At 46.8% G+C, this 142947-nt stretch overlaps 3 protein-coding genes across 13 annotated transcripts; 2 read left to right on the top strand and 1 right to left on the bottom strand.

The window, feature by feature from the left end:
• Nucleotides 1-9107: 9107 nt before the first annotated feature.
• Nucleotides 9108-10537, bottom strand: Rpp25 (ribonuclease P and MRP subunit p25). The gene has a single exon (XM_041647468.1). The coding sequence runs from the start codon at nt 10308-10310 to the stop codon at nt 9711-9713; it is 600 nt and encodes a 199-aa protein (XP_041503402.1). The 5' UTR covers nt 10311-10537; the 3' UTR covers nt 9108-9710.
• Nucleotides 10538-46120: 35583 nt separating this feature from the next.
• Scamp5 (secretory carrier membrane protein 5) lies at nt 46121-70102 on the top strand. Its single transcript, XM_041647467.1, has 7 exons — nt 46121-46276; nt 60411-60462; nt 61189-61317; nt 66225-66381; nt 67245-67346; nt 67747-67864; nt 69579-70102. The coding sequence occupies exons 2-7, from the start codon at nt 60456-60458 to the stop codon at nt 69771-69773; spliced, it is 708 nt and encodes a 235-aa protein (XP_041503401.1). The 5' UTR covers nt 46121-46276; nt 60411-60455; the 3' UTR covers nt 69774-70102.
• A 3361-nt stretch (nt 70103-73463) lies between these two features.
• On the top strand, nt 73464-101019 carry Ppcdc (phosphopantothenoylcysteine decarboxylase). Of its 11 annotated transcripts, none has more exons than XM_041647477.1 (8): nt 73464-73519; nt 75912-75975; nt 78490-78671; nt 94068-94163; nt 95017-95145; nt 95522-95597; nt 99769-99937; nt 100336-101019. In XM_041647477.1, exons 3-8 carry the CDS (start codon nt 78537-78539, stop codon nt 100475-100477), a joined length of 747 nt encoding a protein of 248 aa, XP_041503411.1. In that variant the 5' UTR covers nt 73464-73519; nt 75912-75975; nt 78490-78536; the 3' UTR covers nt 100478-101019. The 11 variants fall into 11 exon arrangements, with proteins under 11 accessions (XP_041503411.1, XP_041503413.1, XP_041503409.1 ...); XM_041647479.1 differs by having other exon boundaries at nt 73473-73519; nt 78512-78671; XM_041647475.1 differs by lacking the exon at nt 73464-73519 and adding an exon at nt 73582-73600 and having other exon boundaries at nt 78512-78671.
• Nucleotides 101020-142947: the final 41928 nt, after the last annotated feature.

Below are 142947 nucleotides of genomic sequence, written 5' to 3' on the forward strand. Positions count from 1 at the left end.
TGCTGGAAACCAAATCCTGGTCCTTTTCAAGAACAGCAAGTGTTCTTAAATGCTGAGCCATCTCTCCAGCCTCATGGTTGTTTTGTTTTCTTCCTTTTATCCCTCGGCCAGTCTTGGGATTGAAGCTAGTGTCTCTCATATGCTAGGCAAGCACTTCAGCATGGAGCTGTATCGCTAGCTCCTTACATTTATAATGTCTCACTACATTGCCCGGGCTGGCCAGGAACTTACTCTTTAGCCCTAGCAGACTTTCCATCTGCCTGCCTCTGCTTCTCAAGTAGCTGGGATTACAGGCTTGTGGTACTAGGCACAGCAATGGCTTGTCTTCTTGTAGATGGACTTTTCTTTCCCACCCCTGCCAGTTCCCAGATAACCAACACAGAGACTTAATATTAATTGTAATTTCTAGACCAATAGCTCAGGTTTATTACTAACTAGCTCTTACAAATTAAATTAACTAGTCCATTTCTATTTTTCTATTAATCCATTTTTTTAACTTTTTTTTTTGGATTTTTTTCAAGACAGGGTTTCTCCGTAGCTTTTGGTTCCTGTCCTGGAACTAGCTCTTGTAGACCAGCCTGGCCTTGAACTCACAGAGATCTGCTTGCCTCTGCCTCCTGAGTGCTGGGATTAAAGGTGTGCACCACCATTGCCTGGTTATTAATCCATTTCTTAAATTAACCCATTTTTATTAATCCTTAATTCTGCCACGCGACATTACCTCTCTTTCATCTTGCACCTCCCGTATCCTCTCCATGTCGTGCTGGTGACTCCTCTGACTCCACCTTCCTTCTTTCTAGTGTCCTTAGTTTGGTTTTCCAGCCTAATCTTATCCTGTCCAGCTATTGGCTAGTCAGCTTCTTTATTAAGTCAATCACGGTATAATTTACATAGTGTCCAGAAGGATTATTCCATAGTACCTTCTGTGGATATTTCATATAAAGAAAACCACCTAATGTGGTATTTGGCTTTATGGGTCCCCCCCTTTGTTCCAGGGTCTTACAGGCAGATCCCCAGCTTCAGTCCTCCTCAGTCTACTCTAAAGGATGAGTTGTAGGTGTGAACCACCTCTTTAAAGTCCTATCTATAGATGCTGCTACATGTTATGGTACTAAGGGTTAGGATTTCTTTCTTTCTGTTTTTTTTTTTTCCAAGACAGGGTTTCTTTGTGTATCTTTGGCTGTCCTGGAACTCACTTTGTAGACTAGACTGGCCTTGAACTCACAGATATCCACTGCTTCTGCCTTCCAAATGCTGGGACTGAAGGGGTGCTTCACCATGGCTGGCATAGGGTTAGGATTTCCACACAAGAATTTTGGAGGAATACTATTTAGCCCATAATATAATGTTAATCTGTTCTCACTCCTTGCCCTGGCAGGTTTCTATTCCATTGCATTGCTGACTGAGGTTTCTCTCCTGCCGGTTCCTGCAGTTGTTAAGTCCCAGAGAAATCACACAGAGGTCTACATTAATTAGAAACTGATTGGCCTAGTATCTCAGGCTTCTTATTAACTCTTATAACTTATATTAGCCCATAATTCTTGTCTGTATTAGCCACGTGGCTTGGTACCTTTTTCGGCGAGGTAGTCACATCTTGCTTCCTCTGTGTCTGGGTGACGACTGCAGACTAAATCTTTCCACTTCCCAAAATTCTGTTCTCGTTGCCCCGCCTATACTTCCTGCTTGGCTATGGTCAATCAGTGTTTATTTAAAATACAAGTAACAGGGTTCAGACCACTGTCCCACAGCATTACATCAACATACTAGCTGGAAATTTTTGTGGTTTTATTGTTGTTGTTTGTTTTGTTTTGTTTTTGATTTTTCAAGACAGGGTCTTTCAATGCCGCCCTAGTTGTCCTGGAACTTGCCCTGTAGACCAAATCTCGAGCTCAGAGATTTGCCTGCCTCTGCACCCTGAGTACTGGGACTAAAGGCATGTACCATCGCTGCCAAGCTTGAAAAAAAATTTAAAAACTATGTTTATTTATTGGGATTAGAGTGCCATAGCTTGCATGGAGGTCGGAGGACAACTTTCATCGTTCAGCCCTCTTCTTCCACCTTGGGAGGGAGGGGTACTGTGTCAAACTCAGGTCGTTAGACTCAAAAGCAATCACCTTTTCCATGGAGTCATCTCTCTGGCCCAATCCACTCATCATCTGATGGAGAGTCTGGTTATTCCCACTGTGGGGCTGTTATGAATAGGGTGGTTTGAATAGTCATGTTTACATTTTAATGTGTTTTAGCTTATTGCAATTGTAGAAGTCAGCATAATTTTCATGGTTACAGATGCTGAGAAGTTCTATCTTCAAAGCCAGAGGCAAGACAAGAACATGTTATTGCTACCACTTGACATTGTTCTGGATATTCCCACCAGCACATTTGGAAACAGTCATCTGCACATTGTGTGTGTGTGTGTGTGTGTGTGTGTGTGTGTGTATTTACACGTTTCCAGTTCTTCTGAACATACGTCTGAAATGTCACATGAGCCGTTTAGTAAGTGTTTAATTTTCTATGGGACTGACTGGTACCAAAACAGCTGCTCTAGTCTGAAGGTTGCACTATCCATAGTAGTATACAGAGACACACATTTGCGCGAGAGCCAAGTCTTTGTGGTGGTGCGCTGTCTGAGCCAGGTCCTCCTCCCTCAGCTTCTGCTCAGAAACAGGACCCGGAGCACACAGTTTGTGCTTGGAGTTCTTTTGCTCCCCCGTTGAAAGGTTTCCATCCTGTCTTCCAGCTCCCTAAACGAGCTCAGAGCCTGTCTCTCCCAGAGCGACCTGTAGAGGGCAGCTCAGAGCAGTTCTGCAGCAATGAATTTCTCTATGGAAATGGGTATCAAATCATGACTGAGGACTGGTGGTGTTTTCAGCGACAAGCTGCTTGCCTAGCAGGTATGAAGCCCTAGATCCAAGCCCGGAACAGTAAACAAAATAAAACCCCCAAACCGCCGAGAAGTGCTGGCGCACACCTTTAATCCCAGCACTCGGGAGGCAGAGATAAGTAGATCTTTGGATTTGAGGCTAGTTTAACTTATATCTTTAAAAAAATATATTATGTTTACTTATTTGAAGGAGGGCAGTTTTTTCCTTCCACCATTTGGATATCAGGAACTAAACTCAGGTAGTGAGGGTTGCCAGCAAGTATCTTTACCTGAGGAGCCGTCTTGCAGCTCCTTAACATGAAAAGAATGAGTTTCCAGTTTAGGTCATAATCACAGTCAGTCCCCATTGATTAGGCATTCAACATGTCTTTTGAGCGCTGAAGAGATTGATTGCTCAGTGGTTAAGAGTACTTGCTGCTCCTGTTGGAGAACCTGGGTTCAATTCCCAGCATCCACATGGTGGTTCATGACTATTTAAAACTCTAGTTCCGGGAATCCAACACCCTTCTGACCACCATGAGCATCAGACATGCATGTGGTGTGCATACATGAACATAAAGTAAGTAAATTTAAAGCAAAAACCCATGCCTTTTGGAGGGATACAAGTCTAAGCATACACCTGTAATAATCTATTTTCCATGGTGACCCTGCTCCAGATGAGCTAAGACAATTGTGATTGAGTTAGGGGCAGATCTGGCACTGTCTATGGGGTTGGGCAGCTGTGAACATTAAAAATGATTTTGCTTATTATTATTATTATTATTGTTGTTGTTGTTATTAACGTGTGGCTGTGGGTATATGCTGCGTGTATGCAAGTGGCTCCAGAGGACAGAGAAGGTTATGGATACCCGGCAGCTGGTGTTGCAGGCAGTTAGGGGCTGGCCTGTATGGGTGCTGGGAACTGAACTCAGGGCGCTCTGGAGTAACAACATAAGCTCTTAGCTGTTAAGCCTCCTCTCCGGCGCCAGTGATGGACGCTAATGTGACAGCTGAAGAACCCGGCTCAACAAGTCCCTGTTCATTCACTTCACGATGCTCTAATGGCTTCTTAAGTGCCAGGAAGTGGACAGGGCACAAGCAAATAGGATTCATTCAACCACACGCATATGCTTTTAGCAGGGTGACTGGCAGGCTCGCCGAAAGAGCACGCTGATACAGATCACACAGGGCATAGCTACAATTGTTCTATGAGATTCAGTCCTGTGATGGATTTTATTTCCTCCCTCCCTCCCTAACTCTTTACTAATTTTTTTATTTTATTTTGATAGACTTGTTTATTTTTTCAAGACAGGGTTTCTCTGTGTAACCTTAGCTGTCCTAGAACTCACTCTGTAGACCAGGCTGACTTTGAACTCAAGGATCCACCTGCCTCTGCCTCTTGAGAGCTGGGGTTACAGGTGTGCACCATCACCACTGGGCAGATTTATTTATTTTTATTTTATGTATATGAGTGTTTTTCCTGGATGAAAATACACCACATGCATACCTGCACCCATGAAGGCCAGAGATGGTGATGGACCCCCTGGAACTGGAGTTAAGGACAGTTGTGAGCTGCCATGTGGATGCTGAAGCTGAACCAGGTCCTCTGCAAGAGCAGTACATGCTCTTGTGCACTGAGCTATTTCTTCAGCCCCCCCCAGCTTTTTTTAAAAACAAAAAACAAACTTCTTTGGGGGGGGGCTTGAACTCACAGAGATCTACCTGCCTCTGCCTCCCAAATGCTGAATTTCAAGACCTGTGTGACACTACCACCTGGCCACCATAGTAGGTTTTGTTGTTACCTGCTTGTACATATACATTACTATGTTTTTATTTACCCTCCTCACCACCACCACCTTTTTGTTTTCTTCTGAGACAGGGTCCTACCATATAGCCTAGGTTAGTCTCATACTCACTGTGAAGGTTAAATTAGCCTTGAACTCCCCAACCTTCTTCCTCTGTCTCCTGAGAGCTGGCATTACAGGTATGCATAAACAAGATTGGTCATAAGCTATTTTTCTTTCTCTGCAATAGATTGATTTGTTGTTGTGGGTTTTTTTGGTGGTGGTGGGGGGCTGAAGCAGTGCTGGATTATTCTGTGATCTGACCACCAGCCACACCTTGTTCCTAGACCGAAGCAGTGCTGGATTATTCTGTGATCTGACTACCAGCCACGCCTTGTTCCTAGACTGAAGCAGTGCTGGATTATTCTGTGATCTGACGACCAGCCACACCTTGTTCCTAGACTGAAGCAGTGCTGGATTATTCTGTGATCTGACGACCAGCCACACCTTGTTCCTAGACTGAAGCAGTGGTGGATTATTCTGTGATCTGACCACCAGCCACACCTGTGCCTAGACTGAAGCAGTGCTGGATTATTCTGTGATCTGACGACCAGCCACACCTTGTTCCTAGACTGAAGCAGTGGTGGATTATTCTGTGATCTGACCACCAGCCACACCTGTGCCTAGACTGAAGCAATGCTGGATTATTCTGTGATCTGACCGCCAGCCACACCTTGTGCCTAGGCTGGAAGACGACACAACAGAACAATGAAAGTGAGCTGGCTGAATAAAAGCCTAAACGGAGGTCCACCACTCATCTGACCTTGTATTACATGCTTTTATGTTCCCAAATGGATTTTGATTTTGTGACCCAAGTGTCACAGGGATGGAGGCAAGCACCAATCTGGGGGAAACACCGTCCGGCAAACATAGCTACCACACCATCATCATCAGAAGCAGCATATTAGTGACCCTTCAGATTGTGCTTGTTGACACTCCTCAAAGGAAGGGCTGGGGTTCCTTACCAGATCTTTCACTTGAGATGCCACACCCTCCCTCCAGCACCTCTTTCCAGGGTGTGCAGTCTGCTCCCAGCTGCATGTGCTCTCATGGTCTCAGCAGGTGTTGGAGTGTATAGAACGTACAAGGTTATGGAGGAGGAAAGGCCACACGTGCAGTTATGGAGAAGTTGTCATCCACGACAAGGGGAGACTTTTCAGTTGTGTGGCTGCTGGGGCTCACTCACATTTCTGTAAGTGACCCCCCATCTGTTGTGGGAGGTCCTTCTGCTCCTCCAGCCAATAGCTGCTGTACCAGCCCATTGGGGCGTGGTCTCTCAGCGGATATTGGCTGGAGGAGCAGAAGGACCTCCTGCAACACCCATCCGCCCATGTTCTGTAAGTAACCCCCCATCCGCCCATGTTCTGTAAGTAACCCCCCATCTGCCCATGTTCTGTAAGTGACCCCCCATCTGCCCATGTTCTGTAAGTAAACCCCATCCGCCCATGTTCTGTAAGTAAACCCAATAAACTAATTGGTTCTCCAAATTAGACTTGGGTGCACTCATCTCAGTGGTCTTCGCTGGTACTCTATCTGGGATGAGTAGAGGTGAGGTGGTTTGAAAGAAAATGACCCTCAAAGGGAGTGGCACATTTAGGAGGTGTGGCACTGTTGGAGGAAGTGAGTCACTGTGGGGGTGGGCTTTGAGGTCCCTTTTGCTCAATGTGACAGTCAGTTGACTTCCTGTTGCCTGTAAGTAGGAGGCCTCTTGTTTGTTCCCAGCTGTGCAGCCCCAAAATAACCACACAGAAACTGTGCTAATTAAATCAATTAAATCACTGCTTGGCCCATTAGCTCTAGCTTCTTACTGGCTAAATCTTACATCTTAATTTAGCCCATTTATATTAATCGGTGTATTGCCCCGTGGCTGTGGCTTACTCGGTAACGTTCCGTCCAGCATCTGTCTCTGGAGGGGCTGCATGGCTTCTCTTTGACTCCGTCTTCTTTCTCCCAGCATTCAGTTTAGTTTTCTCCACCTAGCTCTACTCTGCCCTATCAACAGGCCACAGCAATTTCTTTTTTTTAAAGATTTATTTATTTATTATGTATACAACATTCCTTCCATGTGTGCCTGCAGGTCAGAAGAGGGTACCAGATCTCATAGGTGGCTTTGAGCCACCATGTGGTTTCTGGGAATTGAATTCAGGACCTCTGGAAGAGCAGCCAGTGCTCTTAACCACTGAGCGATCTCTCCAGCCTGGCAATTTCTTTATTAACCAATGGTATTCACAGTATATAGAGGGGGAATCCCACATCATAGCACTCTTAGCTCCAGGACATCTGTCTGCACACCACCATGCTCCCAATCATGAGAATAATGGACTAAACCTCTGAGCTGTCCCAATTAAATGTTTTCTTTATAAAAGTTGCCATGGTCATGTGTCTTTTCACAGCAATAAAACCCTAAGACAAGATGGTTGTTCACATCTACTAGGGCAAGTTTACAAAACAAGCCAGTGCTGGAAAGATGGAGGTCTCACAAGAGAGACTTCCTTTCTCTCACTTTACCACCAGTCCTCCCTGAGGTGGACACTATCTCTGAGATGTTCTATCCATGCCCTCTCCTTAAGCCAGGGCTTCTCAAGTTCTCACTTCAGCCTCTGTGATGGGGAGGGAGGAGGTACAGAGACATGAGCCCTTCCTTTGGAAACTGCTCGAGGGACAGCGAATCAGTAAGGCAGAAGTGGGAGTTTATGAATGTGTACCAAGTGATGAGCTAACACATTCATGAAAAGCCTGGGAATCAGACATGCTGGGTTTGGGTGGGGATGCAGGAAAGAAAGCCATTCATGACTTGGTTTCCTTCAAGGAAACGGGTTAACTCTGAAGCTAGAGGAAGCATGTCCTTCTTGTCCATCTCAGGATGTGACTCTAGGCTGGAAGGAGACTCACATGCTATCCAAAGAGCCTCCATAGCCTTGTCTTCGTGACAAACCTAACAGACTCTGCTTGCATAGTCCTGAAATCAGGCTAGTCATTTAGACAAGTCTCCCATAGGTTTCTAGCATTTGAGACTTCTAAATCATATCTTTAACTTTAGAAGCCTTGTAGTCCAGGGTACCTCTGTTTCTTGGATATTTGACTGTTTTATGAGACACTTTGCCCAGGCTGGCCTCAAATGCTATGTGTAGCCAAGGATGATCTTGAACTTTTGACACTCCTGCCTCTACCTCCAGAGTTCTGGCGTTACAGGCATGTGCCACCATGGCAAGTTTATGTGGTACTGGGAGTAAAAAATGAGACTTTATACACTCTAGGCAAACACTCTACCAAGTTACATTCCCCAGCCCAATTTTCATTCTTTCCATGTCTCTCGCTCCATCTCTGAGAGGGGCCAACAAACACATCTAAATCCCTTGGCTCTCCTTAGAGGTTCCTCAAGAACAAGAAATCAAGCTGGACAAGACACACACCTGTAATCCCAGCACCTGCAAGGCTGGGGCAGGAGGGTCAGGTCCTGGGCAGCCTGCATTACATAGCAAGACCTCCTCTAAAAATAAGTCAGGGGGAGGATGAAGGCGATGGATTGGACAGTCTGGATGACAGGACTCGGTGATCCAAAGCACAAGCAGAGATATTGGAAGGAGAGAAGAGGCCTCCCCAAGGAGCCCCTCCATCAGCGGCAGGAGCCAGCCTCCTCACCAGTAGGATTTATTTCAGGGTTCTGCAAGCACAGTGACTTACAAACGTACTCTCCCCCATCTCCTTTCCAGAGGTGCTGAGTTCCGTGGGGTGGCATCTGCTCTGAAGATTCTGAGCTACATGCTGCACAGCTCCCCACTCCCAGCACACCCCCACCCCCACTGGCTTGAACTTGGGCAGAGAGGCATCGGAGGCCGTTATCTCTCAACACACAGCTGTGCAGGGCTGGAGGCAGCAGCTTATCAGGGAGCCTGCAGTGATTCACAGCCCAAGCTTCTCTGCTGAATAGTAATTTCTAGCAGTGGATTTGTGCTGTCTCTCTCCTCCCCCTCTCCCAAGGGTGTGCTGTCCTTTTGCAGAGAGAGGGCAGTGAAGGGGAGCTCCTACTCATGAGGCTTTGTGCCTGCCTTCTGGGTAAGGATGTCTACCGGGAGGAGGGTGCAAGGTTAGAACCGTAGCATGGTCTGCCAGCCTTGGCAGGCTGCCTCCTTCAGCACATTCGTGCTCTCCCTCCTTCCCCTCCCAGAAAAGCAGCAACACTGCTTCCTTTCTTTTTGTGGGGATGCAACAGGGACACAGACCCCCGCCCGTTCCACCATAAGTCCCTCCTGCGACATTTTGACACTGCCCAGTCTCTGTGTCTGACATCAAAGACTCCAAAGGCTAATAAGGCTGAAGGCAAGCATGCCAAAGTGGTTTTTGCACAGGCGGGTGGGTAAGGGGAAAAAAAAAAACAATACTGGGGACAGAGGCATTTTCATGTTTGTTTTATTGGAAGCAAGACTCCACCAGCAGGACTCAGGGGAGGAGGCAATGGAAAGTTTTGTCCTGGGTCTCCTCTCTGCCACCATGCAAAAGGGGGGGATGCTAAGAGGAAGGAAAGCTAAAAAGGGGAACTTCCGGGGGGTGGGGTGGGTGGGCAGAATAGGGTCCCAACATTTTCAGCTTGGCCACCCTCAAGGAATCTGCTTCACAGCTTCTGCCCTCAGTCAACAGCAAGGATGACTTCAAGATTCTCAACCCTCAGTCTTCATGCAAACTGGGTGCTTTTAAAGCCTAGGTCCCCAAGAAGGCTCAAGAGTCTCACTATCCACCATACTTCCCTCGAAAAAGATCCTAGTAAGGCCTACAAAAAGTGGGGGTGGAGTTCTGTGGCTACTGGTAACACGCCCCACAAAGTTTCCTCGAACTTCAGGGATCCTCTTGCCATTCCTGAGCTCCATTTCCGGTTGCCTTAGGATCAGTGCTGTCAATCTTCTAGGAACACGGACCCCTTAAAACCCAGGTGTGAATGGTGCATGTGGATGTAGGAGTGTTGAGCATATAAGATCCAGCAGGTCTCGGTGGCTCAGAGCCGGGAGTTCTCAGGCAGTCGGGTCCTCATTCTCAGCCCCTGGCTCAGGCTGAGACCGCTTAGCGGTGCTTTCTCCAGCAGCCGACTCCCCCAGGCTCCTCTTGGACGTCGACACCGTAGGAGGGGACGAAGGACCTGGATTGAGGTTCGGAGGCTGGTAGCCAAGTTGTAATGGATCCAGTGCGTCCTTGGAAAGTAGGATGGCCAGGCTCGGCACATTCTTAAGTACACTGAGACTGGCGGCCGGATCTTCAGGCGTCTGACCCCGCGTGGGCCCAGGCGGGAGGCTCTGCCACACCTCGCGTACGCTCCGGTAGCGCAGCCGCGTGACTTGGTGTAAGCCCGCCAGGCGGCGCTTGAGGATCTCGGCGCACGTGACGGTTTTGGTGGTGGCCCGGCCGCAGCCGCTGAAGACGATGGCGCGCGTGGCTGGCTGCGCCATGCTGGCGGTGGCGAAGGCCAGTAGGTTGCGGATCTTGCTGCCCTCTTTGACCCGCATGTGTACAGCACCAGGCGCTAGATCTGCGAAAGGGCCCGAGCTCGGGCTGCCACCCTCATCACCGTCCCCCGCCGGCGCCTCCTCCGAGCGCACCTTACGGAAGTTCTCCATGCGCCGTCGTCGCTGGGATCGCAGGTTTTGCCATGGGGTGGCCTTAAGCCCGGGGCTGCATGGCCGCGGGTCGCGCCGGGCGACGGCCGGCAGAGGTTGAGATGTCGGCACCGAATGGAAGCTGTTCAGCCCAGACTTCTACTGGGTGGTGCAGCTCTACTCTGCGCCCTCAGCGCCTTGTGCTCCGCGCCTTTAGCCGAAGCTCCGCCTGGGAGCCGGAGAGGCCCCGCCCCTTGATCCAGGCCCCGCCCCAACTCTGCGTGACTTGTCCGAGTCGCAGCCCCGCCAGCCTTCGGGTTCAAGCGCTGGTGCTCAGCGTCCAGGGTCAAGGCGCCAGGCGTGATTTGGGAGGCGAAGTTCCCCGAAGTCACCACCAGTCCTCCCTGAATCAGCCCTCACATAGGAGCAACCTAATTAAAAACTATGCTTGAGGTGCAAACGGCGATTCAAACCTGGCCCCCGAGTCTTGCAGGGTTCCAGCTCAAGGGCATCCCTAGACCCCACCTAGGTAAGAGATTTTCGGACCACCTCCTGGGGCCTCGCCCCTCCAACCCCCTAGAGACCCCCCCCCCCCCCGTCCCCCAGTATTTTTGTCTCAAGGACAGCCAGTGCTTGGTCAGCAGGATGTAGGAGGCGTTGACTGCCGCTACTCGCTGAGCCTTTCTTGGGCTCGGACAGCTACGTCGCGGCATGATCCTTAGAGACCCAGGTTTCAGCCTCGCCCCTCTTGACCAGGCCTCCAGGCTCCCGGTACCCTCACACCCCTGAATTGCAGAAAGTGATGCGCTAGGCCAACCTAAAGTGAATGGGAAAGAGAACAGGAGACCATTTCTGACAAGGCGTTTGTTCTTATAGTCGTGCCTAAAAGTCCTGTACTAGAGCCGCACGCATTGTCATCTGCCTGGCTCAGTCCCTGAGAACGCCGATTCCTCACTTCCAATCCCAGGTGAAATTTCTTGCCAGTCAGCCTTGGCTCCTAGAAATCCTGAGGGTTGTTTTTGCTAAAAGGAGACTGAGAGAAGGTTTTGAGAGATGGGAGGCAGGGTGGGGTGGAAGCTTTGGGGGAATTTTGGGAGTGTTGGGTGCCCTCTGGAAACTCCTTAGAACCTAAGTAGAAGCTCCGGCTTTGCTGCGAAGTGAGATGAGCAATAGAAATCTAAGGCCACGGACGAAGGACTGATGGGAGGAAGCAATTTAAAAAGGAGTGACCCTCTAACCCAGGCCTGATACCATGCCCTTAGGTTTCCAGCCCGGATTCCACAGAATGCAGGAAGCTAGACGGACCTGTTAACCTGTTACTGCTGCAAAGAAAGAGGCACCTAGGACTGTAGGGAGCAGGTGATCCGGAAAGTATCAGTATCGTGAGCATGGTAGTGCCCGCAATGAGCACAATTTTGGTCTAGATATAGGACTGCCCAGTCCCCACTCCGTTTCCTCTTAGCTATCTATGGTGACAGTTCTCGGCCTCCCGCAACTCAGAACACCAGGTTCCCCATCCCTTTTTGGAGCGTGTCAGCAGCACCTGGACCTTCTTTTCTTCAGTGTGAGTGACTGACTCCAATCTCTTGCTCCCACCCTAGGAGTGTGCCCCGAACTGGAACTCTGGCCTGCACCCAGTTCTTGCAGGTTTCACCGGGAGGAGCAGGTTCTGGAGGCACCGCCTTGGGAAGACACCAAGACTACAGAGTACGCGGGTCACAGGCAGTGGCGGGGCACGAAATCAAGGCAGGAACCTGAAACCGGGAACTGATTGAAAAAAACCACCAGAGAATTCTGTTTGCAGGCTTGATCTCCGTGATTGTGTAGCCTACTTTCAAAGTCGGTGGTTTCGGATTGGCCTGAGAAAAAGTTCCAGAAAGACTATGTAGGAATGGGCTAGTTGGAAGAGAAGCGAGCTCTGCATCCCCGGGATCAGCAAGTCTGGCTTAAAATAACTTGGAGGAAATGTGGACAGGACTCTGTAGTTTGAAAGACCTGGGGGCTGCAGGTTTATTCCGTGAGGAGGAGGCGGTTGTTCCTCCACCCAAGCTGACACCCAAGGACATCGCCACCCACTCCCAGTACCACCGCTACCCTTGCCATAGACTCCCCCGTTCTCTTTTTTTCCGGAGTCTGCAGAGAGGGAAAACGCAGAAAAGGCCCGGTTCCCCACCCGCGCGTCGCTTCCTTTCCCGCTCCCGCTGCAGCACTTAAAATGTAAATGCACATCGTGATTAGCCGCGGGGTCGCTAATTACAGCTGAAGCCATTCATTACGCTGTCAGCTCGCTCCGTCGCCCGCCGGCTGTGCGCTCCCTCCCGACTGGGGAGGGGTGGTAGCGGGGGAGGTGGTGGAAGGCTGCCGGGACTACGCGTTGCTGGGAAGCCGAAGGCTGGGTACCGGCAGAGGGGCGGTGAGCTGAGGAAACTGGTTGGACCGTGAAGAAAAGGTGATGGCAAAGGAAGGGGAGAAACGCGGGAGGCAGGAAGAAAGGGGAATAAGAAGTGAGGAGAAAGGGGAAGGGGTTGTGTGAGAGAAGAAACCGGGATGGAAAGAAGGCCAAAGGAGAAAACGTGAGAAATGGGTAGAAACTTTCGGGTAGGGGACAGAGGAAGGTCTGTCGAGGGAGGGCGGAGAAGCTTCAACTTGGGGAAAATGGGTAAATAAAGGTACTATCTTTGTTGCACACGACACCCCAGTTGGAAAGGCAGTCAGGACAGTATGCTGAAAAAGCTGGGTGCTGGCCAAACCCTGCGGATACGTTTGCATATGTAAATGTATTTTTAAATACTTACAAGAAAACTGCACATTGGCATCTGTTACCTCTGCATCCACATCCAGATTTTGTTGCTCTCTTTAAGGAAAGGATTACAAAACACGAATAGGAAATTAAGGAAGCAGAAAGTCTTGGGAAGAGTGTATAATTGAGGTACTGACCCCACAGCCCAAGCTTCGTTAGCCTCTTTCTGCCTCTTGTGACCTTGGACAATTGACTTAACCTTTGTGCCTTGGTTTGTCACCTGTGAAAGGAGGCTAATTATAGTAACCTGCTTGCTGTGCTCCTGAGTTCTAAGGGCATATTGGCTCTTATTACTTTTCATAAGTTGTGATTAAAATAAAATTTAAAAATTGCAAAAGGAAGGACAGGAATGTAATTTGGTTGGTAAGAGTGCTTGCCTAGCATGCACAAAGCCCTGAGTTTGATTCCGCAGCACCACAGAAACTAGCTGTGTTGGTACGTGCTTACAATCCAGGCACTAAGGTTGAGGTAGGAGGATCAGAAGTTCAAGGTCTTCCTTCTCAATATAGCAAATTCCAGCTATGCTAGGCTCCACAAGACTCCATATTTAAAAAAAAAATATGTAAAAGGTAGATGAGGGGAAACCAAACTGCTTGGGAAAAAAAAAATAGAGGTGGGGGAAGCCTTAGATATAGCAGCTTAGCCAATATGGACACCAACCCCAGGCGCTTGAACCAGCCTGTTCTCTATAAAGGTGCTTGCCAGGGCACACTGTCCTCTGGCTCCTGAAGCAGGAAAGAAAAGAGGTCCTTAACTTAGTGAAGCAGAGGCAGGCAGATCTCTGCGAGTTCAAGGCCAGCCTAATTGACATAGAGAGTTCCAGGTCAGCCAGGGCTAGGGCTACCCAGTGAGACCCTGTCTCCAGATAAAAGAAAAAAAATAAGTCTTTTGTGAAAAGGTCTCAGTTTGTAGTCTTTGCTGGTCTGAAACTCAAAATTCTCCAAATACCCTTTGGATTGATTGCTTTGGTGACTAGAATGTGCCATCTGTACCTTCTAAAACACTTTTTGTATTTTTAAACATACATGTGCAGAACTTGGTTCTCTCCTTCTATCATGTGAGTTCCAGGGAAGCAAACTCAGATCATCAGGATTGGTGGCAAGTACTTTACCCACTGAGCCATTTCTTGGACCCCCAAATCGTAAATGACTTGAGCCACCCAGGCAGGGAATGGCATGGGTTGAGAACCAGGTGTGGTTCTCATATATAGGTTCATGCCTGTAATTCTGGAGAGAAGGCAGAAGGACCAGGAGTGTCAAGGCCAGTCTTGGTTACATAGCTAGAAGCCTGGGATACACCAGTCCTATCTCAAAACAAGCAAAAACGGGGGCTGGAGAGAGGAATGAGTTAAGAGTATATGCTGCTCTTCTAGGGGCTTTGAGTTTGATTCCCAGCATCCATGTCAAGGGGCTCACACTACTTTATAGTGTGTAAGACTATAGCTCCAGAAGACCTGAAGTCGCTGGCCTCCATGAACACTTGTAAACATGTGCACACATATGCCCATACAAAGACATGTAATTAAAAATAAAATAACTTTTTGAGATAGGGTCTTTCTATGTAACTCTGTCCTGGAACTTGCTGTATAGACCAGGCTGGCCTTAACTCATAGAGGCCTCTGCTTCTGCCTCCTGAGGGCTTGGATTGATGGCATGTACTACTACTCTCAGCTAATTTTTATATTTATTTATTTATTGTAAAAAGAAATAGGGCTGGAGAGATGACTCAGAGGTTAACAGCACTGGCTGTTCTTCCAGAGGATCTGGGTTCAATTCTCAGAACCCACATGGCAGTTCATTACTGTCTGTAACTCCAGTTCTAGGGGATCTGACGCCTTCACACAGACATACATGCAGGCAAAACACCAATGCGCATAAAAATAAATAAATCTTTTAAAAAAGAAATATATAGATTGGCTTTGTGGTTTTTAGGGTGAGGAAAATGTATTAGATATCTGCTATTGAATGAAAAACACGCTCCCAAATTTAGCAGCTAAAAACCATCAACATTTATCATGTCACACAATTTCTGAAGGTCAGAAATCCAAGTTCATCTTGAAAGTGTGGACCTCCCAAGTCAGCATCTCACCTGAGGCGGCAGGAAGGCTGTTGACTAAGCTGGGCATTGACTCCAAGCTTATCTCCTGTATGTTGGTTATGGCCCCCATCCCCTCCACTAGCCCCCTCATGGTGTATCAGAGATGAAAAGAGTAGAGACACATGAGAGAGAGAGAGAGAGAGAGAGAGAGAGAGAGAGAGGAGGGGGGGAGGGAGAGGGGGAGGGGGAGGGAGGGAGAGGGAGAGAATTGTTTAGTAGTTCAATTAGTTAGGAGGCATCTTAGCCCACATTGAAGGAGAATTAATTCCCTTCTTGAAAGAAAGGTATAAAAATTTATAGATACCCCCAAATCCCCACAGATCTGGAATGTCTGCGAAGCAGATTTGGGAGGAAAACAGGAATTAATTTGTGGAAACAAAGGTGTAGGTTTCCCTGAATCAGGAAACTAAATTTATTTCCTGACATTCGGAGATCATTTTCACAGACACAAATGTGGTGTATTTTGCAGGGCTCTCCTGGGGGTTCCAGACTTAGTGGGTGATGGTGATCTAATCCAGGCTTTGTGTATGCTAAACAAGCACTCTACCAACTGGGCTACATCTCCAGCCCTGCTTATTGTAGCTGTGGCTGGTTCAGAACTCACTATGTAGAACAGGCTAGCCTTGAACTTTCAGGGCTTATTCTGGTCCTCCCTCCTGAGTGCTGGTATTATACGTGTGTGTCCCACACTAGCCTTGCTTTCTTTCTTTGGAGCAGCTTGGCCCACTGAACAAAATCATACTACCAGGGGGCTGGAGAGATGGCTCAGAGGTTAAGAGCACTGACTTCTCTTCCAAAGGTCCTGAGTTCAATTCCCAGCAACCACATGGTGGCTCACAACCATCTGTAATGAGGTCTGCTGCCCTCTGCTGGCCTGCAGGCATCACACAGAATACTGTATGAATAATAAATACTAAAAAAAAATTTAAAAAAAAATCATACTACCAGCTCTAAGGCAGGAATGGAAAACAAAAGAATCAGGATGTTTGAGAAACCTTGGGGAAAAGAGAGTTTTCCTTTCTATTGCTATGATAAATTATTTTGACAGTGGCTGGAGAGGTGGCTCAGTGGTTATGAGTGGTTCCCTCTGGGTACCACATGGGTGGCATATGGTTGACTTTAACTCTAGTTTCAGGAAATCCAACACCTTCCCCTGGCCTCCTCAGGCACCCATGTGCCCCTGACATCCACATCCACATAAAGAATAAGTAGTGACACACAGCTTTAATCCCAGCATTCAGGAAGCAGAGGCAGGCAGATCTCTGTGAGTTTGAGGCCAGCCAGTTAACATATTGAGTTCTAGACCAGCCAGAGCTGCACGGTCATACCTTGTCTCAAGAAACTGAACCCAAAACACTCAAACAAAAAAATAACCCACTGAGTCCAAACTGGAGTTGCCTGTTTCTGCACGACTGTGACCATCCACTCTAGCCTGGAAGCCTACCTGCAGCCACATGTACCCTCCTTCCCACATAAGAGAAAACGTAACTCCCTTTCCCGGCAGCTATCAACTGCCAGAAGCTACTCAGCTGTGTGTGTGTGGGGGGGGGGGGGGCGGGAGGCTTGGGAGCTCTTGCCTCGCTCCTGCAAGAATGGTGATTGGTTTGGTGCTGTGCAGATAACACAGATGCAACAACCAGTTCACGTCCAGAAGGCAGCATCTCCCGGCAATCTTCCCATCTTCCAGCTCTTACTCTCTTTCTGTTTTCTTCCACCATGTGCCCTGAGCCTTGGTGAGGTTTCAATCAAACTTCACTTATTATTATTGTTTGTCTGCACATGTTATGGTGGTGCACTGTGGACATCAGGGAACGACTTTGTGGAGCCCAATCTCTCTGTGGAGCCCATTCTCTCCGTGGAGGCCATTCTCTCTCCTCCTTTCTGTGTTCTGGGCACCAAGCTCATTGGCTGCTGAATCATCTCATTGGCCCTGTTATTTTATCTATCTATCTATCTATCTATCTATCTATCTATCTATCTATCCATCCATCTATCTAGATATCTACATAGAATCTTATTTAGTCCAGGCTTGTAGTGATATTTCATTTGTATTTTATTTTTATTTTTTTTCAAAGATTTATGTATTTATTATGTATACAGTATTGTCAGTATTCTGTCCGCATGTGTGCCTGCAGGCCAGAAGAGGGCACCAGATCTCCTTACGGATGGTTGTGAGCCACCATGTGGTTGCTGGGAATTGAACTTGGGACCTTTGGAAGAACAGGCAGTGCTCTTAACCACTGAGCCATTTCTCCAGCTCCCATTTGTATTTTAATAAATAAAGTTTGCCTATAGCCGGGCGGTGGTGGCGCACGCCTTTAATCCCAGAACTCAGGAGGCAGAGGCAGGTGGATCTCTGTGAGTTCGAGGCCAGCCTGGTCTAGAAGAGCTAGTTCCAGGACAGGAACCAAAAGCTACGGAGAAACCCTGTCTTGAAAATAAAAAAAAAAAAAAGTTTGCCTATAGTTCAGAGAGTAAAGCGACGCCACTGGTCAATCTTGCAGACCAGGCAGTGGTGACACACACCTTTAATCCCAGTAGCCACACTAGTTTGCCATAGAAACTAGGCGGTAGCAGTGCACACCCTCAGTCCCAGCACTAGACAGGAATGTAAGACAGGAGGAGACAGCTCTCACACAGAGCCTCATTCTGAGATTCCTGGAGACAGGATCGCCATTCTGGACTGAGGTAGAGGTAAGAGCCAGTGACTGGCTGTTTTGCTTTCTGACCTTCAGGTTAAATCCTAATTTCTGTCTCTGTTTTTTAATTAATCATGCCACACAGGCTGGCCTGGAATACCTTACATAGCCCAGGATGAATCTGAACCTTGGATCCTCCTGTTTCTACTTCCCAAATGCTAGGATTACAAGAATATGTTACCACACTTGGTTTTATGTGATGCCGGGACTAGAACTCAGGGCTCCATAAGCGCTAGGTAGGCACTCTACCAATTGGGTCACATCTCCAGTCCATATGGAACCTCTTTGTTTCTCAGTTTTCCTCCCCTGTAAAATAGAAATGATGCCAGGTAGGATGGTTATGCCTGTAATCCCAACACTGGTGCCGAAGCAAATGGATTTCCAGTTCAGGGTTAGGACAGGCAGCATAGCAAGTTCAAGGTCAGGGTTTGCCAGGTTTTACTCTACATAGTAGGACTGACTCTGAAAAATAACAGGGACGGTTCAGCTATTATACTAGCTGCTCTTACAGAGAACCTGGGCTTGATTTCCAGCACTTCCGTGGCAGTTCACTGCTGTCTGTAGCTCGAGCCCAAGGAGATCCAACGCTCTTTTCTGGCTTCTGAAGGCACCAGGCACACACGTGGGGGCACAGACATACATATAAGTACAACATCCTTACACAAAGTAAGCAAAAATATATTTTAAAAATAAAAAACAAAGCAACTCCCCAAAGGAAATGGTCACAGTGCCTGCCTCTTAGAACTGTAGCACGTACTCTCCTAGCCAGAGGCCAGGACACTCTTCTTTTCAGACAGACTGCATCGCCGGCCCACAGGCTTAGCTGGGGAGCAGTGAAGCTTGTAAGCAAGCCTGGAGTACTGTTTCTCATTTTTCTAAGGCAGGGGCGGGGAGTACAGGATGGAGAGAGAGAGAGAGAGAGAGAGAGAGAGAGAGAGAGAGAGAGAGAGAGAGAGAGGCCTAGCAGGGAGCCTGGCTCCACTGGGCGCCCAGAGCTTGGGCGCAGCTGCTGTTGGCAGGCTGGAATGCAAGCCCAGTGCTTTGATTTTGATTGCGTGATTGACCATTTTCTGCTTCATTTCAATGTAGAGTGACAGAATGAGCTTTTCTCAGTGCTCTATGTATAGCGCTCTCCTTCACATCCTGTTGAGCCGGGCTCATGATAAACAATGTCATTTCACCGCTGCGCAGACCGCAGACCCTTAGGGTCCGCTGTACTGCACCTGCAAAAAAAAAAAAAAAAAAAAACCCGTCTTCCTCATGGGGGTCACCTCTCTTCATTACAGTTGCCCCTGTCTCTTGGATACTGAGAGAGGAAGCAGCTCTCTCATAAACCATCCCTGTCACCCCTGTCTCGAAGCTCGCCACCCTAGAACGCAGTCCCAAGGCCAGCTAGATGAAGCTGGGTTCCTCCAGTTCAGGAGGATACTTGGTCAGGCTCCCTTTACAGCAGTGAGTGTCCCAGTCGCCAGCAGGTAATTAATTGTATTTCCTTCTCTTGAGTGAGAGACGAAGTTAATCAAACCTGCTGCTCTGAAGAAAATCACCAAGCACCTTAACCTTTTCTGGTAGACAGCATGTTTTATATATTCCAACAATGGGGGAAAAGCATACTTTGTTTACGGAATTCTTGGGAGAATTCCTTCTGCCCCCAATGTTTGCTGATTAATGATCTGCCCAGTGGCTTCCCCCACCACAGGAGAGAGACAGTTTTTGAATTTTTTTGCTAACTCCTATTGTATGTATATGTACACTATGATGCATGCGCATGTCAGGGTGTGCATGTGGAGGTCAGAGGACAGCTCTCTGTAGCTGGTTCTTTCCTTCCACCTTTATGTGGATTCCAGGAACCTAACAGTCTAACTCAGGATGCCAGGCTTCCATCGCAAGTACCCTTTACTGTGGAATCAATCTACTGGCCTGTTTTTGTTTTTTTTTAATTTACCCCCCCCCCCCTTCGTGTGTGTATGTGTGTGTGTGTGTGTGTGTGTATGTGTGTGTGTGTGACTACAATATCCTTTGACTCTGTGGATCCCAGGGATCCAACTGAGGCTCGGTAACAAGTGCCTTTACCCACTGTACTGGTTAGCTTTTGTGAGCCTGCAGGACCTAGGAATTGCCGCCATCAGGTTGGTCTCTGGGGGATTTTGTAAATTAATGATTGATGTGGGAGGGCATAGCCCACCATGGATAGTGCCCTAGTTGGGCAGGTGGTGCTGGGTGGTTTAAGCAAGCAAGCTGAGCAAACCACGGAGAGCGTGCCAGAAAGCAGCATTGTGCCATGGTTTCTGCCTCTACGCCTGCTTTATTTCCTTCCCTGACTTTCTTCCATGATGAACTGTGATCCAGATCCAAATACACTCTTTCCTCCCCAAGTTGCCTTAGGTCGTGGTGCTCATCACAGCAACAGAGAGGAACTAGAACGTCCGCTGAGCCACCTCACCAGCCCTCTCCTTTTCATGCAGGTCTTGTGCAGACGGTCACAGTTGCAATGTGCTCATCATAGCAACGGTTATGGCATACCCAGAAGGCCCCAGTCTGTGATGCTCTCCCCAGCCTCTGACTCCATCGTTTTCCCACACACTCTTCTTTGATTGTTTTTTTGTTTTTCTTGTGGTGTCTGGGATCAAACCCGTGGCATCACATACTAGACAAGTACTCTACCACTGAGCTAACTCCCACTCTGGGGAGACTGGATGTCTCCAGTGCTCTCATTTTAACTCAGGAGAGACAGCAGACCCAGGAAAAAGCTGTTCTGTGGCAGCCACAGGTCTTCCCTAGCGTTGTGGACAAATCGAATTTGGCCTGAAGTACGGATGTGGGGTTGAGGTTCTGGCCCAGTGATATATTTTTTCCTGAAGTACAGGTGAGCTAAACAGGTCCAGTAATTTTTTTTTTTTTATTTTCGAGACAGGGTTTCTCTGAGGCTTTTGATTCCTGTCCTGGAACTAGCTCTTCTAGACCAGGCTGGCCTCGAACTCACAGAGATCCCCCTGCCTCTGCCTCCTGAGTGCTGGGATTAAAGGCATGTGCCACCACCGCCCAGCTCCAGTATTTTTTTGAAAAGGAAACTTTTCGAGATTTTTTTGGCAATGATTTCAGGTTTGTTTGTCTTTAATATTTGCATATATCACAGTTTCACGTTGAATTCCCCCCCCCTTTCTTCTCTCTCTCTCTCTCTCTCTCTCTCTCTCTCTTCTCATTTTTTTTTCTTGAGACAGCATTTCTCTGTGTAGCCATGGCTGCCCTGGAACTCACTCTGTAGACCAGGCTGGCCTCGAACTCATTAAGATCCACTTGCCTCTTCCTCCCGAGTGCTGGGATTAAAGGCAGCACCACCGCCCAGCAAATGTTTGCAATTCTAACGTGTTACTTTTACCTCAATAACATTTCAGGGAAATAAACTAGAAAAGCCATTCTGTTCAGATTTTAGCTGTATAAAGCAACCATCTGTTACACTCACTAGTTTCTGTGGATTGGGAATTTAGGCAGTGTACATTGAGGGTGGCTTGAATTTTCTCAGCGACATCTGAGGTTTCAGCTAGGAGATGCCAAAGCTGGAAGCTGTAATAATCTAAATGCTGGTTAAGGCTGTTGGCTGATGCTGAGGGATGAAGCTTTCGATTTGCATGTAGGCCTCCTAATGTAGTCTTCTGCTTGGATTACTTTTGCGCTTCTAATAGCATGCCTGGATCCAAAGTGTGAAGAGTTGGTAAGAAAGCAAGAGCTGTTCACACAGAGAATTTTATGAACCAGCCTTGAATGTCATAGGTAGCGTCTGTCACATCCTGCTCATGAAGGATAGCAGAAAGCTTTGCCCAGGCTTGTGGGGAGGAGTAGACTCTACTTTTTCCTTTTTTTTTTAAATAGTAAAATATATAATATATTTACAAAATATAAAACATATAAATATTTGGATTTTTTTTGAGACAGAGTCTCTCTATGTAGACCAGTCTGGCCTCACAGAGCACCCACCTGCCTCTGCCTCTCCCCTTGGAATGCTGGGATTAAAGGCATGTGCCACTACACCCAGTAATAAAAATACTTTTCACACTAGTTGTGTGTGTGTATGTGTGTGAACAGCATGCCATTTGGAACCTGGGGATAAGACTCAGGTCACCAGGCTTGGCAGCAAGCACTTTTACCCACTGAGCCACCTCACCTGTTTTAGACACCACTTAAAATCTTTTTTTTCCATGAACAATACATTTTTTTATTGATTTTTAGTGAGCTCTACATTTTTCTCTGCTCCCCTCCCTCCCTCTCCCAAGGTTCCCACACTCCCAATTTACTCAAGAGATCTTGTCTTTTTCTACTTCCCATGTAGATTAGATCTATGTATGTCTCTCTTAGTGTCCTCATTGCTGTCTAGGTTCTCTGGGATTGTGATTTGTGGGATGGTTTTTTTTGTTTTATGTTTAAAAACCACTTATGAGTGTATGTATGATAATTGTCTTTCTGGTCTGGGTTACCTCACTCAATATGATATTTTCTAGCATTTGCCTGCAGATTTCAAGATGTTATTTTTTTCTGCTGTGTAGTACTCCATTGTGTAAATGTACCACATTTTCCTTATCCATTCTTCGGTTGAGAGGCATTTAGGTTGTTCCCAGTTCCCGGCTATGACAAACAATGCTGCTATGAACATAGTTGAGCACATATCCTTGTGTCATGGTTGAGTGTCCTTTGGGTATATACCCAAAAGTGGTATTACTGGGCCTTGAGGAAGGTTGTTTCCTAATTTTCTGAGAAATCGCCACACTGACATCCAAAGGGGTTGTGCCAGCTTGCAATCCCACCAACAATGCAGGAGTGTCCCCTTTACCCCAGAACCTCTCCAGCATAAGTTGTTATCAGTGTTTTTGATTTTGGCCATTCTTACAGGTATAAAATGGAATCTCAGAGTTGTTTGGATTTGCATTTCTCTGATGACTAAAGATGTTGAACATTTCCTTAAGTGTCTTTCAGCCATTTTAGATTCCTCTGTTGAGAGTTCTCTGTTTAGGTTTGTACTCTATTTTTTATTGGATTATTCTTTTGATGATGAATTTCTTGAGTTCTTTGTATATTTTGAAGATCAGACCTCTGTCTGATGTGGGTTTAGTGAAGATCTTTTCCCATTCTGTAGGCTGTCTTTTTAAGAATTTATTTTATATGTGTTTTACCTGGTGCCTGAGGAGGTCAGGAGTGGGTCAGATCCTCTGGAACTGTAGTACAGTTGTTCTACATAGTGAGTTCTAAGCCAGTTAGGGCTACCTAGTGGGAGCCTTATCTAAAAATAATAATAATAATAATGATGGCTCATCAGTTCAGAGCACATGTTGCTCTTCCAGAGGATCTAAGTTCAGTTCGTAATACCCACATCAGGCAGCTCACAACCAGCTGTAAACTCTAGCTGAAGAGGATCTGACAATTCTGGATCAGTGAGTACTCACACATATGGCGTTCACACATGTGTACACACACACACACACACACACACACACACACACACACACACAGAGAGAGAGAGAGAGAGAGAGAGAGAGAGAGAGTGAGAGAGAGAGAAATAATATTTTTTTTCAAGACAGGGTTTCTCTGTGTAGATTTGGAGCCTGTCCAGGCTGGCCTTGAAGTCATAGAGATCCACCTGCCTCTGCCTCCTGAGTGCTGGGATTAAAAGTGTATGCCACCATGCTTTTTTTTTTTTTAAAGAAGTAGAGTTGGAGAGATAGCAGTCAAGAGCACCTGCTACTTTTGCAAAGACCCAGTTAGATTCCCAGTGACTCTGTATAGACGGAGGCTGCTTGTTCATTTCGTATCTGCTCAGACCTGAATAGTCTGAGCAGAAGCTATATTAATTACAACATTGTTTGGTCAATGACTCTAGTGTATTCTTAGCTAGCTCTTACGTCTTGTATTAACCCATTTCTGTCAATCTGTGTGTCGCTACAAGGTTGTAGCCTACTGGTAAGGTTCCTAAGGTTCTGGTGTGTCCTTCTCCTTCGGCAGCTACATGCCACCTCATTGACTCTGCCTACTCTATATATCTCTATTCAGATTTTCTGCCTGCTTTGCTAGGCTATTGGCCAAAACAGTTTTATTCATTAACCAATGGTAATAAAACATATTCACAGCATACAGAGGGGAATCCCACATTAACTAGGCCTCAGAAACAAGGTGGAGCTAGTGAGATGGTTCAGTGGTAAGGGCACATAGCCAAGCCTGATGACCTGAGTTCCATCCCTGGGACCCATATGTTGAAAGGAGATAATAAACTCCTAGAAGCTGACCTCTCACCTCCACACCCATGCAGTTGCACATATAGGCACACACATTAAAAAAATTTTTTTTTGAGACAGGGTTTCTCTGTGTAGTCCTGGAATTCACTCTGTGTACCAGGCTGGCCTTGAACTCAGAGATCCGCTTCCCTTGCCTCCCAAATGCTGAGTGAGACTAGAGCATGAGGCACCAAAGCAGGCAAAAATGTTTTATTCTTTCATATTTTCACATACATTACATACTTTGATTATATTATCCAGATTTCTAAGTTTCAGTGTGTAATAAAGCAAATATTGGTTGGTATAACCCACATCTGAAAAGTTTTGTGACATCAATAATTTTTACAAATCTACACTGGGGAGACAGGAGCAATTGCTCAGCAGTTCAAAACACTTGCTGCTCTGGCAGAGGATTTAAGTTTGGTTTCTAGCCCCCACACAGTGGCTTGTAACTGTCCAATATCAGGGGATCTGATGCCATCTTTTGACTTCATGGACAGCAAGCACCAAGTGGCACACAAATGCACATGTAGGTAAAACATCCATACACATAAAAAAAATTTTCTTTCTTTTTTTTTCTTTGATTTTTCGAGACAGGGTTTCTCTGTAGCTTTTGGAGCCTGTACCGAACTAGCTCTTTTAGACAAGGCTGGCCTCACAGAGATCCACCTGTCTCTGCCTCCTGAGTGCTGGGATTAAAGGTGTGTGCCACCACTGCCCGGCTAAGCAAAAATTTCTTAAAGGGTATAAACTGGTTTTGCGATCAGTAAGTTTGAGAATACAGGAAGTGGAGAAGCTAAATAGTTGCAACAGGGTGAGGGATTTTGAAGCTGGCCACTAGCAGGCTTGAGACAGGTTGAGGGGCAAAGTCCTGCAGCTCAGTGTCCTGTGCATGCCTCGAGGGAGGAGGGAGATGACTCGGATCTTCTAGAGCCTTCTAGACGGCCTTGACTACTTATTCTTTAATTAGTCAAGAAAGAGTCAGTTTTGTGGAGCCATAGTCATAGTAATGTTTTAATTTGCATACTAATTTGCATGCAATAATAAATGAATACACAGCACCAGAGCTGAAAACAGAATCGAAGAACACAATATTGGGAAGTGGGGAGATGTCTCAATGGGCAAAGCACTTGCTGGGTGAGTGAGAGGATCTGAGCCCCGCTGCCTAGCACCACAGAAAAGGTAGCCGAATGTAGTGGCAAGCATAGGATGGAGCACTGGCAGAGTGGAGACAGGTGGATCCCTAGGACTTTCTAGTTAGTCTGCAAAAACGGGGAGCTCCTGATTGTAGGAGATTTCATCTAAAAAATATGGTCTAGCTGGGTGGTGGTGGAGCATGCCTTTAATCCCAGCACTCAGGAGGCAGAGGCAGGTGGATCTCTATGAATTCGAGGCCAAGCTGGTCTACAGAGTAAGTTCCAAGACAGCCAGGGATACACAAAGAATTACGTCTGTGGTGGTGTGTGTGTGTGTCTGGTGTCTGTGAAGGGAGAAAGGTCTCAGGTAGGTGTGGTAGCTCACAACACCTTTAATCCCAGCACATAAGAGGCAAAGGCAGACAGATTTCTGTTAGGCCAGCCAGCTCTGTATAAGTGTCAGGCCAGCCAAGGTGAGATCCTATCTCAAAAAGAAAAACAAGACAAAAAGGTCTTGAGTGATAGAGAAAGGCACTTGATGTCAACCTTTGGCTTCCCTGTGCTTGTGAATGCACATGCACGCGCGCGCGCGCGCGCACACACACACACACACACACACACACACACACACACAATACTGATGTAAATTAGCTTTTGGATTTAAAGCCAGACAGGATAGCATGGCACGCTGGTGCCAATCTGTAATACAAGCAGTTAAAGTTAGGGGGATTCCAGGTTATCTTTGGCTATTGATTGTTCTAGTACTGTTCTGCTGCTGTGATGAGACTCTCTGACCAAAAGCAATTTACTGGAAAGGGACTTACCTGGCTTTATTTCCAGGACCCAGTGCATCATGGGGGGAAATTGCAGCAGGACCCAAGCGGGAACTTAAAGAAGAAACCATGGAGGAACCCTGCTTGCTGGTTCCTCACAGACTAATGCTTGTCTAGCTTTCCTATAGAGCCCCAAACCATCTGCCCAGGGAATGGTGCTGCCCACAGTGGGCTGGGCCCTCACACGTCAATTAACAATTAAGACAATCCCTATAGACATGCCCACAAACTAATCTGATCCAGGAAATTACTCAACCTAAAATGTCTACCACAAGGAGCAAATAAAAAATGTCAAATAGACGCCGGGCGGTGGTGGCGCACGCTTTTAATCCCAGCACTCGGGAGGCAGAGGCAGGCGGATCTCTGTGAGTTCAAGACCAGCCTGGTCTACAGAGCTAGTTCCAGGACAGGCTCCAAAGCCACAGAGAAACCCTGTCTCGAAAAACCAAAAAATAAAATAAATAATAATAAAAAAAACCACAGAGAAACCCTGTCTTGAAAAACCAAAAAAAAAAAAAAAATGTCAAACAGGCAAGTGTTTTTTCTTCTTAGAGAATAGATGCTCACAAAGGCACAAGAAATAAAATATGATGGTTTCTTTCAAAATAAAAGTACCTCGAGTTGGTTTAGGCCTGATGCCAATAAACAGGAAACATCGACAGCCTGCTAAGAACCCTCACTCAGACTCTGCTGTTCTAGTTAGTTCCACCACCCAGACTAGACATTTAGAACAGGAAATAACTAACAGACAAGCTTGCCTGGGGACCTGTACACATGACAAAGCTATGCACCCAACTAGCTATAAAATAACTGGGGAGTAAAACAGAGAAGAACCCACATGGCTTTTGACAAGATATAGATAAACTAAGTGGCAGAAGGAAAGTTAGCTTAGATGATATACAAGATTGTATCCAGATTCCTCAGCCAAAGGTGGATCTCTGTGAGTTCGAGTCCAGCCTGGTCTACAAAGGGAGTTCTAGGACAGGCTCCAAAGCTACAGAGAAACCCTGTCTCGAAAAACCAAAAGAAAAAAAGAAAAAGAAACAGATTCCTCAGCCAATGAAGAAAGAGAGGATTGACTGAGGTTCAGGGCAAGGAAAACTTTTTTGCACTCAATTAGCACGACTGCCATGATGGGGCGACGTCTGCCTTGTAGACTCACACTGCCTGGTTTTCACTCCTCTGAGTTTCCAGTGCATCTTCCTTTCTCATACAGGGAGAAGGACGCATGGCAAGCTACCTTATAATTGACTGTCAAAGCACCCAGAAGTCACTTTCTGAGTATCCATAGTCATAGGAAGCCTCACAAAGACAGTAACAACTGAATTGTGAGTGGTCTTGAGTCAAAGGAAGTCAATGTTATGATCTACAGGAGACCTTTCTTACTCCTCCTGTCCTCCCATTCCTCCTCCTTCTTTTTTTTTTATTTTGTTGAGACAGGGTCTTGCTACGCAGCTCTGGCTGATCTGAGACTATATGTAGACCAGGGTGGCCTTGAATTTATAGAGATCCACCTGCCTCTGCCTCCCAAGCGGTAAGATTAATGGTAGTGTCACCATGCTCAGCTTGATTTGGTTTCTTTCCCCTTTCAAAAGTTAAATGATGACTTCAGTTGAGCTTTGGACTGGGGAATAACAGTTGTTTAATTTTTCTCCTGGGAGAGGTTTGAAGTATAAGAACAAGAACAAAGGAGTTTAGAAGTCATCGGGGAAGGAAGACAGTAAGTAGATGGAGCAGTAAGGAGGGATGGGGATTAGCATAGTCAGGAGACTGGCCTCGACCTAGGAGGTGCTTTATTTTTCTGAGACAGGCAGGAAGGAGGGGTATAAGAGCATGCTAGTACATGCACCTCCTGAGGGAGATGAGGCTATTTACTGAAAGAGAAAGGGATGTGGTGATATAGAGGCTGTGGCACAAATAATAAAAACCCAGAGACAGACATTGGGGTTCCACCTGAAGATCAGAAAAGCCAAGCCATTAGAAAAGTCTTACCTCTACCAGGGTTGGATGACAGCAGACTGAGCCCTGAGCCTCTGTCTCTTCCCATTGTATCTTCCCCTTTAGTGCTGAGATTAAGGGTGTGTGAGTCCCTAGTATTGGGATTAAAGGTGTAAGGTACCACCACCTGGATCTGTTTCTGCCTCTGTCTTGTGTAGCCCAGGGTGGCCTTCAACTCACAGAGATCCATCTGCCTCTGTCTCCCAAATCCTGGGATTAAAGGTGTGTACCACCACTGCCTGGCCTCTAGTGGCTTAGTTTTACCCTCTGATCTTCAGGCAAGCTTTATTTATTAAAACACAAATAAAATATCATCATAGAGGAGGAATTATCCCACTGGATATATATGGAGAAGAAAGCAACACATTTGGCTTCAAGTTTTGTTCTTGTTATCTGAGTGTTCAAAAAAGTATCACTTATCATTCATGCCTGTTTGTGCATGGGGATGTGTGTGCTCATGTGTGTGCTCACGTGTGTGCATGGGGGTGTGTGTGCTCAAGTGTGTGCATGGGGTGTGTGTGCTCATGTGTGTGCTCACGTGTGTATGCACGTGTGTGCATGGGGTGTGTGTGCTCATGTGTGTGCTCACGTGTGTGCTCATGTGTGTGCATGGGGGATGTGTGTGCTCACGTGTGTGCTCATGTGTGTGCATGGGGGATGTGTGTGCTCATGTGTGTGCTCATGTGTGTGCATGGGGATGTGTGTGCTCATGTGTGTGCTCGTGTGTGCATGGGGATGTGTGTGCTCATGTGTGTGCATGGGATGTGTGTGCTCATGTGTGTGCTCACGTGTGTGCTCATGTGTGTGCATGGGGATGTGTGTGCTCATGTGTGTGCTCACGTGTGTGCATGTGTGTGTGTGCTCAAGTGTGTGCATGGGGTGTGTGTGCTCATGTGTGTGCATGGGGATGTGTGTGCTCATGTGTGTGCTCACGTGTGTGCTCATGTGTGTGCATGGGGATGTGTGTGCTCATGTGGGAGTCAGAGGACAATGTTGTGGACGGACGTTGTTACCTCCTCCCATCTTAAGGTCCGTTTTGGAAATTAAACTGAACTTAGCAGGCTTTCAGGCGAGCACTGTCTCACCATGCTGACATTTATTGATTGACGGATTGATTGATTGAGACCCCAGTCTCATGCACCCCAGGCTGCCCTGAATTCACTACAGAGCTGAGGCTGACCTTGCAGTCCTGATCCCTATGCTTCTGCCTCCCTTGTGCTGAGGTTACAGACAGACACCACCACACCTGGCCACAGCGTCCTATGCCAGCACCAACAGATCTGCCAGATCCGGAAGAAGCTAGTGGATAGCATGATCTGAGGGGTGCAGACAAATGATTTGACAGACATGGTTAGTAAAATGGTTCCTGACAGCCCCAGAAAGGCACTGATGAGGTTTCCCAGTTCAGTGTTCCTCTTCCTGATATCTTCCTTAGAAAAGTAAAAATTCATCTGGGCAGTGGTGGCACACGCCTTTAATCCTAGCACTCAGGAGGCAGAGGCAGGTGGATTTCTGTGAGTTTGAGGCCAGACTAGTTTACAGTGTGAGTTCTAGGACAGTTAGGGCTGGTGTGGGAAGTTCTTCTGTGTATGTGTTGCTTTTATTGGTTAATGAATAAAGAAGCTGCTTAGGCCTATTGCAGCACAGAATAGAGCAAGGCGGGAATTCCAAGCAGAGATAGAGGAGAAAAGAAGGCAGAGTCAGGGAGATGCCATGTAGCTGCTGAAGGAGAAAGATGCTAGTTGCTAAGCAGAACCTTACCAGTAGGCCACAGCCTCATGGTGATTTCAAATTAATAAAAATGGGTTAATTTAAAATGTAAGAGTTAGCTAGAAATATGCCTAAGCTATTGGCCAAACAGTGTTGTAATTAATACAGTTTCTATGTGATTATTCGAGTCTGAGCAGCCAGAAAATAAATGAGCAGTTACCACCTACACAGGGCCACACAGAGAAACCCTGTCTTTTTTTTTTTTTTTGGTTTTTCGAGACAGGGTTTCTCTGTAGTTTTGGAGCCTGTCCTGGAACTAGCTCTTGTAGACCAGGCTGGTCTTGAACTCACAGAGATCTGCCTGCCTCTGCCTCTCAAGTGCTGGGGAAACCCTGTTTTGACCCCCCCCCCCCACGCCAAAAAATTTTTGAGTTGGGCCAACTCACAGCTTCATGGTGCAGGCAGTCATTCTGGTAAGGCTTCTGGTGAGGTGATGGGTGACAGAGCTAAATGAGCCGATGGAGATAAAACACCAATCCAAGGATCCATATACAATCCAGAATTTTTAAATATATATATTTTGAGACAGAGTCTCTCTATGTACCGCTGGCTGTCCTGGAGATCTCGATGTAGACTGGGCTGTCCTGGAACTCACGAAGATGTGCCTGCCTCTGCCTCCTGAGTGCTGGGATTAAAGGCCTGTGTTACTGTACCTGCTAAAACCCAGGGGTTTTGTTTGTTTGTTTGTTTGTTTTTGTTTTTTTGAAATGAGGTTTCTCTGTGTAACACCCTGGCTGTCCTGGACACTCATTCATGTTGTCCAGTTGTCCCTCTCTAGTTGTACTATTGCTTCACTCCAAATAGAGCTACTGTGATGCGTTTGCAAATCAGTGTGAGCTCTTATTCTCTCAATCACCTGGCTAAGAGGCCAAGAGCCAGGAAACATTTGGCCCATTCACCACACACTAGGAATGCTGCTCCTTCAGTTCCCGAGTGCTGGAATTCACCACGCATGGTTCCCAAATATGCATGATTTTTAAATGATCCTTTTAAACTTACTTTTTGGGGGACTAGACAGATGGCTCAGTGGTTGTGCTCATTAGTTTTAATGTCAACTTGTCACAAGCTAAAGTCATCTGAGAGGAGGAACCTCAGTGAAGAAAATGTTTCCCTAAGATGAAGCTGTAAGCAGGTCCATAGGTCATTTTCTTAATTAATGATTGGCATGGGAAGGCCCACCCATTGTGAGTGGTGTCTCCCTGGGCTGGTGGTCCTGGGTTCTATAAGGAAGAAGCTGTGCAAGTCATGATGAGCAAACACTCCAGCAGGCAGCACCCGTCCGTGACCTCTGCATCAGTTTCTGTTTCCAGGGTCCTACTGTATTTGAGTACTTGCCTGGCTTTCCTCAATGGACTGTGTTATGTAAACCAAATAATCCTTTTCTTTCCATCTTGCTTTGGCCATGGCGTTTTATCACAGGAATAGTAACCCTAACTAGGACAGTAGTTAAGAGTGTGTACTGCTCTTGCAGAGGTCCTGAATCTGGTTCCAAGCACCCACATTGGTTGGCTCACAACCACGTGTAACTCCAGTTCCAGGGGATTTGATGCCTACTTCTAGACTCTGAGGACACCTGCAGTCCAGGTATATGTATACACACTCTCCACCACACATACACATAGTTAAAAAGTAAAAATAAATCTTAAAGAAATTAAACTTCCTTTTCTGTTTAGTTGACTAGCTTCTGCTTTAACTGCACCAGGTAAGAGGGCTTCTCCTGAAATGATACTAGCAAGGCTGGAGCGATGGCTCAGTGGTTAAAAACACCAGCTGCTCTTACAGAGAACCTGGGTTTGACCCCTTGCACCTAAATGGTGCCTCAAAAACTGTCTGTGACTTCAGTCCCAGTGGCACTGCATACATGTGGTACTCATACATTGCTGGTAAAATACCCATACACATAAAAATCACAATAAAATGATACTAGTGAACATAAGTTGCTTCACCACCCAGTTACTCTATGTCCAGAGCAAAAGTCTTGAATGTCAGCCTAGCAGAAGGACAAGCAAGGAAGATGGATGTTTCAGGGACTAGGCAGCTGAGTGCTTGGGGGAATGGTGTTCTTCATGATGGAAAGATACACATGATATTACTTAACGACTGGGAAGAGAGGAGGCCAGAGTCTCCCGTGAGTGTTTAGGATTTAGATTCTTAGGTGAAATAGGTTCTGGGAATAAGGAGACCTACAGTGAAGTCAGGGGAGAAGCTGAGGTCGGGCAGAGAGACAAAGACCACCGGAGTTAAAGAGGAACCATAAACCCAAGGTATTGTGTGGTTATCCAGTGAAACAAATCTCTTGAGGGCTGAGTATGCAGCTCAGCTGGGAGAGTGTTTGCCGAGCATGCATGAAGCCCTGGGCTTGGTACCAAGTCATATGAACTGACTATGTGATTGCAGGATTTACAACCTGTAATTTCAGCACTTAGGAGGTAGAGGCAGCATCTTATTCAGGGTTTCTATTGCAGTGAAGAGACACCATGACCATGGGATTTGGGCTGGTTTGCAGGCTCAGAGGTTTAGTCCATTATCATCATGGCGGGTGGCATGGCGATGTGCAGGCAGACATTGCACTGAAGAAGTATTGAGAGTTCTACATCTGGATTTGCAGGAAGAGAGAAACTAGGTCTGTCTTGAGCATTTGAAACATCAAAGCCCACCCCCAGTGAAACCCTTCCTCCAACAAGACCACACCTCCTAATAGTATGCCACTCCCTACGAGTTAATGGGGGCCATTTTCTTTTTTTTTCCATTTTGTTTTTATTTTTGTTTGTACAATGTAAATTTTCTTTTTTTTAAATTTATTTATTTATTAAAGATTTCTGCCTCCTCCCTGCCACTGCCTCCCATTTCCCTCCCCCCTCCCCCGATCAAGTCCCCCTCCCTCATCAGCTCGAAGAGCAATCAGGGTTCCCTGACCTGTGGGAAGTCCAAGGCCTGCCCACCTCCATCCAGGTCTGGTAAGGTGAGCATCCACACTGCCTAGGCTCCCCCAAAGCCGGTCGTGCAGTAGGATCAAAAACCCATTGCCATTGTTCTTGAGTTCTCAGTAGTCCTCATTGTCCGCTATGTTCAGCAAGTCCGGTTTTATCCCAGGCTTTTTCAGACCCAGGCCAGCTGGCCTTGGTGAGTTCCTGATAGAACATAATGGGGGCCATTTTCATTCAAACCACTACAGGTAGGAAGAACAGAAGTTCAAAGTCATCCTTGGATAATAGTTTGAGACTTGCTTGAGATACACGAGAGCCTATCTAAAAATAAAATAAATATTTGAAAAATAGAATCTCTTGAACTGTCAGTACAATTGGGTTTAGAAAAGAACCTGGGCTTGGGACCAAGCTCTGCTACGTTTTCAGCAGTTTCTGATGGCTCAGGAAAACCAACTGTTAAATGTTTAATTTTATGATCTGATTGTTAAACACAGCCATTATTAAATTTTTAATTATAAGGGCTTACAATGAAATAAAAAGTACTAAAACAAATATTCAAAGTTTAATAAGTGACTATTTGAAACACATCACACTAATAACTTATTTTTTTATTTTTTTTTTACGGCAGGGTTTTCTTTATACCAACCAGGCTGGCCTTGAACTAGCTGTATAGCCAGGGATGACCTTGTACTTCTGATCCTCTTGATTCTGTCTTCAGAGTGCTGTCATGACAGGTACATGCCATCACTCTTTGTTGCTGGGGCTCAAATTCAGAGTACCATGTATGCTAGGCAAGTGCTCTATCAACTGAGTTACATCTCAGGTCCACCTGTTACAGTTATTCATTCTCTTGAAGTTACTTTGTTTCTTGCACCCAGTGGAGAACATCCTCTACAATGGCATGGTATATTTCTGTCTAACTCTGCACTCAGTGACTTCACACTGTTAGCTAAAAATAAGCTGTAGTAGAAATCTATTACACTTTGGAGATTAGTAAAAGTCTCCAATCTGGGTGTTCACATGCCTATAATCCCAGCTCTCAGAAGCTAGAAGCAAGAGTATCAGAAGTTCAAGGTTAACCTCAGTTATACAGTAAGGAAACCCGTGCTACATAAGACCTTGTTTAGAAAACAAGGAACAAGCCAAAAACAAAGCAAAACAAAACAAAAAAACCTATCTTTAATCCCAGTGCTTGGGAGGCACAAGCAGGCAGATCTCTGAGTCTGAGGCCAGCCTGGTCTACATAGTGAGTCCCAGGCCAGCCTTGTCACCCCCTCCCCCTCCAAAAAAAAAGAAATAAAGAAAAAAGAAAAGGGAAACATAACACATAAAAGTGAGTCACTGTATTGATTATAAACTTAGTAAATAAAGGAGGCATGGTGGCACATGCCTGTACTTATAGTACTTGGGGTGTGTATACACACATGTCCACATACACACATCTCCCACATTCAGGATGTTACATACACTACATTCCCAGTCTGAACTATTTTTGTATTAGGAAGATTAATAATAAACACATATATACTATGTTCACTAAATTTTCCCTGGGAGAACTGATTTGAGACAGTTACCAACATGTCACGTAAGTCTCCTTTGTCTGACTCTGGCATTGTGACTGAGGACAATACTGATGTGGTCAGAGCATATTGCCTCAGTCTAAGCTCAAGGAGAAGTCTTAAGTCATGGTGTTGATGACCAGCAGGGAGGGCATTAAGGGAAGGCATCTGGCTAATCCAGGGAAGTGTGCAGAGAAAGAAGACCTCTGTAGACACTCAAGGCTGAGTAGGAGTCAGCCAGCCTGAGAAAGGCCCAGTTACTATAAGCAGAACTCGAGTACTGAAGGGTCCTAAGTCTGCCTTCTGTTGCTGTGATAAATACCACAACCAAAAGCAGTTTGGGGAGGAAAAGGTTTATTTTGTCTCACAGCTTTCAGATCACTTCTTCACTGTGGGAGTCAGGAAGGTGCCTGGAGGCAGGATCCAGAAGCAGAGGCTGGGGAGGAATGCTGCCTCCTGGCTTGTTTCCCCTGCTTAGTTTACTTCGTTTTGTTTTCTTTCTTTCTTTTTTCTTCAAGATAGGGTTTCTCTTTCTCTGTGTAACAGTTCTGACTGTCCTGGAACTCCCTCTGTAGACCATGCTGGCCTTGAACTTACTGAGATCCACCTGTCTCTGCCCCCAAGTCCTGGGATTAAAGGTGTGCACACCACCACTGCCTAGCCAGTTCACTTTCTTATACACCCCAGAACAACCTGCCCAGGGACAGAACTGCCCATAGTGGGCTGAACCTTTCACATCAATCATCAATCAAGAAAATACCCTATAAATTTGCCTACAGGCTAATATTTTGTTTGTTTTTGTTTTTCAAGACAAGAATTCTCTGTGTAGTCCTGATTTTCCTAGAACTTGCTCTGTAGACCAGGCTGACCTCAAACTCATAGAGATCCGCCTGCCTCTGTCTCCCGAGTGCTGGGATTAAAGGTGTGTACCACCACGGCCAAGCTGCCTATAGGCTAATCTGAAGGAGGCATTTTCTCAGTTGAAGTTTCCTCTTTCAAGATGACCCCAACTTGGCAAAAAAAAAAAAAAAAAAAAAAAAAAAAAAAAAAAAAAACGAAAAAGAAAAGGAGAAAAAACAAGCACAAGAGGGCACTCAAAACGACAACAAAAACAGGACTTAGTGTACCCGAGGACACTCGTCAGTACCCATCTTGGCTCCTAGTGAGGGGGTAGAGAAGTAGCTCCTGCTTCTGAGGATATCTGCACGCTATTCTTAAAAAAAAAAAAAAAAAAAAAGTAGGACATGGGCTGGCAAGATGGCTCCGTGGGCAGGAGTGGTCGCTGCCAAGCCTGATGACCTGTTTGCTCCCTGGAACCCACAACGTGAAAGGAGAGAACGGACTCCTGCAGGCTCTCCTCCTGTGTCCTGTGGCACACTCACCTCCCCCAGATAAATAAATAAATGCAAACATATTTTTAAAGGATGAAAAGTATGACTTTCTGGGCAGAGGGTCAGGGCTGGGGGTCTGCTGAGGACCCTGAGGACCCGGTGAGGCAGCGCGGCAAGAGGACGTCAGGCTGAGAAGGGCAGATGGAGTCGGGGTGGAAACGGTCAGGCAGTGAAGACCAGACTATGTCTTGTGGTTTTGATCTCTGGGGGCAAGGCTAATGGTTTGGGTCAGTGCTTACCAGGGTAGGACAGGATGTGTGGAGGGCATTCTCCCTTTGTGGGAGGTTTGTAGGAATAGGCTTGGATGGACACTGCTACCTGCAGGATTCCTGTTCTAACCGAATGTGTGAGCGGCAAGCTGTGTTCTGGATTCCACGATCAGAGCTGCTCGCTAAAAATGGTGATTATATTTGGTTGTATGTGAGCCCGGATGCTGCCTAGCACCGTGCACTTCTGGCTGTGGGCGCTGCAGTGAATTAGCTCTGCAAGCATGGATCACTGTAGGCTTGCATGCCCCCAAGTGGTCCACTGTGGGCACCGCTGGTAGAGGGGAGCATTGTGGCTGTTGAGTAAGTAGGAGATAGGATTGGGGTTGTTCTTGTTCATTCCTGCCGTTCAGAGACCACTTTTTTTTTTTTAATAGCAGGCTTATTGTGGTATAGTTAACATACAGTAAAATGCACATATCTTTTTTGTTTGTTTTGAGTCAGAGTTTCATATAGCCTGGCTTGGCTTAGGACTCACACAGCCAAGGATGGCCTCTGATTCTCCTCCATCCACCTCTGAGTGCTGGGATTATAAGTAGGCACTACCATGCCTGGTTTTTACAGTGTTGGGGATAGAACTCGGGGCCTCATGCATATCAGGCAAGTGCTATGGTAAGTGAGCCCCATTCTCAGCCTCTTCATCTCTTTTCTTTTTTGAGACAAGGTTGCATATGTAGCCTAGGCTGTCCTGAAACTTGCAGTCTTCCTGCTTCAGTCTCCCAAAGAGCTGGGATTACGGAGTCTGCCACTGCATCCAGCTCTACTTATTCAGAGCTCTCCCTCTTTTTTTTCAGTGCTAGGCTTGGAACCCTGGACCTTGCACATGTTAGACAAGTGATTTAACACTAAGCATCCTCCTTCACCCCTTTATTTTTGTGATCTGGCTTATTCTGTCCAGTTTGGTTTTGCAACTCAGCTATATTTTGTGTCAGCTGTTTATTGAATTCTATTGTTCAATAATACATGATTATTTTACTATTTATTTGTTTGTTCATTTTCTGAGACAGGGTTTCTCTGTGTAGCCATGAATGTCCTGGAATTCACTCTATAGACCAGCCTGGTCTTGAACTCAGAGATCTGCCTGTCTCTGCCTCCCAAGTGCTGGAATTAAAGGTGTGCGCCTCCACTGCCCTATTATCAGTTTTTGAGACAATGTCTCACTATGTATCCCTGGATGTCCTGAAAGTCACTATGTAGACCAGAATAGCCTTGAACTTACAGAGACTCACCTTCCTTTGCCTCCCAAGTGCTGGGATTTCGAAGCAGGAGACACCATGGCCTGGTCCATATTTAATTTTATTTGCGTATTTAGATTTATTTACTTTATCTTACGATAAATATCTTATGAGTGTTTTGCCTTCATGTATATATGTGCACTATGTGTGTCTGATGACTGAGGAGGTCAGAATAAAGCATCAGATGCTTTAGAACTAGAGTTATGGATGGTTGTGAACCACCATATGGGTGCCGGGAATTGAAGCTGGGTCCTTGGCAAGAGCAACAGCTCATATTTTAAATAATATATGACAATTCTTTTGTTGATAGTTATGTCTGACTTTTAAATACTATTTAAAATTTGTAATGATTATTAATGATCATTTTGTCTATGTTTTTATTTCTATAGGCACTATATCTATAGGAGTAGATTTGCTGGGCCAATGGTTTTCTTTCTTTCTTTCTTTCTTTCTTTCTTTCTTTCTTTCTTTCTTTTCCAGGACAGGGTTTCTCTGTGTAACAGCTCCAGCTGTTCCGGAACTCACTTTGTAGACCAGGCTTGCTTCGAACTCACTAAGATCCACCTGCCTCTGCCTCCTGAGTGCTGGGATTAAGAGCATGTGCCCCCATGTCCTGGTTTTCTTACTTTCTTGAGACAGGATTTTCCTATAGAGTTCAGACGGGCCTCAAACTGATGATCCTCCTGCCTTGGTCCCGAGCACTGGAATTACAAGTGTTCACCACCATATCTGACCCCATGTTAATTTTTTGGGGATAGGCTGGGCGGGCAGCTCAGTGATAAAACATGTACTTAGCATGCACCAGACCCTGGGTTACACCCAGCAGGGCAAAAAAAATTAATTAAATTTAGGGAATAGTGAAACCATCTTCCGAAGTGTTGGCACCGCTGACACTATTGTCAGCCCTGCATTAGTGCGGTTGTCCCTAGTCCCTGCCAGTACTTACACGAGTGTGAGTGGGTGTGCACCGACTCAATAGCTAATTATGTTGAGCGTGCATTCATATGGCTATTGGCCACTCTTATGAAGAGATTTTTATTCAGATTACTTGGATTATCTGTTCCCGATGCTCCCTTTCTGGGGATTTAATTCAAGTCCTTGAATATGCCAGGCAAATGTTTTGCCAGTGAGATACATGCCAGCTTCATCTGCCTATTTTATTGTTTTGAGACAGGTCTTATGTAGCCTCACCTAGAGCATAGTGTTGAGGATGATCTCCAATTTCTGATTGACTTGCCACCACCTCTCAAGTGTTAGGGTTGCAGGCCTGAACCACACACCTAGTTTTATGCAGTGCTGGGAATTGACCTAAAGACCTTGGGTTACCTAGGCCATCTCCTCAGGCCCCTTATTTGCTCATTTTAATTAATTAATCACCTTATTAGGGTATGAGGATTAAATCTAGGACCGTGTGTGTACTAGGCAAGTGCTCTACCACTGAGCTGTATGTCCAGTCCTCTTTTCACTGTTTAAAGAGTTTTAAAGATTTATTTACTTTATTTTATGTGAATGAGTGTTTTTGTCCACATGTATGTATATGAACCACACACACACTGCGGCCCCCAGAGATTAGAGGTCAGAAGGAGGCATAGGAGCCCCTGGAACTGGAGTTATGGATGGTTGTAAGCCACCACGTGAGTGCTGGGAACCAAGCTCAGGTCATCTGCAAGAACAATAAAGTGCCCTTAGCTGAGCCGCCTCTCCAACCCACCTCTTCTCACTTTCTGTCTTGAGACAGGATCTCACTAAGTTGCTCAGACTGACCTTGAATTCCCTGTGTTGCTTAGACTTTATAAGTCTGATTTCCTACCTGAGCCTCCTTAGTAGCCTGGATCACAAACCTGTGCTATCAGGCCTGGCTTGATACTATTATTATTATTATTATTTTGATAAGATCTCACTTGGCTGTCCTGGATCTCACTACACAAGCCAGGCTGACCTCTAACTCTCAGAGAGCCTCCTGCTTCTGCTTCCTGAGGGCTGGGTTTAAAAGTGTGTGCCTCAACCCTCAACTCTTAGCTCACTCATTTTAAGTGGGTTATTTGCCTTTTTTTTTTTTTGTGATAGGGCTGTAAGACTTCTTCATAAATCTGAACATGAGTCTCTTATTAGATACAGGATTTGTAAATACTTACCGACATTCTGTGGGTTGTCTTGGGTGCTGTCATTCTAGCTGGGGAGGAGGGCAAACACAAAGATGTGTCAATGTGGAGAGAAGCCCAGAGAAGTCTAGGGACTCTCAGCAGTGCCACCTAGTGAAAGAAGTAGATGAGATGACCTGACATCTAGGTTCTGCAGCCAGGGTTGTTTGACCTGGTTTCTTCTGAGAAATCAGGAATGCCTTGTAAGTGTCAGAGACTTGGCATTTCATAAGACCAGAGTCTGGACTGTTGTAATGAGATCAAGAGACTCTCTCTTGTTGAAAGGAAACTCCATGGCTGGGTATTGCCTGTAATCATGGTGTGGTATATGCCTGTAATCATAGCCTTTGGGAGGGTGAAGCCGAGAATCAATAATCCAAAGCTGCCTTGGGTTAAATAGCATCATTCTTTCAAAAGGTGAACATGGCTCAGCACTGCTCTTACAGATGACCTGAGCTGAGTTCCCAGGGCCACCTATATTGGGAATCTCATAATATCCTATCTCCTGATGATCTGACACTCTCTTCTGGCCTCCATGAACACTGTATTCACCCGCATAAACCCATTCTCAGACAGACAGACAGACAGACACACCCAAAATAAAGGCAGCATGGTGGCACACACCTTCAATCCCAGCACTTGGAAAGTAGAGGCAGGTGGATCTATGTGAGTTCGAGGCTAGCCCAGTCTACATAGTGAGTTCCAGACCAGCCAGAGCTATATAGAGACCCCGACTCAAAACACCACCACCACCACCAAAAACAAAACAACAACCAAAATAAAAAAAATAAGCAAAGCCAGGCGGTGGTGGCGCACATCTTTAATCCCAGCACTCAGGAGGCAGAGGCAGGCGGATCTCTGGGAGTTCGAGGCCAGCCTGGTCTACAAGAGCTAGTTCCGGGACGGGCACCAAAGCTACAGAGAAACCCTGTCTCGAAAAACAAAACAAAAAACAAACAAAAAAAAACTAAGCAAAATCTTAAACAACAAACCCCACTAAAATCTCAACAAACAAGCAGAACCCAGAGACACAAACACACACACACAAACACACACACACACACACAAAAGGAGCTACATCTCCAGTCCCTTGAGTCTTCTCCTTTGAATACAAAAGGTTCTGAGTTCTATTCCCGTCCTCTTTCCCACTGAGAGAGAGAGAGAGAGAGAGAGAGAGAGAGAGAGAGAGAGAGAGACTGAGACTCCATACTGCAAAACACTCAAGGGTATGGGTAATAGCTGGTTTTCGCGGGATGTCACAGAGGCAGTGGAGTGTCCTCTCGAAACCCTGTGTCATTACTCGAGGTTCTTTACGGCAAGTTCCTGGTAATTTCTGCCTGAGAGCATTCTCTGCTCAGAAGTGCCAGGAGTAGACACTCCTTTGGTGGGATGCTCGAATTGTCTTCTGTACTGGAGACCCCAGTAGGGTCAAGCTCTGGTTGCCCGCATTAGTGGCATGCTCATTATTGTTTCCTACGTTGTTTTCCTTCACGTCCCTGTTTCATTTAAAGCAGATCATTTGTATTTACTCCCTTACTGCAGAGTCTGCCTCTGGGAAAACCCAGCCTCTTAGTTTCATTTCCTGTTGCTGTGATAAAACACCATGATAGAAGCAATTTAAGGGAGACAGCTATTCACACTACATTCAAGAGCAGGATGCAACGAGTTCACGCATGTATGCTACAGTTTGCCTGCCTTTCTCCACTCTCCCTTGCTTAGGGAATGGTACCATAGTGTCTTCCCACGTCAATGAACAAAGCCGAGAAACTCCTCCATGGACATGACTAGAGATCAATGGAATCTAGACAAGCTTTGTCTAAGATTCCTTTCTTGGGTGATTCTATACCATGTCAGGTTGACAATTAACACTAACTATTATACCCAGCCTAAAGATAATGGATTGAAGGGTCAGAGAGATAGCTCAGAGGTTAAGGGCACTGACCACTCTTCCAGAGGACACTGATTTTATTCTCGCAACTCACATGGTGGCTCACCACCATCTGTAACTCCAGTTTCAAGGGATCTGATGTCCTCTTCTTCTGGTCTTTAAGGGCACACAAGTGGTACACAGATACACATGTAGGAAAACCACACACATACACAGTAAAATAAACAGATCTAAAGACAGATAAAAGGCCTTGCATTTCTTAGATCCACCCATTCTATTTCCTTGGGTGGCTTGATTACATCTCTGATGCTCACTTGCTTCATTTATAAATGGGGGTAATAGTGTTTGCTTCATAAGATAGTCATAAGACTGTCTCTTCCTTCTCCCCACTTCTCCCCTTCCCCCCACTCTACTTCCCTCTCTCTCTGCTCTTTCCCCTTCTCTTCTTCCCTTCCATAACCCACTAAATAAAATTAAAAAAAAGATAGTCATGAGACTTAGCATCTCCTCTGATGAATAGTCAAAGGTCTGGTAAAAGCTGATATTCTCACTTGTTTATTGACCTGTAAGGTAGATGTTGTCCTGGAGATCCTTGGGTGAACATACCTCATTTGGCCGTAGCTAGACAGGGAACATAGCAGCTTGAAGCTGGCCCTGTGGGTGACTGACTAGATTATTGCTCCCAGTTATTTATATCTTCCTACAATAGGATTAAACATTGCCGTTTGTCATGCGACCTTCCTCATCATCCTATATGGGAACCATTTCTCTCTGGACCTATTCTGGGTTTATCTTTATGACATGCTTTCAGTAAAGGCATGGGAGCAGGTGTGGCATCCTTTGAGCTTGAAATGTTAGTGTTGTTACATGGTTTGGCTCAGGCTCTCCCTCTCTGCCCTTAAGAAACACACATCCCCACCGCTGGTACATAGTAGAAGCTAAATATATATTGAATTTTTTTTTATGTACCAGACACTGTATCATACGTAATGTATGTCTACATGGGTGTAATGGTTAGTGTTAATGTCAGCTTGACAAAATCAAAAATTCCCTGGGGAATGGTTCTCTGGGCATGCCTGTGGGGAATTACCTCCTCCTCCTTCTCCTCCTCCTCCTCCTTCTTCTTTTTCGAGACAGGGTTTCTCTGTAGCTATGGACTCTATCCTGGAACTAGCTCTTGTAGACCAGGCTGGCCTTGAACTCACAGAGATCCACCTGTCTCTGCCTCCCGAGTGCTGGGATTAAAGGCGTGTGCCACCACCACCCGGTCCTGGGAATTACCTTCTTTAAAAAATATTTATTTTTGTTATTTTTATGCCCAAGTGTCATGACTTGAACAGCTTAAAGACCGACCTATCTGGGTCTCTGGGGAATGAAGAAATGACAGACACCCACACAGAGAAGTTGGGCTTGATAGGCTGTGCACTTGGATGGAGACTCACCAACAACTACCTAGAAATTCAGCTCATTTCTTATATGCCGCAAATGAAGAGGAGGCTGGTTACCTAATCTCTGTGGGATCCATAGACTCTGTGGGGGAGCAGTCTCAGGCTGTGGTCCATCCAGAGGAGGAAGCTGACATGAGTGAGCAGCTGCTCTAAGCCCTATACCTTGACTCCCCTGTCATGATGGAAGGGATCCTGGAACTGCATGTGTGGCTGTGTACCACATACTTGCCTAGTGCCCATCAAGTTCAGAAGGGGGCATCAGATCTCTTGGAACTGGAGTTACAGATGGTTGTGAGCCACCATGTAGAGGCTAGGATTGAACCTGGATCCTCTGGAAGAGCAGCCAGTGCTCTTAACCACTGAGCCACTTCTTTAGCCCTTGTCAGAATATTTTAAAGCATACATTTATTTATTTATCTATTTATTTATTTATTGTGTGTGTGTGCACACACACGCATGTGCCTGCCACTTTTGGGAGGCTGTTATCTCCTTCCCCATGGATTCTGGGCACTGGATTCAGGCCTCAGGTTTGGTGGTAGGGTCCTTTACTAGCTGATCTATCTCTCTTGCCCTTGAATGAGTCTTTTATCACAGCAAAAGCAAAGAAACTAAGACAGCATATTAATTCATTTTATCTTCACAAACCCCTGAAGTGTGGGTCCTGTGATTATTACTGCTGTTTCACATATACAGATAATTGCAAGTCACTGAAGTGAGCATTTTGCTCCCAGTTACACTGCAGGAAGGGGAAGTTTATCTTTCCTGTCCATCTTCTTAGCCACTGTCCTGTGTTGCTTCTTCTAGTAGGTGATCGACAAATGCTGGTTAAATAAATGTTTGTTTAAAAGACTATCACCACTACACCATTGTCCCCCTCCATTCACGGAAGTGCAGAGGGTGCAATGTTTTGGGGAAAAAAAACAGTCTTCTGACTTTGTTTTTCTTTTTTCTTTTGTCTTCTGAATTTGGGCTTGGTCATCCTTCCTATCTCATGCTCTCTCTCTTTTTTATTTTAATAAATTTATTTATTTATTTTACATCCTGAACAGTTTCACCTCCCTCCTCTCCTCCCAGTCCTCCCCAACCCCCAGTCTCTGTTCCTACCCCCTAATCCACTCCTCTTCCATTTCTGTTTAGGAAAGGGCAGGTCTCCCATGAGTAGCAACAAAAATATGGCATAACATGTTGCAGTAAGACTAAGCATCTCTACATGTATTAAGGCTGGGCAAGATGACCATGTATGAGGAGTAGGGTCTCAAAAGCCAGTAAGAGTCAGAGATAGCCCCTGCTCCCAGTTATGAGTTCCACAAGAAGACCAAGTGGCTATTGGTCATTCAGTTTTTATTTGACTAATCAGGCAGGCAAGGAAAAACAGCAGCACATCTTTGCATAGTTAAACAAATATTCTGCAACATACTTAGGATTAGTGTAGTTAATTAATGTAGTGTAGAAGCTCTTTGATGGAGACACTCAGTGGGGGAAGCTGGACTCTGCTAGGCATTGTCAGCACCTGATCTGATGATGCTTCTATCTGCTCCTTGCCATTTCTTCTTTTACTTTGGCTGACTACCCACTTAACATACTCACTCATTTGGAACTGAGAGCACAGGGGCTGGAGAGATGGCTCCATGGTTAGCAGCACTGGCTGCTCTTCCAGAGGACTTGGGGTTCAATTCCTAGCACCCTAATGGTAGCTCACAATCATCTCCAGTACCAGGGGCTCCCACATCCTCTTCTGACTTCACGTATATGATGCACAGACATACACGCAAGCAAAACGCCGATATACATAAAATAATAACAATACAATAATTGAAATGGAAATCATGGCTATTGTAGAACATTCTTTGGACTATACAGAATTAGGGACCATGTGGGTGGACTGAGGACAGAACTAAAAGAGAACCCAGTTGTCCTGTCTGTCACCCAGGATTCTTCTTTCTGGTCGGCCTAGTGGCTAATGTTCTTCCTGCTCAGCCCAGCCTCTCTCAGCCCTTCTTGCCTCTTCTGCACTTGCTCTTGTCTGCTTTCCTTTGCTCCCTCCCCTTTCATGCCAGCTGTGGGACTGAGCACCCCCCCCCCCCCATTCTGGCAGCCTAGAGCCAGACAATGGGCCGTTGTTCTGGGTAAAGAATCCCTGCAGTGTATCCCACCCACTGAAACCCTCATCCAGGCCCAGGGTGGTGTGGGTGAGGGGCAGAAGCAACTGGTTGGCAGGACGGGGAATGGCCTTGGCTGTGGAGCCCACAGGGGCTCGCTATATAAGCACCGCTCACGGTAACCATCTGTCTTCCTACTCGCTGCTCTGTGTCTCCAGTAGTCTCAGAGCCACACAAGTTCCGAGTTTTATGCATTTACCTTGATCTTGTCTCATTCTTGCTGTTCACATCTGTATCTTATTACCTCTTTCTTTTTTCTGCTTTTTTTTTCAAAGCCATTCCCTTTCTTTCTATTCCTATACATTTATTTAGAAACAGGAGCTCATTGTGTATCCGTGGTAGCCTGGAGCTTGCTACGTAGGTAAAACTGGCTTTGAACATCATTGGTCACATCGCCCATGTCTTGCAGGGGCTAGGATTATAGGTGTGAATCAACGCACCTGCTTTCTTTCTGCTTCTTTATGTAACTTTCTATACTCACCCCTCTTTCTTTCTTTTTTTGAGACAAGGTCTCACTAAGTAGCTCCAAATGTCTGAAACTCCCTATGTAGATCAGGCTGGCCTCAAATTCACAGAGTTCAGCCTGCCTCTGGCTCTCAGTGCTGGGATTAAAGGTGTGCGCTATCATGCCCGGCTTTATCTCTACTTCTTACTTCATCAGTTATCTAGTTCTTTTTTTTTAATTTTATGTGCATGAATGTTCTTCCTGCATCCATGTGTGTGCACCACATGCATGCCTGTTGGATCCCCCGGAACTGGTGTTATGGAGCCACCCTATAGACGCTGGGTATTGAACCCTAATCCTTAGCAAGAGCACAAGTACTCTTAACTACTGAGCCGCCTCTCCAGCCCTTCATCAAGCTGTTTCTTTATCTTTCCTAGTACATCCCAGGGGCCCCTGAGATTGATATGGGATTTATTCTTCCCACTTTACAAGTTTGGAAGCTGAGGCATTGGTTGCTGGCACCAGGCTCCCAACCCTGGTCTCTCCTTTTTATGCACTCACTATGCTCTCGTCCCCCAAGGTGCCCACCTACAACCTGAACGAGGCATGGCCAAGGACCTAGCACCTTGGACAGCTCCTGCAAGGTGAGGGGGCGGGCGGGCGGGCGGGGGCGGGTGTGAGAAGACGACGAATGAGCTTTTCTTCTCGCGAGCACCAGTGGAATGGCCCTAGGAGCCTAGTGGGAATCTCGCGAGAGTGGTTGCAGCAGGCACAGTGGCGCGGGAGCGCGCAGGGCCCGCCTCGGACGCGCGCGCACGCTCCCCGCCCCCAATCCGGGAGCCGCTGGCGGCCGGCTCCGCGCCTCATCGCCGGGTGCAGCGCAGCTCAGCTCGGTGCAACACGACTGCTTTTCTGCAGCGGAGTGGTCGGGGCTGGTGAGTCCTGGGCCTGGAGACCCAAGGAGGGTTCTGCAGGGAAACTGCGAGCTGGGCTGGAGAGGCACCCGCGGCTCCGGTTTCTTGCCTTCAAAGCGTGTCCCTTTGCATTTGAGGGGGCAAGCCTAGGTGCTGGAGAAGTGGGGAGTCGAGATGACCTTCCTGTTTGGGGCAGCCCTAAACCCTCTTCCCCATCCCCAGTTTTCTCATCTGTCCCCGCTTAGAGAGCCCGGGATTTGGGTGACGTCAGACCCTTGGATGCTGGCGCCTGGGCCCTCTTCTCCACAACCCCCAGTTCCACCTGGCATTCTCTGGAAACCGGCCTACCCCCCTTTTGGGATGGCGCATGCGGCCGGGGGTGGAGGCAGCTGGGGTCGGGTGACTGTGGTATCACTAAAGGTGCCTGCAGGTGGACCCAAGTTGTACTCACCTCTGGGCGGCCGACCTTTGTACCGCGGGTCTGAGCAGCCTGATTTTCGGAGGAGGGGGGGATGGGTGCACTGACTAGGGCCCGGATACTACCTAGGCTTTGGATAGTGGGATAGGGGTGCTGGATGTAGCGCATCCAACATTGTCACCAGTTGGTCACGAGGAAGGAGGGGAGACGTGTAGGAACCAATCTCTGTCCTTGCTTTGGGGTTCTCCTGATCTGGAGGCCGGGGGAGTCAATAAGACTAGGACTGAAAATGGACTGTCCAAGGCCTCTTAAACCTGCGCGTTGTCCCAGCTTGAGAAGCTCAGCAAAGGCCTGGGCAGGAGACAGAGAGGAGAGGCATGAGCTGTCAGTAGGACTACCTGGAGGTGGGGTTTGGAAGGAGGCAGAGCAAGAGAGGGCTTCTCAATGTGGTGGTATGGGCCAAGTCCAGGGTGGGAATGAAGAACAGATGCTCCCCCCAGCCTGTCTGTGGTGTGTCTGGGGGAGGGGTGGTCTAGAGAAATTTGCAGCCTGTACTTTACCCATTATGTCTTCACCGTCAGGGCTGTGAAAGGGGAAATGGTTCTGGCAGAGGCACGGTTGGCAGAGAGATTTTGCTTGGGGTTGCTAGTTTAGGTTCTGTGGAAACTTGGAAAGACAGGCAGCCAACTCTCTATTGCTGAGAGAGAACCATGTCATGAACGGGCCACAGGAAATGGAGGGGAACTTTCTATTAGGGGCTTTGTGACTCGCTTTTCTTTCTTTCTTTTTTCTTGTAAGTTTTTTTAAAAATTGTATTTATTTTATATGTATGGGTGTTTGCCTGCATGTATGTATGCAGTGCCCTCAGAAGACAGGAGACAGCATAGGAGCCCCTAGAACTAGAGTTATAGACGATTGTGATGTGAACTGCCTTATGGGTACTGGGACTCGAACTTGGGTCCTCTGGAAGAGCAGCCAGTGATCTTAACCACTGAGCCATCTCTCCAGCCCCAGTGTGGCTGTTTCTTTAGCCCTCTCTCTGGCTGGTCACTGCTGAACAATTTGGTTCCCCTCTCTGTGTATCTTTCTGTTAACCCTTTCTGAGGGACAAAATAATTGGACTAAGTAGTGACCTCCCTTGAGGAGGTGGTGTGTTCTTTTTGAGAAGAACCCTCCGAGTTCCTCCTTTTCCCTCTTCTCTTTGCCTATCCGGCCTCCTCCCCACCAGACTTCCTCTCCAAGCTGCGCTTCCTGCCTTGCTGTCAGTCTGGACTCAAGTTTCCTGTAGGAAGTATGATGCGGCTGGGTTAACAGAAGTGTTGGCCTTAGCCTGTCTAGGGGAAGGCATTAATCTTCCCACTCCCATACCCTGGGAGGGTATCCAAGTGTGAGGTACTAAATATGGGCCTCTTTGGCCTGATCTGAAACCTCCTCTCCACCATGGACCTGACCTCCCCTACTGCAGGACCTGTTCCCACCAACTTCATACTAAGGAGTGGAGGAAATTACCATCTGTGCTCAACCTCCAGATGATATGGAACTCAGTGGGATGGCACATGCCTGTAATCCCAGCAGTTGGGAGACCGAGGCAAGAGGATTTGGGGGAAATTTAAAGTTAACCCCGGGCTCCTGAGCAAGGCTCTGTAATCAACACAGAATAGCCTCCATCTGAGAGGGACGAAGGAGAGACGGGCTGAGTGAGCTAAGCCCCCAGTGACTGCTGTAGAGTTTCTGCAGTAGGCTGCAGAGCAGGGATGTCTAGGAAGCCTTCCCAGAAGAGGTGTGAGACGAGGGGATAGGGCTGCTGGTTTGGGGGTCACCGAGGTGGCTAGACATGATATTCTGGGTGATAGAAACTGGACAGCTTGTGGTATAGAAACAGGCTATCGGGGAGGGGGTATTTGTAGCTGATTGGTATAAAGCTTCGAATGCCAGGTGCAGGATCTGTAGGAGGCCATTACAGCGTCATCAGCGTGGTAGCATGGCCAGGCGGGTGCTGTTTTCTGAGGGTGATTCACAGTTTTGGGGCTTTGGGACTACAGATGGATTAGATAGACTCTAGACAAGGATAAAGGGGTCAGAGGTAGAGCAGGAAGTAAAGCTTCCATCTTGCCTATAGGCTGTGGGTAAATAGAAGAATGACCATCTTTTGTCAGAAGATGAGGGGCCTTTGCTGGCAAGCTGGGAGCGCTTGGAACTAAGTAGTCCCAGGCTCCTGGCTGGACCGGAAGCCAGGCTTGACTTCCTTCTGTCTACCAGGCACCTTATTTTTACTACCGCGGGAGCAGTCACTCTAAGGGTCTGAATAAATTACAGTCTAGCTTACACGGAGTCAGATGTAATGATGTGTCCCTGTAATCTCAGCAGCCGGAAGGCTGAGGTAGGATTGCTGAAATTTCAGGGCCAGTTTGGCCTCAGTAGTGACTTTCAGGACAGCCAGGGCCACCTAGCAAGAGCCTGTGTCAAAACAAACTAGAACAAAAACAAAACAAATTTCAGATTATATTTGGTATTTTATTTGATAATAAGATGTTTTATTAAACCCATATTTTTCGGGAGCAATGTAACATGCACCCAGTTACAAAGGATTCTCACTTGAGGAACAAATTGCTACTTCTCCATGTAAGACATTTGGTTACAAAAGCCAGCATTTTCTTTATCTTATATCACTCATTCCCTCACGCCTATATCATCCCCTCCCCCAAGAAAAAGGTAGTTTTGTCCTAAGGACAACGAACCCTGCAGACTCCCGTTTCTGTGATTTCAGCCTCCTGTAACCCTTCTGAGCCCTAACTTTGCCTTTACCTTCAGCAGGCGAACCAGGCTTCTGCCCTGCATTATTCCCATGTGGCTTGTTGACTTCTCCGTCATGGTGAGCTTGCCTTTGAGAGACAACTTGGGGTCCATGACAAGGGTCAGGCTGGAGCCAGAATCAGGGGAGCACCCTCCCTTGAGGCTCCTTTAATTCAGTTTTTACTCCCTTTCCTGCTGGTCTTCCTTGGTTTTTTTCTGGAGGACTTTATTGTGGGAGCAGGCTCTCATTCCATATCCCGTTCTGTTAGGGAAGGTTGCCTCCTCCAGCCCAGCCCGAGTCTTGTTATCATTGGCGTAGAGTCACTTACTGCAGGGACTTACCCGCTGTGGGCCACAGGGCTGGACAGGGGACCCGCTGTCTTCTAACATCTCTGTTTTCTCTATTGCATGAGCAGTGCCCGTCTGTGTCCTCGGTCTCCATGCCCTCAATCACTGGGCCGTTTTGCCTACATGCCCTACCCAGAAGCCCCAGTTCTGGATTCTACACGCGGAATGAGGGAAACTTCTGGAGACGTCAGACCAGGACAGTCTAACTCTGCTTCCAGCAGCGTGTCCTGTCTTAGTCATCACCTTGTGTCACCTAGAAAGCCTGGACACTCTTCCCTCATTCTCATCTGCTCTGCAGTCAGTGCCATGGCAGGAATAGTCCAAGCTGCACTGTTTTCCCAAAGTCTCTTTTTCAGGTAGAGAGTGATCAGGGTGTCCTAAGGGAGGCAGAGCTATACCCATGTTCCTGCCCCTCTGCCTATCCTTGTGTTCTTTTTTAAAATAAGAATCTTAAAATTTTATTTTTATTTTATGTACATGAGTGTTTTGTCTGCTTGCCTGGTGCCTTTGGGGGCCAGAAGAGGGTCTTGAATCCCCTAAACTGGAGTTAGAGATGGTTGCGAGCGGCCATGTGGGTGCTGGGGATTGAGCTCTGGAAGAGCAGCCAGTGCTCTTAACATCTGTATCATATCTCCAGCCCTTTCTTCTTCCTTTTCTCGCTCTGTTTTCCTTGAGACAGGGCCTCACCACGTAGCCCAGGCTGTTGTCCTGTACATGTTGCTCTTCCTTCCTCACCTTTCAAGTGCCGGGATTATACACATGCTCAACAACACTGGGCATTTTTCATGCCTCTTTCTTTCTCTTTTGGTTTTTCAAGACAGGGTTTCTCTGCCCTGGATGCCCTAGAACTCGCTCTGTAGACCAGGCTGGCCTTGCCCTCTACCTCCCCAGTGCATGAGCTGCCAACACCCTCATGCATCTCTTGAATTCTAGTAAGGAATAGCCTTGTGGAAAAGCCTACTCGGTACTGTGGATACCGACCCTTCGTTTCCCCCGGAGTACCTCTGCCCATCAGTTTCTCCCCTCCTCCGCAGTATCTTGAGCCTCTCTACTGATTTCTTTGCTATCTTTCTCCTGATTGGTAGATGTAGTTAAGATTCCTAACCTGGAAGAGAGAGCTCTCTAGCCCAGTGTCATATCTGTTGTAGTTTTGCTCGTTTCTTGAACCAGGGTCTCATGCTGCAGTCCAGGCTCAACTCAACCTCATTTTTTGCAGGAGATGGGGGTTATAGGGATGTTCTCATGTAGCTCAGGATAGCCTGTAACTCACTGTGTAGCTGACAACGACCTGGAACTGATCCTCTTGCCTCTACCTCCCAAGTACTAGAATTATGGGTGTGTTCCACCACACCCATTTTGTAGGGTGTTAGAGATTGAACTCTGGACCTTGTGCAGACAAAGAGCTACAGCCCAGCCCTGGTCTTGTTTGCTTTTGATATGTGCTCTTGTTCTGTAGCCCAGGCTGGCCTCCTGCTTTCTCCTCCTAAGTGTTGCGATAGGCATTCACCATCAAGCCTGGATTTTGTTTTTTAAGATTTAGTTTTGATTATGTGGAGGTGTGTGTATCTGCATGTGGGCATGTGCACGTGACTGCAGGTGCCTGTGGAGGTCGGCGGTGTCACATCCCCTGGAACTAGAGTTAAAGGTTAGGGGCCACATGATGTGCTCTGAACCACTGAGCTGTCCTTTCAGCTGCTAGGCTTACTTCTTCTCACTCGTATTTTCCTAGTTTCTTGGCAGCACGACTTTTACTCTACCGCTTCCTTGAAGCTGTGACCTTCCGACTGTTAGGTCTGTCCTTGTCACACCTGACTGCTTGTTGACCTAGTTAGCTGGTCATTAAAAAGATTAAGATAGATCTGTACTCATTAATAGGAAAGCTTTTCTTTCCCTCTTCAAAAATATTTTTCTTGGGGCTAAGGAGGAGGCTTAGTAGTTAAGAGCACCGGCTGCTCATCCAGAGAACCTGGGTTCAGTTCCCAGCACCCACACAGTGGCTCACAGCCACTCTGTAAGTGCAGTTCCAGGGGCTCCAGTACCATCTTCTGACTGTGGAAGATACCAGGCATGCATGTGTTAAACATACATACCTGCAGCAAATCAGTTCCCAGCACCCACTTGGTGGCTTACAGTTATCTGTAACCCCAGCTCCAGGCACTGTGCACACATGGTACACAGACATACATGCAGGCAAAACACCCAAACACATTAAATAAGTCTGCTTAAAATAAGTTTTTTTTTCATTTATTTACTTACTGTGTGTACATGCATGTGCTACAGCATACATATGGAGGTCAGAGGACAACTTGTAGGAACCAGCTTATTCCTTCTATTGTGTGAGTCCCAGGTGGTCAGGCTTGGTGGCAAGTGCCTTTAGCCACTGAGCCATCATGGCAAACCTCTGTTTTCTTCTCTCTCTCTCTCTCTCTCTTTTCTCTCTTTTTCCCCCTCCCTCCCCCTCTTTCTCTCCCTCCCTCCTTCCCTTCCTTCCTTTCTTCCCTTCTTTCCTTTCCTGGCTTAGGGACATTTTGTTTCTCTTCAGTGAGAATCATCTCAGTGTGGCCGGGAAGCTTATGTATGGGTTGAACCAGCTGTGAGGTCTGTATGGACAGTCTTGGGTGTTTTGTTCACTTGGGCTGTGTTCAATGTCGGAAGAAACTGGGTCGAGGTCCTTTGGTTCTGCATTACTCCTTTGTTGTTGTTTGCTTTTTGAAACATGGATTCTCTATGTATCCCCATCCGATCTGGAACTTACTACTTAGACAGGCTGTCCTTGAACTCAGAGAGCTGCTGGAATTAAAGGTCTGTGCACATTCCCAGCTTCTGCATTATTTTTCTCTGTCTCTCTTCTTTTCTTTTTGAGGAAGTGTCTTGCTCCTTAGTTCCTGTTGTCCAGGCTGGCCTTGAACTCAGGGCCACCTGCCTCAGCTTCCCTCCCAAGTGCTGAGGTTACAGGTGTGAGCCTCTTACAGAAAGACCGATATTATTCTTTTCAGTTATATGTGTGCATCTGTGCATGATCTATGAATGTGAGCGTAGATGCCTTTGGAGGCCAGAGGTACGCAGACTTCTGTACATCTGGAGTTTCACAGGGTTCTAAGCCTCCTGGTGTGGATCCTGGGAATCAAACTCAGGTCCTCTGCAAAAGCAGCACCTGCTTCTAACTGCTGAGCCATTTCTCCAGCCCCCTCTCCTCTTCTGTAACCTAGGATGTCCTCAAACCCAAACTGTAGCCCAAAGATGACCTTGAACCCCCTTTCTCTACCTCACAGAGGCTGGGATTAAAGTCAACAAATCTGGCTTTAAAATTTTAGTATTCAGGGGCTGGAGAGATGGCTCAGTGGTTAAGAGTATTGCCTGCTCTTCCAAAGGTCCTGAGTTCAATTCCCGGCAACCACATGGTGGCTCACAACCATCTGTAATGAGGTCTGGTGCCCTCTTCTGGCCTGCAGACACACACACAGACAGAATATTGTATACATAACAAATAAATAAATAAATATTTAAAAAAAATTTAGTATTCACACCTTTGATCCTAGCACTCAGGAGGCAGAGGCAGGTGGATCTGAGTTTGAGGCCCTCTGGTCTACAGAGTGAGTTCCAGGACAGCCAGGGTTGCACAAAGATACCCATGTCTTGAAAACAAAACAAAACAAAAACCCAAACACACACACATGCAAAAGAAAGCTAAGAAATGATTTTCATATAAACCTAAGCTTGATCATTGAGAGAAGAACACATAGGGAAAGGAGAGTGCATGCCCTCGTCTAGGTGCAAGGTTCTCGGGAGAGTTTTGCTGAAACATTTTTATAAGATGTTGAGTGGGGCTAGAGAATGGTGGCTCAGTGATTAAAAACACTGACTACTTTTCCAGAGGACCTGGGTTTGATTCTCAGCCCCCCACGTGACAGCTCACACCTGGCTGTAACCCACATCCCAGGGAATCTGATGCCCTCTTCTGGCTTTGACAGGCATTGCATGCACAAGATGCATAGACATACTTACAAACAAACAAAATAAGATTTTTTGAGTAGAAAAAAATGTCAGATTATGAGAATTCCGGGCCAACCAGCACTACACAGTGAGACCCTGTCTCAAAAACTCATATTATGACCCAGCATGTATAATCTCATTTTTGTGATGTATATATAAGTATACATTAAAATGAGGGAAAGGATGGGGCTAGGAGTTTGGCTCAAGAATAGAGTCATTGATTAGCATACGCAAGGTCCTGGGTTTGATCCCTAGTATCACAAAGCAAATAGAAACAACTGAAAGTCCTAAAGCTTGGGCAGTTTAAGGAATGGCTGCTGAGGAAGTAGATTATGGAAGGTTTGAGTTGTGTGTGTGTGTGTGTGTGTGTGTGTGTGCATACATGTGCATACACATGATGTATCTATGGGTAGATATGGAGGTCAGGGGACAACCCTGTGGAGTCAGATTTTTTCTACCTTTGTGTGGAGTCTGAGGATGGAATTCAGCCTTTCAGGCTTGCTTGGCAAGCACCTTTGTCCACCGTCTCCAACTTGGCTATGTTTTTTTTTTTTTTTTTTTTTTTTTTTTTTTTTTTTTTTTTTTGACAAGGTCTCACAGTAGTCTAGGATGGCCTCAGCTCCTGATTTCTAACTTTTTGTCCCAAGCACAAGGTTTATATATATGTGCCTTACAAATTTTGATTTTGTTCTTTAAAAAAAATTCTTAGGAGGGAGAATCAGTATTCCCTAGGAATGAGCTAATTGGTTATTTAATATCATGTGGTCAGCCCTAAATACATGTCTATATGAGCAACAGCAAATGTACTCAGCAGGCCGTTGTGTTTATATTATACATATACACATGTATGAGAATACTAGAGAAAAAAAGCCATGAACATGAGGGGGCATGGAGGAAGGGGGAGTAATGTAAATACAGTATTCATATGTAAAATTATCAAAAAAATTTAAAAAAATTCCCCACTGTGGTGGTGCATACCTTAATCTTAACCCTTAGGAAGCAGAGATAGGCAGATTTCTGCAAGTTCAAGGCTAGTTTAGTCTACATAGTGATTCTAGGCTAGCCAGGGCTATATAGTAAGACTCCATCTAAAAAAAATTAAAGTTACTGATTTGTGTGTGTGTTTTGGGCTGGTGCGTGTGCTTATGCCTTGGCTCATGTGGTCCAAAGACAACTTGAAGGAGTGTGTTCTCTCCTTGTAGTTCTGGGGGATTGAACTGAAATCATCAGCCCTGGTGGCAAGCATCCTTACCCTCTGAGCCATCTCTCTGGCCCTGATATTGCCTTTTTCTTTTCCATTTTGTCTTTTTTAAGGCAGGGTCTCCTGGAGCCCAGTGTGCCCTCAAACACAGTGATGTAGCCAGAGGCCTTGCCCATGCATCCTCCTGCTTCTACCTCCAAGAACTGGGGTTAGAGGTGAGCACCACTCCCCTATGGCATTTTCAATGTGAAGGGTTTCTTTTTTATCTATCTATCTATCTATCTATCTATCTATCTATCATCTATCATTTTTTGGTTTTTGAGATAGGGTTTCTCAGTAACTATGGAGCCAGTCCTGGAACTCAGCCTCGAGCTCACAGAGATCAGCCTCCCTCTGCCTCTCGAGTGCTGGGATTAAAGGTGTGCACCACCACTGCCTGACAGGTTTCTTTTATAATGTGCATGTGTGTGGATGCACATGTATGTGTGCATGTGTGTGGAGGTTGATGTCAGGTGTCCTTCTCATTTCCTCTCTACTTAAGGCAGGATCTTGCCAATTTGGCTAGGGTAGTTAGCTAGCTTGCCCTGAGGATAACCTGTCACTGCCTCCAGCTCTGGAATTAAATGCATGTCCCCTCATCCAAGCTGCTTCTGCATGCGTGCTGGGGACCCAAACTCTTTTCCTTATGCCTGTGTGACAAATACTTTATCCACAAAGCCATCTCTCTAGCTTCAAGATTTTTATTTTTATTGTTTTGGAAGGGTAGGGAAGACAGAATCTTAATATGTCTTCCAGGCTGGGCTGGAAATAATGGCAGTCCTGCCTGAGCCCCCCAAAATCCTGGGATTACAGGCCTACACCACTATGCCCAGCTCAAAGTATTACTGTTGTTATCATTATTAATTTTTGATATGTATGTGTGTCTGTGTATCTGTGTATCCCGGTGTGGGAACACAAATATGTGCATGCGGAGGCAGAGGTTGGCATCAGGTGTCCTCCTGGATTGCTCTTCACTCCATGTGTCTTTTGCTTGAACTCAGAGCGTCCTTATGTGGCTATTTTCGTAGCTGCCCTGCTCTGAAGATCCCCTTCTCTGCTATGGGAGAGCTGGGAAAACAGGTCGGCTACCACTTCTGCCTGCCATTTACATGGGTGCTTGAGAGTTAAGCTCTGGTCCTCAGGCTTTCGAGCAGGTGCTTCATCCACTGAGCCATCTCCCCAGCCCTAGAAGTTTTTTCTAAAGCTCATTTTCTTTTACATTTATTTATTTATGTTGGCTTATCAAGACAGGGTTTCTTTGTGTAGCCTTGGCTGTCCTGGAACTCGCTCTATAAACCAGGCTGGCCTCAAACTCACAGCGCTCCGCCTGCCTCTGCCTTCCAAGTGCTGGGGTTAAAAGCATGTGACACCATTGCCTGGCTTTTATTTTATCTGTCTATCTATCTATCTATCTATCTATCTATCTATCTATCATCTATCTATCTTTGTGTATGTGTTTGCATGTATGAGTGTCAAAGGGCATCAGTAAGCGCTCTTAACCACTGGGCAGTCTCTCTAGCCCCTTGTAACCCTCTTGCCCTTCCTTTTCTCCTTCTTCTTCACGCTTTCTGCTCAGTCTGCCTCTGTGTTCCTTGAATGGGGATGCATGCATTGCTCCTTTGGCCTCCTCTGTTTCCTTTACGCATTTTGCCCAGCTAACTCCTATTTGACCTTTGCCTGTTCAGATCTGCTCTTGCTTCCTCTGTGGAGCCCTTGTTGGTACCACCGGCAAGTACCAGGGAGGTGCTTTGTCCCCACAGCTCTGTGTTTACTGTCACAGAACACTTAGGTGGTGTTGTCATTGCCCATGCCCTGAGTGCCCTGCTTTTGGCTCCTTCCTCTTATTCCGGCTTGTCCTTCTGTACAGTGTCCCAGGAGGCTGACTCCTGCTCTAGTCCAGTGCCCCACACCTGCCTGCGTCTACTTTTCCCACCTACTGAGTTTATGGCTCAGCCTACCTACTTACATTAGGGTCCTCCTGCCCCAAACTTCCCCTTTTAGATTCTTCCTCCTCCATTGATTATTACCTTTATTTTTTCTGCTTTTGTGAATTTAACTCAGTATCATGTGTGTGTATGTATATATATATATAAACACATAAGGAAGCTGTCTTTTTGTGAACAGTTGTTTTTCTTTTTTTTAATAACCGTCCTCCCCTTTGTGAGGCCTTTGGTAGTTCAGATTGGTCTTGAACTCCTGATCCTGCTGCTTCTGTCTCTATTGCTGGGACTATAGGCATGCTCAACCATGCTTGACTCATACTTACTTTCAGATTAAATATTTTTTGGCAACACCATTACACAGAAGAGTTCTGTGCACACATTGCCTTTTTATTCTGTTATCATGAATGCTAAGTTTGATCCTTTGGTCTGCCTTATTCTTTCATTTAGGAATACTTTCTCTCTCTCAAGATTCATAACCAGCCTGAAATGTGACACTCACACTATTGCTTTTCCATAGCAACCTTCACATGGTGGTTTTGGTAGCCAAGTAATCCTACCTGTGCCCCTTGCAGAGTGGAGATTTGTGTGTATGTGTGCTATATTGGTGTGTGTGTGTGTGTGTGTGTGTGTGTGTGTGTGTATGTATGTATGTATGCACCCCTGCGCACTCATGTAAGTTCCTGCAGAGGTCAGAGATGAATGTCAGGTGTCCTGCTCCGTCACAGGAGGACAAGATCTCCCACCTGGAGGTTGCTGTTTTTGGCGAGGCAGGCAGCAAGCCCTGACGATCCTCTAGTCTCTGATGTCAACAGCAATGGGTTACAGGTGCATGTGGTCACATCCAGTTTTTTATTTAGGTACCGGGGATTCACATTCAGGTCACTCATGTTTGCACAGAAAGCCACCGAGTGGTATCTCTAGCCTCAAAATGGCGATTTTTAAGGATCTGTCATCCCTTCCACTTTATCAAAAGAACTTTGCAGTGACTCAGTGGTAACAGTGCTGGCTGTTCTTTCCAGAGGTCCTGGGTTTGATTCCCAGCATCCGCGGGGCAGCTCACTACCATCCATACCTCCAGTCCAAGAGGATCCAATGCCCTCTTCATGGTGCATCTTCCAACCCCCCCCCCTTTTAAAAGTTCTACATTTATTTAGTGTGTGTAGGCACACAGGCATGCGAGCCTCGTGGAGTACTTGAGGCAGTTAGAGGTCGAGCTGGGGAAGCTGGTTCTCTCCTACCGTGTGTGACTCAGGGACTGACCTCAGATCATAGACTTGGGCTCAGGCTCTTTATCCACTCAGCCATCTTGCCTGCCCAAGCCTTGCACAGTCTAATCATGTGACCTCCCACTGAGCTCTATCCCAGGTCCCTTCAGCTCTTCCTCTCTAAGGCTGCATCCCACGCTGGCTTTCACCTTGTGCTCTTCCTGTCTCAGCGTCTTGAGTGCCGAGATGACACAAAGCACGTACACTGTTTCACTCTGTGTTTTGTAATCCACTGCTGACATCACTTGTATTTCCCTCTAACTTTTCCTTTTTGCTTCCTTGGGACAGGGTTTCTCTGTGTAGCCCTGACTGTCCTGGAACTCGCTCTGTAGACCAGGCTGGCCTCGAACTCACAGAGATCCGCCTGCCTCTGCCTCCTGAGTGCTGGGATTACAGGCATGCACTGCCACCACCTGGCCTCACTGAGTCGTCTTGCCCAGCCCTATGTCCTCACTTTTAACATCGTAGATTAGTTTTGCTTGAAAACAAAACAAATGGAACTTTAGATAAATGTCAGCCAAGTTTTGAAAATGGCACATTGTCATTGCCTTTGACCATTTTCTGATCTTGCTCACATATGGGTCCACTAAGGGTGCTGTTCTAGTATGTGATTGCACAGTGGCTTCAATGACCATATGTCATCAGTGATGACTTAATGTATGTGCCAGCGAAAGTTCTGCTGAATTTCTGACCCTGTGTGCTCCTAATGACAGCACGAAGCCCTGCCTGACAATCTTCCCACCGTGCCCATGACACAGCTTGTCTTCCTGGCCCCTGAACCTCTTCTCACACATGCTTCTGGTTGAGAGCCATTATCATTTGCCCAGTGGTCTAAGTGGCCGCGAGTCTGCCTGATTGCTTCCTTCTTTTTATTCCACACATCCTCCCTCCAGGTCCCTAGTAAATCGGCTCTTAAATAATCTTAGGAATCCCAGTGGCCCAGGTTGACCTTGAACCTGTGATTGTCCTTGGATTAACCTCCAAGTGCTGGGGCTGCCCTGCAGGCTTGTTTCCCTTGTGTGACCACCTGCAGGGGCTCCAGACTGCTTTCCATGCAGGGCACAGGCCGTATCTGCCTTGCTCTGTCTCTTTCCTTGATACCTGGCAGGTAAAGAAATTCTAATATGTGAGCTTATAACAGGAGGGAGGTCAGCTTCACCTGTGAGGGTGAGAGAATGGGATGCTCTTTCCTGCCTTCTGTGAGCTTTCTTTCTGTTTGTTTACCTCCTTATTATTGTGTGTGCCACATGTGATCAATGGACAAGTTTCTCTTCTTCCATTGTGGAATCCAGGGATTTAACTAGTCATCAGACGTGTGCGGCTTTTACCCAGCTGAGTTACCTCACTAGCCCTGGGTGGGGTTTTCTGAGGATAGACTTTGTGTCTTGAGGCAAAAGGTGGATCTAGTTTCATTTCTCTTGCTGTTATTAAAACACCCTGATCAGCTGGGGTTTGGTGGCACATGCCTTTAGTCTCAGTATTCAGGAGGCAGAGGCAGGTGGATCTCTTCGAGTTCAAGACCAGCCTAGTGCACATAGGTACCAGGCCAGCTGGGGCTGCATACAGAGACCCTGTTTCAAAACAAAATACACGGGCCAAAAGTGACTTAAGGGAGGGAAGAGTTTGTGATGCCTATAGTTCCAGGTCCATCCCTGGGTAGAAGTCAGGCAGGATCTTCAACAGCTAGTTACATCCCATCCATAGGAGTAGAGAGAAGGAAGCACAGCGGTGCCGCTTGGTTCCTAGCTTATGTTCAGCGAGTGTTCTTCACTTACAAGTCCAGGATCACCTGTTCAGGGAATGGTGCCTCCAGCAGTGTTCTGAGTCTTCCCATGTTAATTAACATTCAATACAGTCCCCCCCAGACATGCCCGTACCAACTTGATCGAGGCAGCTTCTCAATTGACCTGTCTTCCCAGGTGATTCTAGATTGTGACAAGTTAGCCTTTAAAACTGACTGGCACGGGAAATAGCTAAGGATGTGGGTGATGCTGTGGCGGCTCCTGCAGATGAAGAGCTGCTCCATCGGGGCTCGTGCCACAGCGGGAACGGAGCCTGTCATGCCTCAGAGAGCATGAAGCACAGCCGCAGTGTAGAGAGCCACGTTAGATGGGGTTCTGATCCTCATTCCCGTCTCGTTTTTCTTTCCTTCCAGTTCAGGACAAAGGTGTGAGCAGAATACTGGACTGGCTGGTCCATCATGGCGGGTAAGAAGTGGGCCATGTTGGGGTAGACATGAAAAAAAGCATAAAGTAATTGGCCCTTGTTGGAAGTCCTGTTCTTTTTGTATGCACTCTTGTCTCCTGGTTTCTTACCTCTCACCCCCAGTGTGGCTTGTCTATCTGAGAACTTCATAGCACCGTCCAGTCCTATGTCAGATTTTGAGCCTGGGGTCCTGAGTTGAGCATCTTATCGTCCAGCTTTGTCTCTGTGTTACCTGTCCCTGGTGTTACCATTGTACTCAGACTTTTTCCTCCGGTTTCTTAAGGCCCAGAGGTACACGGTATCAAAGCTGAAAGGAACTTTAACGTGTAGCCCAGATCCCACTCCACTGAGCAGCTGAGGTCTGGAGAGAGCCAGTGAATTGAATGGCTAACGGTGGAGAAGGGGCCGGGACCCACATCTCCAGACTCTTCCCGTGCCATGGAACCTGCTGTCTATTGTGGCGAGCACCTCACACTGATGACAGCATTTATTATTTTTGTATTCTTTTGAGAGGTGCTGTTTTAGCATCTTCGATTTCTTAGGGGGATCATCTTGACAGATTAAGGAAATACAGTTGGGAGGGGATAGCAAAGCCTCCAGGGCGCAGGGCCAGGAGTATATAGCTCTATAGGCAGCCGTGCTAGGGCATATAGGACCTATAGGATCAAGAAGGGAGGCCAGGAGAGACGTCCATCCGGGTGATGGCCTGCGCTGTATCTCCCCCACAGAGAAAGTGAACAACTTCCCACCGCTGCCCAAATTTATCCCGCTGAAGCCATGTTTCTACCAGGACTTTGAAGCAGACATCCCTCCTCAGCATCTCAGCTTGACCAAGCGCCTCTACTACCTCTGGATGTGTGAGTGCTATGGGGATGAAGGGGAGGGGCTGGCTTTGGGGAGGGCTGCTTGCGCATCTTGCTTTCCAATTGTTGCATCTGCATGGCTGCTGGTCCCTGGCAAGCTCCCTCCTACTGGCCAACTCCACAGCTGGGCCTCGGTTCCTTTCACCAGAGGCCTCTCTTTCCTCCCCTCCTTGCTCTCTCTTGTTTGCAGAGCCTCAGAGCAGGGTTTGTTTTTGCAGAGCTGTTTCTCTTTTTGCCTCTCTACCCAGTCCCGCTGGAGTACTTTTCCAGGGAACCCGTGGTGACTGCCAAGATTCTGGATTTAGAGAAGAATCCTTCCTTTAAAGCCTTATGTTTCTTGATGTCTTGCTCAAAGAGAAGAGCATTCAGCTGGGAGTTAGGGGACATGGAATCCAGTTGGTCTGCTCTAGTTCCTAAACAGTAGGTTCTCTGTGGAGAAGGAGAGTTGGACTCCCTGATAGCTGCAGCTCCAGGTAGCAGTGTGGTCTAGAGTTCTAGTGCTCTTAGGATCGAGGATGAGGATTTAGAGGTTACTGTTCCCAGTGCTCTGTGGCAGGTTAGCAGGGTGCTGTCATCATGAGATGTATGGACTTGACTTGGCTCAGGGTAGTTAGAAGACACTGCTTAGGCATGTGTGAGGAGGGCAGGACGCGGTGTGACTGTGGGCGTCTGAACAGGTGACACTGCCTTGACTCAGACCTGCGCTCAGCTGTGCCAAGAAGGTCGTAAAGAATGCTGTTTGGGGATGGTGCAGGATCTCAGTTGTGAATGTGGAGTGAGCACACTTGCCCCAGCCTGACAGCCTGAGTTCAATACCCGGAACTCACGTAAAAAGTTGGGTGTGGTGGCACATACCCATAGTCCCAGTACAGGGTGAGACGGGAGGCACAGACAGGAGACAAGCCCCCGGAAGCTAGGAAGGCTGACTGAGTTTGGAGTATAAAGTGCAGAAGCAGGAGAGACCTTGTCTTAACAAGGTAGCCGGAACAAACGGCTTCCTGAAAGTTGTCCTTTGTGCACCAGGGCAAACACAAACACACACACACAACACAGACAGACACACTCAGATACACACACGGAGAGACACTACACACACACAGACACACCACACACAACACAGACAGACATACTCAGACAGTCACATCACTCAGATACACACACGGAGAGACACACCACACACACACACACACAGACACACCACACACAACACAGACAGACACACCACACACAACACAGACAGATACAGTCAGTCACATCACTCAGATACACACATGGAGAGAAACACCACACATACACACACGCACACACAGACAAACCACATACAACACAGACAGACACGCTAAGTTAGTCACATCACTCAGATATACACACAGAGAGACACTACACACACACACACACACAGACACACCACAGACAGACACACTCAGTCACATCACTCAGATACACACACGGAGAGACACTACACACACACACACACACACACACAGACACACCACACACAACACAGACAGATACACTCAGTCACATCACTCAGATACACACACGGAGAGACACTACACACACACACAACTCAGTCACATCACTCAGATACACACACGGAGAGACACTACACACACACACACACACAGACACACCACACACAACACAGACAGATACAGTCAGTCACATCACTCAGATACACACATGGAGAGAAACACCACACACACACACACGCACACACAGACAAACCACACACAACACAGACAGACACACTAAGTCAGTCACATCACTCAGATACACACACAGAGAGACACTACACACACATGTGCACATACAGACACACTCAGACAAACCACACACACACGTATACACCATACACACACTGCCACACACAGACTCGACACAGACTCACCACACACCACAGACACACACACATGCACTCATGCACGCACACAATCAGAGACAAACCACACACATACCCAGATATATATATATATATATATATATATATATATATATATATCTCACACACTAAAAAGTAAAACAAACGAAAAGTACCATCTTTACAACAGGCCCTTCATGTGACAGTAGTAGCAGAGGATCAGGCTCACAGACTGTTCCAGGGTCTGACTTGGCCTATGGGCAGAGAAGTTTTCCTGTCCTGTAACATGACAAGAGGAAGAACTGGAAAGATACGGATAGCCTATAGATGTTGGAAGGAAAACGAGATTGCCCTTAATGGCTTTTTATTTGATGGTTTATCCCATTAAATAAGGAGAGGGGGGACGACTGGAGAGATGGCTCAGTGTTGAGAGTACTAGCTACTCTTCCAGAGGACCTGGGTTCACTTCCCAGCACCTACATGGAAGCTCACAACTGTCTGTAACTCCAGTTCCAGGCTTTCTTCTGGCCTTCACAGGCGCTGTTTGTACAGCACACAGATACATATGCAGGCAGAACACCCATACACATAAATAATAATAAAAAAGGTTAAAATTAAAAAATATATATAGAGAGAGAAGGACTGAGGGTGGGTTTTTTGGGGAGAAGGTGGGTGCCTGTGTTCATAACAGAAGGTGGAGTGAGAAAGCCAGCTGCTAAGATCTCTGGGGCATGCATAGGATCATCTGATGTTCCTATCTAGACTTCCCCATGGCAACCTTTTCTCCTTAGGGACACTCAGCTCAGGCAGAGATGTGTGTTATAGTCACTGCACACTTTTAATCCCAGCACTTAGAAGGCAGAAGCACATGAATCTCTGTGAGTTCGAGGTCAGCCTTGTCCGCATAGTAAGTTCTAAGTCAGCCAGGGTCATACAGTGAGAACCTGTCTCAAAAGGAAAGATGAAAGGAAGAAAGTATAACAAAGAATTGCAGACTATAGCCAGGTAGACGGGGCACACACCTTTAATCCCAGCACAGGAGGCAGAGAGAGGCAGAGGCAGAGGCAGGCGGATCTCTGTGAGTTTGAGGCCAGACCGGTCTACAGAGTGAGTTCCAGAACAGGCTCCAAAGCTACAGAGAAACCCTGACTTGAAAGACAACAACAACAAAATCAAACAAGCAACAACAACAACAATAAAAAAAGAATTGCAGACTCTAAACTGGACAGGGAGAAGAGTAAAAACAGAAAATGCCTCCTGGCTGGAGAAGTGTGGCTGAATCAGGGAATGTCCATCCCCGGACAGCAAGGAGAATTGTGATCAAACTCTAGAGCAAGTGAGCTAGAGATGAGTGGGCCTGGGAAGAGTAATGCTAGCCATTAGGATAATGGGTAGTGTCTTTTCTGTGTGTAAAGCAAATACAGGCCAACAGAATAGTTGAGCAGATAAGGGGCTTGCCATGAAGTCTTACGACCTGAATTTGATCCCTAGAGCCACACAGTGGAAGGAGAGAACCGAATCAGGGTTAGGGTTGCAAATTGTCTTCTGACTTCCACACATGCATTATGACAAAGACACACACACACACACAACATTGTTTTTAAAGAACAAACAAAATCAATAAGAACAACAAAGCTCTAGGAAACTTTGAAGCAGTGAACAGGAATGGAGGAAACATCTGGAATATACAGGAAGTATCCATATTTGTTATGGGGTAAACTGAGATGGGTGTAGCTGCACCGGTAACATAGTTAGCAGGCCAGGTCAGGCTTAGGGGAGCATTCTCTCTGGCCCTAGGTTCCCAGAACTCTGCCTTGTGAGACGATCTGGCCCAGAAGCTGGATTTGAGGGCTAAAAATACCTCCTTAAGTCTTTACTAGGTGCCTGTCAGGTGCTTTGTCCTGAAACAATGTCTCTAAGCTTTGAGATTCAGAAGATGAGCTTTGGAGCTTGACTGTTGAGGCCTAGATTGAGCCCATCTTCCTTTGTTAACTCAGCAGGTCTTTGGGGACTCAGCCCGATGTTCAAGGAAGGGATTTGTCTGGGGTTTGAAGACCTAGGCGTATGTTAGTGCCAATGTCTGTTTTTTAATCTGTAAAATGAAGCACCTTTAGACCTCAGCCAGCTGTGATTCAGTGATGTCCTAGGATCTTCTAGGTGAGGTGAGAAAGAGGAAAAGGAGTCTGGATCTCACCACTGAGGAATTTCTAGTTTGGATGCTGGACTAGAATTATATTTGGGGAACTACACAGCAGCCCAGACCTGTAGGTCAGAGGAAAGCGGGATAGGTAAGGAAGACATCTTGGAAGAACAATGGTAATCAGAGAAATGGATTAGATAAGGACTGAACTCCCAGCCACTGTTGTCTGATCCATTGTCATGCCAGGCAGGTGGACCAGTGGTTTGAAGAGATGCTTCCAGAATGTCTTTTTCTTCCCTGCTTCCATGTCCCTACTTTGTAAGAAAATGTATAAGATAGCTCTCTTGCCTTGGGGTTGGTGATTGCAGTGGGTCTGGGGGGACCAAGGACTGAGTCTTGGGGATGGACCTCAGCATCTTGCATGCGAAGCTCAGTTCTAGCACAGAGTCCCCTCCACCCTTACCCCAGAGGCCTTTCTTATAAGGACAGGATCCTGAGGCTTTGAAGTCCTTCCAGGGGGCTTTCTGGGCAGAAGCTCTGGGTTCTTGCTCTAGAGACTCTTGGTTGTTGGGATTTCTCAGATTCCTGGGATGGATTTGGGGAAGGGTTGACCCAAGCTTCCAGCTTTCTTTCTTACAGTCTGTATTCCCTCTGTGTGTGTGTGTGTGTCTTTGTGTATTCATTGGTGTGACTTGTGGGTCATCTGTGTGTATGTTTGCACTTGTATGTGTATGTCTGTATCTTGCTGCTTGTCTGTTGTTGCTATGCATTTGGTTGTGAATCTATATGGAATCCCGGTGTATGCCTCCATGTTTGGATACTCACATCTTTGTACGGACTTTGGTGTCTGTGTGTATCTGGTGTCTATCTCTGCGTGTGCATGTGCTCCTGGGTCTGCAGTGAACAGCGTCACGCTGGCCGTGAACCTGGTGGGCTGTCTCGCGTGGCTGATCGGAGGCGGGGGAGCCACCAACTTTGGCCTCGCCTTTCTCTGGCTCATCCTCTTCACACCTTGCTCCTACGTCTGCTGGTTTCGGCCCATTTACAAGGCCTTCAAGTAAGTGGTTGGTGTTGATCTCAGTGGCTACCCCAATTTCTCTCTGTCTCCTATCCCCCCAACTCTGTTTGCTGTTTTCTTTGTTAACCTTTGACTGGGACTGTCAGGTGGGGTTTGGGTTTCCTGGGAATTCCAGGCTGGGTTGAGAGGGTTGGGAGTGGGACCTTTATTATTTCCTTTCAGTCTGTCCTGCTTGTCAAATTTTGCCTATGGGGTTTCTTGGTGGAGCTGTCCATCCTTGTACCCGTACCACTGACACTGTTCATGTGCCAATGATGTCATCCAATACTGTGCCAAAGGGGATACCTATCTATGTGTTGATGGGGCTAGCTGTCTTGGTGCCAGTGAGTGTCCTAGTGCCAACTGGGTTTTCAGTCTTTGTGTCATTAGGGCTGCACATAGCAGCAAGGCTGTCTCGATGCCTGCAGAATATACATTTCAGTGCCAATGGAGCCTTAAATCTCTTTGTCAATAGGACTAACATGTGCCAATTAGCTCCTGTTGTGGTGCCAACAAGGTCTCTCTTCTAGTACCACTGAGATTTTCTGTTCTATAGAGTCATCCATCCCTGTTCCAGTCCCTCGATAATGGAACTGTTTGTTTTTCCCACAGTGGAACCACCTGTCTCCATGCCAGTAGAGTCCTTGTGTCATGGGTGGTCCTTTCATGAGGACATCCCTTTCTTGTCATAGGCATAACTGATGGGAACCTTTAGAGATCTATGGATGAAGGACATCCTATTTAGACTCTCATTTAAAGCCTTTAAATAGCCTTATCATTTATGCCCCGAGGAGCTTTGGGTTCATGAGCACAGGGAAGCCCAGTGCTTCTGCCCAGGTGACAAACCATCTTCTCTGCCACAGGACAGACAGCTCCTTCAGCTTCATGGCCTTCTTCTTCACCTTCATGGCCCAGTTGGTCATTAGCATCATCCAGGCTGTGGGAATTCCAGGCTGGGGTGTCTGGTAAGAGACAATGGACTGATCTGGGGCTAGTAGGAGTAGCATTTGGGTTGTTTGTTTACCTGTGTACTAGGATGATTTGCTTTTAAGGACACCAAGAGGCTTGTTGTGGGTAGCATGAGGGGTTTGGGGATAGTGGAGTAGTGTTCACCATAGGATTGGAGGGGAAGGAGAAACGGGAAGGGGTGTCTGGGTGGCCAAGAAGAGTCAGACTTTGTGCGAAAGCTGGGGAGGAAAAGCCTGGCTCAGGAGCTCTGGAAGTGTAGGCTATGGAAAATCAGAAATGGGGTCCTTCTGTGGCTAGTGGTATAGCTCCTTCCTGTGGCAATGAGATTATCCTGGGATGGCTCCTGGGTCCCCTTTTCCTACCATCCCTAGTCCCACAGCTGGCTTCTTCCTACAGCGGCTGGATCGCCACCATCTCCTTCTTCGGTACGAACATTGGCTCAGCGGTGGTGATGCTCATTCCCACGGTCATGTTTACAGTTGTGGCTGTCTTTTCCTTCATCGCCCTTAGCATGGTATGTGTAAACCTCAAAGGTGATAGGGCAGCTTTGGGAGGGGACTGTGATCTGAAATCAGCCGTCCTCCAAGTTACAAGAGGATTCAGGTGCTGAGCGGTGGTGGCGGCAGAAGCAGGCGGATCTCTATGAGTTTGAGGCCAGTCTGGTCTACAAAGCAAGTTCCAGGACAGCCAGAGGTGTTATAGAGAGAAACTCTGTCTCTAAAATTGAAAAAAAAAAAAAAAAGGAAAAAAAGGACTCAGGAGGTTAGGGAGCTGGTGGGTAAAGTGCTTACTGCATAAGAAAACCTGAGTTTAGATTCCCCAGAATCCACAGCCCGACATGGTGGCAGATGGTTGCAACCCTAGAGCTGGGAGCAGAGCAGAAATGGGCAGAGTCCAGGTCTCTAGTCAGTCAGTCTAGCTGAAGTGGCAAGCGTCAGAGTCAGAGACAGAGGGGCATTCTCCAAACAAGAGGTGGAGAACAGTGGAAGACGATAGTCAAAGTTGACCTCTGGTCTCCACATGTACATACGCAGGCAAGTGCACCCACCCCCTCCTGTGGGGTCCTGGGGAGATACCTCAGTGGGTAAAGCACGCTTGCTGTGCCACTGTGAGGAGCTGTGTGTGAATAGTAGGAACCCATGCAGAGCCAGGCTCTGTGAGCATCAGTATCCCAGTGCTCCCACGGCAAGACAGGAAGTGGAGATGGGACATTGTGGGCCAGCTAGCCTGATGCATACAGTGACCAAACAAGAAACCTTGTCTCTCAAATCAGGTGGAAGGCAAGAACTGACACTGGAGGCTGCCCTCTGACACCCGAGGTCACATGAACACACACACACACACACACACACACACACACACACACACACACACAGTCTTCTGATGTACTGTGAGGGCTGATTTTTCACAAGTGAATCCCATCTGTTTCCTGAATGGCTGCCTTCCCCGTTTAAAAAATATATATTTATTTTTGGCCTTTTGAGACAGGATTTCTTTGTAGCCCTGGCTGTCCTGGAATTCACTTTGTAAATCAGGTTGCCCTTGAACTCAGAGATCCCCCTGCCTCTGTGGGGGATTAAAGGTGCATACCAAGCCGGGCGGTGGTGGCGCATACGCCTTTAATCCCAGCACTCGGGAGGCAGAGGCAGGCGGATCTCTGTGAGTTCGAGACCAGCCTGGTCTACAAGAGCTAGTTCCAGGACAGACTCCAAAACCACAGAGAAACCCTGTCTCGAAAAACCAAAAACCAAAAACCAAAAAAAAAAAAAAAAGTGCATACCACCATGCCCAGTTTTAATTAATTAATTCTTGAGACAGGGACGTATGAAATCCAGGCTGGCCTCAAATTTAAGATGTATTGGAGAATAACCCTGGGCTCCTGACCGTCCCACCTCTGCAGCCCAGGGGCTTGCTTGGGCTACAGGCATGTGCCACTATCCTGCTATTTATTTATTTATTTATTTATTTATTTATTTATTTATTTGAGGGGGGCATTCGAGACAGGGTTTCTCTGTGTTGCTTTGGAGCCTGTCCTGAAACTAGCTCTTGTAGACCAGACTGGCCTCTGCCTCCCGAGTGCTGGGATTAAAGGCATGCACCACCTCTGCCCAGCGTTATATTTTATACAGCCTCTTGAATCATGATTCTCCTGCCTCTTTGAGAATTGTAGGCATGCAACAACACTTTGCTTTCCTCTTTGACTAACCCTTCTGCTTTCGTTCCTACAGGTTCATAAGTTCTACCGGGGCAGCGGGGGCAGTTTCAGCAAAGCTCAGGAGGAATGGACCACTGGTGCATGGAAGAACCCACATGTGCAACAGGCAGCCCAGAATGCAGCCATGGGGGCTGCACAGGGTGCCATGAATCAACCGCAGACTCAATATTCTGCCACCCCCAACTACACATACTCTAATGAGATGTGAGCCGGCCAAGCCCACTAGGAGGCAGGGCTGGGGGCCAGTGGGACAGGGGGCTCAAGCCACATCATCTGTGTGGTGACCAAGCAGGGTTCCCCCTTCCCTTTTCTCCTCCCCAACTTTGTACAAAGAATCAGAGTTATATATATATATATATATGTAAATATATATGTATATGTCTATCCCCTGCCCCACCTTTTGGGTCCTGCTCTTGGCACCTCAAGAGCTGTGGGCTGCACAGGGAGTGGTCCTGTGCACTAGTGGCCGCGTCCATGTCCCCTCGTGAAATAATGTGCAGTGGCGATCTCTTTTTTTTTTTTTTTTTTTTTTTTTTTTTTTTTTTTTTGGTTTTTCGAGACAGGGTTTCTCTGTGGTTTTGGAGCCTGTCCTGGAACTAGCTCTTTTAGACCAGGCTGGTCTCGAACTCACAGAGATCCGCCTGCCTCTGCCTCCCGAGTGCTGGGATTAAAGGCGTGCGCCACCACCGCCCGGCCTAGTGGCGATCTCTTGTTGTGGTGCTAGATGTATGTTTAGAACTAAACCAGCTGCCCCCTCCCCGGTCCACCCGGCTGCCCCCTCTGACCCTGGCCCAGGGACTCCTCACGGGGCAGGGGGAGGCCTAGCAGAGAGTCTGGCACCCTGTGCATGGTTTATGAGCCGAAGTTATTTCCCCCTTTGGTCCCACTGGGAAGCAACAGTATTTAGCGTTCATGGTGATGAGTAGGTTCTGGAGGGTGGGACAGAGTGGATGTTTCTCGCCCCTGTAGTCCTCCCCTCAACCTCTTTCTCCCCTTGTTTCGTCCTCACTGTTAGACTCTGTGCTCTCTTCCCTAGCTGCCTCTCCCAGGATCTTTCTCCTCTGCGGGTAGCTTTTCTTTGTCTTCCTAATACTGAGTGTCTCAGTTATGTCTGCTTCCAAGACTGCCCAGGTCCCCAGATCTGATCTGATGCCCAGTTCAAGGAAGCTGACATGGGAGCTGAGCCAGCCCTGATGTGGAAGGGCACACAGCTTGCAGATGGAGAGCCCGTTTGGTACTTGACACCAGGGAATGGAAATGTAGGCCTTTCTCCTTGGTTCTGAAAGCCTGGCCTGCAGAGGCAGGCTTCTTTTCCCTCTCCCACTCCCCTTCTTTCCTCCCCACATCCTCCTTTAACCACTCTGCATTTCCTGTGGAGCTGGGCTATGTTAACTGTAAGGGCACTGTGGGAACAGAGGACATAGAACTCATTATTGGCACCTGGGAGAAGTGTGGCTGGCCCCAGCCCATAAGGGCTTCTAGGTATCTCAGAGTGACCATTGGGTTCTTGGGAGGAATAGCTGTTCTATTTGAGTATGGCAGAAAGGATAGAGCTTGGAGAGCCAGGTCTGAAGGGGGCGGGGATCAAAAGAGAAGTCAAATAGAAGCCCAATGAGAGGGTAGCTTACCTCTCCAGTCCCACTTGCCCTTGGCTACAGGACAGATTCTGTGGAGATGCTCCCAGGCCCAGTTTAAGCTGCAAGCACAATGTCCTGAATAGGGGTTCCTGGTGGCCAGGGAGGGAAGGAGGACTCTGCCTTTAGATTTTCATTTAGTGAGTTTTGCCCCTCCCTCCTCTTCCATTCAATTATAGGACTTGGTTCCTGGCCTTTTTAAAGTTCTGTTAGAATCTTCTATCCCTTCATGACTGATCTTAGTCCCTGGGACTGTCTCTTCCATGCAGTGGGTAGACATTGCCTGGTCATGGATCCGGCTGTGTGAGGCCTGAGGTGGGTAGGCCTTACCAAGGAGCAGTTGCCTATTTCTCACTTCTTCCAACAGAAACTCACCTGGGCTCGGTGGACTGGAGAACCAGACTGCACTCAGCCATTCCAGGCTGGTTTGCCTTGGTTTCAGGCCACCTTGAACTTTGATCTTCAGCTTCTTGTAGGAGAAGCCAAGTGTCTCTGGAAAGTTCCTTTCCTAGTGACCCCTTAGGCTTAGCTGATTCTTTCCCGTACTGTTTCCTCTCTGGAGAGCAGTTGTCATGGTCCCTGGTATCCTGAGACCCTGGAGCGGGGCCCTTCCTCCCTTTCCCTCCTGACCCCAGACTTCTGGCTCCCTTTCTCCTGGTCCTCCAGTAGTTCGGGGAGGGCTGTGAGCAGCTGCCAGCCTAGCGTTCACTAGCTATTGGATGTCACCTCCGGTCAGTGTCCCGTCCTCCCTGCCGTTCCTCTTTCCATGCCTGGCGCTGACTTGGGAAAGCCTGTTACCAGTGTCTGGCCCAACTGCTCAGGCCCTGGAATGCTGCATCTCCAGGCAACTATGCACTTTCATGAGGGGGGAACCAGGCCGAGAAATGGGGCTGGGCACGGATGGTTTGGTTTGGGTGTGGGAGGAGGGCCCGGTCGGTTCTGGGGATCCTCCTGTCTGTTGCCAGCCAGTGACCTGCTTTTGCATTCTCCTGGTGCCCAATGCCCCTTGTTTCTGAGAGACACAAACTATTCCCTAGCTGGCAGTTGACCTGCCTGAGCCAATGTGTCAATCTGTGGTAACTGGATGAACTATAATAAAGGGATCATTTGACCCTGTCTATGCTGCTGTGTTACTTGTCTTCGTGTGGATTTTAATGAAGCCTTGCTGTGGGATGTGAGGCAGGGGTGTAGGGCTGGGTGGAGTGGATCTGACGCCCCAAACTATATGTGATCCTTTCCTTGAAGCAGCCTTGAGAGGGCCATGAAGTAAACGCCACAACTACCAGTTAAGAAGAAGAAACAGGGGGGCTGGAGAGATGGCTCAGTGGTTAAGAGCATTGCCTGCTCTTCCAAAGGTCCTGAGTTCAATTCCCAGCAACCACATGGTGGCTCACAACCATCTGTAATGAGGTCTGGTGCCCTCTTCTGGCCTGCAGGCATACATGCAGACAGAACACTGTATCTATAATAAATAAATACATAATAAATAAATATTTAAAAAAAAGTAAATCAATCTTAAAAAAAAAAAGAAGAAGAAGAAGAAACAGACGTGGCCTGTAACAGTGAGTGAGGGTAATGGTCCTGACGGTTCATGGCCGGCAATGGTAGGACTGGAACACAGGCCCTCAGCTTCCATGGTGGGTCCGCTGAAGCTAATTCAGCACCTCAGTGAACACGGGTTCTTGAGATCTATAATTGTTGCAGGGTGATAACGACAATTATTCCAGTAGGCCGAGTCTTTGCTAAAGGCGTGCCCCGTTAGGAGTGCTGTCTAGATCCTCTGTGCTGGTCACCCCTCAAGATACCTCTCAAGGAGCTATGATGCGGTAGCACACTCCTTTAATCCCAGTATTGCAGAGGCAGAGGCAGGCAGATTTCTGAGTTCCATAACAGCCAGAGTTACCCCCCCCCCCCCAAAAAAAAATTCTCGAAATGATCACTTCAATGACATGGCTTTCCTGTTTAGAGTTGTGGCTTAGATCTTCCAGCTTCCTCATTTTTAGCCTCTAATTTTCTGTATTCCTGTTTGTCTCAAATGCATAGCTGCCTTTTAGAACAGGTGTGGTAAATAGTATTAAGTGTCTGAATTCTGAACAGGCACACGGGGTTGTTGGCCAATCACACAATTATGTCGGTCCTGGAGCGAGCTCTAGGGAATGTACAAAGTACCGGGCGCTCTAGTGACTACAACTCCCAGAAGGCAGAGAATTAGACTACGACTCCCAGAAGGCTATGCGATCACGTAGCTTTCTCGCGTGCCATTTAGAGACAGAGGGTAAGGGAGCCTAGATACCGCGATACTTGGGAGAAGCTGGAGCCGGTGAGCCATGGAAGGGGCTGGAAAGCCATGTCCCTGGGTCCCGCGTTGGTGTGGCGGTGGGCGACTCCCCTCTGACTATGGGTCCGAGTGAGGGTCTTCGTATTATGTGTGTAATGTGGGGCCACGGGTGTGACCTCGAGCTCAGAGTTGGGGGTTAGCAGCTGCACCTGTGCCCGCTGACGTGCTCCATCCTTGACCAGAGTTGATCTAAAAGTTTAAAGGCGACGCAGTCAGAACACCCACACTTGACGCTTGCCTTTGAAAAACTGCAGCATAAGCTGCCTCCAAAGAGACTTAGGAGCGTCCCGAAGTGCAAGCTTTTTTAAAAAATGACACTTATTTTGAAGGAGGGTTGCTATCACGGCGTGCTTGTGGAGGTCATAGGACAACTTGCGGGACTCAGTTCCACTGTGTAAGTCCCGGCATTTATATCCAGGGCCTCAGGCTTGGCTGCAAGCTACCTTACTGAGCCAACTTGCCTCAAACTGTGTTTTAAGTCAATAAACTAGAGAAAGGAAAACCCTGAGTGTTTAGCTGCTTAATCCCTAAACGTACCAAGCGGCATTTAAAAATTAGAATGAGGGCAGTTTTTGTCCGAAAAAAAAAAATCCGGATTACTGACCATTGGAATATTGGAAGTCAGAACTAGAAAATGGGCAGGAGAGATTCCCAGCTTCAGGAAGTGTGGGTGCTGGTGGTGTGTCCTCAAGAGGTGCCCAGATGGAACGGCAGGAGCCTTAGAGCCAAACACGCCTACTTCTGGTTTGAGGGAAGTCCATTAGAATGCCAACCTTTTGACTGAACGAGCATTCCTTGCTCTTCCTACTGTTGTAAAATGGGTTTAGGTGCCAGGTGGTATGGGTTTTGGTGTAGGGTGGTGACATTTTCCTGGCTACATTTTTGCCCATTTTGTTACTGGCAGATGTCCATGAAACTTTAAACTTTGAGCTTGACTAAATGAGAGGAGACTTACAAGTCACACAGAGGTTCCCCCCCCCCTCGTGTGTGTGTGTGTGTGTGTGTAGCCCAGAATGCACTATGTAGACCACACTGATCTTGAACTCATGTCTTGAAATCTGTCCGCTTCTTCACAAGTGCCAGGATCAAAGGCATGTGCCATCAAACCCCACTTTTTCTTGAATATGCATAAGAGTAAGTGTAAGTTCGTGCCACGTTCTGTGGTTATAATACAGGTCAAGTAAAAATATAAAAAAGTGTTTTATGCATATGCCGCTTAAAATAAAAGCTGGTCTAGCAATAAACTGTAGCCAGCACATTGGTAATAGAGGCATCTCCCTGTACCTTTACCTCAGCCTATGAAGGGTGGAAAGAAAAATTAACCCTAAGTTCAAGGATAGCCAAGAGTAACTCAAGTTTGACTCTAGAGGTTTAAGCAGAACATTGAACCATAGGACAATAAAAGCTTGTCTTTTGAGTTTTCTCTCGGGAGGGTAAGTGGTGGTGGGAGAGAATTAGAGTGGTCAGCTCCTGGACATGTCTGAACAAGCATGGTACTTAGGTCAGGGAACACAGACATGCACTGACTTGTCTGTTCAAACCAATGAACTCGGTGTTTAGGATGGAGGGTTAGCTATCCTAACTGCCCTCCGGAGCTTGTGCTGGAAGACTTGTGCTCCGAAGCCTCAGAAGGTTCATCACCAACCAGCTAGGAAGACATACAAAAAGATCCATTTTAAAGTGTAGAAAAGAGTTTCTCGTGTTACTGTGTTTCAGGGGTTACATTTATTATGTAAGTGGCGGATTTTTCCCTCTTTCTGAAGGGTAGAGAAAGTGCAGGTTTCTGGCTGTGGCTCTCCTGCATGGCTGACCGCCCTGGTCCCTGAGCTCAGCCTGTTTGTAGTGACCTGCTGCCTGCTTGTCCTCTCTTCTCTGCTGCTCACAGTTCCTATGAGTGGCAGGAGATAGGGAAGTGAGGTGCTGCCTGCAGTCACCCCAACTGTTGATGAATAAAAATTTAAAAAGTCTTTAATAGAATCTGGGTGGAGGAAGAGATTTAATTGGCTTAGAATTTGATCTTAGCAAACCCTTGCCAACTGTCACTCCCCCTGGGACCCTGAGTTTGAACATATTTGACCTCACTTCCAAATATCGGTTAAATAATCTAGTTTCTATTCTTCAATTATAAATCAGTCTCTCTCTGCTGCCGCCTCCCCCGTACCCCCAGAAGAATGGCTTTGGTCCTGAGCAAAGCTTGGCTAGCAGATCAGGCAGTGTATCTTGGGCCACAGTGCCTGCTGTGGGGAACAGTTGGATGAGCAGGGCAGAGTCCGGCCTGTAGTTTAATTGACAACTTTATGGAACATGACCCTTGGGAATTTTATCTTGTGAGGTTCACAGACTGCAGAGATGAAATTGTGCTTCTGTTTTGTAGGACTCTTCCTGTTCTTGTGCCATTTGGCTGAAGTAGGACGGAGTCAGGGTTTGAGGACTGACAGGTAAGATTTGCTGGAGAATCAAGAACGTGCTTCTCATGGAACTGGGCTACTCCTGTAGAGGACCCGAGTTCATCCCTATCCCTTGTGTGCACACCCATGCCAGGCAGCTCAGAACTGCCCCAAATCCAAGATGACCGGATGCCCCTGGCCTCCGCGAGCGTCTGCACTCAAGTGTACAGAGTCACATATGTCCATAAAATTAAAAATAATTAGCAACAATAAAAAACCCAAAGTGTCTCTCACCCGCTTTGATGTGTTCTGGGGAGCTGGCTAGTGGGTTCCATGGACTTTGTCAGTTGTCAACAGTGTGCGGAGGGAGACTTTTTGGTGGACTCATTTTTCTAACAAGCCTGGTCCTGGTCAAGGTTCCAAATTACAGAAAAGATTCAAAGTGCTGTCGGCAGGGTGTGGGGGCGGAGGTCTCCGTGTTGTCCTCTTAGCCTGAGGACTTGTTTCCTCAGGCTCTTTCAAAGCTACAGCAGGAACTTCTCTAAATCTCTATTCCTCAAAAGGACTCAAGATTCAGGGCTTGAGGTGGAATCCTGCTCCCCAGAGGCTGAATAGCAAGCAGCTCGTCTCAGAGTTTCCCAAGTTCTCTCACTCCTTCTCATACCTCCTTATTAACCCTTCTCCACCTGGCTCCTCCCTACAACTTCCTGTGTCAGCTAGTTGCTGACGTAGCCTCCTGACCACAGGTGAATTTTATTTAATCAAACAAATCTTTGCATCATCAAACACATGTTCCAGAGCATAAACAAAAGTAACACACCTTAAAATAATATTCTACAACAGCTTGGTGATTAAGAGAGCATATACTTCTCTTGCAGAGGACCTGGGTTCGATTCCCTAGACCCACATGGCAACTCCTAACCATCTGTAACTCCAGTTCCAGGGGATCTGACATGCTCTTCTGGCCTCTGTGGGCACTGTACACAACTGATGCACAGACATACATGCAGTCAGAATACCTGATGGTAACACATAAAACACACATAAACAGTAAATATGTAAATAATGCAAATCTTTAAAAATGCTGGCAGGTTGAACTTTAGGGGTGGGAATTGTACTCAGGGAACCAGTCTGTGCTTAATCCCTTTGAGAAGAGTACCTCAGCTCTTAGGGTATATGCCTGAATGTTATAGGCAAATGCCAAACAGAGAGGCGCCTATGGGTATCCAGGCATGGAGGGAGCTAGAGCTACTAGGTTCTCCTTCCATGCCGATCTTGCCCTTTTGGAGAACATCTTCTAGGGTTTTCTGTCTCATAAAAAGAGCCAGTTATCTCTGTCTTTTGCATTTACTCAGGTTGTACTGGAGGACACTTCAGAAATCAGCTGTCCCTAGCCCTATATAAACAGAGTTTTGAGGAGGGGATGATTCTGATCCAAGGCCATACGCTGGGTCAGGAGTGCAACCTTGGGCAGGACCTAAGACTCCTGCTTCACAGGGCAGGTTCTGCATGTAATTCATTCAGCAGATACTGAAGATTAAAGTGAGGGGAGTGGTGGTTGGTGATTCATCTGCTCATATTTTGGGAAATTGTTGGTAGGGGAGAGGCGAAGGAAACTGATGTATAAATCGAGTGAGAAATCATTGGATAGGTTCACTCTAGAAACGCTCCAGCTCCAGCTCATCCCCAGAGTCTCTAAAGGCAGCTGCCCTCCACCCATCTCTGCCCAGAGTCAGCCCTCAGTGGTGGTGGCTGACGGAGTGAGGTGTGCTGGGCCAGCCGCCAGAGCACAGGCTTCAGTGTGTGCAGCAGCCCAGCATCACAAGCACCTGCCAGAGGAGGAGCCCAGCCAGCTGCTCCCGCGGAGTGGTCTGCTGCCTTGTGTTTGGCTCGTAGAAATCAATCTGCAGGTTGTTGCTCAGCCTGGTCCACAAATATGGGACAGGATTCCAGAACAAGTCTCTTGGCTGCAGAAGCACCCTTCTTGCCTATGGTTCCACTCACTAGCGTCTTTGGACCTCATCCTCTTTCCAGCCCCTTCAGCAGCCTGCCAGGCCCACTGTAGTAACTCCCCACTCTCCACCACTAGCCACGGTTCCCTCACATTGCCAGCTCCACTGCCATCTTTCTCATAGCAAAGCGCCAGGTTCTCACCACCCTTGACATTCTGGCCCAGATCTGATCATGCAGCCTGTCTGGCTCTTCCTAACCCCCTCATGACTCTTCAGCTTCTCTCTTAACCTATACCTTCTTTCCAGACCCTCTGTTCTCCTTCAGACCTCTTCACTAGGCAGGGTTATTCCTTCTGAAGTAATTTCTTTCTGTCTGAGAAAATGCTTGTCCTTCAGGAATCAGCCGGAATGGCATCTTTATGTGACATAATCTCTGGCACAGTCACTGGCAGCCATGGCACAGGTATAGCGCATACAGCATTGTATGGAGAGGAGGCCTGACTTGATCATCACACACTTTTCTCCCAGAAGCTGGGAGATCGTCTAGGGCATAGCACAAGCTGCATGTTATATGACTGTGTGAACGGAAAGGAAGCCCTTTATTCTGTTTTAGATTCTAAACCTGGACTTTCTAGCTCCCAGAAAGCCACCAGATGCCACATGGAACCAAGGGCCCCATGCCCAGCTGCCATACCCTCAATGGAGAGAAAGTTCCATGTTCTTGTCGGGGTCACTGGAAGCGTTGCTGCCCTGAAGCTGCCTCTCCTGGTGTCAAAGCTTTTGGACATTCCTGGGGTGAGTATCTTCTCAAGGCAGGTGTAGTGGCTTCTGGCGCTAGGGAGTCAGTGCTCCTGAGCCAACGCACTGCTGTAGGGATGTTCTTTTCCTAGCCCTGGGGTGTGCTGGGGGCAGGACACACAGGAGATGGGCATGTACAAGGTAAGGAGAAGGTAGATTAAATGAGATAGCAGGGGTGGGGGCAGAGCATGAGAAGACAGCGAAAGGGAGTGAGTGGAGAGTTCGGATCCCATATACTGACCCTAAAGAGTCGTGAAGTCCTGTGGAAGGAGAGTGCTCTGGAGAAGGGCAGAGAGTTTCCGCACGCCCTGCTCCCTGCTCCCATTTTCTTTTTTAAATTGTTTTTTTATTGAGCTATATATTTTTCTCCTCTCCCCTCTCCTCTTACCCTCTCCTATGATCCCCATGCTCCCAATTTACTCAGGAGATACTGTCTTTGTCTACTTCCCATGTAGATTAGATCATTAGATCTCTTAGGGTCCTCATTATTGTCTAGGTTCTCTGGGGTTATGGACTATAGGCTGGTTTTTCTTTGCTTTATGTCTAAAAGCCATTTATGAGTGATTACATATATTTGTCTTTCTAGGTCAGGCTCACCTCACTCAATATGATGTTTTTAGACCCATCCATTTGCCCTCAAATTTCAGGATGTCATTATTTTTTTTCCGCTGTGTAGTGATCCATTGTGTAAATGGATCACATTTTTCTTATCCATTCTTCCATTGAGGGGCTTTTTAGGTTGTTTCCAGGTTCTGGCTATGACAAAGTTTGCTGCTGTGAACATAGTTGAGCACATGTCCTTGTGGTATGATTGAGCATCCTTTGGATATATACCCAAAAGTGGTATTGCTGGGTCTTGAGGAAGGTTGTTTCCTAATTTTCTGAGAAATGGCTGCACTGATTTCCAAAGTGGCTGTACCAGTTTGCACTCCCACCAGCAATGCAGAAGTGTTCCCTTTTCCCCACAAACTCTCCAGCATAAGTTGTCATCAGAATTTTTGATCTTGGCCATTCTTACAAGTGTAAGGTGGAATCTTAGAGTTGTTTTGATTTGCATTTCTCTGATGACTAAGGATGTTGAACATTTCCTTAAGTGTCTTTCAGCCATTTTAGATTCCTCTGTTGAGAGTTCTCTGTTTAGGTCTGTACCCCTTTTTTAAAAATTGGATTATTTGTTCTTTTGATGATCAGTTTCTTTAGTTCTTTGTGTATTTTAGAGATCAGCCCTTTGTCTGATGTGGGGCTGATGAAGATCATTTTCCATTCTGTAGGCTGCCATTTTGTCTTGTTGACTGTCCTTTGCTTTACAGAAGGTCCCATTTATTGTTTCTCTCAGTGTCTGTGCTGCTGGGGTTCTATTTAGGAAGTGGTCTCCTGTGCCAATGTGTTCAAATGTACTTCCCACTTTCTCTTCTATGTTGCTCCCATTTTCATTCCTCCCTGAACTCCTGGGCTTTGCTCTCCATTATGTCAGATGCGCTGCTTGTCCGTCAAATGCAGAAAGCCTCAGGGGACGTTCATTGCCTGAACTTCTTGTTTTGAACCTCGTTCCCTCTGGTGCTCAGAGATAGTGATAGAGCGGGAGATTTTTCTCCCTCAGTTCTTGGCCAGTTTTGATTAGTTTTATATATTAATATTCAGGAGCAGAGATTCAAAGACTGAAATACTGTCAGCTGCAGTAGGTGGACGGCTCTCTCCGCTAGAATCCCCTGTCCATGCAGCCTCCTGCTGTTCCTGTGTTCCACCTAATGCCCATTGCTTTGGGTTGGCCCTTGCCTGTAACTGCCCTTCTTGTCACCAAGTCTACAAACCCTCGCTCACACACCTTCTGTCGGTCCCAACCTGGTGGCTTTATTCTCCTTTAAACTCATTTGACATAAGGCCATAGGCTGCTCTGGCACTGCTTGTGTTCATCCAACACTAGTTTTGTGGGGCACACATTGTTAAGACATGGAGAGATTCATTTTCCTTGTGTCTGCATAGGCCCTGAAGTGGGGCCACTTAGTGGCTGTGTCTTGCATGTCCAGCAGAGGGAGCTCCTCTCACACAGATGACAGTTGTGGGGCCTTGTGGGTGGGGAGGACTGGAAAGGCTTGTTTCTTTACTTTCTACTAACTTCTACCCAGAATGTCACCTCCTCTCTCTAAGTCCCTCCCTCCCCCAGGCTGAAATAAGTGAAGAAGATGCCAACCATGCCACAGTCAGGAATAGGGAGAATCTCATGGCCGCCCTCTGCCTCATGAGCCCAGAGCTTTTGGTAGGAGCTGATTAGCAAGAGCCTGGAGAGCAGGAGGCCTGGGAAGGGGTTCTGACGCAGTCACCACCCCCTGGGGAGAGAGGGACTCAGAATAGTTCCTTTTCCCACAGCCCTAGAGCAAGTGAGTTTCCTGGTAGAAGGATGGGGGTAGGGAGACCTATCCCAGGAAACAGATGGGCAGCCTCAGAGCACAAGGGAATGGCAACTCCACCACTTCCTCCCAGCCCACGCAGTGTGGGGGTGTGAGGAAAGGGCTGCCTGCTGGGTGGTGGCTCCACCCACCCACCCCAGACTTTTTTAGCCTGGGCTCTTGGGAGGGAGGACAGGCTATGTCTGGAGCAGGCCTTGGCCGCTCTTTCTCTGGCCAACTGAGGCAGCCAGAGGGCACCAACTGTGGAGGCCTCCCTGTCACTGACTTGACTCAGAGCCTGCCTTTCTTGTTCCAAGTAGGGATGAGTCCTCCTGCCTATCCCCCAGGTGTGGAGGGGGAAGGCAGATGACACAGTGACAGCAACTTGGCTCAGGGCTTGGCACGTGGAAGCACTTAACAGTGTGTGCTTCCTGTCTGGCACCCCTCCTCTGCGCTATGTCACAGCCTTTGGGCCATCAAATGGCTTGAGGTATTGAGGTTGTTGAGACACCAACATGGGAAAAGCCCTTGAAACTACAGCCCCTTTTTGTATGTGAGGGTCCCTATGTCCTCATCCTGAAGATTGGCAGCTGGCTAAAGTTAGCTTTGCCCATGGGGCTTTGTGAGGTATTGGTAACCAGGGGTAGACCCTAGTTTGTGTGGTGGCTACTTTCCTCCCTTCTCAGCACTCCTTCGTCCAGTTTCTTCCCTGGGGTATTGAGCTTCCCAGTGCCCCTTTACAGCGGATTCCCTTGGAGCAGCCCCCTCAGCTCTTTACTGGGTTGATCACTCATATGAAGAATGCTGTCTCCGGTTCTCTTGAGGACAACCAGCTTGTGAATAGACAGTAAGCATCTGAGTATACGGGTTGCAGGTGGCTGGGACATTCTGCATACATCCCTGGCATGCAGGCATACACAGATGTCCTGGAAGAGCCGCTGGCCTGGAGGCTGTGCTGTCACCCCACAGCAGGTCAGAGAGATGTGAGGGCCTTTGGCAAGTGGAGTAAGCAGGCATAAGTGGTGGACTTGCATAAGCAATTGAGAGGAGTCACCAGCAAAGCCCAGGCACCTTTTTGTGAAGCCAGGATAAGACAGCAGGGAGTGGGAGGAGAGGCTGAGCCAGACCTGGTAGCACACACCTGTAGTCTGAGTACTTGGGGGGAGGCAGGAGGAACAGGAATTGTCTTCAGCTGCAGGAGACCCTGCCTCAAAAAAAAAATAATAATAAAATAAGGTCTAGAAATGGTAGCTCAGGTGGATGCCTAGCATGCAGAGAGTTTTGGGATTGCGATCTCCAGCACCACGTAAACCAAGAGTGGTGGTGCAAGCCTGTAACCCTAGCACAGAGGCAGGAAGACCAGAAGTTCATGATCCTCCTCAGCTACATGTCCAGTTTGAGGCCAGTCTGGCCTATGTAAGACCCTGTCTCAAAAGGAAAAAAAAATACGAGGGAAGAGGCACAGAGGTTTCCTCACCCCGGGACTCTGCTGCTTGCTGTCTTTGTCTTCTTTCTTAGCCTTCATCATTTTATCCATGCAGTAGAGAGAAGGCAGGCTTGCAGGAGATCTGTTCTGGGGGTCTTTTTAACTCTGGCATTGGAAGATTCTAGACACAAAAGCGGAAGGGACTAGGACCCAAAGGCCATCTAGGAGAATGTTTTGTAACTCCATAACTATTATATATGGGGACAGCATTTTCATCCAGGTTGTCAACTCAGTGTTTACACCTTGTGGGCAAGTGTGGCCTGAACCGGGAAGAGAAGACAGCACCAGAGTTACTTTTCAGGGCAGGTGGCAGCAGGACTGAGGACAGAGGGAGGGAGTTGGTAGCCTTTGGGTTTACAGAAAGGTAAGTTTCTAGCATTTCCATCAGGACACCCAGGGCTGAAGATGAGGATGGAGGGCCGTATGAAGTTGATTCTGCTTTTCCATTTAGTTTGTTGAAATACAGAAAAATTTAAATGTTCATAGCCTTTATTTCACTCCTAGAATTAAATCCTGTGGTTGCAAAAGTTCACTGATATATAAGGATGCTCGTTATAGCATTGTTGATGAGTTGAAAACAAACCCTGAGTCCAGCAGTACAGAGTCTAGTGTACTCATGGTGCAGCCTCTCAGAGGGTTACTCAAGTGGATGGGAGCAATGAAGTGATCCCTTCCTACTAGTGTGGGGCATCCTAAGGATGGGAGGAGCAGAACAGGATTGGGCTATGGCCCACCTGTAACCTTAAGTGGTTCTATATACAGCCTGTTCCAGGAACAGAAATCATGCCTTTGTCTCAAAAAGTTAATAAGCAGTTATCTTGCAACCCTACCTTTGTTCCGAAAGGATTGTTATGACTACCTTATTATGACTACCTGTTATTAGAGCCACCTGCAACCATACCTTTGTTTCAGGTCGTTACTACTAACATGCTATGATGTTCTGCTCCCGTAACCCCACCTGTTTTGCCCACCAAATCCCCCATTGGAAACTCCCTACCCCTGAGCTACAAAAGCCTTGTCTTCCTCACATCTAATTCTGACATCTTAAACCCTGCCTTAGAGGGAGGCTGCCCATGTACATGAAAAAAAAGCTTGCTTTCATAGTTGTTGCTTTAATTTTGTCCTGATGATTTGGTTCGGTGGTCTTTCTCCTCATGTCTTTGGGACTAGCAATGGCTCAGTGGTTAAGAGTGTATATTGCTCTTCCAGAGGACCTGAGTTTGTTTCCTTGTTGGGAAACTAACTCCAGCTCCTGGGGATCAGATCAGACCTCTGAATCCCCAGAGATTCACACACACACACACACACACACCAATTAAAACTTAAAAAACGGTTTATTTATTTTATGTATATGAATGCTCCATCTGCATGTATGGCCTGCTGGTCAGAAGAGGGCATCAGATCCCATTGTAGATGGCTGTGAGCCACCATGTTGTTGCTGGGAATTGAACCTAGGGCCTCTGGAAGAATAGCCATTGAGCCATCTCTCCAGCTCCAACAATTAAAACTTTAAAAATAAAATATTTAGCTGGGTGGTGGTGGCACATGCCTTTAATCCTAGCGCTCAGGTGATGGAGGTGGGTCTTGTATCTTACCTGTTGCTTTCATCGGTTAACTAATAAAGAAAACTGCTTGACCTGATAGGACAGAAAATTAGGTAGGCGGAGTAGACAGAACAGAATGCTGGGAGAAAGAAGCCGAGTCAGGCAGTCGCCATGATTCTCCTACTCCAGACAGACGCAGGTTAAGATCTTTCCTGGTAAGCCAGCTCGTGGTGCTACACAGAATATTAGAAAAGGGTTAGATCAATATGTAAAAACTAGCCAATAAGAAGTTAAAACTAATGGGCCAAGCAGTGTTTAAAAGAATACAGTTTCCGTGTAATTATTTCGGGTATAAAGCTAGCCGTGCGGGCGACCGGACACCAGGAATGTAGCCCGCAGCTCCTACAACACTTAGGAGACAGAGGCAGGTGATGAGTCTCCAAGTTCGAGGCCAGCCAGGCATACAGAATGAGTTCCAGGACAGTCAGGGCTACACAGAAAAACCCTACTTGAAAAAAAAAAAGCCGGGCGATGGTGGCGCACGCCTTTAATCCCAGCACTCGGGAGGCAGAGGCAGGCGGATCTCTGTGAGTTCGAAACCAGCCTGGTCTACTGAGCTAGCTCCAGGACAGGCTCCAAAGCTACAGAGAAACCCAGTCTCGAAAAACAAAACAAAACAAAACAAAAAAAACCAAAAATTTAAAAAGTGACAGGCCAGGTGAGATGGCCCAACAACACAAGATGATACCCTTGAGTTCAGTCCTCCTATAAAGATGGAAGGAAAGAATCAACTCTGAAAAGTCCTCTGACCACACATATATACCAAGGCATACCCACACCCCTAATAAATAAAACAAGTTTTAAATGACGGGAATTTGAATCGAGATCTATGACATTTCATGTATTATTTTCATAATTGGGTACACCAACCTGTGCAATGCCTATGGCTGCCTCTGAGCTTGTCAGTTGGGACAATGTTCAGAGTTCCCAGCCCATTCTAGAAAACATTTGTTGACTCTGAATAAATGTCATATGGTGCCTCTGTTTTATCTCTAAGACTACCTGCAGGTTTCCCTTTGGAGGTACTCGTGGAGAGAGATGGGCTTCATTTTGTATCATTCAGTTAGACTTTTGTTTACTAACCTGTGTATATACTTTTATTCTTTAAGACAGTGAAGGTTGAGGTAGGTGGGGTATATTATGGAATATTCTTTTTGTTCTTCCTTTAAGATTTTTGAAAAATCTTACATTTATTTGTGTTTGTGTGTGTGCACATATATGTGCTAGTGTGCATGTGCCACCGTGTCTGTGTGCAAGCCTGTTGACAACTCGCAGGAGTGGATTCTTTACTTTTAGAATGACGGTCCTAGGAATTAAACTCAAGTCATCAGCCTTGGCCCATTGGCCCTATGCTTATATTTATTTATAAATCTATGTATTTATTGAGGCAGATTCTTGCTATGTAGCTCAGAATGGCATTGATGGCTTGAATTGCAGGACTGTGCCGTGAAGCTCTGCTTTTTTTTAGTGTTCGTCAAGGAGAGGTGAGTAGGAGAAACCAGGCTTGGCTTGGGTTCTTCCTTCTTTCTAGTTAATTTCCAGGTGGCAGCCACCTGTGGTCTTGGTATGGAAACTCTGAGACCTATATTTGTGCCTCAGCTAGCTTGGCTGGCCCCTACTTCCTCTACTTGCAGGCTTCTCACCCACAGTTCTAGGGAGCGAACTCCATGGGCATGGGTGGCAGCCACCTCTGGGCTTAGGCAGAGTGTCCTGTATTCTGAGACCCTTCTTTGATAGGGAAAACCCATACAGATGTGGTTTGATCTTTAGCAGTTTTCCTGTCTTGGGGAAGGGCACAGCAGGATTGGTGTCACGGGGCCGGCAGATACGACTGTGAAATAGGCAAGCAAGAGACTGTTTGCCTCAGAGCTTCCTGGGTTAAAGAAAAGGGCCATCAAAGGACTGGGTTGTCCCAGTGGGCTGGAAGACCCCCTCAGAAGCCGTGTCAGAGAGGATCTTACCCTGCCTGAGACCTCTTAGTGAGTAAGGTGCCAGAAAAGACTAGTTTCCTGATTCCTGTCATGAGTGAACTTGGAGAGCTCAGATCTCAACCATGGGTTTTCTCTACTTGAACTCAGGAAGTTGTAAACTAGCCTCTGCCTGTCAGAATTGCATATGCTGCACCTCCTTGCTCAGCTAAGCTGCAATGAGGGCTTTGGCCACCGTGGCCTTTGTATGGTAAGCTCAGTAAATACTTGGTGAGGCCTCTCTCCTTGTGAGAGATGAGCATGCTTTGTTCATGAGGGCCACCTCTTCTCCTCCATAACCCTGTCTCCTATGTGCCAACTACTGTTCTGGACATCAAGAGTCCTTTTTCCTCAAGTATATCTGCCACTCTTATCCCTGGGTAGTGCCAGCTTGTCTGACCACCAGACCATAGGCATAGATTTAGAACATACCGGGTCAATACCGATTGACCCAGTGGCAGGGTCCTTCACTGCATGTGCCAACCAAGAGGCCCAATGCTAAAACTCTGATGTGTTGTCTTCATCCCAGGGTAAGTATATGACAGATGTTGTTGGAGTGGACTGTTCCCATATTCTCAGGCATTAAAGTATCTGTTGGTGGGGCTGTTCAGCCAGTGTAAGAAGTCTTGCTGGAGGAACTGTGTCACTAGAGGTTGGCTTTAAGAATTCAAAGATTCACATCCTTCTCTGTTTGCTCTCTCTGCTGCCTGCTTGTGACTTAAGATGCGAGCTCTCAGTTTGCTATTCCAGTTGCCTGCCAGCCTGCTGCTACTCTTCCCCACAGTAATGGTGATGCACTCTTTATTCCTCTGAAAACATAAGCCCAAATAAACCCTTCCTCCTCTAAGTTGCCTTGGTCATAGTGGTTTTACCACAGCAGCAGAAAAGTAGCTCCTACAGCAGGCATTTTCTCATTAAAGTCCTTGGTTCCTGTGGGGACATCATCACATGTAGCTAGAAATACCCACTCATCTCTGCCTGCGCAGAGATCTCAAGTACTCAGTGGCCACCAATAACTGGTGGTGACCACACTAGACAGGACTGGTAAGGCATTTCCACTATTGCTGTGAGTTCTTATTGGGTAATGTAGGTTCGTGGCTCTCCGCTAGAGCAGTTGTGTCTCTAGGGAACATTGAACAATGTCCAGAGACAGATTTTGGTTGTCGTAACTAGGGATGGTCATGTTACTGGCTTCTAGTAGAGAACAGGGATAGAGACTCTGACCGTGGGATTTCTCTCACACTGTGACTGGGAAGTATTTCTGTACAGATTTCTTTGATTGCTGTCATAACCTGGACTAGACCAGGGGCCTGAAGCAGAGGTTAGGTATCACTGCAAACTCGGTTTCTATTTCCCATGCCCCGCAATTCTCTAGGATCCCCAGGTTCCAGAATCAGCAGAGAAAAGGAAGCCAGACTTGTGAACTGGTTTCAGGAAGGAATCTCTATAAATGCTAGACAAAATGCAGACAGCTTATGCAATCACGTCTGGCCAGACTTCAGTCACATCACACAAAGAAGTACAGGTTAAAAATACTCAATACAAAACCTAATCTTAAGAGCTATCTCTAGGGGACCAAGCACAGAGCTGCCTCTCAGGAGTTATGCAGTGTGGAGGAAAAGACCTTAATGCCCAGCTTTGTTCCTCTAGGACCCACAGGCTCTTCAGAGAAAGCACTGGGGGCCTCTTTCCTTAGGGCATTTTCTCCACTGCCAGAACTCCTTGGCGTTTGTTGCCTGATGTGCATGACTGAATGAATGAATGAATGAGTGAATTATCTCTTCCTCCCTCCCTCTCCCTCCCTCCCCCCTCTGGTGTGTGTGTGTGTGTGTGTGTGTGTGTGTCTGTGTTTGTGCACATGCTAGAGTGCTGATCCAGAACCTACTCAGCCCTTTGCTCTCAGGACCGTTTGGCTAAGTGAATGAAGATGAACTAACAAAACCACAGGATTGATGAGCCAGATCAAGTGCCATCCCTTTAGAACCAGCCTGGGTTTGCCCAGTAGCACTAGACTTGGGGAAGGGCATGAGGAAGGACCTTCCCGTCATACGTTCTTCCCATCACTCCTTAGGTGAATGCACTGCCCCAGGAGGCTCCCTAGCAGTGGGGCTGTATACCTGGAAGTGTAGTTAGAATGCAAAATCTTGAGGAAAGATCCCAAGCAAAGTTTTTGCTTAGGGTAGGAGGCCTAAAGGATGTCTGAGTGGAGATCCTCAGGAGGTGGTGGGCATGTGCAGAGGCACCATAATGACTCTGAGATACTTTATGGCATGCAGAGAGGAAAGGAAGTGAAGAGCCAGAGAACCCTCTGAACAAGGACAGTACCAATTTGGGAATGTGTCTGAGCTAGCCCTAAGTAGTTTTCCTTAGAGCTGGCAAGAGGCATGGGTATTAGAGTGGAGTCCTTAGAGCTTCAAGAAGCAGCTTTCCTAGAGTAGAGAAAGAAAACTCAGTGTTGAGGATAGGTGGGAAGCTCTTAGAGCTGAAAGCTAAAAGCCCCTTACCACATTGTGTAAGTTTGAGGCTAGTCTGGGCTGCAGGAAACCTTGTCTTAAAACAAGACAGGTGGTGCGTGCCTGAGCTCTAGGCCAGCCAGGACCACACAGTGAGACACTGTCTCACAGAAAATAAAGAAAGAAAGAATGGAGTTCTTTAGTGCTCACTGGGAAAAGGCATGACAGTATCGATTTTATTCATGTCTTAGTGTGTGCATGTACCTGCAGAGGCCAGAAGACACTGGATCCTGTGAAACTGAATTTGCAGATAGTTGTGATATTGTGAGCTGCCAAGAGTACACTGGGAGCCAAACCCAGGTGCTCTGCCAGAGCAGCAAACCCTCCCTTCAGCCCTTTAGTTGTATCTTAGATTCGAGATTTGAGACAGTATTTTTGGGTTTAGGTGTTTGTGGTTTTTTGTTTTGTTTTGTTTTGACCTAAGATTAGAATCTAGGACCTGGGGCTGGAGAGATGGCTCAGTGGTTGGGAGCACTGACTGCTCTTCCAGAGGACCTGGGTTCAATTCCCAGCACCCACATGGCAGCTCACGACTGTCTGAAAATCCAGTTGCAGGGGATCTGACACCTTCACACCAATGCACATAAAATAAAAAGTTAAATAAACCTTTAAAAAAAAATAGAATCTAGGACCTCACACGTGCCAGGTAAGCTCTCTATCACTGGCTGTATTTCCTAGCCCTACATGAGCTCTGTAATGGGTATCTTCCTCAGCCACCTGGAGACAGTGTCAGGCTGTTTATAACCAGTGAGAGAAGCCATTCTTGTTGGGGATATACCTGCTCAAAGGCCTTTGTCGATCCTAAGAACCACAGAAGATGTGTGTGATGGCACAACTATAATCCCAGCATGCAGGAGGATTAGAAATTCGAGTTCATCTTTGGCTACATAGGGAGTTCAAGGCCAGCCTGGGTCAACCTTGTGTCACACACAAAAAGAAGGGTACATTCTTGACTCTCTTCCCTCCTTCCCTTCCCCAAGCGTGTGGGCCTTGTGGAAGGTCTCTTGTCCTTATCAGTGTCTTTGGGGGCCACTGATGGTGGTACAGGCTGAGAGTAGCCATGAGGAGCAGCAGGATTAAGATTTTTGGAGCTGCCATAGTCCAAGCAAGCAAGCAATGAGCCAACTGTGGTAGGTGCAGGGATTTACAGAAAATCCTGAGGGATTACAAGCCTGGATGTGGCCTTAGTAGTAGCATGGATGAGGACTTCGTGAGTTTCTGCCGATTGCAAACGCTGTATCCATTCGTGGGAATCGTGGCTGTAAGATGAGCCACCTGGGGCTTGGTTTGCTTTTGTTCATTTGCTTTTGAGACAGGGTCTTTCTGTATCTCAGGAACTCATGATCCTCCTGCCTCAGCTTTCTGAGCACACTCATTTTCTTTTTTCCTCCTGCGTCTGCTCCTCTGTTTCCCTCCTTCCTTCTTCCCTCCCTCCCCCCTTTTGAGACAGTGTCTCACTGAGCCACAAGCCAGCCTCAAACTCTTGCTCCTCCTCAGCTTTCCAAGTGCTGAGGTTCTGGGCATTGCTGCCACACCTAACTTAACTAAACAGGCTTTTTTATCTGTTTAGTTTTTTTTCTCTTATTTCCTTGTGGAAATTATTGGTCAGACTTAGCCCCCCTGGATTGGCCTTCTGATTGTTTTCATAGTTTTATATTTTTGTTCAAGTATATACCACCATTTCTAGCTTTGCATTGAATTAAAAAAATTGTAAAATTTACTTCTTGACTTCTGAGACAGTCTCACTATGTACACTGGACAGGAACTTGGTCTCTCAGAGATCATATTGCCCAAGTGCTGAGTTGAAGATGTGAGCTGCCATGCTCGGCTGCATTGAAGTTGTATTTCACTATCATTTAAATTTGCTAGAGTTCTTTCTGTTCCCTGAATAGTCCTTTAAAAAAATAGCACTGATAGCTCATCAGTTAAGACTGTGTCTGCTCTTGCAGAGGACCTGGTTTCAATTCTCAGCACCCACATGGTGGCTCACAGCTGTCTGTATTTCCAGTCTAGCGTGTCTGACGCTCTTTTCTAGCGTTTGAAGGCACTGCATGCACATGCCATGGATATACACACAGACAAAACATAGACATAAGCAGAAAGAAAATAGCACTATGTTCTTGTTTCTCGGGTGCCCCCCTCAGCTCTAGCTTTCTCCCTCGTTGTCTGTGAGTTTCTGTTTTCTGTTTAGTTGTTTAATCTTGTTCTCTGACCTGGAGGGTTTTCGTCAAATGGCTGCACCTATTTGGCTGTGAAAATCTGGGTGGAAACTTCTCTCCATTGCCAGCACTCAGCTGGGAGCGAATGATTCTGTCGAGGGTCCTCAGAATTTAATACCTCAAAATTTTCTTCCCCGCAACCCCCTAGTAGTCCCAGGGTCACTTGGGTTTTCCAGAAAAGCCCTCCCAGGTCTCTTGCCTGTAGACACAGTGTGAGGGCTCAGTTAGAGCCTTCCAGTGTCTGAGCATTCTGTGGGTGCACTTCTAGCCCGGGGCTCTGTGGCCTCTGTTTGACAGCTCACCTGGCTGTTAATGTCTGGTTGCTGGGTTGGGATGGAAGCTGGGAGTCTTTAACTGCCCTGTACAGGGTGGAACAGCCCTGAATTCAGCTCTGCCTCTTGCCTGTCCTCCAAGGTACTCTGTTCCTCTGTTCCCCAAGCTGCCCCGCTCCTCTCCTCTGGTGGGCTTGTTTTCAGTGGTGTTGTGGGCTCTTGGTATTTGGTCTTCTAATCTCATCTGCTAATGTTTCCTTCCACTTTAACTTTCCGTAGGTGTGTTGACAAGCCTTAATGGCTGTCATTTCCCTCCTCTGTTCTTGAGAGTTTAATTTACTTTACTTGGCTGAAAGTTTATTTTATTATTATTTTATTTGCAGTATTGGCTATCAAACAAAGGGCTCCCACATGCTAGGCAAACCCTGCCATTAAGCTACACTGCTAGCCCTTTTCTATCCTTTGAGACTAGGTTCCCCAGGGGGCTTCTTAGCCTTCTGCCTTGGGCATCCGAAAAGCTGGGCTTATGGGCATGTACTACTGCACCCAGTTTGAATACGAATGTGATTTATTTTTACATTTTTGTTTATTTGTCGTGTGTGTGCATGCACTGCACGTACGTGGCAGCTTGAGGGAGTCAGTTCTCTTTTCCTACATCAGATTCCAGGGACTGAACTCTAGGTGTAGTGGCAAGTGCCTTTACCTGCTGAGCCATCCTGCCAGCCCAGAAAATGTGTATTTTGATCAGAAGTGTAGGCTATTATATATTTATGTTTATCACATTTAGAATTATGAATTTAGAATCTGGCATCTGTATTTTTCCAGTGTTGGAAATTGAACCAGGGCCTCTACTACTGAGCTTATGCCCTAATCCTCTCCCCCTCCTTTTTATTTACTAGATACAGCCTTGTGTATCCTGGGACGGCCTTGAACTCTATATCATTATTGCCCAAAGTGCCCTGAATTTCTGATCTTCTGTCTCCACCTCCTGAGTGGAGGATTATAGATGTGTGCTACCATGCCTGGCTTTATGCCATGTGGGGATCAAACTTAGGACTCGGTGCCAGTTAGACAAGCGCTCCACCAACTGAGCTACATCCCAGCCCTTCGTAGAGTCTCACTACAAGTAGCCCAGGCTGACCTTGAACTCATATTCCTCTTGTCTTTCCCTTTTGAGTGCTGAGATTGCAGGCACGTGTCCCCACAGGCGGCCATTTCTGTTGTTTTATTTAGTACTTTCTACCTATTACGTGTTCTCTTTGCTGGTTTCCCTTTTCTGTCCTTTTCTTCTCCTGGTTGGGAAGTTATGCATCATTGAGTTCGTTGTCATTCTTCTCCTGTGTAACTAATGAAGCCCACACTTGACCTCCTTACCTTGTGTCCTGAAGACCCTTAGCACAGTCTCTCCCTGCCTTGGTGGATCTGGACTGTATCCATGGCTGCTTTCTGTGGAGAGACGGGCAGCCCTGCTTATTTGCCATTGCCTAGAACTGGCAAGCCTGTTCCTGGGTGTCTTAGAGAGGCCTTCGACTCTCAGTGATGATTTGCTTTAAGGGATATCTGAAGATATCCCTGAGGTTTTTTGTGGGGCTAGGGATGATTGGTAGGAGAAATGAGACAGAAGGGACAGGTCAGTAATTCTTGGAACCCCAGACCTGCAGCTACTACTCAGTTTTCCCTCCGAGACGTCAGCTTTTGACTCCAGTTTTGTTCTCTAGAGTTGTACACAGTATGGTGGGTGCCCCCTGCCCTGTGTGATGGGTAGGAGTGGCGACTAGATTGTGTGTAGAGGCAGCCTTGAGCCCCATCTCCAAGTTCTTATCGAGCAGGAATGTGGATCCAGCGGCGTAGGAGCTTTCAGTATTTGTTGGGTTTTTTTTTTGTTGTTGTTGTTGTTGTTTTGTTTTTGTTTTTGTTTTTTGGTTTTTCTAGACAGGGTTTCTCTGTGGTTTTGGAGCCTGTCCTGGAACTAGCTCTTGTAGACTAGGCTGGTCTCGAACTCAGAGATCCACCTGTCTCTGCCTCCCAAGTGCTGGGATTAAAGGCGTGCGCTATCACCACCCGGCTGCTTTCAGTATTTCTATGGCAGGCAGGAAACAGTTTCCTGTGTGAAATCTTCCATTTGTACATTGGGTGAAACTGCTTATAACCCTGTCCAGGTGTCATGGCTGACTCTGGTCAGACACTGTGGCCTTTGCACAAAGCCCGGGTTGTCAGTGATGCTTTCTGTCACCCTGTCCTAGCCGTCTTCCTGGATGAACTCCTTTCCTGACTCTGGTTTCTCCTAAGGTGTGACTTTCCACTCCCTTCCTCACCCAGTGAAACGTCCTCTTCGTTTGTATCAGTGCATTCCCAGTAATTGACAAGGTGAAGACACACCCATTCTCCCCCACAAGAGGGCACAGACTTTATTTTCCCAGAACCTGTCTGTAACCTGAGGCCCTTTCCCACACCAGGCCTTGTTCCTGAAGTAGGTGAGGGGACTGTGCTCTCACTGGATCGTGGATGCTGACATAGCCTGCATACACCAGCTGTCAGTGCCTTGCTTGCAGCAAGCCAGCTGTTGGCATCGGGCTTGGTCTGTGTCTCCTTGGTTGATCTCTCCTGCCTGTGGTAGGCTTGAGTATTCTCCCATCATCTGCCTCCGGCCCCTACTGCCTGAGTGACAGTGGCTGCGGCTTTATATACTCGAGGCAGTTGGTGACTCATATCTCAGCAGCCCCTTAAATAGGGAAGTGAAATGTGTACACCTGGCAGGGCCTGACCTTTGAGTGACAGCGGAAGTAGCTGTGTAAACATGAAGTTCATTGCTAAGGGGAAGTCTTGTTCACCACCAGGCTAAGGAGAGCATCCGCCTGCACTCGCCCTCTTGTGGCCTCTATGCCTGTGACTCTAGTAACTTTTTTTCTTTCTCTTCTCCCTTCCCTCCACTTTCTTGGTGACAGCTGGAAGTCACAGTGGTAACCACTGAGAGAGCCAAACATTTCTATAGCCCCCAGGATGTTCCTGTCACCCTCTACAGTGATGCTGACGAATGGGAGGTCAGTGCTGGGCCCATTGCTTTTCTTCCAGGAGGACAGAGCTATCTTCCTTCCAGCCTATGTCCTGGCTGCTGGAGCACAGTCTGGGCTCAAGTCAGTGGTCAGGGCCATCTGGGTAGAGGCAATGAGGAAAACATCTGTCTGGTTTCTGGCCTGCGGGAGGCCTGTAGTCCCGCCTTCCTCAGGCCGAGCTCAGCTTTGGCCCAGTGCCTGGGGTTGAGTGTCCTTGTACTTATCTGGGCTGATGAAACCACAGAGGAGCTCTGTTCCCACCACCCTTGTCCATGTGGCTCTCAGCGTCAAGGCTATCCAGAGTGTTTCACTTCCCACGGCCGCTGGCCATGCCTCTGCCCTCCTGCAGAGGGGTGGGCACCAGCTGATTTGCCAGGCGCGCAGTGTGGGCCTCATAGGGCTACCCTGCCAGGCATTTTAAAACATTCCCAGCCTTGAACATTTCTGGCTGGCTTGCCCTCCCGTCCTCCCCTCCCCCTTCATTTCTCATCGCCCCAGAGCCCTACTGGCTTGGACAACCCAAGCATCCGCCTCAAGCAGACAGGCCAGGAGTTCCCTGCCAGATGTCAGTTCTCTTGAAAACCAAACCATAAAGGGAATAAGCTCAGAGAGACAAGGAGCGTTTGTTTCCTCAGGCCTGGTTTCTGTCAAATTGCTGGTTCCATGGCCAATGCTTGCCAGCTTGACTGTGAGAGGGGACAGTGGAAAACTTTGAGGGAGAGCTAGGTGGTTTCCTTGGGTTTCTCTACTTATTGTACCTGGCCTATTTGGCCATCATCCCCTCCCCACACACACACTGAGAGTGACTGGGTTGATGGCCCCCATTGCTTTCTTTTGGCAGATGTGGAAGCGCCGCTCTGACCCAGTTCTCCACATTGACCTGCGAAGGTGGGCTGACCTCATGCTGGTGGCTCCCCTTGATGCCAACACTCTGGGGAAGGTGGCCAGTGGCATCTGTGACAACTTACTTGTGAGTGACTCCCAGTGTCTTTCCTCCCCAGCCTTGCTCCCAGTTTGCTGAGTGGCAGATCTCACTACAGAAGTAAATCTGTTATTATTGGGTGCAGGTCTGTTGAGCAGCCCCTGTCCTGGGCCTTTAGCACAGAGGCTGCAGGGCTGGGTCCAATGGATCGTCTGACTTTGCCAGTGCTATCTGGGGCTGTCCACCTCTCTCCTGCCCTCAGTGGTCAGCCCCTGCTCTCCCATCTTCCCTCACCATAGGCTGCCCTCTGCATGCACCTCCATTGATTTCCATCTGTTCTGCCTTCCCCCCAGAGTCTAGAAACACTGTATACTCTACTAAGAGTGTCTGCTTCCTCATGCATCTCACATGCTTATTTCTCTAGAGTCATTTGAGCCCCAAATCTAAAACCCAATTCTCACGTCTATCAGAGAAAGCTTGGAAAGAAACGGGAAAAAAAGGTGAGAAGCGATTGCCAGGTTGGCTTATGCCGTGAGACTTCTTGGGAGCCGCTCCCTTAGAAAGCATCTGCCTTTCTTTACGTGACCATCCTGAGGTCTTATGGTCAACTCCTCCCTCCATTTCTTGACCTTTCACCTCCCATGTTCTGGGAGCTTATACTGAGGACACAGGGAGCACTTGGCCTGAGAAAGACTTGTGATCACCCATGTAGGCAGGAGGAGTATTCCATGTTGACTGCTATAGTCTTAAAAGACCCCATTAGTTTGTGGAGTGTGCTTGGTGTTGGGCATTAAGTAGGCATTTACTAATACTTCTTGTATGTGGTGGGAAGTAATTTTTCATAAGTATTTTTGTTTGAATTTATTTGTGTGTGTGTGAGTGTGTGAGAGAGAATGCAGACTTCTCTCAAACTTTTGGCAGTCCTCTGCCTCTGCCTTCTGAATACTGGGATTACAGGTGTGTATTACTACACTCAGCTTGTTTTTAGAGTTGAAAAATGGTGAAGAAGGGAATATTGGAGATACATCAGGAGCTTTAGAAGGTCACATATGAAATTAATGTCCTTTCATCTGGGCCTGGTGGCATAAGCCTGTGTAGTCCTGGCAGTTTGAGAGGCTGAGGCAGGAAGATCAAAAATTCAAGGCCTGTGTGGGCTTCAGAACAACTCTTTAAGTAGAAAGTGAAAAGAGGGCTGGAGACGTACGTAGCTCAGTGGCAGAATGCTTGTGTATTGAGTGTGAAACCTCACATTTACTCAGCCCCTGTCTGCTTATTAGGAGCTTTCCAGCTCCTCTTCCGGGAAACTGCTGGTGACTTAAGAACATAGGATGGGAGGAACACCACGCTGATGCTGTGGCCGGGAGCATTTTGGGTAGACAGAGAAGCAGAGCCTGGTACAGTAGGTCCTTGCTGCCCAGAAGGACTGGGCAGCAGGGCACTCAAACAGGTGAGGGAGTTGCTTGGCCATGTACCCCAAATCCCTGGGCTTTCATTGGCAGGTTATCAGCAGCTGATGTGGTAGAACACATCAACCTCAGAGCTGAACCCCAGCCAGCTCTCTTAGGGCTCTTCCTACCCTCTGAAAACTCAGGTCTCCCCTCCTTTTTGTTGTTGTTAGCATTATTGTTACTATATGCCAAGCTTTTTTTTTTTTTTTTTCAAATATAGCCGGTAGCTGAGCTGGAGAGATGATTCAGTGGTTAAGAGAACTAGATGCTCTTCCAGAGGATCCAGGTTTGATTCCCAGCACCCACATGGTGATTCACAACTGTAACAATCTGAGACCCTTCTTTTGGCCTTCATGGTCAGCAGGCACACGTGTAATGTACAAACATACATGCAAGTCAAAATACCCACACACATATAAAACAAATATAATCTCACATAGCCCACTGGCCTTGAAATCCTAATCATCTTTGCTTTCCCTTCCTAAGTGAGGGCCTGGCTCCTACTCCCTATCTTTGAGGTTCTCTTCTTCAGGATTGGCTGAACAGTGGAGCATGTCCCCAAACTAACCAATGTCCTCAAACAGCTTCACCTGAACACAGATGTTTCAGACAATGTCTGGTGTTACGGTTTGAACTGTAAGCATCCTTGGTTGTGGGGCTACCTTCTGCTCAGTGGGTATCTTCTTAGAATCCTGAAAGGAAGCTCAGCCTACTTCCTCTTTCCAAATCGCCTGTCTCCATTGGAAAGGTGCTGGAGAGCAGCTTCCTGTTAACGTCATTCTGCAGTCCTGCTCTCCAGGCCCTCAGCCTCTCTCTCTCTCTCTGTCTCTCTGTCTGTCTCTGTCTCTGTCTCTGTCTCTCTCTCTCTCTCTCTCTCTGCTCTGGCCTCTCTTTCTAAACTGTCAGATCCAGAAAGAGGAGGTGATTCCCCAGGCTTGACAGTCTGGCTCAGTGCAAGTCTCTTGACTAGGATCCAGCCTTCTGCCCTGCCTGAACAGGTTCCCAGGGGCAAGGCTGAGGCACTGAGTGCGGTGCCAGCCACGGCTGTGGGAACCAGTGTCCTCCTCTCCCTTCATACGCTAGTTGCTTTAGAGGAGCTGTGGTTTGTCCAGGACGCGCTGAGCTCCCTGTCAGACACTGGGGAAGCAGTCCTGTCAGAGGAGGTCAGGGTTCTGGCTGTGGGTGGTGCGCTCTACTTTGAGAGTGCTTAGAACCCAGCCCAGTCCCATCCCTACCCTGACACCATCAAGGGCCTCCTCTGGGTTTACAGAAGCTGCATGTGGCACAGAGCCAAGAGGAAGTGTGGATGGAATTGTCCACTCATAGCCAGGTTGTCGTATTGAGAGCAGTTGGTGGGAAACCAACTCTGGTGTCTGGGATGACGCAAGCAACCAGATTCTGAGGCTAATTTTTTTTTTTTTTTTTTTTTTTTGTCCCAGGAGAGGGTAACAGCACTGAGGGACAGGCACTGGCTCTGGTCTGTATATTGCATTGTTCTCTGCTCCCTCCTTCTTTCCCCAAAGGACTTTATTTCTGGGGAGGGGTGTCACAACTACTGTCTCCCCAGGAGCTTTCAGGAGAAGGTGCCTGATGTAGTGGGAGCACAGGAGCTATTTCTTTGGGAGGTGGTCCCTGACCTCCTGAGCCTGTGCCTTTGTTGTAGAGCCGAAACTTAGCACTAGGCCCTCAACTAAGAACTTTGAAAGCTTTCACACTTCCGCTAGGATCTGGGGTACCCACCTCTAATTCCACCACCTAGGAAAACAGGAGACCAAGAGTTCAAGGTCGTCTGTTACATAGCCAGTTCAGAGGCCAACCTGAACTACGCGAGGCTCTGCCTCAAAACATCACTGCCAATACTGCATAGCCATCAAAAGCATTCACATTCTGTTTTAGCTTTATATTTATTTATTTAGACAGGGTTTCTCTAGCCTTTCTGGCCTGGAACTTGCTGTATAGACCAGGCTGGCTTCAAACTCAGAGGGATCAGCGTGCCTCTGTCTCCCTAGAGCTAGGATTAAAGGAGTGTGTCACCATGCTCAGCTTCCTTCCTTCTTTCCTCCCTCCCTCTCTCCTTCCCTCCTTCCCTTCCTCCCAAAAAGGGTTTCTTTGTGTAACCCTGGCTGTCCTGGAACCCACTCTGCAGATCAGACTGGCCTGGAACACAGATATCCGCCTGTCTCTGCCTCCAAGTGCTGGGATTAAAGGTGTGCGCCACCACTGCCTGGCAGCTCTTTCTTAAAAAGAAAAAAAAAAGACAGACAGACAGACAGGGTCCTGGTATATATTCCAGGCTTCAGGCTGTCCCTGAACTTGAGATTCTCTTGCCTCAGCCTGCAGAGGGCTGGGAGTATAAACATATGCCCCCATACCCAGCATTCAACCATAGTTTGATTTCAAGCTTGTATGACTTCAAAGTTCACAACCGAAAGACGCTGAGTTAAATAGGGAGGGAGGGTGGGGGGGGGGAGATAGAGAAGGAGGGAAGAAGAGAGGGAGGGAAGGGGGAAAGACAGGGAGGGAGGATCTTAATTAAGCCCTTTTACAACTTGTCTCCTGTGTGACCTTGGTGTGGTCTAGCTTTGGTAAGTGGGGAGACTGCCCAGTCCAATGAGTTCTTGCGCCAGATCTTGTTTGTACCTAAATGGGCAACTGTTTATCAGTCAGGGAGTTGCAGCTTGCTCATCTGTGAACAGGGACAGGACTTTCCTTATAGGGTTACAGAAAGGATTCTTGAGATATTGGGTGAGAAAAGGTACCACATGTTGGATGTTTTCATTCTCAGGGTTTATTTGACCTAGAAGTAGAGCTGTTGTTGAGGAGAGCACGAACAATCTGGTTCCTGGCCTTCCTGTGAATAGTGAAGCTAGCCTCCTGCCCCTAGGATTGCTTCCCAGCCCTGCAGTTGTGAGCTTGGGTAAAGGCTTAGACTGGTGGGCAAGGAGATTACATACAGAGTGGAGATCTGTTGGAGGTATCGGGGGCATTGTGGGTGCTGACTGAGTATCTCCTGTGTCCAGGACTATGCCAGAGCCTGAAGGGAGATGATGTGGACTAAAGAGACAGCCCCTCCCTGCAAAGGATGCAAGATCAGATCTGTGTAGGTGTGTGACACCCAGCCATCCCTAGTCAACAGCTGTTTTGCTGACTGAGGCTGGAGGACAGTAGGGGACTCGGGTACTGAGGAAGGGTGTTAGGCAGAGCATTCCCCTCTTCTTCACAGACCTGTGTCATCCGGGCCTGGGACCTCACCAAGCCTCTACTCTTCTGCCCCGCCATGAACACCGCCATGTGGGAGCACCCTCTCACCGCACAGCAGGTGGGCATGCTCAAGGCCTTCGGCTATGTGGAGATTCCCTGTGTGAACAAGAAGCTGGTGTGTGGAGACCAAGGTGGGTTTCTTGCCATACTCAGCCCAGAGCTATAGAAGGGGCCCTACTTTGGGGCCACCTTTAGGTTCTATGGTTCAGTGGTTCTCTGGCCCTTGTGACCTTGGATAGAACCATTTTTTGAGCTCAGCTCTCATCTGGCAATGGGAAGAGTGCTAATTCTTGTTTCTCAGGTTCATTAGACTGGAGGAGACAGATGTGTGGAGTGTTGGTAGAGTCCCTCATAGTAGAACAGCACTGCTGTTGGAGTGACCCCAGGGCCTGTCCTGGGATAACTGGGAAGCGGTATGGTGGATCTAGCTCACAGAGCTGGGCTTGGGCTTCCCAGGCCTAGGATGTGGGTGAAGTGCACAGGGGAGATCTGAGTGGCAGCCACAGGCACAGATGAACTTTGCTTCCAGGTCTAGGAGCCATGGCCGAGGTGGAGACCATTGTGGGGAAAGTGAAAGAAGTACTCTTCCAGCGCGGGGGCATCCAGCAGAATTGAACTGGGGTTTCTGTCCTGGTGTCCGTGCACCCAGTGAATTCAGCCTGAGCTGCTGAAGAGGGAAATCACCACAGCATGAAGAGCCTGTGTTCACGAGGAGGGGCTGGTATGCACCTTCTCAGAGCTTCCTGGGGACCGACCTTCTCCAAGTTACACAGAACTACAGACCCAGGTCCTACCTTCTTCCAACCAGGAAATACCTGCTTTCCTGAGGCCCTCCCTTGTCTTCCTGGGATAGGCCCCGAAAGCTGAAGCTGGGCAATCATGTTACTACTGGAAGAATAATCTAATGATTGAGGACCTCCTGCTTAGGCTGAGGCAGGATTGCCACAGCTTTGCAGTTGGCTTGGGCTACAGAGTGAGCCAGGCCCATGAGTGTGACAGCCTATTTCAAAACAAAAGCAACCAGAAGAAACACCATAGCTCAAGATCCCTGGCACAGCAGGCTCCTGATCAGGCCTTGGAAGCTTCCATTCTTTGGTGCCCCGTGTCACACAAAGTCAGGAAGTCTATGAGGTGGCAAGACTCTTCACATTTCCCACAGACTGTACTGGGAGTTGGGGCAGGGATGGTTCTGGGAAATAAAGTGACCTTAGGAGACTCTGTCCTTCTTTACATCCTGTCTGTGGCCTCAGAGGTCGACATGGCCAAGTGAGGACAGAGAAGGTTCTGGGTTCGCCAATGACTAACACTCCCACATCCCTATGCAAGGTCAGAGCTCCTGAAGCGCAGCTTGGGTTCAGGTGACCAGATGTGGACCAGCTGTGGGCCTTGACTGGTCCTCACTTTCCCATCCGTGTGGTAATTCTTTCACAGTGGAACAGTTGACAGGATCAAGTGAGGTGTATGTGAAAGGTACATTGTCTCATATACCCACAGGGGGTACATTGCATGGTTCCAAGCAGATTCCTGAAGCCGTGGTACAGAACACATATGATGTCTCCCTATACATATATAACCTGTGACAAATTCTAATCCATAAATTAGGCCCAGTAAGAGATTAGCAACAATAACAATATAGAACAGTTATTTACTTTGTTCTGTAATAAACTGTTTTCCATACTGAAAAAAAAAAGATTAAAAATGTAATTGGGGCTGGCAAGATGGCTCAGTTCATAAAGGTGCTTGCCACCAAGCTCATTACTTGAATTTGATCCCTGGGACTCACATGACGGAAAGTGAGACCAGCTTCTGAAAGTTGTCCTCTGGCCTCCGCTCTCACACTGTAGCACATGTACTATTTGCACATGCACACACACACAAAATAAGTATAACAAAAAATTTAAAATACTATTATAAAACCTGTGTGAACATGGCCTCTTAGCAACTTCAACATACAATTTTAAGATTGTATAAAGTCAAAAACTTAGACTTTGTTGTTGTTTTTAGACAGGGGTTCTCATTTTTCTTTGTAGCCCTGGTTGTCCTGGAACTCACTGTAGTAACACTGCAGTAGTTGATCTGGTAGCACAGCTGTGGTAGCTGGCTGGCAGTCGTACACACGGACATGCTGGACTAAATGAATCCTGTCTGGTTGGGATGGCACAGGAGGTGTAATTGTCAGATAAATGAGCACTGAAACTGTGTGCATATCTCAGAAGTGCACACACGTGACAGGAACTTCCCTAATGGTTGCTGAAATAGTCCATCTCATGTTTGGGGAAGTAAGACCCAAAGCCTCAACTGGCATGGCCCTTTATGAAGGTGACAGGTCAGCCATCAGCAGGGTCGCAGCCTTTCCTGAATTCCACACCCCTCCCTTGCCTCCTGCTCTACATGTTGGCCCTCTGGTTCCCATCCTTTTAACTTGTTGCATTTGCCTGGAGATGCCTGCTCCCATTCTAGTACACATGGCCTGGAGGACTAGTCTCAAGAGAGACATTGGCCTAGAAACCTCTTGCTGTCTCACTTTTGACCTAGTAACTCTGATGTGGCTGTTGTGAGGCCCTCTGTGTATTTGCAGCTGGAGTGGGGACTGCTTTCTTCTCTGGCTCCTAGACTAAGCAGTGTAGGCATCCCGTGGATGTCCTGAAAGTATTGTGGGTACAAGTGGTGATGTACCAGAATCATGGTCTCCAGCAACCTCCAAGAGCCCTTCTATCTTGAATTAATAAGTGACCTTTTGGGATATGTAGTAAGGAGGCCGCTTGTTTGGTTCCCGGCCACCCAGCTAACTTAGACCTGAAATCACACAGAAACTATAGTTAAAACACTGCTTGTCCCATTAGCTCTAGCTTCTTATTGGCTAACTCTTACATACTAATTTAACCCATTTCTCTTAATCTGTGCATTACCACGAGGTCGTGGCCTACCAGCAAAGTTTCAGCACGTCTATCTCTGGCGCCTCCATAGTGTCTTACTGACTCTACCCTTCTTTCTCTTTAGTTTTCCCTGCCTAGCTCTGTTCCTTTGCCCTATCACAGACCAAGACAGTTTCTTTATTCATTAACCAATAAAAGCAACACATAGAAGGAACTCCCACACCAAGGATAAAATTGTCTTAGGGCAGTAAAGAAAATGTAACCTAAATCGTAGGATTAAGAATGGCTCTCTGGGGGCTGGAGAGATGGCTCAGTGGTTAAGAGCATCGCCTGCTCTTCCAAAGGTCCTGAGTTCAATTCCCAGCAACCACATGGTGGCTCACAACCATCTGTAATGAGGTCTGGTGCCCTCTTCTGGCCTGGAGACATACACACAAACAGAATATTGTATACATAATAAATAAATATTTAAAAAAAAAAAGAATGGCTCTCTGATCATGCCAATGCATTGGACAAATGGAAAGTCCAAGTTCACACTTGCATAAGAATAAAGGCTTTTTGCTTTTCCATATGAGAGAAAAAATAATGAATTTTAGGGTCAACAGGATGGCTCAGTGGGTAAAAGGTGCCTACCACTATACCTGATAACCCGAGTTCGATACCTGGGACCCACAGGGTGGAAGGAGAGAACCAGTTTCGAGGAGTTGCCCTCTGACTTCCACTTGGGCATACTGACATGCAAGCCCACATACATACAAAAAAAAAACCCAAGGAAATATTAAAAAAGAAAAACCAACTTCACCATCCCGGGATGTAGTAGTGGAAGAGAGCTTGCTGCCCAGCGTGTGCATGGCCCCTGATGGTAAACAAAACCGGAGGACTTCTCAACATCAAGCTTGAGGCCTGTCTAGGCTACAGTGTGTGCACCATGCCAGCCTCCCCCTACCCCCAAAAGCCATGTGACAGGTTTCAGAATCGTAATGTGGGGAGCAAAGCCTACCACACTAAATTCCAAGAGATCTTTATGTAGTTTCCAACTTCCTCCCTCCTCTCGCCTCACCCTTTATTTACCTCAGAACCCTGCTCATGGATGATAAGACCAATTTTAAGAGAAACTCCTCTCTGCTCCATGCTTGCTGTAAGTTTCTGTGCTGGGCACTTTAGGGAAAGTAGTTCCTAGAGGTGGCCTCTGGTTACCTCTAGTGTAGGGTGTGTAGGAGACAGCTAAGTGACAAATGCCTTTCTAACAGAAGTGGCCACAGATGGGCTGGATCTTAGGGTTTCTATTGCTGTGATAAACACAACCAAACACAGTGTGGCAAGGGGAAGGTTTAACTTGGTTTATAGTCAATCACTGAAGGAGGTCGAAGCAGAAACTCAGGCAGGAATCTGGAGGCCAGAACTGAAGCCTAAGAAAGCTGCTCACTGGCTTCCTCCTGGCTTGCTCAACCTGCTTTGTTAGGGCACCACCCCCAGTAAGCTGGGCCCTTCTACATCAATCGTCAGTCAAGATGCACTAAAGATTCATCACAGGCCAATAGGGAGGGTCAGTTTCTCAGGGCCCCTCTTCCCAAATGATTCTAGGTTTGTGTCAAGTTGACATAAAAGTAGCCAGCACAAACTTCAAAATGCTATGGGAGAACCAGGCATGGTGGCACATGCCTCTAATACCAGGACTCAGGAGGCAGAGGTAGACAGATCCTTTAAGTTCAAGGCCAGCCTGGTCTATGGAGCAAGTTCCAGGCCAGCCAGGGCTATACAGTAAGACCCTGTCTCAAATAACAATGATGGGAGGCCAGGGACGGTGACTCATGCCATCAATCCCAGCTCTCCCGAGGCACAGGCAGGCATATGGCAGTTCTGGTCCAGCCAGAGCTACAGAAACCAAACAAAAGCCGAGAGCAGAGAACTTCAAAGCACCTTGTCCTGTCACTCTGAAAGCCATGACTCATCCTTGGCTAAAGGGAAAAGCTGTCCCCGTGGACAGGAGCCAGCTAGAGGTCCCAGCCGTGGTTGGCTACTCCTACTCTGACGCAGGGCAGCCCTACATGTCTGAGTCAACTAGGAAAGGCAGAACATGTATTGGACGGGGTCCTGTAGTAAGCGCTGCGGGTTGCATTCCTACTGCCCTGCTCCCAGCCGCCTGGCTAGCTTATACCCCGAAATAACAACACACAAACTGTATTCATTTAAACACTGCCTGGCCCATTTCTATTAATGTGTGTAGCACTGAGGTGTGCTTACCGGGAAGATTCCAGCCTACGTCCATCCTGGGTCAGAGCTTCATCGCATCTGCCCGGGAGAGGGGAGCATGGCATCTGAGCTCACTTCCTCTTCCTCCCAGCATTCTGTTCTGTTTACTCCACCCACCTATGTTCTAACCCATCAGGGCCAAGCAGTTTCTTTATTAATTAACCAATGACCTTCCTCCATCAGGGTCCTGTGGTGGTTGTGACAAGGACAGCTCCTACCACTGAGGCTCTGTCGACTTTTTGAAATCAACTTGGGTAGAAATGTTGTCAGGAATTTTCTCGTCTCCTAATATGTTAGAATTCTGCAAGTGCGGCAGAACAAAACATTTGGGTTTGAAATATGCGATTTTGCTTGGGAGCCTCCCTTGCATCTTTCTCGGCTGCTGTAGCTGCTGCTGGTCAAGAGGCTGAAGCCTCTATGCTGGGCTGCTCCACACAACTCACCAGGCTCTTAAGCTGCTGACTCACTGCCTCGAGGTTGGGGTGAAGCTGCTTGGACTGGAAGACATTTGTGTCCTGGCTGCCTCCTCCATGTGCTGCCCCATCTAGGTCACCTTTGCAATGCCTTCTCTGGCCCACTTGGGCTGGTTCTTGTGTCCCCTATTTATTACAACACAGAATTGTAATTGTCTATTTTTTTTCTGTTTTTGTTTTTGTTTTCAAGACAGGGTTTCTCTGTGTAGCCCTGGCTGTCCTGGAACTCACTTTGTAGACCAGGCTGGCCTTGAACTCATAGAGATCTGTTGGTGGAAGGCTGCTTTTTTGTTCCCGGCTGCTCAGCCCCAAAATAACCACACAGAAACTATATTAATTGCAATACTATTTTGCCAATAGCTTAAGTGTATTGCTAACTAGCTCTTATATCTTTGGTTAACTCATTTCTATTAATATGTGTATTGTCACATGGCTGTAGCTTACTGGAAAAGTTCCAGCGTGTCTGTCTCTGGCGGTGGCTACATAGCTTCTCCCTTACTCTGCCTACTTTCTCCCAGCATTCAGTTTAGTTTTCCTACCTAGCTCTATTCTACCCTATCACAGGCCAAAGCAGTTTCTTTATTCATTAACCAATAAAAGCAATGCATATACAGAAGGATCTCCCACAGCACAGATCCACCTGCCTCTGCCTCCCAAGTGCTGGAATTAAAGGTGTGTGCCTCACTGCCTGCTGTCTATTTTCTTTGTTTCCCTATGGCATTGATTGGGCTCTCTTGTAGAGTAGCAGTTGTCTTGTGCCTTTCAGAACCCAGCAAGTCATTCCAAGCTTATTGCACTGTCAGCGGTGTGTGGGGTCATATCCTGTTCCTTTCTGAAGATGACCAAAAACCTAGGAATCAAAAGAAGCAAAGACTGATAAATTTGACTATAGAAAAGCCAACAGGTTGGCAGAACAGAAACCCAAAGACAAAGCTAAAAGACAAACTTGGAAAATCACCTGCAACTCTTATAACAGAGGGAGGAGTCCGCCAATATATGGGATCTTTCACTGAGATATGTTTGGTTGAGACAAGGTCTAGCCATGTAGCCCAGGCTGACTTTGAACTTGAGACCCTCCTACTTTAAGCATCCCAAGGGCTGGAATTGCGGGCATCCACCATAACACCCGGCTTTCTGTTTTTGTGCTGCTGAGATCAAATCCAGTGCCATGAAACAAAGTATGGAAGACCAGTAATGGTGCATTAAAAAGAATTTACTAATATAAGAACAGAGAATTTATTGATAATCCTGCAAGGGAGCAGCTGGCAAGTTCCTAGGGAGGAGAGGGTACAGGGGAGACAAGCAGAGGTTCTTTTAGAGCAGTTGAGGGGGTTACTTGGTTTTTTTTTTTCCTGTATGTTTTCTGTATAGGTCTTTTGCCTACCATATGTGTGCTGTCCCTGAGGAGGGCAGAAGAGGGCCTCTTATCTCCTGGACTAGAGTTGCATATGCTTATGCGCTGCCGTATGCATGCTAGGAATATGAACCACTGAGCCATCTCCCCAGCCCCAAGTTACTTGGTCTTTTCACCATGGGACTCATGTGTGGGGTCATTGCTGAGAGGTCAGGCAGTTCTCTGGTTATCTTGTTAACTAGTAAACTTTACAACAAAAGTTTTTCTTGAGATTAGCCATTTCGGTAAGGTCTCATGGGTCAATAGCAGTCAGCCTACAGATGTCTATATGAGATGTAAATTACAGAGACTGGATTCCAGATGGCCATGGCCTGGTTATTGGAATTCAGCTCTCATTTGGCTTTTGTCTCTACGATAGGTTCTTGCATATGCCAGATAAGTGCTACAGGATGGAGTCACATTCCTATTTAAAGAATTCTATGTTTAAAGTGTCTCGAAAAACAAAAAAAAAAAAGTATGAAGAACTGTTCATTGAGTAGAAACAGATCAAGAGCACAAAGAAAAGTGATAAGAGTCTGTGCTAAACCATAAGGATGGTGCATGCCTGTGATCCTTGTACTTAGAAGGTGGAGGAGGGGGATTCAGTCCAGAGACATTCCCAGCTACACAGTGAATTTAAGGTCAGCCTGGACTACACAAGACTCTCTTAAAACAGAACTAGGAGCTGGGTGTGGTGGGGCACTCCTTTAATCCCACCACTTGGGAGGCAGAGGCAGGGGGATTTCTGTGAGTTTGAGACCACCCTGTTTTAGAACAGCCAAAGCTGTTATTTTTGAGACCCTGCCTTAATGAAAACAAAAGTCTGGGGAGCTGTTGTGATGGGTAGGTGGTAAGGGCACTTGTGTCCAAGCCTGATCAACGCACACATGGTGGGAGGGGAGAACTGGCTTCCACAGTTGTCCTCTGACCCTTGTATGTATACTTTGGCTTTTTAAAACATTTACATAAAAAACAACCACATAACTGGGAGGTGTTGGCGCATGCCTTTAATCCCAGCATTTGAGAGTCAGAGGCAGGTGAATCCCTGTGAATTCGAGGCCAGTCTGGGCTACAGGGTGAGTTCCAGAACAGTCAAAGCTATACCCAGAGAGAAAAACCCTGTTTCAAACCGCCCCCCAGTAAAAACAAAACAACCATACAAATTGTGCTTAAACTACTTATCCACTTTTGTAATGAGAGAGGTATCAGTCAAATTACATTCAAATGAAAGGTGGCTCTTAGATTAGCCATGTGTGGAGAACCAGAAACCTCATACATTGCTGGTAGGAACTGTAGATTGATGCAGTCTCTCTAGGAAACATCTAGAAATATCTACCACGATTATGCATGGTCTCTGCTTCTGTTCCTGTCTCCAGGTTCCAGCCTTGAGTCCCTGCTCTCACTTCCCTTCATGACAGATTGCAATTGTAAGCTGAAATAAACCCTCTCCAAGTTGCCTTTGGTCATGGTGTTTATCCAGCAGTAGAAGGCAAACCAGGACAGCAATAAAAGACTGGAAACCCCTTACTGTGAAGCAACTAGAGACTGATTAAATGAATTGGGTCCATCTGCTGGAACACCACACAGACACAATCACAGTATTAGGGATGCTCCTGATCTGGGAAGATTTCTGAGGCAAAGTACAGAAAAAATGTATATAATATGATAGCTTGAGTATAAAAAATGGGGGGAACAGATTCATATTGGCTTTTATATGGAGCAGATATCTACTGGAAATACATAAGAAATGGAGAAGCAACAGTGGGAAGCAGACTTCATTTTAAAATCTCTAGCCAAATGAAAATATTATCTGCCTCAAAAATTAGTAATTTATTTAAAAGGGTCCTGCCACATGTGTTACCTCTAGGATTCCCAGGGTTGAGTCAACTAGTCTGTCTATGGGTAGTCAGGGTTCACTAAAGAACCAGAACTGATAGAACATATGTATATATGTTTAGATATGATTTATTCAAGTGGCTTCATTGCCTGACAAGAATCTAGCAGTTGCCCAGTTCATGAGACTGGATGTCTCAGCAGTCCCAGTACCAGGAAGGGATGCCTCAGCAGCAGGATGGATGCTCTTGACAGCAAGAATGACAAAAAAAAAAAAAAAAAGCAAAATTCTTTCATTTGCTTTTATGTGAGCTGCCACCAGAGGGTGTGGCCCAGATTTAGGGTGGTCATCCCATATCAAATGATCTAGTCAAGAAAAGCCCTCACAGGTGTGCCCAGCTGGTTGGGTTTTAGCCCATCCCAGATAGCAGTCAAGCTGACCACCAAATTTAAGCATCACCGAATGACTAGGCAAGTGTCCCCTTCCTCCTTCACTGTTCAGGTGAGCTCCTTCCAGAGTTGTGTGTTCTGTGGAAGACAAAGATCTTCCCCAAGAGAGGAGGACCATTCTCGGGTCAGGGGGATCTGAGTGGCTGTGCATCTTTGCTCGGACCTCCAAGAAAGCCCTGAGGCTCCATTAGTAGGGGAGTGTAAGAGAGTTAAGTTCCCAAGATTTCCTCCACATCTAAATGAGGCACTGGGGCTGGAGAGATGGCTCAGAGGTTAAGAGTACTGGCTGCTCTTCCAGAGGTCCTGAGTTCAATTCCCAGCAACCACATGGTGGCTCACAACCATCTGTACTGAGATCTGGCGCCTTGCTCTGGTGTGCGGGCATACATCGAGGCAGAATGTTGTATACATAATAAATAAATAAATATTTTAAAAAAAATAAACGAGGCACTGTATGTGACAACATGTCTTTGCTGCCTCCTCCTCCTCCTTCTCTTCTCATTCTTCCTCCTCATTTTATGTTTATCGAGACAGGATCTGTCTTAGGGCTTTTACTGCCATGAAAAGTCACTGTGACCACCACAACTCTTATAAAGGAAAACATTTAATTATGGTGGCAGCATACAGTTTCAGAGGTTTGGTCCATTATCGTTATGGCTGGGGAGCCTGGTGGCTGGGAGCATGGTGGCATGCAGGCAGACATGGTGCTGAAGAGGTAGCTGAGAATTCTATATCATGCAGACAGACAGGAAGTGAACTGAAATACTGGGTGAAGTGTGAGCAAAAGAGGTCTCAAAGCCCACCTCCACAGTGACACAGTTCCTCCAACAGGACTATACTTATTCCAACAAGGCCACACCTCCTAATAGTGCCACTCCCTTTGAGAGTCATTTTCTTTCAAACCACTACAGGGTCTAACTATGTAGCCTGGATGGCTTGGAACTTGCTTTGCTGACCAGATTGGTCTTAAACTTGCAAGGAACCTCCTGCCTCTGCTCCCAAAAGTTCTGGGATTCTGGTCATGTACTATCATGCTCAGCAGGCCTACTTTTCTTTTAAAAATAATTAATAAAAAATTAAAAAGCATTATTGATTTAATAGCTCCTTCATTACCTTTCCTTCCATAGTTTCCCTCACAAAAATATTGTAGTTTTGAGGGCAACTTCAAGCCCCCAAATGCAGTCAGTTTGAAACAAAGCACCTTAGAGTCAGATCCTAGAGACTGGAAGGTTGTGTACACTGATGGACTGAACAGTCTCCGATGATCTAGCCGACCTTGGTACCCCTGGGACAAAGCAAAGACACTAAAGGACTGGGCCAGAAGAACTGCCAGTCTCTTATAGCAAAGGAATGTTGGTAAAACAGGTGGGTGTGAGGGCAGCAAGCCAATGGGAAATCTGAGCCTTTGGGAGACTCACAGCTGATGCAGGTGTGATCTGGGCGCGTGCCACCCCTTGCTGCCATGAGCTGTTCATAGGGTGGTGTTCCTTGCTGAGATTAGGTGGTAACCTTTTGCCTGCTAGCCCAGATAGCAGGTCCCTGGGTACTGGAGACCCAGCAGGTTCCCTTTAGTCCTTCGACATTCCTAGAAGAAGAAGGAGAGTTCAAAGGTACCTTCCACCTACGTGGGCTAAACAAGTTCCCAGCTAAGAGGTTCTCAGCTGCCATGCTGTATGTTAAATCAGTCAGGGTGGGCAGAAACTCATGGACACATGCATGGAGAGGCAAGGGCACCCCAGGGCCTCCACTGCAAGTTGAGAATGGGGCCAAGATCACTTCTTGCCCTTGGGAGAGAGCATGGTCAAGTCCAGGCTTGGGACTTCACAGGTCACTTGAATATATTGAGAAACCATTCTCCTGGTAGGCCAGAAGCAGAGCCGTGACGAGGGACCTGGCATGATGGGGGCAAGGGAGAGAAAGTGCTGGAAGGGAGCTTAGGCTTATCTGGCACCTGGCCTGAGGAAACTGTGTTTGCTTAGGCCTCCCAGCAATGCTTATCCTTCAAGCTAAGCACTGTTAACGTCATTTTTAATAATTTTAAATAAGAATATTTTTATGATTTATTTAACTTTATTTTATGTGCATTGGTGGGAAGGTGTCAGATTCCCTGAAACTGGAGTTACAGTTGTGAGCTGCCATGTGGGTGCTGGAAATTGAACCCGGGTCCTGTGGAGGAGCAGTCAGTGCTCTTAACTGCCAAGCCATCGCTCCAGCCCTGCTGACCCCATTTTTATAGGTAAGAATCTGAGGTGCTCAGAGGGACTTGTACACCCAGCAGTTTAGCGTGCAGCCCCTCCATGCTGAAGAAGGAGATGCCCCGAGTCATCTTTTTCCAGGAAGAACCTATTCAACTGACTCACAACGAAATCTATGTGTCATCTGGCTTTTGTCTCCTGACTTTCCATGAATTTTAAGACTGCCATGGGGCATGCTGGGGAGGAATGGGGATCTGTGTCTCCCTAGTTTGGCCAAACTGTAACTGAACTTATCTTCTGCTGGCAATGTCTGTTTTCTAGTCCATTTGGAATACAGGGAGATTGGGCAGCGGGTTGTGGGTCTGAGCATAGTGACAGAACCGTAAAACAGACCTGGCCACCCAGTCACAAGGAGAGGAGGAACGGGTGGCAGTGCTCACACAGGCTGGACCTGAGCTGAGAAATGCTGAGCACCGATTCTATTGTCTTGTCAGGGCTGGAGAGGCACATGGTGGTAGGGGACATCCATCTTCATAGGCTAATCAAAGAGACACAGAACAGTGAAGAGCCCGGAAATGTGGCCACCCTAAGGGAAACACAGAGGCCCAGTGGCCTTCACCAGGCCATCTTTGGACCTGGCGTTGGGTTTGGATCTAAATAGAAGGTGACAGGTGTGCACAGCTAAACAGTCCCGGTCAGGTTAGTGTCCCCCCTGTGTTGACCCAGCTCCAGTCTTCCCTGCAAGGTGGTCTGACGAAGCAGCCAGACTGTGCACAACCTCTTCCAGGATGAGGCACGTCTTCCTCTGAATGGCACTGGCTGAAGCCCTTCTCTTCTCCCAGCCTTAGGACTCCTGGGCTATTCTAGTTTTGGGGGTCCATTGTTTCAGCAGTCTGATAGCTAAAGGGAAGGGTGTAAATGTCTCTCTTTAGAATACCTTCCTTCCCACCACAGTGGTTACAGAAAGACAATGTCAACTGTTTCCAGCAAACAAAACAAAGCCAATTAAGATCTTAAACTACTGTTCTATTGCTGTGAAGAGACACCATGACCAAGGCAACTCTTATAAAAGAAAGCATTTAACTGGGGCCTTGCTTACAGCTTCAGAGGCTTGGTCCATGATCATCACGACAGGGAGTGTGGCTGCGTGCAGACCGGGCTAGGAGCAGCAGGAAGTAGATTGAATCTTTTTTTTTTTTTTTTAATTTATTTCTTTGGTTTGTTGTTAGCCGTTGCTAGGTGTAACCAGTAAGTGCTCAGATAGAGAATGTTAGAGGATTGGTAACATCTTTCCTGGCTGACAGGTATCTGGGGTCAGAGGAGCAGGAAAGGCGAGAATCTAGAGGAACAAGTTACTTTAGTTGTAAAAAGCAAATCACTGTAGCTACTGGAATTGTCACAGTTCAGCCAAAATGGAGGTGCTTTACAAAATGGCATGACTGCCTAGCCTATCAGAAATAAAGTCATCAGAACAGTGTTTTGCTAAAGGAGGGAAAATGGCTCCTCTTCCCTTTTGGTCACTTTGACAGGCAGTGTGAACACAGTGCCAACTTCTGCATCTTCTGCCTCTGAGTCCTCCCCTTTGCCTAAACCCACAAGACTATCTTAGGTTGGTTTTGAAAGAAAAACAATCTGAGAGATACCCTAATCCAGCGAATTTAGAAAGGTGACCGAGGATTGTGGCACATGCCTTTAATCTCAGGTGAATCTCTGTGAGTTTGAGGCCAGTCTGATATAGATAGAGAGTTCCAGATCAGCTGGGGCTACATAGAGAGACCCTATCTCAAAAAAGAAACAAAAAGGAAAGAAGGGGGGGAGGAAGGGAGGGAAGGAAAGAAGAAAGGAAGGAAGGAAAAGGAAGGAGGGAGGGAGGAAAGGAAGGAAGGAAGGAAGGAAGGAGGGAGGGAGGGAGGGAGGGAAGGAAGGAAAGAAGGAAGGAAGGAAGGAAGGAAGGAAAAGGAAGAAAAGAAGGAAGGAAGGAGGGAGGGAGGGAAGGAAGGAAAGAAAAGGAAGGAAGGAAGGAAGGAAGGAAGGAAGGAAGGAAGGAAGAGCTAGAGACTGAACTCCAAGGATATGGGTTTGGCCAAGTGTGGGAAAACATTTTCCATCTAAAGTTCCATGAAATCCCTCCACACCTAATCCACTTGAAGGTATCAACCATTTCTGGTTTTCTGTGTTTAAATGTTACATTGGTTGTTTTGGTTTCCATTTGTTTGGTTGTTGTTTGAGGCCAGGTTTTGCTCTGCAGCCCCACCTGGCCTCAACTCCAAACAATTCTGCTTCAGCATCCCGCGTGCTGGCATTACAAAGAAGAGCTACCATGTTTGGCTTGACCAAATCTCCTTGGTTTGCACGGCAGTGCATTAACTAAACATGGCGATCAAATCACTGGCCGCCAGTATAGTCAAGTCAAACCCTCAGCCCCTCTTCCCAAACCAGAGGTAGGACAGTGTGCTCCAACCCTCAGAATACAAGGGTGGTTGTCGTGGCAACCAGAATCCCCATCCAGTGGCTCTCTAGGGGCTTTCCAAATCTCCATCAATCCCTTCCTTAATACAGGCATAGGGAGCTGCTTCTGGACTTGCTGATCGAAAGCTGAAAACTTAGGAAAGGATGTTCTTTTACCTCTCTCCCTCTAAACCTTTTCCTTCTCTCTCTCTCTCTCTCTCTCTCTCTCTCTCTCTGTCTCTCTCTCTCTCTCTCTCTCTCTCTCTCTCTGTGTGTGTGTGTGTGTGTGTGTGTGTGTGTGTGTGTGAGAGAGAGAGAGAGAGAGAGAGAGAGAGAGAGAGAGAGAGAATCTTCTCTTGTATGTAAATTTAAAGGCCAGAGGTCAATGTTGGGAGCTTTAATAAGAATGACCCCCATAGGCTTATATATTTGAATGCTTAGTCACCAGGAAGCCCTTTTAGAAAGGATTAGAAGAATTAAGAGGTATGGCCGTGTTGGAATAGGTCTTGTTGGAGGAAGTATATCATTGGGGTGAGCTTTGAGATTTCAAAAGCTCATGCCAATCCAGTCTCTCTCTCTCCCTCCCTCCCTCCCTCCCTCCTTTCCTCCCTCCCTCCCTCTCTCCCTCCCTCCCTCTCTGCCTAAGGATCAGGATGCAGAATGCTCAGCTATGGCTCCAGCAGCGCCTGCATGCCACCTTGCTCCCCACCATGATGATAATGGACTGAACTGTGAAACCGTAAGCAAGCTGCCAATTAAATGCTTTCTTTCATAAGAATTACCTTGGTCTTAGTGTCTCTTCACAGCAATAGAACAGTGACTAGGATATTGGATGTCTTCCACTGTCTTTCTCCATCTTATTTCTTTTAAAAAATACATTTTCACTTTAAAAAACTGGAGAGATGGCTCAGTGGATAAGAGCGCTTGCTGCTCTTGCTGAGGACCTGGATTTGACTTCAGCACCCACATGGCAGCCCACAACTATCTAATAACTACAGTTCCAGAGTATCTGATGCCTTCTTCTGGCCTTTGTGTGTACTGCACACTGTGGTGCACATACATACATGTAGGCAAAACAAAAATTATTTTTAGAAAAATATTTTCTTTTAATTTGTAGATTGTATGTGGGCCACAGCCTCTGTGTGGAGCTTAAAGGTCAGAAGGTTCTTTCTTCTACCGTGTGAGTCCCCATCACTGCATTGAGGCTTAGCAGTGAGTGTCTTTACTCAGGAAGTCACTTTGCTGGCTCTCTACTTTATTTATTTATTTTAAAATCGATTTATTTTATATTTTGTGTATGTGTATATCCTGGCTGCTTCTTAGCTTTCTTTCCTTCCTTTCAGCAAGGTCTCCAAAGAATCACAGCCCTCCTGGTGAAGTTGAGCTAGAAGGGGGACTGTCACCTCCTCATCCCTGGAAGCTGTGTTACTGCTAATGTAACCAGAGGTATTAGGAAAGTTTATGTCCTGGTGCTTCTCCTTGAGTTCACAGGAGGAGAAGATGCTCTCTCCACAGTCCCCAGTCCTGGCCTCAATGGACTTCTGCTTACCTCGTCGTCTTGCCCACTGCATTCTGCTCAACTCCTAACTCTTCTTTCAGGTCCTCCAGCTATCCCTCCCTCTCCAGTTAGCCCTCCCCCTCCAGCTAGTCCTCCCCCTCCAGCTACCCCTCCCTCTCCAGCTAGTTCCCTTTCCCTATCCCTCTCCCTTCAGCTATCCCTCCCCCTCCAGCTAGTCCTCCCCCCCACCTTTGCACACAGCACGACATTGACTGGAAATGTTCAGGCTCATCTTCTGCTTCACACATAGGACTGGAGTTCACCTGTTGCTCCGAGAGGTGGGTACTGTTACCCAGCACTTTTCCCATTGAGTAAACAGAAGAGGGGAAGAGATGAGGGCACTCACTAAAGGTCTAATCTTAAACCACACAGAGAGCTTGGGTGTGATATGCTGTTTGGCCAGACTTACACACACACACACACACACACACACACACACACACACACACACAGAGAGAGAGAGAGAGAGAGAGAGAGGGAACGCCCTTTCCTGCCCTCATTGCTTTCTTAGCTAACATCTACACCTTCAGAATTGTCCTAGTTTTTTACTGTGAACTAGAGACAACCAAGATTACCTGGGAAGAAGGAGTCTCAACTGAGGGATTGGCCAGTGGCCTCGTACAAAGAAAACTATCTTGATTATTGATTGGTGTAGAAGGGCCCCACACACTGTAGGTGGCGCCACCCCTCGGCCAGCTATTCTGGGTAGTATAAGAAAGCTGGGTGAGCAACGGCGAGCCGGAGGTAGTTGGTAAACCAAGTTCTTCCAAGGTCTCTGCTCCAGGTTGCTGCCTTGAGTTCCTGCCCTGACTTCCCCCAGTGATGGCCAAAAGTGTAGGTAAGGTGACTTAACCCTTTCCTCCCCCAGTAGCTTTTGGTCATGGTGTTTATCACAGCAACAGAAAGCAGACTGGGACAGAAGTCCACTCTCCGGAATACCCTCAGGAGGTGCCCTGAAGGACTTGGCAGCCTGGGCTCATTCACCTCCACCCAAGAATACCCCCGCGGGTCCCACTGCCCCAGGCGGGTCTGTCTGCTTCACTGAACTGAAAGTACTTGAGGCAGGACTGGGCCATGGTTCAGAGCCAAGTCTAGAACACAGAGTTTGAAAAATTAATGAATGTATAGAGCTTCCACACGTGTGTAGGATAGGAGGGCTATGGGAGCTGCCTGCACTCGGTGTAATATACTTAAATCCAAGAGTACTGTTCCAAAATAGTTTATTGATTTAATTTTTTTTTAATGAATGAAGAAACATAATCAGTCCTTGATTATGAAGCGCTGAAGTGGCGACCTCAGATTATTCTACTTGTATGAGGTGCCCTAGGTGGGTCGGTCAGTTCTAAAACAGGAGCCTTCTTCCTTCCCTTCCAGGCCCTGTAGCATGCTGGCAGGAATATTTTAAAGGGCACTTGGGCTTCACCCTTATGCTATCCAGCTATTGAAACAATGGACCCCAAGAAACTGGAATTGCTCTAGGAGTCCCAAGCTGGGAGAACGAAAGACTGAAGTCTGATGGCTGTCAAAGAGATTTCACATAGTCTGACAGCTTGTCACTCACACTACTGATGGGGGAGAGTCTTCTGTTTTGTGTTAATTTCATTGGTTAAATAAAGAGACTGCCTTGGCCCTTTGATAGGATAGAAAATTAGGTAAGCGGAGTAGACAGAACAGAATGCTGGAGAAAGAAGCCGAGTCAGGCAGTCGCCATGATTCTCCCACTCCAGACAGACGCAGGTTAAGATCTTTTCTGGTAAGCCAGCTCGCGGTGTTACAGGGATATTAAAAATGGGTTAGATCAATATGTAAGAGCTATCCAATAAGAGGTTATAACTAATGGGCCAGGCAGTGTTTAAAAGAATACAGTTTCCGTGTAATTATTTTGGGTATAAAGCTAGCCGTGCGGGCGGCCGGGTGCCAGAAACGTAGCCTGTCGCTCCACTTACTACACACTACCCTGCAGAGAGACTGGAGTTAAGATAGTTATTGGTCAGTGTCAGACTGGACCACATCCAGACTAGGACTATAGCTCTGCTGCCTCCTCCTCCTCCTGCTTCTTTAAATTGTATGTGTGTGTTGTGTATGTGTATGAGGTTTGTATTTATGTGTGTGTATGTGTGTATGTATGTGAATGTATATAGGTATGTGTGATGTATGTGATACACATATGAGTGTCTGTGTGTATGTGCTATGTGTGTGATATGTGTATATGTCTGTATGTGTGTGTCTATGTATATGTGCTGTGTGTGTGATGTGTGTATTATATGTTTGTGGATATGAGTGTATGCAGGCATGGGTGATGTGTGTTTATGTTTGTGTATGTGATATGTGTGTATACATGATGTGTATATGAGTGTGCGTGTGTGTGGTGTGTATGCATGTGTGTGTATCTGAGTTTGGACACATATATGCCATAGCATTTGTGTGAAGGTCAGAGGACAACTGATGTTGACCCTCACTTTTTCAAACAGGGTCTCTTTGTTACTGTGCTGGCTGCAAGCTTCCAGGCATCTCCTGTCTCTCTTCCCACGACACTGTTAGAGCCCTGGGGGTACAGATATGCACTGGTTCTGGAGACATGGACTCAGGTTTTTACACCTGGACAAGCTCTGTACCCTCTAACCCCCCCTCCCTCCCTAAGCCTCAAATGAGCTCCAGAGGTGGGCTTCGGGGAATTGCTGGGTTTCTTTTTGTTCTTCCAAGTGTAGCTGCCAGCAATAGCAAGGATGGAGGCACAGCTGCACGCTGTTGCCCACAGCAACCTGAGTTGTTCTATTTTGCCTTAGGGACCTTCACCTAGGCAAACCCAGGATTCTTGTCTTTACCACAGAAAAGAATGTCAGGATAGACCAGTATGAAGAAGCAGAGTTGGAGCTTATTAAGAGATTATAACATAGATTTTAAGCATGGTGTCTAAGGAAAAGAGGCTCTGGGAGAAGACAAGACAACTTGAGTGTGCCTGTGTGCTTCTCGAAGGAGAGCTGAACTTGGGTATCTTTATAATGGTTATGTAGGATCCTGAGACTTTCTAAATTACTGGACAGAGAGTATAATTTGCAACAAGATTTAAAGGGTAAGATTTTTCCTTTTGTAAACAAAATTGCAAGGTGGATTTATAAGGGGTGTTGTTTTTATTTGAGAACAATAAGAGAGGGTCAAAACCTAAAGTTGTGGATCATTTTAGCCCTAATTGAACACATCTGATTTATTGTCTTTGACATCTTTGCTTGTACTGTTGTTCAGAAGAACACACATTGTCTCAGAAGGGATTTTGGCCTGGTCAGTAGTGTCTGAAGTTTCCTGACTCCCTTACAGAGTAGCCAAACCAGGTGAAAGTGGAAGAAATTTTTTTAATTTTATTTTATGTAAATATTTTTTTTATTTTTATGTACGTGAGTGTGTGTGTGGTTCCTGCTGGGGCCAGTAAAGGGCATCAGATGCCCTGGGACTGGAGATGCAGATGGTTGTGAGCAGCCATGTGATGCTGGGAGCTGACCAATGAGTTTCAGGGATTCTGTCAATGTTGAGGTTACAGTGTTTGTCACTGTGCCAGCTTTTCCAGGGGTGCGGGGGATCCGAACTCAGCTCTTCATGCACATGTGGCAGGTACTTTACCAACTACTCCATCTCGCCATCTTTGTTGTTTTTATTTTTTAAGAACTCTTATGGTCCAGAAATGGATGATGGTGGCGCATGCCTTTAATCCCAGCTCTTGGGAGGCAGAGGCAGGCAGGTGAATCTCTGGGTTTAAGGCTAGTCTGGTCTACAGAGCGAGTTCCAGGACAGCCAGGGCTACACAGAGAAACCCTGTCTTGAGAAAAATATTATGGCCCAGTGAGATGGCTCAGCTGGTAAAAGCACCAAGGTTGATGACCTGAGTTTGGTCCCTGGTGTCCTTTTGAAGGAGATAACTGAATCACATATGTTGTCCTCCACACACACACAAGCACATGTACACATGTGTACATACACTCAAGTATGTATGCACACTAAATACAAAATGCAATTAAATAATTTTTGTATTTATTAGGAGTTGAACCTAAGTCCTCACACATGCTAGGCAACTTTACCACTGAGATGCACTTTTAGCTCCGTTTAAATTTTTATTTTATTTTTGTCTTTGAGACAGGGTTTCTCTGTGTAGCCCTGGCTGTCCTGGAACTTACTCTGTAGACCAGGCTAGCCTCAAATTCAGAAATCTGCCTGCTTCTGCCTCCCAAGTGCTGGGAGTGCCACCATTGCCTGACTTTACATTCTTGTTTTGAGACATGGACCTGCTCTGAAATTCAAACTGGTCTTGAATTGCAATCTCTCTTCCTTGGCTTCCCAGTAGCTCGGATTATAAAGCTTTCACCACCACTTCCAGCAAAAGCTTCCTTTACAGTAAATATGCCAGTTGTGTGTAGGAGCGCTACAGGGTAAAGGTCCAAGTTCACTTCTGGGGTTTGAAAACCCACCAATCCCTGGAAGAGCTTGAAAATTCATTAATCCCTGGGCTCACCTCAAACTCAGGACTTAAAATCCCACCAATCCCCATCCTGGAAATCTCTACCCTGAAAAACTCCACCCCCAACAACCCCTGTATAAAGCCTGCCTCCTACCCAGTTCTCCACTGCTTCTTACCTGAGCAGAGGCAGCCACCCTCTTGTGTGAGATTTGTCGTGCTGTGCTGACTGCATTCCGGGGTTCCCTCCGGCCAGGATAGCTTTCCCTTCAGAGCTGTACATTTACAGGCACACACCAGTAATCTTATTTAATCTCAGGAGTACTGAGACCTGCCTGAGCTACATGTGGAATTCTGGGCAAGCTTGGATCACATATCAAAAGTCTGTCTCAAAATCAAACAAATAAAATGCAATAAACATAATTGGGAAAGACAAAAGTAAATAATTGAAGTGAGTTTGACAAGTGTCTGGGCACAATGAAAGAACACAAAGCAAACCAACCTCTGACCAGGATGGCCATGCTGTCTAGTAAGTTTCCTCTGAGACTAAAACATTCCATCCTGCAGGAAGCTCCTTAAACAGGAGGGTAAATAGCCCAAAATAGCTTCAGGAAGTCCCTGGAACTGACCAGATTTACTAGGCTCCTCCCTGCCAGAGCAAACAATAAAAACTGGTAAAGAGACCCTCTCAGAGGAAGGGAAGTTCAACTGCAAAGACTCTGAGCCAGCTCAGCTTCTAGAGGAGGTTTAGACAAACCGAGGCACCTCAAAAGGACACTCTCCTGCTGGTCCAGCTGCCTGCAGGCTGTGCAGTGTGCTTCAGGCTCCCAGCTTTGTGAGCTGTCCCCCATGCTGTGGCCGGCTTTGGCGATACAGCTGTCTTTGGGTCATTTCTTTAACTATGAGTCTTTTCTCCTTTAAGCAACCCCTCCCCCATTTCCCTGTAAGTAACACCAATAAAACTATTTAGTCTATCAAGCTGAGCTTTGGTGGTACCCTTACTTTGTTCTGTCCTGGGATCCCACTTGGGTGAGTAGATGGGTGTGTCGTGTTTCCCCAGGAAGAGTTTTGTCACACAGCAAATGCCAGCCTGTGTTACACAGTGAATTCCAGTCCCCTGGACTACATATTGAGACCCTGACCCCCAAACACACACACACACACACACACACACACCACACACACATACACGCAAAGAAAGAAATGTACAAAACCTTGGGCAAAGATCACATAGAGCTAAACAAAACAAAAATCTTGAACATAAGAGTGGATTCTAATACATCTAGACAGGGATAGTTAGTTATTTCAGTACTCACTGTGATGGTTTCAATGAGAATGTGCCCCAGAAGTTCATACATTTGAATGTTTTGTCTTCAGTTGATGGAACTGTTTGAGAAGGATTAAAAAGTGTGGTCTTGATGAAGGAGGTGTGTCACTTGGGATAGGCTTTGAAGTTTCAAAAGTCCGTACGATTTTCCAGTGTTCTCTCTCTCTCTCTCTCTCTCTCTCTTCTCCCCCACACACTCTGGTCTTGCGGAGCACATGTAAGCTCTCAGCAACTGTCTCAGTGCCATGCTTGCCCACTTGCTTGATGCCATGCTCCCAGCGTAGTGATCATGGTTACCTTGATCTGAAACTATAAGTCCCCCAAATCAAATGCTTTCCTCTATAAATTTGCCTTGGTCATGGTGTTTTGATATGGCAGCACAAAAGTAACTAAAACACTCAGCAAATCTTGAAAAGCATATTAAAATACCCACAAGGCATTTTAAAAATAATGGCTCTGTGTTGCCACCAGACCATGCTGATCTGAGTGGCCAGTGCAGCCACATGGGGTCATAGTGTCATCCGGGTCTGGGCCACGTCTAGGTCCATGGTCCAACAGCAGCCAGGGTCTGGGCTGATGACCATGGCTTGTGTTATCACAAAGGGTCCTAGGAATCATGCGTGTTGAAATCTGAGGGCTCTGCTGAGTCAGCCCTTCCCCCCACTGGCCCTAGGATAGCTGGCCCCTCAGTGGACATGGCTGTAAATAGAGATTCTGCTTTGGTTTCCTGGCCACCCAGACCCAAATAATCATACAGAAACTATATTAACTATAACACTGTCTGCCCTATTAGCTCAGGCTTCTTATTAACTAACTCATATCTTAAATTAACCCACTTGTATTATTTTATATTTTATCATGAGGCTCATGGTTTGTTACTTCTTGCTTTTTGGGCATCTGCCTGACTCCGCCTTCTTTCCTCCTCTATCTCTGCTTGGATTTTCTACCTCCGTCATATTCTGCCCGGCCATAGGCCAAAGCAGCTTCTTTACTAACCAATAGTAATAAAACATATTCATATTATACAGAGGGGAATCCCACATCACACTACAACAGGAGAGCTGGTTCCACCTCCCAAGGGAGAACTGATTCCCCCTACACCTGCGCTCAGGAGAGATAGCTCCACCCCTCATCACAGGCGTGGGAGAGCTGGGTTCAAAGGCATTGGCTTAGGAGAGCTGGTTCTGTCCCTTGAAGGACGGCTCCAGTGGCCTGGACCAAGCATCTCATCTACTACCCAGACCTACATCCTGGGCCTTGGGTTGGCCCACTCTAACATCTGTCCCATCTATGACCTGCCGGAATTCATGAAAGGACTGGTCCTGCAGAATGATAACCATGCGCCTTTCACAACTCAGGGTGGGTTCTCCAAGAGGGGTTTCAATGAGGGTCAAGTGATGGTGGTGTGCCAGAAACCTTGAACCAGACCAGTGACTAATTGCAGCGAACATTTGTTGGGTTCCCGATGCCACTAGCATGGATGAAGAGATGTTGGATCAAGGTGGTGTTTTGTTTGCTTTTGTTTTGTTTTTTAATTAATTTGGGGTGGTGGACATGTGTAAGACTTTAAGACAATCCTGAAGCCATTTTTGACAATTCTGAATCCTCTCAGCCTCTGTGCCATAGTGCTTCCCCTCCTCCCCTGGGAACCAAGAACCTAACAGCTACACTCGCACGTACTCAGTTCCTGAACAATTACCCATATACGTATGCTTTGATTCGGTCCCCTGGGAAACGGGATCAAAATGACCTCTTACCTCATCTGATTTGGCAACAGCTCTCCAGTCAATTATTGGTAATAGCCCTTTCGAATAAGCCAATCAGAATAGTCAAAGAACAACCCCCCCTTGCTTCTGTGGCCCCTTTAAAAGTAGACTATACCAGCTATTCGAGGTCTCTCGGCTTCCCAAATGCTGAGGGACCCTGTCATGACAGAATTAATAAAATCCTCATGCTTTTGCATCGGCTGTGGTATGTGAGATGGTCTCTGGGGGCAACTCCTTCTCGGTGTTTGGACATTAGAGTCCAACACATGCTACAGGCGTGTGGGGTGGATATGGAGATACTAGGAGGTGAGCAGGATTGGGGTGCATGATGTGAAATTTCCAAAGAGTCAATGAAAAAATTCTGTAAAAGAAAGAGAAAAGAATGAACAGTTATTTTCCATCTAACAACAGGAAGACTCATTGGATAGAGAAAATTTTTCTTACAATTACTGAATAAAACAGCAAAAATTTGGGCTAGAGATATAATTCAGGTGTAGAGCATTTGCCTATCATGTGTGAGGCTCTAAGTGTGGTCCCCTCCCAAAAACGTGTGTTACTGTGTGAGAGAGGGTGTCTCATTATAGCTCAGACTGGCCTTGAACTTTTGACCCTTCAGTCCCAGCCTCCCTGGTGCTGGTACTGCAGGCTTGGGTCACCAAGTCCAGAAAAAAAAAACCTTGTGTATTAAAGCACAAAATTGTGAAAAGGGGAAATGGAAGCCAGAATAAAGTAAATCTTGATGCTCGCACTTCAGCCTTTCCACCTCTGAGGGAAATGGTGGTTTAATGAATGAGGAGAAAGTCCTTTTTAAATGTGTGTGTGTGTGTGTGTGTGTGTGTGTGTGTGTGTGTGTGTGATGGGGGTGCTTGTATGTCAGGACAAGGTGGAGGTCAGAAGACAACTCCCTTCTTTCCTCCACCTTGCTTTTGAGGCAGGGGCTCTCTTTTGTTGCATCTCTTGTGCTGCACACAGGTTAGTTGTCCCTGGAGCTTCTAGCTACTCTCCTGTCCCTTCGTCCCGTCTCACTATAGGAATGGTTTGGGTATAGATGAGTACTATCTTGTATCTGTTAATGGACTGTTATGCAGAATGTAGATTGAGTTCTTAAAGTTGGGTGTGGTGGTTCATGCCTGTAATCCCAGCACTGGAAAGGCAAATCAGAAGGATTTCTGCAGGTTCATGGTCAGCCTGGTTTACATAGTAAAACGAGGGGTGCACCCACACACTGAGACAATGGGGATGTTCTATCGGGAACTCACCAAGGCCAGCTGGCCTAGGTCTGAAAAAGCATGGGATAAATCCGGACTAGCTGAACATAGCGGACAATGAGGAATACTGAGAACTCAAGAACAATCGCAGTGGGTTTTTGATCCTACTGCACGTACTGGCTTTGTGGGAGCCTAGGCAGTTTGGATGCTCACCTTACGAGACCTGGATAGAGGTGGGCGGTCCTTGGGTTTCCCACAGGTCAGGGAACCCTGATTGCTCTTTGAGCAGATGAGGGAGTGGGACTTGATGGGGGGAGGGGGAGGGAAATGGGAAGCGGTTGTGGGGAGGAGGCAGAAATCCTTAATAAATAAATAAATAAAAAGTAACAACAACAAAAAAAAATTAGACACCAAAAAAAAAAAAAACCCACAGAATGCTTCAGTTCTGAAAAAAAAAACACAGTTTCACAGAAATTATTTTTTAGCTCTTATGTCATATGCAAAATCTTGGCTCCATCCTAAGATGCAAATAAAAGATTCTGATTTCAAAGTAACACGTGCCTTTAATAACTACAATATAGTGGATTTAGCCACTCAGAACTATTTAAAGTCAACCAATTTGCCCATTAATCATCATTACACTTACAATGAGAACGAGCAGAGAACCTTCCCGACCTTTCTCAGGTCAAACTTCAAATCATCCCTACAACTTCCAAACACTGAATTTTAAAAGGTGGTTTACAAATATATTCACACACTGTAGCCGGTTAATTAAAGCACACTTTAATTACTCCCTTATTCATTTGTCATTTTAACATTACCAAAGCAAATGTGAATGCTCATGTACTCCTATACAGCTTGGAGGGCATCCATCTCAGGAAGGCACTGTAGCCATTTATGTGTCTGGAGCTAGAAAAAGCATACAAGATGGAAGCCTGCTGGGAACTTTTAGAAGAAGAACAGAAGAGAAGGAGGAGGAGAAGGAGGAGGAGGAGGAGCAGGAAGGAAGAGGAGGAAGAGGAGGACCCTTTGTCCCAGTGAATATTCAGGGATGAACCCTCTGTAAACAAAACAAAACAAAACAAAACAAAACAAAAAAAACAAAGCAAGCAAGAAGTTTTAGAGCTCAACAGCAGAGCAAGAGGATGAGGTGCCACTCCGGACAGAGACAGGCTCAGCTGCTCAAGGCCATGAACTCAACACCCACACAAGTGGGCTATCCCTCTGCTCCCAATGACCCAAATTAAGAGTAGGCAAAAGGGTAAATAGCTACCTAACCAAGGAAAAGTAAATATGTACTTACCTAGTAACCCAACAATCTCATGCCTAGTTATCAGCCACAAAGAAATGAAGACATGTGTTTCTACAGATACTTGATTCCCACAATCAAGAAACATTATTCATAATGACCTAAAATTAGTAACAACTCAAAGTTTATCGACAAGAAAAAGTCAGGCGTGATGGCGCATGCTTGGATTTTTGTTTATTTTTTTCCTTATCCTTTCAAACCATTTTGTTTTTCTAACTTTCTTTTTATTCCCGTGTCTTTCACATCACACATCTCGATCCCATTCATTTCCTGTCCCTGCATGTGTGTCCTCTGCCCTTTCAGCCACCGCCCCCCCCCAATAAAATTTAAGAGAAAAAATAGAAGGGAAAACAACATCTTATCCTGGAAGCTGTAGTGTGACCCAGTGAGTCACGCAGTAAATAAACCCCTTTTCTATATATCTTTATTGGAAGTGTTCATTGCACAGAGTCTTTGGTCTGTTCCAAGGCCTCTGGTTCCTGCTACAATATCGATGCTGGGCCCTCACCGGGACTCCTCTTGGTTATTCTGCTAATGTCCTGTGTCAAGGAAACCCTGCAGTTTTGGGTCTGCAGGACCGGTCCCTTCACGTGCTCCAGCAGATCACAGGTGGGGTGGATATCGGAGTGGGCCAACCTATAATCCTGCTTCTGGCCTGGGTGGTTGCGGGGTTGGTCAGCCCACCAGCTCTCCCTTGTCTTCACCACCAGGGTGAGCTCTCCTGCATTGCCTTGGTGAGTTCACCCTTTACAGCCAAGAGCCAGGCGCAAGACCAGTTCTTCTGCTTTCATATCCTCAGGGTCAGATCTCCCACACCCACACCTCCAGGGCCAGCTCTACCGTGTTGCCCAGGCTTGGTGCAGGGGCCGCTCTCCTAAGGGCTGCAGCAGATGAGGGGCAGGGCTCCTCCAGCTCTTATGACCTCAGGGCCAGCTCTTCCAGCTGCCTAGGGCATTGATGGGGGTTGGGAGGGGACAGACACATGTCTCTCCTGCCTATGCTTCCACGTGACAGGTGAGTAATGGTGACAGCTCTTCCATGTTCACAGTATCAGGGCTGGCTCATCCCCAACCACTGTTGTGCTGCCTATGTGAGTAGCAGGGTCTGTTCTGAGCAGCAGATAGAGGGCAGGGACAGCTCTCCTACCTGCCTCGGGCATTGATGGGTGGGCATTGGGTGTGGAGGGTAGCATCTCTCCCCTGCCCATGGATTTCATACTCATAATCTCAGTGCATGGAGGACAGAAGCAGTTCAAGGTGGGTCTGAGGTCAGCTACATGTGGCCTGTCTCAAACAGGTTTTAAGGTGTGTGTGTGTGTGTGTGTGTGTGTGTGTGTGTGTGGTAGTAGTAGTAGGTGTGTATAGGCACTCATGGCTTAGAACACATGTGGAGGTCAGAGGACAACTTGCAGGAAGGAGTCAGTTCTCTCCTTCCATGTATGGGTTCCAGAAATCAAACTCAGTTCGTCAGGCTTGGTGGCAGGTGCTTGCCACCTAACGAGTCATCTTGTACCTAATGAGTCATTTGCAGTGCCCCACCCTCTTTTCAGATAGATCTTATTATTTTTATGTGGATGGGTGTTTTGCCTGTGTGTCAGTCTGTGTACCAAGTGTGAGCCCAATGCCTATGAAAGTCAGAAGAGGGTGTTGGATTCTCTGGATCAATGGAATTGGGGTTGGGAATGGTTGTGAGCCACAATGTGGGCACAGGGAGTCAAACCCTAGTCCTCTTCAAGAACAATTAGTGTTCTTAACCATTGAATCATCTTTCCAGCTCTTGCCCCTTTTTATTAAAGAGAGAATATAAATATATTTAGTACACGGCAAAAAACACAGCAGAAATGAGGATAACAGAGAAAAGCCTAGTTTTAAATGTCAGAAAATTTTAGTGTCAAGGAAAGCATAAATGATAGCAATGACAATAAAATTCTTTTTGGTGGTGGTGGTGATCTTATTCAGTAGCCTAGGCTGGGTTGAAACTCATATAGCTGAGGCTGGCCTCAAGCTCAAAGCATTGTCCCCCAAGTGCTGGGATGCAGGTCTGAAGCAAGCCTGGTCTGTGTAGTTTCAGAATAGCCCAGTTGTGATGGTTTGATAAGAACGGCGCCCACAGGTTTAGATATTGAAATGCTTGGTCACAAGGGAGTGGAACTCTTTGATAGGATTAGAAGGATTAAGGGGTGTGGCTTTTTTGGAGGAAGTGTGTCACTGGGGGTGAACTTTGAGATTTCAAAAACCCATTGCCAGGCCCAGTCTCTTTCTGCCTCTCTGCCTAAGGATCAAGATATAACTCTCAGCTACTACTCCAGCACTTGCTTGCATGCCACCATGCTCCCTGTCATGATGAAACTGTACGCCAGCCCCAATTAAAAGCTTCCTTTTATAGGAGTTGCCTTGGTCACAGTGTCTCTTCACAATAATAGAACAGTGACAAAGTCATACTTCATACAACAAAGCCTTGTCTCAAAAGGAAAAAAAGGAAAGTGGGTGTGGGAGCTAGGGATGTAGCATGCATAAAGTCCCGGGTTTGACCCCCAGCACCCCTTAAACCAGGTGTCATACCATGCCTCTGAAGAATAGAAGAGCGAGGTGGGGGTGGGTGGAGAGAAAGCAGGCCTGTGACCTGAACCCATTAAATATGATTGGGATTGTTGATTGAGAGTGCAGTCATGCACTGAGTGGATCCAGACTGCACAATGGCATGACCACCTGAAAGGCAAACTGGAAATTTCTTATAATATAAAATACAGGGCCTGGGGGCTAGAGAGATGGCTCAGAGGTTAAGAGCACTGATTGCTCTTCCGGAGGTCCTGAGTTCAATTCCCAGCAACCACATGGTGGCTCACAACCATCTGTAATGAGATCTGGTGCCCTCTTCTGGCTTGCAGGCATACATGGAGGCTGAACACTGTGTACATAATAAATAAATAAATCTTTAAAAAAAATACTGGGCCTGGAAAGATGGCTCAGGGGTTAAGAGCACTGATTGCTTTTCCAGAGGACCCAGGTTTGATCTTCAGCGCCAACACTGTGGCTCATAACCATCTGTAACTTCAGTCTCAGGGAATCCAGTGCCCTCTTCTGGCATCCAAGGGTACAGCATGCACATGATGCACAGACATAACAAAACACCTATAAGTACAAAATAATCAAAAAATCCAAACAATAATTTAAAAAGTAAAATAGATTTACTATATGATCCAGAAGTCTGACTTGTCACTCAGAAGAAATAAAATCATACTATGTGGTGGTGGTGGTACACCTTTAATCCCAGCACTCAGGAGGCAGAGGCAGGAGGATCTCTGTGAGTTCGAGGCCAGCTTGGTCTACAGAGTGAGTTCCAGGACAGCCAGGACTGCTACACAGAGAAACTCTGTCTCGAAAAACAAACAAAAAAAAAAGCAAAGAAATAAAATCATTTAATAACACAACGCAAAAGTCTGCATATGGATACCTGATGTAAGAAATCTTTTTGTATAGGTATTGATTTTATTGCTTAATTAATAAAGAAACTGCTTTGTCTTGTGATAGGGCAGAGTAGAACTAGGTGGGAAACCTAAACTGAATGCTGGGAGAAAGAAGGCGGAGTCACTGAGAAGCCATGGAGCCACTGCCAGACACATGCTGGAACCTTGCTGATAGGCCACGAGCCTCGTGGTAAAATATAAAATAATAGAAATGGTTTAATTTAAGATGTAAGAGCTAGCTAGAAATACGCTAGAGTCATTGGCCAAACAGTATTGCTATTAATATAGTTTCAGAGTGATTATTTCATGGTCTGGGCAGTCAGGAACAAACAAGCGGCCTCTGACAACAGATACCAGAATTGAGGAAACAATAATTAGGAAGAAGATAACTAGAATTTTCAAGTTCTGGAAAAATCCGAAGTCAAGAAAGGATAAGATATGAAAATAAAATGTCATCAAGAATGAGAGTCCTAGGAATCTGTAGTTGTCAGGTGAGTCTTCATCGCATCTGAATTTCCCTCGTAAAATGCTAGGGAAGGTCAGACAGGTTGAATTCACAGAAGTGGGAATGGCTCCTATTTCTGGCAGCTGAGCAGAAAGATGTCCCCTCTTGTGGTTGAATGTAAAATGTTCCCACAAGAACACTGTGTTTGACTACAGGTCTCAGCTGGTATTCATTTGGGAAGTTTTGGACCCTTTGGGAAGATGACCTACCTAGCCAAAGAGAGTCTCAGGAGGTAGGTCTGGTGATATTGGCTTCTGGTTCAAACTAGTGCTCTCTGCTTCCTGAACCACCAAGAGAAAGCAACATGGCACAGGCCCACAGACACAGATGAGCCTTCCTTAGCTTCTGTCTATTGCTGTGAAGAGACACTATGACCACAGCAACTCTTATAAAGGAAAACATTTAACGGGTGTTGGCTTACAGTCTCAAAAGTTTAGTCCATTATCATCATAATGAGAAGCATGATAGGGGCAGGCAGGTATAGTGCTGGAGAAGGAGCTGAGATCTTGATCCCCAGGCAACAGGAAGTGAACTGTGTACCACACTAAGTGTAGCTTGAGCAAATGAGTCCCCAAAGTCCACCCCCACAGTGACACACTCTCTCCAACAAGGCCACACTCACTCCAACAAAGCCACACTTCCTAATAGTGTTACTCCCTATGAAGGGAATTTTCTTTCAAACCACCACATTCCACTTCCTGGCCTCCAAAGGCTTGTAGCCATATCATGAGGCAAAATTGCATTCAGTCCAGCTTCAAATGTCCCCATATCTATAAAAGTCTCAAAGTTATTTAAAAGTCTAAAGTTCAAAGTTTCTTCTGAGATTCATTCAATCTCTTAACTGTTATCCCCTGTAAAATCGAAAAGCAGACTGCATACTTCCAACATATACTGACACAGGATATACATTAACATTCCAAAATGTAGGGAAGGGAACATAGTGAGGAAATATGGGACCAAAGCAAGTTTAAAAAACAGCTGAGAAAACTCCAAACTGGTGTGGGAAGTATATTTGCTGCTTTTACTGGTTAGTGAATAAAGAAGCTGCTTCGGCCTATGACAGGGTAGAATAGAGCAAGGAGAGAATTATAAGCAGAAATAAAGGATAAAATAAGGTGGAGTCAGGAAGACGCCATGTAGCTGCTGAAGGAGACTGTCACCCTGGAACCTTACTGGTAAACCATGAGCCTCAGGGTAAAATACGAAATAATAGGAATGGGTTAATTTAAGATGTAAGAGTTAGTTAATAAGAAACCTAAGCTATTGGCCAAGTGGTGGTGTTGTAATTTTATAGTTTCTGTGTTATTATTCCAGTCTGGGCAGCCGGGAAACAAACAAGCAGTCTCTGCCTACACCAAACTTAATATCTCCATATCTGATGTCAAAATGCTCTTGGGTTCTCCAACTCTTTTCAACTTTGTTGACTACAACTTACTTCTTTCCAATTCCACTCCCTGTTAGCCAGCTCTCCTGGGCAGGTATCCCGTGGCTCTGGCATCTCCAACATCTTGGGATCTCCAAGGCAATCCAGGCTTCACCTGCACAACATCAGGCAGTGGTCTCTGTAGGCCTCCATTCAAGGACACCTCTGACACATCCCTAGCCTCAGCAGCTTTCCTTAGCCATGGAGGGCAAATTCCATAACCTCCTTCTTCTGTCCTTGACTCTAAAACCAGAACCATGTGACTGAAGCTGCCAAGTTCTGCTGCTTGCTGGGGCCTGAGCATGGCCCTCTCAGCCAATTGCATCCTCACCAGCTTTCTGTTCCCAACCGTTTCCTTTACTGTCTCAGTCTGGCTGTCCTGAAACTGGATCTGTAGACCAGGCTGGCCTCAAACTCTGCCTTTGGAGTGCTGGAATTAAAGACATGCACCACCATACCTGGCTCTGAGTTTCTCTTTAATTCCCTTCACAAATTGGAAATTTAGCTGGGTGGGATCTTGTCCTGAGATCACCACTACCTTTATTTCATTTCTTATCTGTTTACCTCCTTAAATACCGGATTTAACTCCATTCCACTTCCTTTTCTCCTCAAATTTTTCTACATCTTGTATTTTTCCTTGCTCAGATTGCTCCTTTTAATTATAAATCTTCATTAATATTAACACTAATAACCATACAGCAGTCTATACTAGGCTGTTGTGAGATTACTTCTGCTAACAGAATTAATCCAAAAATTCTTCAATTTAGCCTCAGGCAGGTTTTTCAGACAGGGGCAAAAATCACATTCTTCATGAAATATCACAAGAACCATCTCTAGGCCACAAATCAATATTCTTCTCCTTTGAAACCTCTTGATCCAGGTCCCCACAGTTCAAATCTTCCATGCTCTTACTAATATGGCCCATTAAGCAGTGCTTAAAGTATTCCACTGCTGTTGTAACCCAAAGTATTAAAGTCCAAATTCCTCCAAACAAAAACATGGTCAAGCCTATCACAGCAATACCCTGGTACCAACTCTGAGAGATCTGCATATCACAAGAATGATCTCTAGACAACATTCTAAAATCCTTCTCCTCTGAAACCTCTTACAGTTCATCAAATCACACTCAACAGCACTGACTTCCATGCTCCTACTAGGATGGCCTATTAAGCAGCACTTAAAGCATTCCACTGCTTTTCAAATCCAGAGTCCCAAGGTCCATATATTCCTTCAAACAAAAGCACGGTCAAGTGAATGGGGCCAACTCTGGTGACTGGTGGTTTCCAGAGAGGAGACAAAGAGTAGGTAAGGGAGGATTGAGTCAGGCGATTGGTCTGGAGATTCTTGCAGCTTGACTCACTGGAGGCCAGAGTGCTGTTGCTGCTGCTGCTTCTTCTTCTTCTTCTTCTTCTTCTTCTTCTTCTTCTTCTTCTTCTTCTTCTTCTTCTTTTCTCCTTCTCCTCCTCCTCCTCCTCCTCCTCCTCCTCCTCCTCCTCCTTTTCCTCCTTCTCCTCCTTCTCCTTCTCCTTCTTCTTTTTCTTTTTCTTCCAGAATTCAGTAAGCAAGGATGGATTCATTTATTTCAAAACATAGATCATATCATTTTTGTTCCCAGACACGTGTTTAACTTCCTCTTGTGTATCTTTTAATCATCACTGATAAACCATGACAGAACAGAGTTATTTTTTACAGTCATTTTTACTCACCAACTCATAACCCAACTTTTAAGAATCTAGAGGCATATGACAGCCTGTTCTCAGGTTGGCAGTTCCTGTAGCTTCAAATATGCTAGAAACAAATCTCCAAGCCAGCCTGGGCTGATGTATTGCTGTGCCCTGAGCAGTGTATTATCAACTCTTAATGGTCAGAGTGCCAAGTGGCCCAAGAAAAGTCACCAGGCCAAAGCTGCTGCAGTTATTATTCAATTTCTGGCATAATACAATGTTTATACTTTATATCCTTATAGTATTTATTTATATATCTGATCCTGACATTGTTTCATTCCTTGGTCATACGACACTTCAGTGGCTCTGCATAAGCTAACTTTTCTACGAAAGGGAGGTCCTGGTACCTCTTTATTTTATCATCTTTCCATACCATTCTTTGCTTGTCAATATAAGACCCTGTGTAGGGCAGAGGTAACTCCAGCTCCTCTAACGTTGTGGCTGTATATGCCACATAATCGCCGGAGTGTATAGTAGGAAGAGAGTTGTACTTTGTTCTTATTATCTTGTTCCTGATTAAATACATGGGCAGATGGCCCAAGATTATCTCAGAGCCTCATAAAGAGACCTCAGAACCTTCAAGGCATAAGGAAGACTTTCAGATAGATAAGGCTATCTATCTCCCTAAAAACAGGAGGGGTAATATGCTCAGGACATTCCTGGGGAAGCTTAGAAGCAGTACTCCTGAGAGAAGGCATAAATGGTTCATAAGAAATTTTCTATCAAGCCAATATCCCAAATTTGTACAAATATTGAAAGTCCCCTAAGCATGCAGCAAGCAGAGATCACAACCAAAAGTGAACAGCAGTGATCAGGCAATTCAGCTGTGATGGATCTTTGTCAAGAAGCTGTTCTGGCCAGGCAGTGGTGGCGCATGCCTTTAATCCCAGCACTCGGGAGGCAGAGGCAGGCAGATCTCTGTGAGTTCGAGGCCAGCCTGGTCTACAAGAGCTAGTTCCAGGACAGGAACCAAAAGCTACGGAGAAACCCTGTCTCGAAAATCAAAAAAAAAAAAAGAAGCTGTTCTGGCTCTATGACTTTTGCTGTTCCCATCAGATATGGCTGTGCCAGTCAAGCCTACTACAGCAAGACCTCAGTCCCTGGTACCAACTCTGTCTTAGAGTTTCTATTGCTGTGAAGAGACAGCTCTTATAAAGGGGAATATTTCATTGGAACTGGCGTGCAGTCTCCTAGGTCTGTCCATTATCATCATGGTGGGAAGCATGGCAGTGTGCTGGCAGACATGGTGCTGGAGAAGGAGCTGATTTCTACATCTTGATTCTCAGGCAACAGGAAGTGAACTCTGTTACTGGGTGTAGTTTGAGCAAAGGAGACCTCAAGGCCCACCCCCACAGTGACACACTTCCTCCAACAAGGCCACACCTACTCCAACAAAGCCACACCTTCTAATAGTGCCACTCCCTATGGGGGCCATTTTCTTTCGAACCTCCACACTCCTCACACACCTTCTGTAAGTAACCTCAATATAACTCACTGGGTCTGCAAGTTGCACTTCGGTGATACTTTCTTTGGTCTGTCATGGGTGCCCTATCTGGGGTGAGAGAGCATGTGTTGTGTCTCCCCAGGAAACGTCTGGTCACATAACACCTCATACAGGTGAAGAGTCTTTCTCTACCTTTGTGTCTTACCTGAACTTATCTTGGCTTCACAGTCCCTAAGATGCAAACTCATTGAGTTGGATTACGACTTCCCTGTCGTACAGGACATCCTTCTGAACAGTGAGCCAAAAGAATGTTGCTCTGGCAGGTGTTTGGTCACCAGGACATGAAAATAAGCGATGTACTTCCCGAGGGGGCTGCCAAATGCAGCCTGCACTGTGCAGCTTAACTACTGAATACAAGACTGAGACACAAAGGAAAATGAGTTTAAGAATAAAAGAAAGAGCTGGACAGGCTCTGAGAGGAGGCAGCAGTCAAGTCTTGCAGAGGACTTAGGAGCAGTTCTGAGCACCCACATGGCAGTTCCTGGAAATCTGATCTCCCCTTCTGAGTGTCAGGGGCACCGGAATTTACGTGGTCTGTAAACACATATGCAGGTAACACAACAAAAAATAAAAATTAAAAAATCTTAACTGACCCGTCCAGCAGGTCCAGTTATTCCAGACTCCTGAAGGAGCACTACCTGAAAGAATCATGGGCAGGAGGGAGACCAAGCAAAGTTCTTGTCAAGGTCTTCGTTTATTGAAGCAAGCTTTTGTCTTAAGTAGTCCTCCAGTGAGGAACTCGGGAGGGGGAAGGGGGAAAGGAAGGAGGGACATCAACTGATGACTGAGCCTCCGGGGATCATTGTCACACAGTGAACATGTGTATCTGGGTGTGCACTACACATGGGCCAGTGTCCTCAGAGGCCAGAAGAGAGTGTTGGATCCCTTGTCCCAGGTGGTTGTGAGTCTTCTGGCATAGGTCCCCAGGAAGAGGAAATGCTCGCACCTGCTGAGCCATCTTGCCTGCTCTTGTATTTTTCTATCTCTATGTGCCCAGAGTTGCATAAAAATGTCATGGTCCAAAAGAAGTCGCAAGTAGAAAATGTTTAAGAAATTGTGATATAAACTACTGTTTTTATATATTTATTTTGTATTCTGTAACCTTACTGAAATAATTTACCAGTTCTAATAGTGTTCTGTTCTTGTTTTTGGTTTTGGGAAGGGGGACCCGAGGGAGCCCTGCCTGTGTAAAGAACAGATAAAGCCTTGAGTGCGTGTGTATTGTAGTCGTAGGCACCAGCATGTCAAAGGACCCAATGCCTCAGTTCCACGGGAATAGACCCACTTCCCTCCGCCCCACCAGCCCAGGGAGCTCCAGGGTAGTGATATTTTGTTTGTGTTTTAACAAATAAAGCTTGCCTGAAGGTCAGCTGGCAGAGCTAAACCACTAGAGTCCAGGTGGTGGTGACTCACACCTTTAATCCCAGTCCTTGGGAGTCCTAGGTCTTTAATCTCAGCACTAGGGAGGTGGAGACAGGAAGGGGTATGATTGGGTGGAGAGAGGACTATAAGGTGTGAGGAGACAGGAGCTCAAATGCAGTCTGAGGAAGCATCTGAGGACAGAATTGCCCCTTTGGTCTGAGCATTGGTAGAGATAAAAGGTCTCTCTAGTGGTTGGCCGCTCTGCTTCTCTGATTCTTCAGCTTTCACGTCTGATAACTGACTTCAGCTTATTCTTATTAAGAACAAGTAGAAACCAGGTGGTAGGGATGCATGCCTTTAATCCCAGAACTCGGGAGTCAGAAGCAGGCAGATCTCTGTGACCTCGAGGCCAGCCTGGTCTACAAGAGCTAGTTCTAGGAGAGGCTCTGAAAGCTACAGAGAGCCAGGCGGTGGTGGTGCAGGCCTTTAATCCCAGCACTCGGGAGGCAGAGGTAAGTGGATCTTTGTGAGTTCGAGGCCAGTTCCAGAAGAAGGGGAGGAGAATGAAGGCAAAGCCCAATCCCTGCAAGTAGTCCTCTGACTTTCACACATATGCTATAGCATGTGAGCACGTGCAGCAAGTCTTAGTCAGGGTTTCTGTTTTCGTGAAGAGACACTATGACCACAGCAATCCTTAGAAATGAAAATATTTAATTGAGCGGGTGGCTTACAGTTCAGAGGTTCAGTCCATTATCATCATGGTGGGGAGTATGAATGCATGCAGGCAGACATGATGCTGGCTACATCTTGATCAGAAGGCAACAGAAAGGGACTGACTCACTGGCATGGCTTGAGCATATATTAGACCTCAAATGTGGTTTCCACAGTGACACCCTTCTTCCACCAAGGCCACACCCACTCCAACAACAGTGCCACCTCCTAATAGTGCCACTCCCTTTGGGAGCCATTTTCTTTCAAACCACCACATACACATATCCCCACACAAATACAATGTAAAAAAAAATGAACAAAATAGGTATGTAAAGGAAGAAAGACCAGGAGTTCAAGGCCAGCATCAGCTACATAACAAATAGAAGAGCCTGGAAACTGGGGAGGTAGTTCAGTGAGTAAGAGTGCTTGGGTGTGTTTTATATGTGTGGTATGTGTATGGTGCACACACATACCCTATGAGCCATCTTACTACCCACTTCCTGTGCCAGCACTCTTTTTAGTTTATATTTCAAGGCAGGATCTCACCAAGTTGTCTAGACTGGCCTTCAACTCGCTCTGTAGTCCAGACTTGCCTTGAACTTGCATTCCTTCTGCCTCTGCCTCTGCCTCTTGAGGAGCTAGAATTACACACGGTGCCACCTGTTGTAGTAGTCTTCTGAACTACAGTGAGTTGCTTCTAGAGTCTTAGCTCTGTGTGGGAAACACTCCAGGGTCAATGCTTGTGGTCATCGTGGTGACCTTGTCCCTGGCAGGTATTCTGTAGACTATAAGAGGAAGTAGTGACGTGGAAGCGTGCTTACTGCATTTCCCTCTGTTAACGATGGTGGGGGAAAGAGAGAGGACAGGTCTGATAGATATGTGGAATGCACATATGATAATTGCACATAACAATGTTAAACTAGAAGCTATTTAACATCATGTGAGCATTGGAGCCCTGTTTTTCTTTGTCCCCATATAGGTGTAAGTACTGCTACTTGTAGGCATCCCATAGCTTGTGGCTGGTATGGGAAGTCCTCCTGTATATGTGTTGCTTTCATTGGTTAATGAATAAAGAAGATGCTTTTGGCCAATGGCTTAGCCGAATATAGCCAGGCTGGAAAAGATATAGAGAGAGAGTAGGCAGAGTCAATGAGAAGCCATGTAGCCACAGGGACAGGGGCCTGCGCTGGAGCTTGCCAAAACTTTGCCAGTAGGCCATGACCTCGTGGAGATGCACAGATTAATGGAGAAGGGTTAGTTTAGGATATAAGAGTAAGCCAAAAATACGCTTAAGCTATTGGCCAAAGAGTATTACAAATAAAATAGTTTCAGAGTGATTATTTTGTGGTCCGGGCAGCCGGGAAGGAACAAGCAGCCTCCCCCAAGAGGTGGCTTCTGAAGATTGGATGAGTCATAAAATGATCTCCGAGTAAAGAGAAGACCAAGGCTTTTGAGACCTTGGGTTGTCATAACAGTCATGTAAAGTAAAGTGGCAGACTCAGTCTACACATAGGTTCTGTTGGGAAAATTCCAAGCAAACTTCAGGTGACTGTGTGGTTTTGTGTGACCTGTATACGTAGTGGGGACCACTGGGTGAATATTAGGAGGCCCTAAGGGTGCCTGAGAGTGTGCTAGCCGTAATGGAGGCAGCTAGTAAACTGGTCACGGGAAGGTGAGAGAAAACAAAAAATGGTGGCTGAAGAGTAGCAAAGCCTCTGTTGTGTGTTCAGAGGAACCGCCCACAAGATAGCTACTCACTCATGAGTCTGGAGATTATGGGAAAAACTGAAGATAGAGATGCCAGGCAACAGCAAGGGCACACTGGCAAAAGCTGAAATCTAGTGTAAGAGCGAAGGTTGTGGCCTGTCTGTGTGGGAGGGGGAATGTTGCGGCCAGCGCAGCCTGGAGAGCCAAGACTGGCGGGTGGGTGGGGTGGGTGGGGTGTCGGGATTAGGATTGAGACACAGAGGCTTCTTTTCAGGTGGTAGAACAGCAACCTTTATTTTGCCCAGCAACCTTTTATACCTCTACTCCTTCTGTGGAGACCCACCGGCCAGAAAGAACACAAACATCCTTGTCAATTACAGACCACAAGGAAGTTCCCCTGCCGGTCAGGGGGAGTGAGGGCAGCTGGATCACAACAGTGGAATCCACAGATTGAGACTGAGGTAGAGGGTGAGGAAGAGGTTAAATGGACCTTTGCATTATGATGTAAAAGCTAGAGGCTCAGAAAGAATGTCCATGTCTGGGGTGGTTAGCCTCAGCGACAGCCAGACTGTTGTTCTCCTGAGCGACAACCAGACTGATGGTCTACACACCTCACTGAGCTCCCCAGAGCTTGTGCGAAATTAATGGATGTGGAAGCCAAATTCAGGGAGATACATAAAGAGAATGTGCCTATCTTGATACTCATACTATGAGACGTGGGGACAGATGGCATCCCGCTTAATGGGTGTCTTATTCAGTGTTCTACTGTGAAGAGACACCATGACCATGGCAACTCTTATAAAGGAAAACAGTTAATTGGGGCTGGCTTACAGTTCAGAGGTTCAGTCCATTGCCAGCATAGCAGGAAGCATGGTGACTTGCGGTGACGGTGCTGGAAAAGAAGCTGAGAATGCTTCATGTGGATCTGTTGGATCCAAAGGTCACGCAACAATGGGGGACAGACCACCAAAGTCTGTTAAACCAGAAGCTAACTTTATTCCAAAAAAAAAAAAATAGAAGAAAAAATCACCATGGGGCACACAAAGCTTATCAGCTACAGCTGTGACCACAGCCAGAGATCGGGTTTCTGAAATTGTAGCAATGGGGACTGATTTGGGGCCTCTTCTTATGGTAAAATCAAACTCCAGGTGTGGGTCAAAGAGCATTTACAAGCTTGAGGTCAGGCTTAAAGTCACATTGCATTTTAAGGTTTACAGCTTTTGGTTATAGGATGTTAACTTACGATGTTTGCGAAAGCCTGTGGCTCACACAGCTGCTTTTTCACTGTTCCTGAAAGCATGCAAGGCAGAGAGTAGAGTCACATGGGGGCCAGTTAAAAATTAAGGGAATACAAGCAGAGGGTCCCACAGAGGCAACAGTTAGAAGCTAACCTTTGTCCCCATTACCTGCCTAGCTGGAAAGCTAGGAGGCAGGAAACAATCGTCAAAAGTTTACCTCTGTACACAGTGGCTGCCAGGAAGTCTGCTTTTTTTTTTTCTTCCAAAATGTGTTTGGGCTTACAATTTTATATCTCTATATTCTTGGACTGGGCCCTTTATTTCTATGTTCCATCCCTGGACTCTGCAGGTTCGCAGGCAGCAGGATGAGAAAGACTCTGGGCTTGGTACATGCTTCCAGTGACGTATTTCCTCTGACAAGGCCACACCTCCTAATCCTTTCAAATAGTGCTACCCCTGGTGACCAAGCATTCCTATATAGGAGCCTATGGGGCCATTCTTCTTCGTACCACCACAATGGATAGAGCTATTAGGCTGAAATCCATCAAAACTCACGGAGGCAGGCAGTGACTGTAAGGAAGCATGGGGACATTGCTAGTATATCTGGTTGTCACTGTTAGGCACATTTGGCTCTACACGGGCAACATCCCCGTGCTGGGGGGTGGCAGTGCATGCTTATCTACGGAGAAGTTACAGTCATATTTAAGGGAATTTGATATGAAATATGCAAGGTGTGAGAGACAGTGTCTTACATCTGACTCTCCTGACTGCAGCGGCTCTGGTCTATCTTACTTAAAACGTCCTGACTGTGTGAGACTCTGGTATTGTGCTGTTTCCTGTGGTGTAGCAACAGGCTTAAAGAACAGCTTGATCACAGATTTAGGGGAGAGGGAACCAGAGGAATGAGACCAAAGGCAGAGGCGTGCTTGCTGAGAATGGAAAAGAGAGAGGCCCATCAAGGCGCACACAAATGCCTTTAATTTCAGCACTTAGTAGGCAGAGGCAGGAAGAGCTCTGTAGAACCTTGGCCAGCTTGATCTACATACCATTTCTAGGCCAGTCAGGGCTACATAGTGAGACCCTGTCTCAAAAAGGAAGAGAGAAAGAAAAGAAGGAAGGAAGGGAGGGAGAGAAGGAGAGAGGGAAGGATGGAGGAAGGGAAGAAATCAGCTGGAGAGTTTGCTCAGCAGCTTAGAGTGTTAGATCTGTAGTGTAAAAAGACAGAAAGCAGAGAGATCAAGTCTGACCTTCAATAAATGAGACTGTACTTATTAGCACAGCAAGGAGCAGCCTCTCTCCTGAGGGAAACTGAGGGGTCTGCCAGGGGAAAAAAAGCTGTGACGCAAGAGGGACTTAGAAATGAGGAACTTGCTGCTGCCTTGGGCTCTGTGTGGCTCTGTAATCTCTCCTTCCTGGAATTGTCTGCCTTCAGCAAGATAGATTATTTGGGAGATAGGTTGTCTCCACAAACATTCCTTTCTGTGTGAATTCATAACAGCTTGGCTAAGTCAGATGTGATCACACAGGAATCCCATTTTTATACCAAGGCATTCTATCAAAGGGCACTGATAGCTCTTGCAGAGGATCCAGGTTCAATTCCCAGCCATATGGTGGCTCACAATTGTCTGTAACTTAAGTTTTGGAGGATCTGAAGTCTGTTTGTTTGTTTTGCTTTTGTTTTTGTTTTTTTTTTTTTTTGGTCTCTGCAGGTACCAGGTACTCACATGGTACATATATACATACATACACATAAAATAAAATGTAATAATAATAATAATTTCTCCTGCGCTGGATATGGTGTTGCATGCTTGTAACCCATGCGGCTGGGAGGATCACAAGTTCAAGGTTATTCACTGGCTACATAGCAGGTTTGATGCAACACTGAGATACCTAAGATCCTGTCTTAAAACAAGGCTCTGAGAAACAAATGAAAATCAACTTGGTGTCAAAGTGAAGAGGGAGACAAAGCCAAGTGCTGTACTTTCTTAAACAGCTCCCCGAGGAGAAGCAGTTCCAGCCACTTCCAAGAAGGAAGAGCCTACTATCTGAACTCTGGAAAGAACACCTGGCCCAAGTAAGTGCCACCAAGAAGCAAGTCTTCCAAATCGTAAGAGACACCAGGGCCAGTGAGCTGGTTCAGTAGGTAAAGGTGACCTGAGTACAAACCCCGGGTCCCACATCGCGCAGGGGATGAACTGACTCCAACAAGTTGTCCTCCAACTTCTACATGTGTGCTGTGCTAGCTCCATGCACATACACGGATGAATATAATAAAAATAAACTTTGAATAAAAAGAGAGAGAAACCATAAACACATATTAATACATAGCTTGTCTTGGAAAGGAGTAACATGGCAATCTGTCCCATTGTGTACAGGGGAAGTTGGTCAACCTAATAAGACTGTAGAACTCATCCCCTGCTCCTTCCTTGCACAATGGCGCCTCATCCAATGTTATGATCTTGTTTTTTAAGATCCTAAGGCACACTAAGACCCCAGTGAGATGGAAGCAAGGCGATGTCACCTGTGAGCAGAAGCCAGGACAGCTCCTGAAGGGCTTTGACCTGAAAGGCTTCAGTCCAGTTTGCATTCTTATATTGTACTCTAAAGCCACAAGGTGTGGTGAACAATCTAGTGGGACTTTCAGAAGCCTATGTGGCAGTCAGCAGGTTGTTAAGGGCAACGGCTCACTGTTTCAGTGGTGTCTCCAGGTCATCCTGCTCCAGGTAGCGAGTGAAGCCATGCTTGGCCGTAGGTAGTACAGGCAGGGTTTTAAGTAATCACTAAATAAATCAATAAATCGGTGTCTATATTTTCCTTCTTATTCTACTTTAATCCAAGTAAAACCATGGGCATATACCCTATATCATGAGGTTCTCTATGGATCTGTGACCAACATGGCTGGCTTTGCCTACCCTGTAACTGGACAGTACAATGTACTTGGGGTTGGTTGTACATCCCCACATTTTTTTTCTTAAAGACAAGTTGCCTTGTATCCTAAGCAGCTGGACAGTGAAGACACTGCATTCCCCATGGAAGAAAGCTTCTTGGTGGTTCTATCCATTACCTGTATTTTCTCCCAACTCTCAATAATAGACGTAGAAATAGGAGTGTCTGCTCAAGTATCAAATACCATAATGACTTTAAATAACACCAACGAGCAGTATCTCTCAGAACAGAACAGAGCTACCTGTGCTGCTTACTTTACTTACCACTGTGGCAGAATGCCTGGCTGAAGGCAACTAAAGGAGGGGAAAGTTTGTTTTGGCTGCAGTTTTAGGGTACTAATTATGAGAAGGCCTGTTGCAGGGGTGTGAGGCGGTGGTGTGAGGTAGCGGCCACATGGTGTCTTCAGTCAGCTGGCAGAGCCAGAGAATTCTGGTCCAGATTCGGAATGAGCCTGTCTTCCCCTGCCAACCCTCTCTGGAAACACCCTCACAGCCTCAGAGCATCATTTCCTAGGAGATTCTGAATCGGGTCCTCAGCAGCCTGACACCCAAGCACATCTTTTTGTTTTATTTTTTATTTATTTATTGTTGGGGACTGTCAACCCCCAGACCCTGAATTCCTGTGACCCCTGCCTGCTGGAGTACACACTTGTTTTCCTGTGCTTGCAGCTGCTCTGAGCAAACAACTTGTTTTGCATCTGAGCATGAGACCCTCAGGAGTTCCTGATGGCAGGGGAGTGGTTTCTGGTGGGCTTGCAACAGAGAGGTAGGGTGTGGCCATTAGTCAAGGAGACCCTATATAAGCTGCCTTGGAACACAATAAAGAGAGCATTCTTGGGGCATTCTTGGCATTACCCATGTCTGTGTATGTGTATGTGTTTCAGTCTCCAGCCCCTTACCCAAATGGCAAACTTTACGGTAGTGCAATGTGTAGAGCAGGCGCTGTGCTACAATTTTTTTTTTTCAGATAGGGTCTCACTATATGGCTGGCTTGGAACTCATAGAGATCTGCCTGCCTCTGCC

This window comes from Microtus oregoni, unplaced genomic scaffold, assembly GCF_018167655.1.
Source record: "Microtus oregoni isolate MIOR12 unplaced genomic scaffold, Mior012 000179F_ref0000403, whole genome shotgun sequence".
NCBI classification, from domain to species: Eukaryota; Metazoa; Chordata; class Mammalia; order Rodentia; family Cricetidae; genus Microtus; species Microtus oregoni.

Bases quoted from the DNA above. Each gene is read 5' to 3' on its own strand.
- Rpp25 (XM_041647468.1), bottom strand. From the start codon at position 10,310: ATGGAGAACTTCCGTAAGGTGCGCTCGGAGGAGGCGCCGGCGGGGGAC.
- Scamp5 (XM_041647467.1), top strand. The intron at 61,318-66,224 runs GTGAGTGCTATG...CTGGGTCTGCAG, and splicing joins CCTCTACTACCTCTGGATGT to TGAACAGCGTCACGCTGGCC. The intron at 66,382-67,244 runs GTAAGTGGTTGG...TCTCTGCCACAG, and splicing joins CCCATTTACAAGGCCTTCAA to GACAGACAGCTCCTTCAGCT.
- Ppcdc (XM_041647474.1), top strand. The intron at 94,164-95,016 runs GTCAGTGCTGGG...TTCTTTTGGCAG, and splicing joins GTGATGCTGACGAATGGGAG to ATGTGGAAGCGCCGCTCTGA. The intron at 95,146-95,521 runs GTGAGTGACTCC...TTATTTCTCTAG, and splicing joins GCATCTGTGACAACTTACTT to AGTCATTTGAGCCCCAAATC.